General features: G+C 45.4%; 1 long non-coding RNA gene across 2 annotated transcripts; it reads left to right on the forward strand.

The window, feature by feature from the left end:
* The first annotated feature begins 29,768 nt into the window (after positions 1-29,768).
* On the forward strand, positions 29,769-103,598 carry LOC141092041 (uncharacterized). Of its 2 annotated transcripts, XR_012232669.1 has the most exons (3): positions 29,769-29,880; positions 94,477-94,518; positions 102,756-103,598. It is a non-coding gene; the product is annotated as an uncharacterized lncRNA (long non-coding RNA). The 2 variants fall into 2 exon arrangements; XR_012232670.1 differs by lacking the exon at positions 94,477-94,518 and having other exon boundaries at positions 29,773-29,880.
* Positions 103,599-144,179: the final 40,581 nt, after the last annotated feature.

Raw genomic sequence — 144,179 nt, forward strand, 5'->3', positions numbered from 1 at the left:
ATCTGATCAGGTGGAGAACAATGGCTCAGAGGGGCAGCTGGAGGATTGGTGTCAGCAAGTACACGTAGGCACTGACTCCACTCCTGCACACCAAAAGCATGGGGCTTACCGAGTGGCTAGAGAGTATGAGCGTGTCTTCAGCAATCATACTCTAGACTTTGGGCAGGTAAAAGGGGTTAAACACCATATCCCCACTGAAGTTCATCCACCTATTAAAGAGAGGTACCGGCCTGTGCCTCCAGCACTCTATCAATGTGCCAAGTGTATGTTATGGGAGATTAAGGAGGCTGGGGTAATCAGATATAGTTGTAGCCCCTGGGCAGTTCCATTAGTCCTCATCAAAAAGAAAGATGGTACCATGAGAATGTGTGTAGACTACAGGCGGATTAACAGAATTACACATAAGGACGCCTACCCATTGCCTAGAATTGAGGAATCACTAGCTGCACTGAGAACTGCTAACTATTTCTCTACTTTAGATCTCACCAGTGGGTATTGGCAAGTTCCTGTGGCAGAGGCAGACAAAGAGAAAAACAGTGTTTACAACACCAATGGGCCTCTGCGAATTTAAATACATGCTATTCGGACTCAGCAGTGCATGGGGGACTTTTCAACAGTTAATGGAATGCTTCCTAGGACACAAAAACTTTGAAACTGTTCTACTGTACCTGGATGTGTCACATATACCTGTCCTGTGTGACATGACCCGCAGGTCGCTAACTGAAACAACAAGACAAAAGGGGAACACCGGGGAAACAGTTACAACGGTGGGACCTGCAATAGGGAACGTGGACATGGAGACCTCCTGCACTTCCCTAAGGCAGTGTCCCTGAACACTCCTAACATTCCCTATACAGGCTGTTCACCTGTCGCCGATCAGGATACCTGAATCTCTCACTAGCCCTGCACCTATCCCTTACTAGGGAACTGGATAGTGCGGACACTGGTCCCACCGCTGCACTAATACACACAAAGGAATATACACCAAATGGGGGAAAACAACAAAACACTTATTTTTCTCTGCTGCAGTCACCGGGCAGCAGAGTTCATCACCGGATTAGCTTTCAGCAGTGGCTCGACACCTAAGAGCCAGCTGCTACCTTCACCATCTTCAGCAGTGGCTCGACACCTAAGAGCCAGCTGCTACCTTCACCATCTTCAGCAGTGGCTCGACACCTAAGAGCCAGCTGCTACCTTCACCATCCTTCTCTGCTGCAAACACCGGGCAGCAAAGTTCAGCACCAGATCAGCTTTCAGCAGTGGCTAAACACCTCAGAGCCAGCTGCTAACTTCACCGTGGTTGGAATCCACCAAGGACCTGTTATAACCAACCCCAGCTGATACACCAGGTGACCTTATATAGGAAAGGAGGAGTGGTCACCATCAGCAGAGAAACCAAAGAAATGTAATAACCCCCGTGACCACCGGGGGGCAAAAGGTAAAGCAAAGAAAACTATCAGACATGAACACCTGTGGCCACCGGGGGCAAAAACCCATATTAAGGCCCCAGAGGCCTGAAAGGGAAAACAAAAAGTTTAAATGAGGGAATCCAGAATCTGACACAGATCCAAGAATTGGACACCAGATCCTGACAAAGTCACCATCATCAGAGACTGGAAAAGACCCAGCAACATTCATGAAGTACCGCAGTTTCTTGGGCTGGTAGGCTACTACAGAAGATTCATCAAGGGCTTCACCAAAATAGCCGCACCTCTGCAAGACCTGCTAGTGGGCCAATCCAAGAAAGCCATGAATAAGAGTCTTCAGTTCGAGTGGAACAATGAGCTAGAAGAATCTTTCACATGGTTGAAACTGGCTCTCACGAGAGATGAAGTCCTGGCCTATCCTGACTGTGACTAACCATTTGTACTTTATACAGATGCCAGCAATGTGGGATTAGGAGCCGTGCTGTCACAAGTGCAGAACGGAAGAGAGATAGTGATCACCTACACCAGCAGGAAGCTTTGTACCACTGAAAGGAACCCTGAAAACTACAGTTACTTTAAACTGAAATTCCTTGCCATCGTTTGGGCAGTAACGGAGAGCTTCAAGCAATATCTGGCTTCAGTGAAGTTTATAAAATAAAGCAATAGGTGGAAAATAAGACATAGCTTTTAATCCGTCAATTAAAAGGCTACTAACGTGTCACCCAATGTGAAAGTAAAAAAACGCATGCAAAATGCCAGACTAATGGGTGGGCCCTAAAAGAAGGGAGAAAAAAATCCCACGTAGATGCATTAAGGATATAGATAGTCACCTAATAATCTATTCAATAAGTAGACAAAAAATCTAGAAGGTACAGCAATAGAGACATATTCCACTCATGAATGCCACAACCTAGTTGCACATGTATATACACTACATAAAAAATTGCCAAAAGGGTCTCTCAGGACCACATAAATAGACAATCAGGTGAGATAATATATAAAGGAACAATCTCACCAGATAAGATGGGTCGGGAATTGAAAGATCCTCTGTTCAGTCCGACTGGAGGATGAAAATAGGGGAAGACAATACAGCTAATCCCCAGACTCCCGCCCTAACAAGGGCAGTCCACAGCTAACCCTAAATTGCACATGCCCTGCACTTTCCCTAAGGGGGTGTACCAACGTGTTTCATCCAAGAAAAATCTTCAGGGGACGTAACTTGTAAAGTGCCAATATGCTATTAATGAGAGGAAACAAATCCTTCCACTCCCTATGCTGTCCACAAGCGGAAGAGGAAAAAAGGGCATATTTATAGATAACATCATGTGAAATTACACATAGTTGATAACACCTGTCGCCACACTTAATTACCTCATATGTCACATGTGTTTTCCTCATATGTGGGCCACTTGTTACCGGCATCCCAGACAAGCGCCATTAACCACGCCACTTCCGGCCGTGGAACGCACGCCAGAGGAAAAACATCAGTGGCGCAGCTCCACCTCTAGCACCGCCAGTGCACGATGTGCACCCTGGAGAAGCGGCCGACTTCCGGTCCGCGGGGAATACCTAGGGGTGGCGCATGCGCCTACCTGGCTGAATGTGCGCGCTGTGCACCCTGGAGAAGTGGCTGACTTCCGGTCCGCGGGGAATACCCAGGGGTGGCGCAACATACGCCTGCCTCCCTGGATGAATAGTCCCGCCCCACCTCCAGCGGTGACAATTACAATGTGCACCCATACATACTTCCAGTCCACGGGGAAAAGCCATATCCACCTCACTTCCGGTGACGTCAATCAGATGTGTGCACCGGTCAGATACAGCCCACCTCCGGTCCAAAGTAAAAGCAGCCCCACACAAAAAGTGCAGCAATAATAAGGGTACCAGCCCCGGCTGCAACACCGGGCCGTACACAATAGTTCCACCCTATATAACGTATTACAATTGCGCCGCTCATTAGATGCCATTCATTAAACATCAAGCGGCAAACAACAGTGTGCTCTATACAGCGCATTACGAGTGCCGCTCATTAGATGCTGCCGGAGGACGGATCATAAAGAATAATCCCTCCATATAGTATAAACACAATCACTTAAGGAAATATTAATTACTATTGCACACCACTTCTGATATAAAAGAAGTGCTCATTAATTAAGACATATTTAGGAGGCAAAGAAAGGAGAGAAAAAGGGGCGACAAAAATGTGTTCTAAATAATTGCATATATATGCACAAATCCTGACATAAGGTGACAGGAGAAGAGATTATGACATGATGGTTACTGAAATACTATAGGTAAAAAGACAAAGAAGAATTGAAATAAAATATCCAAAATTGATCTGATCGTTGAGGCCTTTGGGTATAACTGTGCCCAAATAAAAAATCCACTTAGCCTCTCGCTGTAGAAGCAACTGATCCCAGTTGCCCCCCTTCCTTGGTTTAAAAACTTTGTCAATGGCCATAAACTTGAGGAATCCAATTTGTCCATCGTGTACACTATGGATGTGTCTAGAAATCGGGGTGTCCCTCTTATGTAATACATCACCCACATGCTCACCAATTCTCCTCCTGAATTCACGAATGGTCTTACCCACATATTCTAGTCCACAAGTGCAAGTCGCTTGGTATATAACACCTTTAGTACTGCAATTCATAAAATGTTTAATATGACGACTCTTCCCCATTACATTACTCACAAAGCTCCTCCCCACTCCAATATGTTGACAGGCCACACAATGGCCACATTTGTAGCAACCCACAGCGTCACTATCCAGCCATGTTTTTGTGGTAGGGGTGGAAAAATGACTATGCACGAGTCTATCATTGAGGGGCATAGCTTTCTTGTAGGTGATTTGAGGATGGTTACTTAAATGAGGAGAAACATCATTGTCCATCTGTAAGATAGACCAGTGTTTTTTAATTATGTTCCTCACTGGGATCGCCCCATTGTCATATGTTGTGATGAACCTTAGAGTGTCGTTCTCCACACCTTTTTTACTGTTGTTAGAGTTCAATAATTCAGCCCACTCACAGCCCTTAGTTTTCTGATAGGCCTCTTTTAATACATTCCGGGGATAACCCCTATCAAGAAATTTGTCCCTCAAATCTCAAGCCTGGGTTTCAAAAGTTAAGGTATCGGAACAGTTTCTTCGACTCCTAAGGTATTGTCCCTTAGGGATAGCTCTCTTGAAATTTTGTGGGTGGTGACTGCCCCAATGTAGTAAGGAGTTAGTGGACGTTGGCTTCCTGTATGTGGAAGTAACCAAGTCTCATTTTTCATTTTTCTCAATAAGAATGTCAAGAAAGGGCAATTTCGAGGTTTCAATTACTGATGTGAAAAATAGACCTATATCATTGCAATTGAGCTTAGTTACACATTCACCAAACTCCTCAGCTGAGTTTTTCCAGACGATGAATATATCATCTATGTACCGCATCCATATCTCAGGGACACGGCACATAGACGAACCATCCAACTGGTCCCTCCCAAACATCACCGTCTCCTCCCACCAGCCGAGGAGGAGATTTGCATAAGCCGGCGCACAGGGACTCCCCATGGCGGTCCCCCTCAGCTGGTGGTAGAACTTACGGTTAAATGTAAAGAAATTATGTGTTAGACAAAATCGAAGGCGCTTTAACACGAAATGATTATGTTCACGGTACTGACAATCTCTCATGTTCAGAAAATATTTGACAGCTTGCAGGCCATGTACATGAGGTATAGACGAATACAAGGCCTCAACATCTATACTTGCCAAATATGACTGAGGATCAATAGTAAGTCCTTCCAACCGACGGAGAAGGTCAGGTGTATCTTTAACAAAAGATTGAAGAGAAGAGACAAAAGGGGACAAAACCCGATCCAAATAAATTCCAGCATTCTGACAAAGACTGCCTATTCCTGATACAATTGGCCTGCCTTTAAGGGGACTAAGCCCCTTATGAACCTTTGGCAGGCAATAAAATGTGGCAATAACTGGATGACTGGGAAAAATAAAGTCAAATTCAGTCTTACTGATGATTTTGTTTGATAATGCCTCTAATAATATTTGTCGTAATTCCTCACGGTATACATTCATGGGATTAGAAGACAAAATCTCATAAGTATCTCCGTCAGCAAGAATTGAGTCACATAACTGTTGGTAATGATCGACTTCTAGGATGACAACATTGCCACCCTTATCCGAGGGTTTGATTACAATGCTGTCATCCCGTTCGAGCCGTTTGATGGCCTCCATTTAATCTCTAGAGCAATTAAAGTTACAGTGGAACTGAGAATGTGAAAGTTCAATTAGGTCCTGAGTCACTAAATTACAGAAAATATCAACTGCCGACAAATCACCAGTCGGTGGAGGCATTCTAGTGCTTTTACACTTTAATTCTGTAAAAGGACCAAGGCCCATAGTATTAGGATCAACTTCCGTAATGGAATTCAATAGTCTAACATCAGGCAACATGTCTTCCGGTATGCCCAATTCCAAGTTAGTCCTAGAATCCTGTTTTTGAAAAAACTTTTTCCACCTAACTTTTCTAAGGAATAGATTAAGGTCTTTAATTGTCCTAAAAAGATCAAAGTCTGTATTTGGAACAAAAGAGAGGCCTTTACTCAGCACAGACCTTTCAAAACAATCAATGACTCTTTCTGATAAATTGACTATTTGAATGTTCGGAGCAGAAGATGGCTCATTAGCTATAGGGTCAGTTACTTCTTGGTCTGAGGTGGTCTGTTCCTGAGGGCATAAACTTGGTCTAAAAAATGTCCACTAGGAGTATTGATCGGGAATTGTATCGGGAATAGGCAATCTTTGTCAGAATGCTGGAATTTATTTGGATTGGGTTTTGTCCCCTTTTGTCTCTTCTCTTCAATCTTTTGTTAAAGATACACCTGACCTTCTCCGTCGGTTGGAAGGACTTACTATTGATCCTCAGTCATATTTGGCAAGTATAGATGTTGAGGCCTTGTATTCATCTATACCTCATGAACATGGCCTGGAAGCTGTCAAATATTTTCTGAACATGAGAAGTTGTCAGTACCGTGAACATAATCATTTCGTGTTAAAGCTCCTTCGATTTTGTCTAACATATAATTTCTTTACATTTAACCGTATGTTCTACCACTAGCTGAGGGGAACCGCCATGGGGAGTCCCTGTGCGCCAGCTTATGCAAATCTCCTCCTCGGCTGGTGGGAGGAGATGATGGTGTTTGGGAGGGACCAGTTGGATGGTTCGTCTATGTGCCGTGTCCCTGAGATTCATCGTCTGGAAAAACTCAGCTGAGGAGTTTGGTGAATTTGTGACTAAGCTCAATTGCAATGATATAGGTCTATTTTTCACATCAGTAATTGAAACCTCTAAATTGCCCTTTCTTGACATTCTTATTGAGAAAAATGAAAAAGGAGACTTGGTTACTTCCACATACAGGAAGCCAACGTCCACTGACTCCTTACTACATTGGGGCAGTCACCACCCACAACATTTTAAGAGAGCTATCCCTAAGGGACAATACCTTAGGAGTCGAAGAAACTGTTCCGATACCTTAACTTTTGAAACCCAGGCTAGAGATTTGAGGGACAGATTTCTTGATAGGGGTTATCTCCGGAATGTATTAAAAGAGGCCTATCAGAAAGTTAAGGGCTGTGAGCTGGCTGAATTATTGAACTCTAACAACACTAAAAAAGGTGTGGAGAACGACACTCTAAGGTTCATCACAACATATGACAATGGGGCGATCCCAGTGAGGAACATAATTAAAAAACACTGGTCTATCTTACAGATGGACAATGGTGTTTCTCCTCATTTAAGTAACCATCCTCAAATCACCTACAAGAAAGCTAGGCCCCTCAATGATAGACTCGTGCATAGTCATTTTTCCACCCCTACCACAAAAACATGGCTGGATAGTGACGCTGTGGGTTGCTACAAATGTGGCCATTGTGTGGCCTGTCAACATATTGGAGTGGGGAGGAGCTTTGTGAGTAATGTAATGGGGAAGAGTCGTCATATTAAACATTTTATGAATTGCAGTACTAAAGGTGTTATATACAAAGCGACTTGCACTTGTGGACTAGAATATGTGGGTAAGACCATTCGTGAATTCAGGAGGAGGATTGGTGAGCATGTGGGTGATGTGTTACATAAGAGGGACACCCCGATTTCTAGACACATCCATAGTGTACACGATGGACAAATTGGATTCCTCAAGTTTATGGCCATTGACAAGGTTTTTAAACCAAGGAGGGGGGGCAACTGGGATTAGTTGCTTCTACAGCGAGAGGCGAAGTGGATTTTTTATTTGGGCACAGTTATACCCAAAGGCCTCAACGATCAGATCAATTTTGGATGTTTTATTTCAATTCTTCTTTGTCTTTTTACCTATAGTATTTCAGTAACCATCACGTCATAATCTCTTCTCCTGTCACCTTATGTCAGGATTTGTGCATATATATGCAATTATTTAGAACACATTTTTGTCGCCCCTTTTTCTGCCTCCTAAATATGTCTTAATTAATGAGCACTTCTTTTATATTAGAAGTGGTGTGCAATAGTAATTAATATTTCCTTAAGTGATTGTGTTTATACTATATGGAGGGATTATTCTTTATGATCCGTCCTCCGGCAGCATCTAATTAGCGGCACTTGTAATGCGCTGTATAGAGCACACTGCTGTTTGCCGCGTGATGTTTAATGAATGGCATCTAATGAGCGGCGCAATTGTAATACGTTATATAGGGAGGAACTATTGTGTATGGCCCGATGTTGCAGCCGGGGCTGGTACCCTTATTATTGCTGCACTTTTTGTGTGGGGCTGCTTTTACTTTGGACCGGAGGCGGGCTGTATCTGACCGGTGCACACATCTGATAGACGTCACCGGAAGTGACGTGGATATGGCTTTTCCCCGTGGACCAGAAGTATGTATGGGTGCACATTGTAATTGTCACCGCTGGAGGTGGGGCGGGACTATTCATCCAGGGAGGCAGGCGTATGTTGCGCCACCCCTGGGTATTCCCCGCGGACCGGAAGTCGTCCACTTCTCTGGGGTGCACAGCGCACACATTCAGCCAGGTAGGCGCATGCGCCACCCGTAGGTATTCCCTGCAGACCGGAAGTCGGCCGCTTCTCCAGGGTGCACATCGTGCACTGGCGGTGCTAGAGGTGGAGCTGCGCCACTGATGCTTTCCCTCTTGCGTGCGTTCCACGGCCGGAAGTGGCGTGGTTAATGGCGCTTGTCTGGGATGCCGGTAACAAGTGGCCCACATATGGGGAAAACACATGTGACATATGAGGTAATTAAGTGTAGCGACAGGTGTTATCAACTATGTGTAATTTCACATGATGTTATCTATTAATATGCCCTTTTTTCCTCTTCCGCTTGCAGACAGCATAGGGAGTGGAAGGATTTGTTTCCTTTCATTAATAGCACTATGGCACTTTACAAGTTAAGTCCCCTGAAGATTTTACTTGGATGAAACGCGTTGGGACACCCCCTTAGGGAAAGTGCAGGGCATGTGCAATTTAGGGTTAGCTGTGGACTGCCCTTGTTAGGGCGGGAGTCTGGGGATTAGCTGAATGTTAGCCCCTTAGGGATGTGACAGGGTATTGTCTTCCCCTATTTTCATCCTCCAGTCGGACCGAACAGAGGATCTTTCGACTCCCAACCCATCTTATCTGGTGAGATTGTTCCTTTATATATTATCATCTCAACTGATTGTCTATTTATGTGGTCCTGAGAGACCCTTTTGGCAACTTTTTATGAAGTGTATATACATGTGCAACTAGGTTATGGCATTCATGAGTGGAATATGTCTCTATTGCTGTACCTTCTAGATTTTTTGTCTACCTATTGAATAGATTATTAGGTGACTATCTATATCCTTAATGCATCTATGTGGGATTTTTTTTCTCCCTTCTTTTAGGGCCCACCCATTAGATTGGCATTATGCATGCGTTTTTTTACTTTCACATTGTGGGACACATGTTAGTAGCCTTTTAATTGACGGATTAAAAGTTATGTCTTATTTTCCACCTATTGCTTTATTTTATATCTAATTATTTTGGGTGAGAGTTTATGTCATTTCTCAACAGAAATTGTCTCATGCTTTATTGATTCAGTGAAGTTTACCATCTTCACGGACAATAATACCCTAACCCACCTTGAAACATCAAAGCTGGGTACACTGGAGCAGCGATGGATGGCCCGACTATCCAACTATGAGTTTACCATCAAGTACCGAGCAGGATATAAGAACGCTAATTCTGATGCGCTGTCCAGGATGCCCAACTTAACAGACAGGGTGGAAAACCCTGAAGAACTCGAAGTTATCGAGTTACAAGCCTTCCACCGTCCAATTGCAGCCCAACGCTCCAAAGGGGTGAGGAACAAGCGCAACATCGTACGGGAGGCCACGTTGAACCCATTGCCCCACCATGAATGGGCAGAGACGTAAGATAGTGACCCAGCCGTCTGCCTAGTAAAGGAGTTGCTGACACAAGCTGATTCACACCCTGGTCCAGATGCTCCACAGGAAACACAGCAGTTGTGGAAGGAGAATGGAAAGCTGTTCATCTATGAAGGTGAGCTGTGTCGGAGGAACATCAACTCACGCACCCATGAAATGGTCTGGCAGGTGTTAGTCCCGAAGCGGGATGTGCCAATGGTCTTAGAAGCCTACCACGACGGAACAGGACATTTCGGGTGGAAGAAGTTGGAGGTCCTACTTCGTGAAAGATTCTATTGGGTTGGCATGAGGAAAGACAATGAGAATTGGTGCCAAGAATGTGGCCCATGTATCCTGCGCAGGAAAGACCGCAACAGCCAGAGGGCTCCCCTACAGCCCATGGTCACCAAACAGCCGCTTGAACTAGTAGCTTTGGATCACGTGAAGTTGACTCCTAGTAGAACTGGCTACACCTACATTCTAACCATTGTTGATCATTACTCAAGGCTCTTAGTAGTCGTTCCCATCAAGGACCAAACAGAAAAGACAGCAGCCAAGGCGTTTCAAGAATAGTTTTGTAGACCGCATGGTTACCCTGAGCAAGTGCTCATCGACCAAGGCCCGGCCTTTGAGGCAGAAGTGTTCCAGGAGATCTGTAACCTCTACGACTGCAAGAAAATCAGGACAATGCTGTAACATCCACAGACAAATGGCATGTGTGAAAAGCTGAATCAGGTGGTAATTGACCTATTGAAGACATTGCCTCCGGAAGAGTGAAGCCTATGGCCAGAGAAATTGCCAGATCTGGTGGATCTATACAGTCATATTCCAGTGAACTCTACCAACTGTACACAAGCCTACTTAATGAGTGCAAGACCTGGCAGGCTACCCATTGATTTGGACATGGGAGTTTTAACACCTGAGACAACATCACCAGATGCAGACTGGGATACAGAGTGGCAGCAACAATACCGCAAAGTGCAAGAATGTGTAGAGAAGAGTCTGTCCCAGACAAGACAAAGGCAGGAAAGGAACTATAATTAACATGCTCCTGCAGTTCCCTTGTCACCAAGAGAACAGGTACTCAAAAGAAAGAGACGGGTTCATAAACTTGACGACTAATGGGAGGCTGAACCATACACCATTTTACCTTCAAGTTTTGATAACACCAAAGAGTGCCTCATCAGTAAAGATGGAGGGGAAACCTCAACGACAGTGTCAAGATCACCTAAAACCTTGTCCTGACCAACTAAAAGAAAGGTTTGAAGATCAAGACCTTACTTAGCCCGTGGAAGAAAAGATCAGCACCGTACTCGGTGAGTTCCCTTCAAATTGGACAAAGATGAATCAAGCCATCGTAGTTCCTGTCATAATCTTTCACCAGCCTACTGCATCTGAAGCAGCAGAGACTCAAGACTCGTTGGCTCCCATAACATATGCCACATCAGCAGAGGAACGTGAAAATCTGCCCCCTGCTAGCGGTGAATCTGTCAGACCCATGGTGAGTCTAAGAGTTTGCAGACAGCTGCCCAGCTTACCAACATCAACAGCAGACACACTAGACCAAATTAGGCCATTAGAGCTACCCATGCTGCGCAGATCTACCCATAGTATAAGAGGTCAGATCCCAGCTCGGTATAGGGACTAAAATGCAAATATATGTAAATCTGAAATGTAAATAAGTTCATAATGTATATAATAGCAGTCACAAAGCATAAGAGCCTACAGAGACTTACTGTACAAACTTTTAAATATTTGTATTAACCAGTTAATGGACAACTGGCCCCAGGACTATGTGTGGCCAGGACTATTTTTGAATTTTGGGGTTTTTGTAATTTTGTTTTCATTTTTGAAACTTTGCAAGCTGTTATAATTGTTCATCTGTTAATTTTTATGCTTTCCTCGGTCCAGGAGTACTGAACTTCACTAGGGGGGAATGTAGCACCCCAGGTGTCCGGTAGCCACAGTGGTGTTGCCTGTTGTGAATTCTCTCTATGGCTTTCCTCTGGTGATTACTGAAGGTAGTGGAGCTGGTCAGATTGACAGAGGGGTTGCGAGTTCTCTTTCTGGACTCCCGTTGGTGGTTACTGGAGATAGTGGAGCTGATCTGATTGACAGAGGCTTGCCACCTGATAATGAGGAAGGCAATTGGAGATCTGGGGTTTCTTATTGGGATTTAAGACAGCTGACTCCCTCTATCCCTGCTGGTGATTTTCTTCCTGTGCCTTCTGAGGTCTGATGTCTCCTGTTCTTTCCCTGCATGGTTCAGCTAAGTGGTTCATTTGCTATTCTGTTTGCATTTGATCTGGTTTATTCTATCTCTGCTTTGTGTGGGTCAGCCAGCTCCGGCTGGGGCTGTGCTGAATCACTGCCTATATGTTACTGCATGTGCCAGTTTGTTTTGTCCCCTGTTATATTGGTCTCTTTTTGCTTTGCTTTCAGAATATACTAGAGTTCTGATATAGTGGGGGCGAAGTCGTGCGACTTTAGTGTTTTTTGTGCATCAGACGTGTTGGACTTTTTGCAGGGTTTTTTGCGTGATTGCAGACAGTGTCTTTCCTTCCCAGTCCCGTCTAGTCAGTGTGGGCCCCATCGTTTGCTAAGTCTATTTTTCTGCCTGCGTTTGTGTTTTCATCTTGTCTCACCGTCAATATATGTTTGGGGGCTATCTATTCCTTTGGGGTCTGCTCCGGGGCAGTTTAGATTTCCCCTTTCTTGCTTTAGGCTTAGTTAGCTCTCTGGCTGTGCCGAGGCATCTAGGATCTTCGTAGGTACGCTACACGGCTACTGCTAGTTGTGTGGACAGGATCAGGGGTCTGCAATCCGCTTAGTTACCAACCTCTCTGGTTTTCTGTGACTTAGCCTGCGCCTGCTATCCTCCTTGGTGACCCATTCATAACAGTTGCCTCCCTCCCGGGGGGGGTGATGTCATGCCTGGAGGCAAGGAGGGATTCATTGGCCAGCATACAACAGCATACAACACTTTCCTACTCCAGACCAGAAGGGGGAGCTCTAAACCCAGTTTCAGGGGAGCTTTCCAGCAAGTTCTGGGCTTGGGGTGGAGTTAGTTTTTAATGAGTCTCAGGGAGACAGAGAGGACAGTGGACGTGAATGAAGGACCTGAGGAGTGGAGCTAGAGTTAAGCTCACCTCAGGGTCAAGTGCTAAGGACCGGACACCGGAGTCCATGGCTGTGTGGGTGCTGAAGCCCCGACAGCTAAATCCAGGGGGCAGGGGATTGCAGGTCCCCTGGCACCACCATAACACCTGAAGGCACAGCAGCCACAGACCAGAGCCAGAGCCACAGTAAAGTAGTGACACCTGCAACAGAGGCAAGAACTAAAGGAACAGAAAAGAGCAGATGGTTGAGCACAGCTTTATGCAGCAAGGACCTTAGTATACAGCACAATAGGGAGGCCTACTCTGAACCCACCTGGCTATATGGATCCCAAACTGCTTCCAGGCTGAACGGATATCCAATACCAGCTGTAATCAGTGTCCTGGACTATATCACAAACTGTGAGTAAAAGAGTGAAGACTGCACTTTGCTGTGTCATACCCTTTATTTGTTGCGACACCTGCTCTGTATAAACATTAATTCCCCTTGCCATCATTTTTATTGGACCCTTAGGGCCACGGACCCTGCTGTGAGGCACCCCCCTAAGAACCGGCCCGGTACCGAGTGCCCCGACAGTCCTGGCAGGGCGCTCCAAAGCAGTACATACATACCTACCAGCAATAACATACGTACACTCATATATGCACACATTGATAGACACACACACATATACAAACACGTGCACACAGATGCATACACACATTTATAAACACTTACCTACAAACACAGATGCACACATGCATAAACACATACACACACGTGCATAAACACATGCAGACAGAAACACACACATGCATAAACACATACACAAACGCGCACACACATACATATGCACACATGCACAGACAGACACAGGGACGGCTCCGGGTCTTCATAGGACCCAGGCGAAAGAGTCAGTGGTCAGTGATATAGTACAATGCCAAAGATTTCACTTCTTACATTACATGAGTGATATCTATTGTAAATTCTACAATGCCATACAGCAGGGGGGATTCAGGTGATAGAGGGTTCACAGGTTTCAGGGTTTCAGTACCTGTAGTATTAGAGGTAAACGGGATATTGATAAATGTACCCTACCAGTAGAAACTGTCCTCAGCAGCGTACCCTTTACATAAGTTAATTTCCTCCTATATAGTCCTCCATACAGTACAATGGGCCCCATATAATGCTCCGTACAGTATAAGGGGCATATATAATGCTCCATGCAATATAATGGGCCACATATATTACTCCATACAGTATAATGGGCCCCATATAATGCTCCAGACAGAATAAAGGACCCCATATAATGCTCCATACAGTATATTGGGTCCCAATGCCTTATATCATATTCTACAGAATGGGCCATATATAATGTGTCATACAGAATGGGCCCCATATAATGCTCCATACAGAATAATGGCCCCATATAATGCTCCATATAAAATAATTGCCTCATATAATGCTCCATTGAGAATAATGGACCCTGTTGTGAGTTCATTCTCCCCTCCGTTACTGAGGCCTGGTGAACTCCCTATTCTAGTGAAGGAAGGTAGTGAGCCTGATTATCAGGCACCTGGGACTAATGAAGACGATTGGCTGAGTGGAGTCACTGACTGGATTTAAGGCAGCCTACGCCCTTTCTGCCCTGCGGGTGATTTCTCTGTGGACTCTTGGACACCAGTCTGATTCCTGCTCTCCTAAAGCTAAGTTTTCTGTTTTGCCTTTTTGCATTTAAGATTTGTTTTTGTTTTTCTTGCTTTTTGGATTCTGCCACTCCCTGCTGGAATGTGCAGTGTTCCGTTAGCTCTGTCTTCTGAAAGTACCTGAGTGCTGATTTAGTTTTTGAAGCTTAGTTGCTTCAGGGCCATTTTTATATCAGCTTGTTGGCTTTTGTCTCTGATAGGGTTTTGGCAGATTGCAGACAGCAGCCTTCCTATCCGTTCCTATCTAGGTAGTTTTTGGCCCCGTCTTTGCTCAGCCTGTCTTTCTGTCTGTGTAAGTGTTTTCATCTTGCTTCACCGTCATTATATGTGGGGGGCTGCCTATTGCTTTGGGGTCTGCTCTGGGGCAGTTAGATTTCCCCTTTCCTTCTTTAGGCCTATGTATCTCTCCGGCTGTGATCGAGGGGTCTAGGTCATCGTAGGAACCCCCCACGGCTACTGCTAGTTGTGTTGATAGGTTCAGGGGTCTGCAATCTGATAGTTGCCAACTTCTCTGGTTTTCTGGACTTAGCTAGCATTTCTGTTTTTGCCTCCTATGGTGACTCAATCATAACAGAATCACCCGCCCAAACCGCAGATCCTGGGGTACTCAATAGCAGGAAAGAATTGTGTTTAAAAAAAAAAAAAAAAGAGTGTGTATATTCTTTCCTCTATATCTCTGAGGCCGTAGGGGGAATTTTTTTTTCTCTCAATGGAGATAAAGCAAGTGTCTGATCGTGTGGAGCAGCTCGCTGCTGAAGTGCGAGGAATTTCTGCCTATCTTGCTCGTTCACATGCTGTTGAACCAAAGATCCCCACACCTGATGTATTTTTTGGGGATCGATCTAAATTTTTGAGTTTCAAAAATAATTGTAAATTATTTTTTGCTTTGAAGCCTAACTCGTCAGGGAGCCCCGCGCAGCAGGTTAAAATTGTCATCTCTTTGCTGCGCGGCAATCCCCAGGATTGGGCGTTTTCTTTGAAACCAGATGACCCTATTCTGACTAATGTGAACGCATTTTTTCAAGCCTTGGGGTTGCTGTACGACGAACCTAATGCTATTGATCAGGATGAAAAGACCCTGTTAGCATTGAATCAGGGTCGAGAATCTGCAGAGTTGTACTGTCAAAAGTTCCGAAAGTGGGCGGTCCTTACTACCTGGAATGATAGTGCCTTGGCTGCTCTTTTTCGGAAGGGTTTGTCAGAAGCCGTAAAGGATACTATGGTGGGATTTCCTGTTCCCTCTGGTCTGGACGATTCTATGTCTTTAGCCATTCAGGTTGATCGGCGTTTACGTGAACGCAGGATTACACGAGAGGTGTTGCCACCGGTTGAACAGACGTCTGAACCTATGCAACGTGATAGAGTTTTGTCTAAGGCGCAACGTCAGGAATTCAGAAGGCGCAATAAGCTGTGTTTTTTCTGTGGAGATGCCTCACATATTATTTCTGTTTGTCCTAAACGTGAGAAACGCTTTGCACACACGTTTTCTGTTGGTGGGGTTCAGCCTAAGTTTCTTTTGGCGATTACTCTGATCTGTTCCCTGTCCACATTTTCTGCCAAGGCTTTTGTGGATTCGGGAGCAGCGCTAAACCTAATGGACTTGGATTTTGCTAAACGTTGTGGATTTCCGTTGACACCTCTGCAGACGCCTATCCCTTTGAGGGGGATTGATGCTACCCCTCTGGCTAAAAACAAACCTCAGTTTTGGACCCAGTTGGTCATGCGGGTCGCCCCAGACCATCAAGAAAATTGCAGATTTTTGGTGTTGCATGGTCTGCATGATGCCGTTGTTCTGGGGTTTCCCTGGTTGCAGATTCATAATCCAGTTTTGGATTGGAAGTCTGTGTCTGTGGTGAGTTGGGGTTGCCGGTGTACCTTTAGTGAGGCTCCGGTTTTTTCCACCTCTCCTCAGTCGCATGAGGTTCCTGACTATTTGGCGGACTTCTATGATGTATTTAGTGAGAATGAGTCTGCGTCCTTGCCTCCTCATAGGAGTTATGACTGTGCAATTGAACTAAGCCCGGGGTGTAAATTTCCTAAGGGTCGGCTCTTCAATTTATCTGTACCCGAGCACGAGGCTATGCGGTCCTATATTAAGGAGGCGTTGGAGAAGGGTCATATTAGACCATCCTCTTCACCCTTAGGTGCCGGTTTTTTTTTTGTGGCCAAGAAGGATGGTTCTTTAAGACCTTGTATTGATTATCGTGCCCTCAATAAAATTACTATTAAATATCAGTATCCGTTACCCCTGATTTTGGATCTATTCTCTAGAGTCAGAGGTGCTTGCTGGTTTACCAAGCTTGACCTCAGGGGGCGTATAATCTTATCCGCATTAAGCAGGGGGATGAATGGAAGACGGCGTTTAATACTCCGGAGGGACATTTTGAGTACCTGGTGATGCCTTTTGGGCTCACTAATGCCCCTTCTGTCTTCCAGTGCTTCATGAACGATATTTTCCGAGACTTTGTCGATAAATTTTTGATTATCTATCTGGACGATATTTTGATCTTCTCCAAGGATTGGGATGCTCATGTGGAACATATTCGGACTGTGTTCCGGATCTTGAGAGAGAATTCTCTGTATGTCAAAGGATCAAAATGCCTTTTTGGAGTACAGAGGATTTCTTTTTTGGGATTTATTTTGTCTCCGTCAACTATTGAAATGGACCCGGCCAAGGTACAGGCCATTTATGATTGGGTTCAGCCCACTTCTTTGAAGGCCCTCCAGAAGTTTTTGGGTTTTGCTAATTTTTATCGGAAATTTATAGCAAAATTTTCTAGTATTGCCAAACCATTGACTGACCTGACCAGGAAGGGTGCGGATGTGTTGAATTGGTCTCCGGAGGCGGTTGCTTCCTTTCAGGAGCTGAAGCGTAGATTTACCTCCGCCCCGGTTCTGCGGCAACCTGATGTCTCACTCCCGTTTCAGGTAGAGGTGGATGCTTCTGAGATTGGTGCAGGAGCAGTGATGTCCCAAAAGGATCCGGTAACATCTAAAATGAATCCCTGTGCTTTCTTTTCCCGAAAGTTCTCTTCATCTGAACGTAACTATGATGTGGGGAATCGGGAACTGTTGGCCATGAAATGGGCATTTGAGGAGTGGAGACATTGGTTGGAGGGAGCCAAACATCAAGTTGTGGTCCTCACTGACCACAAAAATTTGATTTACCTAGAGTCGGCTAAACGCTTGAACCCTAGACAGGCTAGGTGGGCCTTGTTTTTTACACGTTTTGATTTTGTGGTCTCTTTCCTTCCTGGAACTAAGAATGTCAAGGCAGACGCCCTCTCTAGGAGTTTCTTTGCTGATTCTCCTGTGGTGACCAAGCCTGCTACCATCTTAGGCGAAGGGGCAGTTCTTTCTGCCATCTTGCCCGATTTGAGACTTGCTCTGCAAGAGTTCCAGGAGGACAAACCTGAGCGTTGCCCCAGTGGAAAGTTGTATGTTCCTGACCAGTGGAAGAAGAGAGTGATGTCTGAAGTTCATTGCTCTGCATTGGCTGGTCATCCGGGTATTTTTGGTACTAGAGATCTGGTGAGTCGCTCTTTTTGGTGGCCCACCTTGTCTCATGATGTCAGGAATTTTGTGCAGTCCTGTGGGACTTGCTCCCGGTCTAAATCTTGTTCTCGCTCTAGTGGGTTGTTGATGCCTTTGCCGGTCCCCAGGAGGCCATGGACCCATATTTCAATGGATTTCATATCTGATATGCCGGTCTCTCAAAGAATGACTGTTATTTGGGTGATTTGTGATAGGTTCTCTAAGATGGTTCATCTTGTACCACTCCCTAAGTTGCCATCTTCCTCTGAGTTGGTGCCCCTGTTTTTGCAACAGGTGGTTCGCTTGCACGGGATTCCTGAGAACATTGTATCTGACAGAGGAGTTCAAATTGTGTCTAAATTTTGGAGGACGTTCTGTTCCAAGTTGGGAATTCAGTTGTCCTTCTCCTCTGCTTTTCACCCTCAGACCAATGGGCAGACAGAGAGAACAAACCAGACCTTGGAGTCGTATTTGAGATGTTTTATTTCCGCTGATCAGGATGATTGGGTTTCATTTTTGCCCTTGGCCGAATTTGCTTTAAATAATAGAGCTAGTTCTGCCACTTTGATGTCACCTTTTTTTTGTAACTTTGGGTTTCATCCTCGATTTTCTTCAGGGCAGGTGGAGCCTTCTGCCTGCCCAGGTGTTGACACTGTGGTGGAGAGAATGCACCAGATCTGGGACCAAGTGGTGGATAAGTTATCTCTCTCCCAGGAAAAGGCCCAGCGGTTTTCCAACCGACATAGGACCATTGTTCCCCAGTTTAAGGTGAGTGATATGGTTTGGTTATCATCAAAAAATATCGCAATGAAGGTAGCTTCTCCTAAGTTTAAGCCTAGATTTATTGGACCTTACAAGATTGTGGAGATTATTAATCCGGTCTCTTTTCGTTTGGCTCTTCCTGTCACATTTAAGATCCATAATGTGTTCCATAAGTCCTTGTTGAAGAGGTTTGTTGAGCCAGTTGTGCCTGAGGTGGCACCTCCGGACCCTGTATTGGTTGAAGGTAACTTTCAATATGAGGTAGAGAAAATTCTGGATTCCCGTCTGGCTAGACGGAGACTCCAGTATTTGGTTAAGTGGAAGGGTTATGGTCAGGAGGATAATTCCTGGGTCTCTGCCTCTGATATTCATGCCAAAAGATTGGTGCGTGCCTTTCATCGGGCTCACCCTGATCGCCCTGGTAGCGTTGTTGAGGGTTCGGTGACCCCTCCTCAAGGGGGGGTACTGTTGTGAGTTCATTCTCCCCTCCATCACTGAGGCCTGGTGAACTCCCTATTCTAGTGAAGGAAGGTAGTGAGCCTGATTATCAGGCACCTGGGACTAATGAAGACGATTGGCTGAGTGGAGTCACTGACTGGATTTAAGGCAGCCGACGCCCTTTCTGCCCTGCGGGTGATTTCTCTGTGGACTCTTGGACACCAGTCTGATTCCTGCTCTCCTAAAGCTAAGTTTTCTGTTTTGCCTTTTTGCATTTAAGATTTGTTTTTGTTTTTCTTGCTTTTTGGATTCTGCCACTCCCTGCTGGAGTGTGCAGTGTTCCGTTAGCTCTGTCTTCTGAAAGTACCTGAGTGCTGATTTAGTTTTTGAAGCTTAGTTGCTTCAGGGCCATTTTTATATCAGCTTGTTGGCTTTTGTCTCTGATAGGGTTTTGGCAGATTGCAGACAGCAGCCTTCCTATCCGTTCCTATCTAGGTAGTTTTTGGCCCCGTCTTTGCTCAGCCTGTCTTTCTGTCTGTGTAAGTGTTTTCATCTTGCTTCACTGTCATTATATGTGGGGGGCTGCCTATTGCTTTGGGGTCTGCTCTGGGGCAGTTAGATTTCCTCTTTCCTTCTTTAGGCCTATGTATCTCTCCGGCTGTGATCGAGGGGTCTAGGTCATCGTAGGAACCCCCCACGGCTACTGCTAGTTGTGTTGATAGGTTCAGGGGTCTGCAATCTGATAGTTGCCAACTTCTCTGGTTTTCTGGACTTAGCTAGCATTTCTGTTTTTGCCTCCTACGGTGACTCAATCATAACAGGACCCATATAATGCTTCATACATTATAATGGGCCCCAATGCCACATATAATACTCTATACAGAATGGGCCCCATATAATGCTTCATGGAGAATTATATTGGGACCATACTGAATGGGCCACTTATAATACTCTATACAGAATGTGCCCTATCTAATGCTCCGTACCGAAAGGGCCCTATATAATGCTCCATAAAGAATGGGCCCCACATAATGCTTGTCACACAAAAAAAATATAATCAAATACTTACCTCTCCCTCTTCCCGCTGCAGGACCGGTCTCCTTAGCAACTTCTGCCTTTCTGCAATTGAGTGATGCAGCACAAAACGCAATTTTTGATGTGCAGGGATATTTTACAAGGTATGTAACTCAATTTTTTGAGTAAATAATGGGTTCTCTTTAGCACAAAACCTGAGATTTAAGACAATTAAAAAATAATTACAATTTATAACATCCCCAATGTAATAATCTTAAGCACATTTTTCATTTACGCTTTTTCTCACCTTGCATCTTAAGACTTGCTAATTGAGTACACATTCCTATTTACTCAGTATACACATATAAAAAATAAAACTCTTTCACAATTTCTTGGCTGCTTGTAATTTTCTCTGCTCCCTGCTCTCATCACATTAAATGCAGACAGTGACTTCACAGTTTACAGTGCACCTCTCTCCAGTAGATAGCCCCGCTGTATCCCCACCTCTCCTCAATTAAAGCTGTGATCATGTTCCTACCTGTAGGGCACTTTACTGCCTCCCTATGCGGCCCTACATTTGGTAACTAATACCAGCAATTAGCCTCATCTGCTATGTAAATGAGTGTAATTGCAATTAAAGAGTAAAATACTTTAGTGGGCCCGAAGGAAAAACATGCAATTATTAGGAAGGCAGTGGTGGATAGAGGTAGCGTGTGAACAAGGGTCTCTCACTCTCTACCCACTGGCAATGTAGAAACCTCGAAGCCAATCACCAGATGGCTAGCAAAAGGCAAGGTCTTCTGCATGTGGCTACAGTTTGCCCATTTATTCTAGTTTTGTATTACATATTCATTTATTCACAACTGCATATTGATAGAACCTAAAATAATACCTGCTTGATATTTTTATTATACATGGAGGAATTTACTGGATGTACAGTGCGGCTCTGCAGTACATAATGCTGGAAGGAAGAGATACCACTCGTTCTGCACTGTCAGATGTACAAATGATCATGGTGTCTGCCTGAGAACAATTTTGTGTCACTGGACAGACCTGCTAAATAAATTCAGAAAATATTCACATCCAGTTAGTGATGAGCGAGCACTAAAATGCTCGGGTGCTCGTTGCTCGGGTCGATCAATTTGGAATGCTCGGGTACTCGGACAGAACAACGAGCCCAATGTAAGTCTATGGGAGACCCAAGCATTTTTACCGCAATCCCCCCCGGGGGTCCTTTTAAAGTCTAAAAACATCTGAAAATGATGGAAACACTGCTCAAATGCCACGGGAACATCATGGCAACTGCCCCTGGAAGCATTTCTCACTCCTAGGTCACAGCTCTAAACAATGTTGTCATAGTTTCAAGCCCTTTTTACAGGCGCACCCAAAAACCTACAAAACCAAAACCAAAATGGATTTTGCTGGGAAATATGTTAAGGTACATCCTTTCCAGGTTAATGACTTTTATCTAAGCCAAAATAATTAACCCAAAGCAAAAATGTTCCTCCACCACTTGGGCTATGCTCACACACAGCGTTTTTGATGTGTTTTGCAACTCTAACATTGCTTTCAACCAATACAAATGCATTCACTCGGAAATGTCATTGTAACATTTAACAACCCTAGCTGGCCATGTAGTGTGTGACACATAAGCAGACACATCTTGTTTCATTTATGAAGAAGGGACTCTTAACCCCTTTAGTCCCAAGGGTGGTTTGCATGTTAATGCCCGGGCTAATTTTTACAATTCTGACCACTGTTCCTTTATGAGGTAATAACTCTGGAACGCTTGCATGGATCCTGGTGATTCTGACATTGTTTTCTCGTGACATATTATACTTCATGTTAGTGGTAAAATTTCATTCATAAAACTTGCGTTTATTTGTGAAAAAAACGGAAATTTGGCGAAAATTTCACAATTTTCCAACTTTGAATTTTTATGCCCTTAAATCACAGAGATACGGCACACAAAAAACATAATAAGTAACATTTCCCACATGTTTACTTTACATCAGCACAATTTGGGAACCAAAATTTTTTTTGTTAGGAAGTTATAAGGGTTGACCAGCGATTTCTCATATTTACAACACCATTTTATTTTTAGGGACCACACCATATTTGAAGTCACTTTGAGGGGTCTATATGATAGAAAATACCAAAAACTGACACCATTCTAAAAACTGCCCCCCTCAAGGTGCTCAAAACCAGATTCAAGAAGTTTATTAACCATTCAGGTGCTTCACAGGAATTTTTTGAATGTTTTAAAAAAAAATGAACATTTAACTTTTTTTCACAAAAAAAAATAGTTCAGGTTCAATTTTTTTATTTTACCAAAATGTGAGGTAGCGCTGTTATTTAAGTAGGGGATCACTCGCTTGGCAGCCACAAAATCAGATCGGGCACAGGTTTTCCATAAACTCAGAATGGTCCATGCGGTTTATTAAACATCATAAACCATGATCAGCAATATACAGTGGCATGCAAAAGTTTAGGCACCCCTGGTCAAAATTACTGTTATTGTGAACAGTTAAGCAAGTTGAAGATAAAATGATCTGTAAAAGGCCTAAAGTTAAAGATGATGACACATTTGTTTTGTATTTTAGGCTAAAAAGTAATACACATTGTCATTTTTTCACATTTTAAAAATTACAAAAAGAAAAATGGTCCGATGCTAAAGTTTGGGCACCTTTGGAGATTTGTGTGCTCAGATAACTTTGACCAAGGTTTCAGACCTTAATTAGCCTGCAAGGGATATGGCTTGTTCACCCTAAATGTTAGGAAAGGCCAGCTGATGCAGATTCCACAGGTCTAGAAACACATAGCCTTCTCTAACCCTGTGCGAAAAAACAGCCACCATGGGTTCTTTTAAGCAGCTACCTAGCACTCTGAAAATGAAAATGGTGGAGGCCCACAAAGCAGGAGAAGGCTATAAGAAGATGGCAAAGCGTTTTCAAGTTGTCCTTACCTCAGTTCAATATGTAATTCAGAAATGGCAGTTTACAGAAACAGTGGAGGTCAAGATAAGGTCTGGAAGGCCAAGCAAAATTTCAGAGAGAGCTGCTCGTAGGATTGCTAGAAAGGCATATTAGAACCCCCACTTGAATGCAAAAGACCTTCAGAAAGATTTAGCAGATTCTGGAGTTGTGGTAATTGTTCTACTGTTCAGAGACACCTTATCAAATATGGCCTTCATGGAAGAGTCATCAGAAGAAAACCTCTCCTGCACCCTCACCATAAAATTTAGCATCAGAGGTATGCAAAAGAACATCTAAACAAGCCCAATGCATTTTAGAAACAAGTCCTGTGAATCGTTGAAGTTAAAATAAAACTCTTTGGTCGCAATAATCAAAGGTATGTGCAGAGAAAAAATTGCATAGAATTTCAGGAAAAGAACATCTCTCCAACCAATAAGCATGGGGATGAATCAATCATGCTTTGGAGTTATGTTGCAGACAATGGCACAGAGAATATTTCACAGGTAGAGGTAAAAATGGAGTCAATGAAATTTCAACAAATTCTTGATGCAAACATAACACCATGTGTAAAAAAGCTGAATTTGAAAACAGGATGCTTCTACAAATGGGTAATGATCACACACATCAAAATTCACAATAGACTACCTCAAAAGGCGATAGCTAGAGGTTTTTCAATGGCCCTCACAGTCCCCCGATTCGATCATCATTGAAAACCTGTGGCTAGTCCTCAAAATAGCAGTGCATGCAAGACGACCCAGGAATCTCACAGAAATGGAAGAATTTTCCAAGGAAGAATGGATGAAAATCCATCAAACAAGAATTGAAAGACTCTTGGCTGGCTACTAAAAGCGTTTACAAGCTGTGATATTTTAAAAGGGAGTGCTACTAGGTACTAACTATGCAGGGTGCCCAAACTTTTGCATTGGCCTATTTTCCTTATTGTAATTTTTAAAATGTAAAACATGACAATATATAATTTTTTTGGCCTAAAATACAGAGAAAATGTGTCATCTTTAACTTTAGCCCTTTTAGAGATCATTTCATCTTCAACTTGCTTAACTGGTCACAATAACAGTAATTTTGACCAGGGGTGCCCAAACTTTTAAATGCCACTGTATAAACGGCATAGCGTCCCTGACAGAGCTTCACTCTGTTAGCAATGTCCAATACGCAGGCTTTTCAGCCTCATAGTTATATCTCACCCCGTCAGGGTTCTCTCATGGCTGCTTCAAAATACTGCAAACATTTATTCCCTCCAGGGAACTCTCAGGCACTTGCAGCCATTAAACACAGCGTCCACACGTGCTGTCAAGCAGGAAGCCCCATCTCAGCAAGACCTTCCACACTGGACCAACCAGGTCCCAGCATTCACCCCCATGTGACCTACCCTGGCCACATTATATGGTCCATAGCCACACCCACCGGGTCACATGACTCTGACCTCATCACAGGTCCTTCAAGCCTTTATACACTCTTTACAATAGTGCTTTAAACACTCCCCCTGGGTGAGTTTGTAGGTAACCAGGCCAGCCCATCTCTCTAGTTACCTGGAGACTTCTCCCTTACACATTGAAACAACACCTCAGCAGTATCACTTCTGATCAACACATAAGTCTCCTTCCCAAAGCCACCCACTTTCAGATACATAACGGCCATTCAGTATCTGCCATTCATCCTTTCTCCTGGGACATCCACACAGCGCCCCCTAGCGGACTCAGTGGTTACTACACCACAAAGGGTAACAGGAGAAATTGGACTGGAAAAGTTATTGTGCAATTTGTCCTGAGTATGCTGATAACTGATATGTGGGGGGGAACCACTGTTTGGGTGCATGGCAGAGCTCGGAAGGGAAGGAGCACCGTTTGACTTATTCAATGCAAAATTGGCTGGAATTCAGATGCCATGTCAAGTTTGGAGAGCTCCTGATGTGCCTAAATAGTGGAAACCCCCACAAGTGACCCCATTTTGGAAACTAGATCCCCCCAAGGAACTTATCAAGATATGTGGTGAGCACTTTGAAAGCTCGAGGGCTTCACAGAAGTTTATAATGTACAGCCGTACAGTTAAAAAATCATATTTTTTCCACAAAAATCATCTTTTCACCCCCAATTTTTAATTTCCCAAGAGTAACAGGACCCCAAAAGTTATTTTGCAATTTGTCCTGAGTATGCTGATACCCCATATGTGGGGGTAAACCACTATTTGGGCGCATGGCAGAGCTCGGAAGGGAAGCAGAGCCATTTGACTTTTTTGGCTGGAATTGAGATCGGACGCCATGTTGCGTTTGGAAAGCCCCTGATGTGCCAAAACAGTGGAAACCCCCCAATCCTAACTCCAACCCTAACCCCAACACACCCCAAACCCTAACCCTAGCCCTAACCCTAACCCTAGCCCTAATGGGAAAATGGAAATAAATACATTTTTTTTTAATTTTATTATTTTTCCCTAACTAAGGGGGTGATAACGGGGGGTTTGATTTACTATTTATAGCGGGTTTTTATTTTTGGCAGCTGTCGCACACTAAAAGACGCTTTTTATTGTAAAAATAGTTTATGCATCACCACATTTTGAGAGCTATAATTTTTCCATATTTTGACCCACCGAGTCATGTGAGGTCTTATTTTTTGTGGGATGAGTTGACGTTTTTATTGGTACCATTTTCGGGCACGTGACATTTTTTGATCGCTTTTTATTCCGATTTTTGGGATGCAGGATGCGTTTCATGAATTTCTTTTGGGGGGTGCGTTTACACCATTCCACATGCAGTAAAATTGATAAAGCGGTTTTATTCTTCGGGTCAGTACGGTTACAGAGATACCTCATTTAGGTCTTTTTTTTATGTTTTAGCGCTTTTAAGCAATGAAAACAATTTGATATAAAAAATAATTATTCTTGCATCGCTTTATTCTGCGAGCTATAACTTTTTTATTTTTTTGCTGATGATGCTGTGTGGCAGCTTGTTTTTTGCGGGACAAGATGACGCTTTCAGCGATACCATGGTTATTTATATCCGTCTTTTTGATCGCAGGTTATTGCACTTTTTGTTTGGCGGTATGACGATAAAGCATTATTTTTTGCTTTGTTTTTTATTTTTATTTTTTAAGGGGTTCGCGAAAGGGGTTAACTAGTGGGACAGTTTTATAGGGCGGGTCGTTACAGACGCGGTGATACCAAATATGTGTACTTTTATTGTTTTTTTTATTTTCAAAAAATGAATTTATTAGGGAATATTTTTTTTTTTTAAATTTATTTAGCGATTTTTTATAAATTATTTTTATACTTTTTTTTTTAACTTTATTACATTGTCCCAGGGGGGACATCACTGTCATGTGACAGATCGCTGATCTGTCACATCACAGATCGCTGTGACAGATCAGCGATCTGTCACAGGCAGTGCTGGAGGCTTCCTCATTCCGGCGCTTTGCAGGCACTGAGGAAGCCGGCTGCCTGCAGGCCCCCGAAGGTCCCCGCCGCCATATTGGATCCGGGGACCTGCAGGGAAGGAGGCCCCCGCAGCAGTGCTGCACATCGCGCTGCTCCGGGGGGTTCGGGGAAGCACGGAAGCTTCCCTATGCCCACGGTACACTGCGATCGTGTTTGATCGCAGTGTGCCAGGGGTTAATGTGTCGGGGGCGGTCCGTGACCTCCCCTGACACATAGTGCCGGGTGTCAGCTGTGATAATCAGCTGACACCCGGCCGCTATCAGCTGCGCTCCCCCCCCTTCTTAAAGGGCCATTATTAAACAGTAGGTCTCCGAAACTGTTATTGCCTATGCAGTGAGTGGATGGGCTGCCAAGAATTACGACGCACCCCAATATCCCTTTCACGAGAGGTACAGGAGGGCTTCATGACAAAATGTTGCATTGAATGCAAGGCTTGGCCTGCCCCAAAGTTATATGCACCCCAATAAGCTTTTCAAGTCACGTACTGGATGGCCACAGGAAAATCCACTTCACATTATTCGTTTTGTGCTACATACTTTTTTCTTATCCATTGACAGCAAGACCTGCACTGCTGCCAAGTCATATGCACCCCAATAAGCCTTGGAACCCAGGTACTGGATGGGCACAGGAAAATCTACTTGACATTATTCATTTTGTACTCCCATTCTGTTTTCGTATGCATTGACTGCAAGGCCAGCCCTGCTACCAAGTCATATGCACCCCAATAACCCCAATCTCCCTTGGAAGAAACATGGAGGAGGGCCTCATAAAAAAATGTCCCATTAAAAAGGAGCGGGTCTCCTAGACTTGTAATACACTAAGTTTATGGGCTGACAAACATTTTCCCCTGTGGGGAACACCTCAACCTTTTCCATAAGAAGTATTTTACGCCCAGCATAACCCCCCACGCTTGTTAGGAATTTGACACTGGCTGTAGCAGCACGGAACACGTTAACCCTGGTGATCTAGTGGCGGTGGATGATGAGACGTGGAGGAAGGCCTGATTAAAAACTATGCCCAATTTAAAGGAGCTGGTCTCCTAGACTTGTAATGCCAATACACTAAGTGTATGGGCTGGCAAACATTTCCCCTGTGGGGTACACCTCAACCTTTATTTCAACAAGTATTTTACGCCCAGCATAACCACCCACCCTTATTAATAATTCAACACTGGCTGTAGCAGCACCGAACACGTTAACCCTGGTAATCTAGTGGCACAGGCAGTAGATGATGAGACATGGAAGAAGGCCTCATTAAAAAATAGGCCCAATGTAAAGGAGCGGGTCTCCTACAATTGTAATGCCCGTACACTAAGTGTATGGTCTGGCAAACATTTCCCCTGTGGGGTACACCTCAACCTGTTTCTGAACAAGTATTTTACGCCCAGCATAACCACCCACCCTTGTTAATAATTCGACACTGGCTGGCATTCATAGGAGACCACGATTTGTGCTATATACAGCAATACCATAATAATTTAAGGTCTCTTACCTAGGGCTGCCAGTGGTACAGCGGGGTCACAAGAGGGCATGATCCCTTCCTCAGGATGCCGGCAGAACTGGGGCAATGCTGGAGTCCCGGCGTGAGATGCTGCGGGTCCGGTGTCGGCGGTGAGGCAGAGGTGCGGCAATGCTGAGGCTCGGTGTCGGCGGTGGGCAGTGCGGAGTGCACCAGAGCAGGGTCCCTTCTTCAGGATGCCGGCAGCAGATTTGTGGCAACGCCGCGGCCCGGTGTCCACGGTGGGCAGAGCCGACAGCATCACCAGTTTCACGGCTGCCATCTTCCTGAGGCCGCACGTGCGGCAGAACTTGGCTTCAGGAAAATGGCCGCCGAGATCTCAATCTGCACACGTGTGGCCTCCGGCGGCCATTTTCCTGAAGCACTGGGCAGCTGAAATCTCAATATGCGCATGCGCCGTCCCCAGCGGCCCATGGCTTCTGGAAGACGGCCGCAGGGAAACCAGATGACACACTCGGCTCTGCCCACCGTGGACACCGGACCGCGGCATCGCCACATTTCTGCCGCCAGCATCCTGAGGATGGGACCCTGCTGAGGTGCACTCCGTAACGCCCACCGCCGACACCATGCCTCAGCATTGCCACACCTCTGCCACCTGTATACCACTGCCACAACTCCCCGGTAAGTCTGTGTTTGCACTATAAGATGCACCCCCCATTTTCCCCACAATTTTTTGGAGGAAAAATGCATCTTATAGTCTGAAAAATACAGAACTGGTGTTTGAAAATCGAACACAGGCAACTTTGAATTTAATTTTTTTTTTGAAGAATGTAAGAATTTTTTGTATTACCACTTAAATATAAAAAACATACAAACTTAGTATCAAATAATTGTACTGACCAAGAGAATCATATTTTCAAGTCATTTTTACTGCCCAATGAATATTGTAAAAACAACCCCCCCCGAAAAATGCGGAATTGCTTTTTTTTCACAATTTCACGCATTTTTGAATATTTTTCCCATTTTACAGTATATTATATGGTAATAGTGTCATTCAAAAGTTCAATTCATCTTGTAAACAGCACACGGTATTCTCCGGATCGCAGTGGAGAATCAAGACAGTCCGTATCCGAGACCGGTTGCCATCGGCGACTGCAACACCGTGCTTCGCTGAGGGGTGTCAGGCCTTTTGGCTTCGCTTAGCTCTGTGTTACTTCACACAGGCTGAGCTTTGCAGAGCCACCTGCTCTGCAAGTTTGCAAACCAAGACTGACACACCCAACCCTTTGCTGCAGGATTTTTAAATGAAATCTGTGGCCATGGGCCACTTGTAAAACCTGGCCTGGAGGGAGCGAACTGCACCACTACCATCCTATAGTTGGCTCCAAAAATTAAATGCCCATGCCAGGTTTTCTTAAATCTGCCTTGGGCAAATAGCTTGCCCAAGACCAAACTTACATTTATTTTTCACTGCAATCACAGCTATGCCTGTGACTGCAATGCACTCCAGCGGCCTCAATACGCTTCTATGTGCATCCTGGGGGACCCATAGCGACCCTCGCATATAACACCTGTCGTTGCTTCACAAAAGGTATTCGTAAACTAGCCGCTCCTTTCATTTGTTCGCACAGCAGATCGGATTCACTCCAAACTCCGTTCTAAATGCAATAATACAAATAAGTAATATAGTTCTCAAAAAATGCGGTGCATGGTACATATATATACTTTTTCATTTTATTTATAAAATGATTGCTTTATTATACTATTTATTTTATTTTATGATGCATTGTTGCTATCCTCTATTTTTGTGATATTTTGGTATATACGCCTGGATGATAGGGTTCATGAGGACGATAGTGGGTTAATGATCTTGAGCATAATCTTTTAGGGGTAAAGTGCTGTCCGTTTCCTGTTCTGTTCCCAAGTAGGAAAGGTCAATGGAGAACCATGTTCTCTAAACAAAATAAACACCCGATCAGGTTACAGGCAGATCATTTTTATAATTAGGCCATCAGCTCAAGATGAAAAGGTACCATTATGGTACAACTTCCCTTCCCAATCTCTATTAGGAAATGTACAGACCGGTAATGGTTTTTTCCCCATTTTTCTAATAATTTAGTATGCCCCTTTTCCCTGGGAGAAGCCCAGATCCCTGTAGTCTCTGCAAAATGAACTGCAAAATTAACCATTGTTAATGGTTACTTGAGTAAAGAAGGCTCTCCATGTAATCTGTTCCTTCCGAGGTCCTAAATCGTTACCAAATGACAAATATTAAAACTGGCTTTGGGTTGCCCAGCTATTAACTCCTATATCTAGTGTTGGTTGTTGATGCAGCATAATGGACATTTGGGATATAGAGACTCATAGATTTATAGCTCATATTCACTTGCGAGAGACTCGCACGATTCTCGTGCGAGTCTCTCGCATGAAAGCCTGGCACTGCCGCCAGCATTCAGACTGAAGTGTGTGGCTGCATATAAATACATGTAGCCGCACGCTCCGGTCCGAGTGCCGGCGGCAGTGCCAGGTTTTCATGCGAGAGACTCACACAAGAATCGTGCGAATCTCTCGCAAGTGAGTATGAGCCCTAAGACTCAGGTCCAGGAGAAAACTAATAAAAATGGTGTGATTATGTAGGGAGGTGGAAAGTTAGATGAAGACATTGTGGCAATGGAGGAGTTATTTTATATTGTGTGTTGTTGATTGATATGTGTGATAAAAAATCAACAATTGAATCAAGAGTCGACCATAGGAAGGAGCAGTTCCCCAACCAGCCATGGAGGTGGGATTGCCCTCCAACCCCCAACACCTGGTTAACCTGGAAAAGGAGAAGAAGAAATGAACATCAACCGGCGTTTCCAGGTTCCTCTTTTGTTATGTTTTCACTGAGTGGCCAAGTTGAAGGCCACCTCCTGAGTTAGTTCTGCTGGACGTGGCAAGAGACTGGACTTTCCCAGCATCAGCATATTCTTCTAGAAGCAGGTTGCTACACAGGGACTAATGCATGATGCTGTAGCTGAGCCTGGGGCGGCAGCAGCAACCAGATGCTTAGCATTAGTCTGAGCAAGATGCTGGGACCGACATCTCTGCTGAGCAGGAACCTCTGCGGCTGCAGAAGAATGGGAGACCGCAGAGGAAATGGCCTGAGATTGCCCCTATGCAATGGGGGAAACTCGACGCCTAACATGACCTTGGGCTTTGCTATGCTCAAAAGCTGCAATGAGCTGAGGATCACAAATGCGCTCAACAGGTTCCCAGGTCCTATCCTCTGAGCCATGACCCTTCCAGTCCACCAGATAGTATATTTTGCCACGTACCACCTTGCACCCAACAATGTCGTTCACCTCATAATCGTCAGTAGGCCGATGACTCGGAAAACCGGGACATGTGAACGGGCTTTAGGAGGGACACATTAAAGGTGTCGGTGATACCTAGGCGTGGAGGAAAGGCCAGATGATAGACCACAGGGTTAACTTGTTCCAGGACCTTGAAGGGACCTATATAGAGAGGCACAAACTTGGTGGGCTCAACTCGCAGCCTGATACTACGAGCGGAGAGCCACAGTAAGTCGCCAGGATCAAAGGTCGGAGCGGGGCGCAGGTGAGCATCGGCAGAAACACTCATTCTCTCCTTGGAGGCCCGGATGACATCCTGTGTGCGGTCCCAAATGTCACGTGCCTCCACTGCCCAGTCTGCCACCCTAGAGTCGGTGGAAGACACAGGCATCGGCACAGGGTTTGTCCAGTGGAATCTGCTACGGCGTTGTTCAGCGCAAACTTTGCCCACGATAGCAAGGATGCCAAGTCATCCTGCCTGGCTGAAACAAAATGTCGCAGATACGTGACCAGGGTCTGGTTGGCCCTCTCTACCAACCCATTCGCCTCGGGATGGTAAGCTGAAGAGAGATTCAGCTCAATGCTGAGTAAGCGATAAAGCTCTCTCCAGAACCGAGATGCAAACTGGGGACCCCGGTCATTGATGAGTTTGTCAGGCTTACCGTGTAGGCGAAAGACGTGTTTAGTGAACAACACCGCCCAGACCCATGCAGAAGGCACCTGCGGAAGAGGCACCAAGTGCACCATTTTGGAAAAATGGTCGGTGACTACCCAGATAACCATGCAGCTAAAAAACTTGGGTATGCCCACCACAAAGTCCATCCCGACCATTTCCCAGGGCCTGTCTTCCACCGGCAGGGGGTAAAGTAGCCCAGCAGACCGTTATCGAGAAGACCTATTCTTGCTGCAGTAGACACATGCCCGAACATAGTCTCCGACATCACGAGCCATATGCGGCCACCAGTACGTCCTCGCCAGCAGCTCAGATGTCCTCTTGGTAGCAATATGTCCACCCACCTTGGACGAATGAACCCCGAGAGAGAACCTCCGGTCACAGATTAGGTATCACAAAGACTTGCCCGGAGGCACAGACTCAAGCGAAACCAGGGCCATGGTCCTCAGGCTCTCAGAAGGGACAACTAGCTGAGGCTCCTCCTCCTCTGATGACACTACGGAGCGGGAGAGAGCGTCGGCATGAATGTTCTTCTCCCCGGAAAGAAAGTAGAGGGTGAAGTGGAACCGGGAGAAGAACAAGGACCATCTAGCCTGGCGAAAGTTTAACCGCTGGGCAGTTTGCAAGTAAACCAAATTTTTATGGTCAGTGTACACTTGGAAGGGAGAGTGAGCCCCCTCCAGGAGGTGTCTCCATTCCGAAAAGGACAACTTCATGGCTAGCAACTCCCTGTCCCCAATGGAATAGTTCCTCTTCACCGGTGAGAAGGTCTTAGAGAAGAAGAAGCAAGGATGCTTCTAACCTTGAGCATCCTTTTGGAACAGGACTGCTCCAGCACCGATGGAAGAGGGGTCCACCTCCATAATAAATGGCTTATCTACATCGGTGCGATGTAAAATGGAAGCACAAGTAAAGTGTGACTTGTTAGAGAGGAAGGCCTTGGAGACCTCCGATCACAATTTGGGATTTGCTCCCTTCTTGGTGAGGGCAACCAAAGGTGCTACCAAAGTTGAGAAGTGGGAAATGAATTGGCGATAATAATTAATGAACCTCATAAAGTGCTGCACCGCTTTTAGACAATTGGGCTCCTGCCAATCCATCACCGCCTGTAGCTTGGCAGGATCCATAGCCAATCCCTGTGCGAAGATGATATAGCCCAGGAAAGGCAAGGACTCCTGCTCAAACACACACTTCTCCAACATGGCATAGAGGGAGTTTGCCCGTAGGAGGTCGAAGACTTTGCAAACATCTCTCCGGTGGGAGTCAATATCTGGAGAGTAGATGAGAATATCATCCAGATAGACTACGATCGAGGTGGTGAGCATATCCCGGAAGATGTCGTTCACAAAGTCTTGGAAGATGGCAGGGGCATTACAGAGCCCGAAGGTCATCACTAGGTATTCATACTGCCCATCCCTGGTGTTAATTGCCGTCTTCCACTCGTCCCCCTCACGGATGCGAATCAGGTTGTAAGCACCCTGCAGATCAAGTTTAGTAAAAAGCCTCGCTCCCCGCAAAGCTATCAAATAGCACAGATATCAGGGGCAGAGGGTACTTGTTCTTAACGGTGATGGTGTTAAGACCCCTATAGTCTATGCATGGATGTAGTTCTCCGTTCTTCTTCTGCACGAAGAAGAACCCTGCCCCTGCAGGTGACACTGACTTCCTAGTGAATCCTCTTGCCAGATTCTCCTGGATGTACTGAGACATCACCTCTGTCTCCGGGAGAGACAGTGGATAAAATAGACCCCGGGGAGGCTCAGTACCAGGCAATAGGTCAATAGGGCAGTCATAGGAGCAGTGAGGTGGAAGGGTCTCTGCAGCCCTCTTGGAGAACACTTCCGCATAGGGCCAATAGTGCCTTGGGAGAGAGGAAAGATCTGTGGGTACCTCTGTAGTAGCAACCTGAACGCACTCCCTCTGACATCTACCCTTACAGTATTTACTCCATTCCAGAATTCTCCCTGAGGACCACTCTATATGAGGGGAGTGGTAGTGTAGCCATGGCATCCCTAAGAGGAACTCATCAGTTCCATTGGGAATGACTAGCAGGGAGATGATCTCCTGATGAGATGGAGACATGGAAAGAGTAAATGGGATCGTCTGATGAGTTATCTGTGAGGGCAGTGTCGACCCATTTATCACCCGTATGGTCACTGGTTTGGCGAGCATAACCAGCAGAATTGCGTGCCATCGGGCGAAGGCAGGAGGCATAAAGTTGCCCTCCGCCCCGGAATCCATGCAAAACTCTACCATATGGGTGGATGGGCCAATGGAAATTGTCCCCTTGAAGGACAGTTTGGAGGAAACTGCCGCTGTGTCCAGTGAACCACCTCCTGCGGTCACTAAACGAGGATGTTCTCCCGACCGCTGAGTACATCTGGAGGCAAGATGTCCTCACTGCCAGCAGACATGACAGACCTTGAGTGCACGAGAGGACCGAGACTTAGATCCCGCTCGTGACACCTCCATGGCTTCATGTGGCTTAGATGCCTGGACCAGAGATTCCAGAGGTTTGGCGAAGGTGGGAGCCAGTCGAAACCTTTGCCTACACTGGGCTCGCTCCAACCTCCGTTCATTAAAGCGAAGGTCGATGCGAGTTGACACCACTATTAGCTCCTCCATTGTGGCGGGAATCTCTCTAGTGGCCAAAGCGTCTTTCACATGATCAGCCAGTCCCCTCCAAAATACGGGGATAATGACCTTGTACGGCCACTCCAGCTCAGATGCTAGAGTTCGGAAATGGACGGGTGGGCGGGCACGACTTAGAGGCGGCACAGCTGCGGCTCACACAGTCGGTAACCACTATAGCATTGGACGGCAGGCACGGCTGAGGCACACAGGCGAGCACGACTAGAGGCGGCACGGCTGAGGCACAACAGGCAGGCACAGGGTGACCAGGCACATGCACGAGGGCACGGAGCCACAAGGCAGGGCTAGGCAAAGGTACAGGATAGAGACGCGTGCGAAACAGCACGGCAAAGCCTAGTACGAAAAGTGCAAGGGTGCACGAAACAACAGAGCAAGGCAAGACAAGAAACCAAGCAGAGCATAGGCAGAGTACGGAACAAGGCATAGCAAAAACAGGCAAGGCAGGGAACATAGAAATTACTGCAAGGCAAAGCAAGGCACGGACAAACATGGCACGAAAGACAAACAGTAGACAAGACAAGAGGCGGAGTACGAGCACAGAGCGTGTGCAGAGACGCACGACAGAGCAAAGTGCAAGGGCACAGAATAGAGGGAGCAACCCAGTAGACCAAGCAGCCATGCAGGGAAGCAACACAATACTCAGGCCCTGAGCAAAGGAAGGGGCGGTCTGATATAGGGCATAGCACCTCCACTTCTGGGTCAGGACCAGCGGAGAACTTCCAGTTCAGGTCCTCCAGGATCACAGGGAGCAGTCACATGATCAGGACTCCAGACATGCAGGGATGATTGCAGAACCAGTGCTGAAACCTAGGCAGGTCACATGATCAGAATTCCAGACATGCAGAGATGATTGCAGAACCAGCCTATGCTGGAGCATAGGAAGGACTCATGATCAGGGGTTCTAGACATGACGAGATGATCACAGAAGGCAGAGCAGAAACGCAGGCATCCTGCAGCTCAACCGACATGAGGTGAGTGTGCACACTGCTCTAGGGAACATGCAAGATAGCAGATACGAGATGCGCGTGCACACCGCTCAATGGGTTCTTGAGGCAAAACAGACAAGGCAGACATGACAGACATGGTGGACATGACAAGGACTTCCTATTGCGCTGTCCTCTGAGGTCCTTGGTGCCTAAAGCCATGCTCGGGCCTCTGTTCCTTCTTGTTCTTAAGTCCTTGCCCATATGGCAGGCTGTTGTGAATTCCCATTCTCTGACTTCTGAGCTGAAGCTCCCTCTGCTCCCTCTGGTGGTTACTGGGAGTAGTGGAGCTGGCCAGGTTGATGGAAGTTTCCCACCTGATGACGATAATTGGGAACCTGGGATTACTGGCTGGGAGCATATAATTGAGCTGGCTGCCCTTGATGGTTGCTGGTGATTTCCTCCTTGTGCATTTGGAATTCTTCTATCTCCTGCCTGATCTGCATGGTTCAGTTAAGTGATTTGTTTGCTAATCCTTTGCATCTAATCATCTGGTTGTACCTTTTTTTGCTTTCCGCTTTGTTGCTAGGGTTCAGCATACTCCCTGCTGGGGGAGCGCTGGACCCCACTCATATGTTACAGCCTGTATCAGTCTATTCAGTCACCTGTTACGTTAGTATCTTTTGCTTTGCTTCCAGCTTATACCAGAGTGCTGATCTAGCGGGGGTGAGGTCGTGTGGCCTCAGGTTTTTTGTATATCAGATGTGTTGGATTTTTTTAGGGTTTTGTGCGTGATTGCAGACAGTATCTTTTCTGTCCTCTCCTGTCTAGACAGCTTGGGCCCCACCATTTGCTCAGTCTGTTCTCTGCCTGTGTTTGTGTCTCATCTTGTCTCACCGACAATATATGTTTGGGGGCTGTCTATTCCTTTGGGGATCTGCTCCGGGGCAGTTTAGATTTCACCTTTCTGGCTTTAGGCTTAGTTAGTTCTTCGGCTGTACCGAGGCATCTAGGGCATCGTAGGCACGCTCCATGGCTACTGCTAGTTGTGTTGATAAGATCAGGGGTCTGCAATCCTCTTAGTTACCAACCTCTCTGGTTTTCTGGTGGCTTAGCCTGTTCCTGCCGTCCTCCTCGGTGACCCATTCATAACAGCAGGAAGCTTGAGCCTACTACAGGGATTGCTCCTTTGTAGCGGCTCCGGGTCCTGGGGTGCTGCTGTGCCGATGGGTGTTTTTGATGGGGCCAGGAGACCTGCAGTCCCCTGGCCTCCAGATTTAGCTGCTGGGACTTTTGTACCCACATAGCCACAGACTTCGGCGTCCGGTTTCTAGCGCTCAGCTTTGGTGTGAGCTTGGTTACAGCTCCACTCCCCAGGTTCTCCTCGACTTCCCTCTTCCACCCTCACTGCTCTCTCTCTGACTCTCTCAGACCCCTGACTCTGCCTCCTGGCCAGAACTTATGGGGAAGCTCCCCTAAAGCCAGGTGTTAGAGCTCTCCCTTCTGGTCTCGAGTCAGGAAAAGTGTTGGATGATGGGGATACCTGCTAAGAGGATCCCTCCTTGCTTCCAAGCATGACATCACCCCCTGTGAAGGAGGCAATGCCACTGTGGCATCCGGACTCCTGGGGTGCCACAGATGCTGATAAAAATATGGTTAGACTGATTGGGACATTTGATGGACAAGCTGAGAGAGTATACCAGATTTTCAAAAAACATTGGGGGATTCTCTTGGCAGACCCCAATTTTGAAAAAATCTGGTGTCATCAAAACCGAGCATCAAGTATAGAAGAGGCAGATCTATTGGGGATCAGCTAGTACACAGCCTATATCAGAGACCTACGCGAACAGGAGCTTGGCTGGACAGAAAGCCCCTTGTTTTTTTCAGATGTGGCAATTGTTCCTGATGTGGAATAATGTCCCAGTGCAAGACCTTCTGCAGCGCTGTGAATGGCAGGATTTATTACATTAGGGACTTTGGCAACTGTAGATCCATGGGGCTGGTATATAAGGCAACCTGTACCTGCCCTGTGGACTACATTGGGAAAACCATAAGAGAATTAAGGGTGAGGGTGGGCGAGCATCTTGGTGACATTTGAAATAAAAGTGATACGCTGGTTGCTCGTCACATGAATGATGTACATGGCAGACACCTGGGAGATATCACCTTTAACATGATTGAAATGGTTAGACCCAGAATTAGAGGGGGAATCTGGATAAGATCATACAGAGGAGGGGAGACAGAGTGGATCTCCAGGCTCCAATCCCTCTTCCCCGAAGGTTTAAATGAGTGCCTGTCTTATACATGCTTCATTTAATTAGTAGTCAGAGTCCATATGATTTACACACTGGAGCTTTTTTTGCGTCATTGTCTCTCTTTATTATTACATGCTTTTTTACATGTTCCACATTGTAGGATTATATTGATTTCTTGATTTTTTCCTTATTTATCTTTTTTCAATTTTATCTTATTTCACAGTCACTACTTGCTTTAGGTCCTGTATGATTTAATATAATTCATCTAGCAATAATAATGCTCTTTAGGAATTGCCTTTATGATATGATATTGAGGATTATCATGCTGTGATTGGGTCATCCCTTGATTCTTAGTATTGGTGCTCATTATGTCCCATGATCCGGTACTTGGTTTGGCCAAAAAGGACAACTGGCCGGTTAATGCGCTCCACAAGGTGGATCGCATACTTCACTGGGTAACCGGAAGTGAGGTAATAGGCACTTCCGGACATGCGCATGTTGGAATGCACACCGGAATAATATATCATGTGGCCGGTTATTGCATTCCACACAGTGAAACGCAGATTGTAATGAGCATCCGGAGGTAATGTACTTCTGGTCATGCACTGAACTGTGGGACACGTGCCGGAACAACATGGTGGGCCTGTCATTAGACCATGTGATGTGTATATAATAATAATAATAAATTTTATTTTTATAGCGCCGACATATTCCGCAGCACTTTACATTTCAGAGGGGATTTGTACAGACAATAGACATTACAGCATAACAATAATTAAGTAGATTATAACAAATACCAAGAGGAATGAGGGCCCTGCTTGCAAGCTTACAGTCTATGAGGAAAGAGGTAGAAACGAAAGGTGGGTGGTAACAGTTGCCCTGATTGTATGGACCAGCCATAATGTTAAGTGTGTAACAGTACAAACACAGAGGGCTAATGGATGCATAAAGCATGTGGGAACATGATGCGGGAAATCTGGTTATGGTAAAACTTTTGGCTGTGCCACACAGGGATAGATTAGGTTAATGTGTTGAGGCGATAGGCCAGTCTGAATAAATGCGTTTTCAGGGCACGCTTAAAATTGTGGGGATTGGGGACTAATCGTATTGACCTGGGAAGTGCATTCGAAAGAATTGGAGACGGGAGTGGGAGGTTCTGACTATTGAGGATGCTAACCTCAGGTCATCAGCAGAACGGAGGGCGCAGGTAGGGTGGTATACTGAAACAAAGGAGGAGATGTAAGGTGGTGTACGAGCTATGGAGGGCTTTGTGGGTGAGGGTAATAAGTTTATACTGAATTCTGGAGTGGATGGGTAGCCAGTGTAATGACTGGCACAAGGTAGAGGCATCGGTGTAACGATTGGTGAGGAATATGATCCTGACTGCAGCATTCAAGACAGATTGGAGAGGGGAGAGTTTGGTAAGAGGGAGACCGATTAGAAGAGAGTTACAATAGTCAAGACGAGAATGAATAAGAGAAACAGTAAGAGTTTTTGCAGAGTCAAAAGTAAGAAAAGGTCGAATTCTAGAAATGTTTTTGAGGTGCAGATGACAAGAGCGAGCCAGTAATCGAATGTGAGGGGCAAAGGAAAGCTCAGAATCAAGTATGACCCCAAGACAGCGGGCCTGTTGCTGGGGAGTAATAGTGGAACCACACACAGAAATGGCAATGTCGGGTATACAGTGGGGAAAAAAAGTATTTAGTCAGTCAGCAATAGTGCAAGTTCCACCACTTAAAAAGATGAGAGGCGTCTGTAATTTACATCATAGGTAGACCTCAACTATGGGAGACAAACTGAGAAAAAAAAATCCAGAAAATCACATTGTCTGTTTTTTTTTTCATTTTATTTGCATATTATGGTGGAAAATAAGTATTTGGTCAGAAACAAAATTTCATCTCAATACTTTGTGATATATCCTTTGTTGGCAATGACAGAGGTCAAACGTTTTCTGTAAGTGTTCACAAGGTTGCCACACACTGTTGTTGGTATGTTGGCCCATTCCTCCATGCAGATCTCCTCTAGAGCAGTGATGTTTTTGGCTTTTCGCTTGGCAACACAGACTTTCAACTCCCTCCAAAGGTTTTCTATAGGGTTGAGATCTGGAGACTGGCTAGGCCACTCCAGGACCTTGAAATGCTTCTTACGAAGCCACTCCTTCGCTGCCCTGGCGGTGTGCTTTGGATCATTGTCATGTTGAAAGACCCAGCCACGTTTCATCTTCAATGCCCTTGCTGATGGAAGGAGGTTTGCACTCAAAATCTCACGATACATGGCCCCATTCATTCTTTCATGTACCCGGATCAGTCGTCCTGGCCCCTTTGCAGAGAAACAGCCACAAAGCATGATGTTTCCACCACCATGCTTTACAGTAGGTATGGTGTTTGATGGATGCAACTCAGTATTCTTTTTCCTCCAAACACGACAAGTTGTGTTTCTACCAAACAGTTCCAGTTTGGTTTCATCAGACCATAGGACATTCTCCCAAAACTCCTCTGGATCATCCAAATGCTCTCTAGCAAACTTCAGACGGGCCCGGACATGTACAGGCTTAAGCAGTGGGACACGTCTGGCACTGCAGGATCTGAGTCCATGGTGGCGTAGTGTGTTACTTATGGTAGGCCTTGTTACATTGGTCCCAGCTCTCTGCAGTTCATTCACTAGGTCCCCCCGCGTGGTTCTGGGATTTTTGCTCACCGTTCTTGTGATCATTCTGACCCCACGGGGTGGGATTTTGCGTGGAGCACCAGATCGAGGGAGATTATTAGTGGTCTTGTATGTCTTCCATTTTCTAATTATTGCTCCCACAGTTGATTTCTTCACTCCAAGCTGGTTGGCTATTGCAGATTCAGTCTTCCCAGCCTGGTGCAGGGCTACAATTTTGTTTCTGGTGTCCTTTGACAGCTCTTTGGTCTTCACCATAGTGGAGTTTGGAGTCAGACTGTTTGAGGGTGTGCACAGGTGTCTTTTTATACTGATAACAAGTTTAAACAGGTGCCATTACTACAGGTAATGAGTGGAGGAAAGAGGAGACTCTTAAAGAAGAAGTTACAGGTCTGTGAGAGCCAGAAATCTTGATTGCTTGTTTCTGACCAAATACTTATTTTCCACCATGATATGCAAATAAAATGAAAAAAAAACAGACAATGTGATTTTCTGGATTTTTTTTTCTCAGTTTGTCTCCCATAGTTGAGGTCTACCTATGGTGTAAATTACAGACGCCTCTCATCTTTTTAAGTGGTGGAACTTGCACTATTGCTGACTGACTAAATACTTTTTTTCCCCACTGTAGGTACATTAGTAGAGGGAGGAAACACCAGGAGTTCAGTCTTTGACAGGTTCAGTTTCAGATATAGTGAGGACATGATATTAGACACAGCGTTTAGACAATCGCCGGTGTTTTCTAGAAAGGCTGGCGTGATGTCAGGAGAAGAAGCGTATAATTGGGTGTCATCAGCATAGAGATGGTACTGGAAACCAAATCTACTGATTGTTTGACCAATAGGGGCAGTGTACAAGGAGAAGAGGAGGGGGCCTAGAACCGATCCTTGAGGGACCCCAACAGTAAGGGGAAGGTGAGAGGAGGAGGAACCGGCAAAAGATACAGTAAAGGAGCGGTCGGAGAGATAGGAGGAGAACCATGAGAGAACGGTGTCCTTGAGGCCAATGGAACGGAGCATAGTGAGGAGGAGCTGATGATCCACAGTGTCGAATGCTGCAGAGAGATCCAAGAGAATTAGCATGGAGTAATGACCATTTGATTTAGCTGTTAGCAGATCATTAGAGACTTTAGTGAGGGCAGTTTCAAAATCCCGTCGCCCATTTGGCAGGCGGGGACATAACAGTGCATTTTAATTGATAGGGGTTATTTAAGTTCACCCATTCCTGACCGCCGATTATGCTTAATTCATCATGGCATCCAGTATCTTTGATATCGCTACTGTGAAGGCCTTTTGATAAACCGTGACAACGGGGAAATGTGTCAGGGCGCATCACATGCACGATAAGTGAGCTCTTTACTGTGGCATTATAGTTTGCTTTGCCAATGTATTAACTACATCTGGCCTATATTTTAGGCAGTAATTATCAAGACGCCATTTTCACATTTTTGGAGCTCTAATCATTGTATGGGATGTTAATCTATTATTTTTTATAGTTATACCTTATGGTCTACAATTTACCTGCAAGTTCCCTTTAGTGGTATTTCTTTCCTGATTTTTTCATTTTTTCCCTATCAATATATTGTTTTTCCACCTTTATTGCTAGGGTGAGATAGTGGAGTAAGGGATGGTCCTCGGTAAGTGGGGGCGCCAAAATCGTTTCTTAGGGTGCCAACCTCCACAGCAAAGCAGGTGTTGAGCAAGGTTTATTGCAGGGTCATTGTAGGCCTTTTTGTGGTCGTTTTTCAATTATTGGTATTTTACCATTTTGTTCACTGGGTAGGTGTTTTTTATATTGAATTATTAAAGACGAACTTTTAAATTCCTATTTTGCACCTGTTTTCTCTCAGAAAGGAAATGTAAAATCAACTGATCTTCACTGTCCTATTAAAGGAATAGACGAATCCAGGCTATGTATAAACAGAAAGACAGTGAGGGAATACTTAGCTAACATAAATGAATTCAAGTCTCCAGGTCCAGATGAGTTACACCCAGAGTACTGAAGGAGATAGCAGAAGAAATTTTTGAACCACTCTCCATAATCTTTGAAAATTTTTGGAGATCAGGAGAAGTCCCAGAGGACTGGAGAAGAGAAAATGTTGTTCCTATCTTCAAAAAGGGGAAGAAGGTGGATCCATGGAACTATAGGCCGGTGAGTCTGACTTCTATACCAGGAAAGATCTTTGAACAAATTATTAAACAACATGTATGTATGTACCTGCATAGGAATGAAGTGATTAACCAGATTCAGCATGGGTTTGTAACTAATAAGTCATGTCAGACTAACTTAATTTCCTTCTATGACAGAATCACTGACTGGGTGGATCAGGGAAATGCTATAAATATAGTATACCTTGACTTCAGCAAAGCATTTGACAAAGTATCTCACACCATCTTTATTGGAAAAATTACTAAGTATGAAATGAACAAGGCAACTGTTAGGTGGATTCATAAATGGCTTAGTGATCCGACCCAAAGAGTGGTCGTAAATGGCTGCACATCCAGTTGGAAGAATGTCTCAAGTGGAGTTCCACATGGCTCTGTTCTGGGTCCTGTATTGTTCAACATCTTTATCTGTAATTTAGATGAAGGAATTGAGGGTACACTGATTCTCTAGCTAATACTAGAGAAGAGAGAGGATTCAAAAAGATATAAATAAATTCTGGGCAGCAACCAACAGAATGGTTTTTAACTTGGAAAGATCCAAAGTACTACATCTGGGCAATAAAAATTAAAAAAGCATATACAGAATGGGAGGAATAGGGCTAAGCAACAGTGTGATGCAGCGGCAAAAAAGGCAAATACAATTCTGGGTTGTATTAACAGAAGCATACAGTCTAGATCACGTGAAGTCATTATTTCCCTCTACTCCTCTTTGGTCAGACCTCATCTGGAATACTGTGTCCAGTGTTGGGCACCACATTTAAAAAAACCATCAACAAACTGGAGAAGTTCAGAGAAGAGCAACCAGAATGGTGACTGGTCTGCAAACCATGTCCTGTGAGGAATGGTTACAGGATTTGGGAATGTTTTGCTTGCAAAAAAGAAGACTGAGAGGAGACTTAATAGCTGTCTACAAAATCTCAAGGGCTGTCACATTGTAGAAGGATCATCTTTATACTCATTTGCACAAGGAAATACTAGAAGCAATGGGATGAAACTGAATGGGAGGGCACACAGATTAGATATTAGAAAAAACTTTTTGATAGTGAGGGTGATCAATGAGTGGAACAGGCTGCCATGAGAGGTGGTGATTTCTCCTTCAATAATAATAATAATTATTTTTACATAGAGCTAACATATTAATAATAATAATAATAATAATCTTTATTTTTATATAGCGCTAACATATTCCGCAGCGCTTTACATTTTGCACACATCATCATCACTGTCCCCGATGGGGCTCACAATCTAAATTCCCTATTAGTATGTCTTTAGAATGTGGGAGGAAACCGGAGTGCCCGGAGGAAACCCACGCAAACACGGGGAGAACATACAAACTCCTTGCAGATGTTGTCCTTGGTGGGATTCTGCAGCGCTTTACAGTTTGCACACATTATCATCACTGTCCCCAATGGGGCTCACAATCTAAATTCCCTATCAGTATGTCTTTGGAATGTGGGAGGAAACCGGAGTACCCGGAGGAAACCCACGCAAACATGGGGAGAACATAAAAACTCCTTGCAGATGTTGTCCTTGGTGGAATTCGACCAAGGACTCCAGCACTGCAAGGCTTCAGTGCTATCCACAGAGCCACCGTGCTGCCTCATGGAGGTCTTCAAACAGAGGATGGATATACATCTGTCTGAGATGATTTAGTGAATCCTGCTTTGAGCAGGGGGTTGGACCAGATGACCCAGGAGGACCTTTCCAACTCTACCATTCTGTGATTCTATGATATGTCTCCTATTTCAAGGCAATCTCTTTCTTGGACAATGTTTGGCCTATATCTATTAACTAAAAAAAGTTAGCACTTTGGGTGGCAGTAATGCCAGCTACTGCAACACCAACAGGTTGTGGGATCCAACATAGTAATCAGGCAGTGGAGAAGAGTAGGTGTCCACAATAAAGGTCTCATATTAACCTGTGAAGTTAGCAAATTTCTTCATCAGAAGAACCACAACAGTTTATATATATAATTACCTTGTAATGTCTTCACATCCTGTTCCGTCCAGATGTGTCCGGATCCCAGAATTCCAAGCGGTGGAAGTTCACCGACCGCCTTATTGGGACACCCAAGTGATAGGTGTCTCAATATGGAAACTGCTGGTGGTACCAGCCTCTTGCGCGGTATCACCAGGGAACACCGTCGCACCACACACACACTGTATACGCCGTACGCAACACACACAAACACACACTGTATATGCTATACGCACCACACACACACTGTATACGCTGTACACACCACACACACTCTGTATATGCTGTACGCACCACACACACACACACACAATGTATACGCCGTACGCAGCCTCTTGTGTGGAACCACAAGCGGAACAAGGTCGCGAACACGCACGCCGCCACCGGGATCAGCTGAATGATTCACTGACTGCTGCCATCTTTGTACAGGAGGAGCGCATGCGCAGTTTTAATGTGACCGCCGCTATCTGTCTGCACAAAGATGGCAGCAGTCTGATTTGCTGAGCCTGCGCGAATTCCGCACATGAGGTACACAGGTCAAAGAAGAGATGACGTGAGAGAAGAAAGCAGATGGGGAGAGAGAAAGCGCACTGGAGTGAGAGAGACAGAGCACAGGTGGGAGACAGCTCAAACGGGACAGCACATGAAGGGAGAACACAGCACAGGAAGGAGGGAGACAGCAGACAAGGGGGATAGCACATAGGGTAGTCAGGTCAAAGAAGAAAGCACAGACGGGAGAAGTCAGCACATGGGGAAAGAGAGAGTGGATAGATGGGTGAACACTTAGAGGGGAGAGATTCTCAACGCTGCAAACCTGCACCCATCGTGACATTACCGCCCTCCCCAGGCGATAGCATCGGGTCTCCATCTAGTATATACATAATCCACATATTTCTGTAAGCTATATTTGGGAAAAAAATAGAAAAATAACTATGAAATAAATATGAAATTACAAAAATGTAATTTGAAAATGTAAAATAATTAAAAAAATTAAAAGTTTACTAAGGTAGCATTTTCAGGTGACAAATCCTCTTTATTCCTTGATCAAATTTGGCTCCCTATCACTTTTATTTACTGCAAGGAATAAGGGAACCAAGTTGAAATATATTATACGAACATACAGTGGGTACGGAAAATATTCAGACCCCTTTAAATTTTTCACTCTTTATTTCATTGCAGTCATTTGGTAAATTCAAAAAAGTTCATTTTTCTTTCTCATTAATGTACACTCTGCACCCCATCTTGACGGGAAGAACAGAAATGTAGTCATAAATATTCAGACCCTTTGCTCAGACACTCATATTTAAGTCACATGCTGTCCATTTCCTTGTGACCCTTCTTGAGATGGTTCTACTCCTTCATTGGAGTCTAGCTGTGTTTAATTAAACTGATACAACTTGATTTGGAAAGGCACACACCTGTCTATATAAAACCTCACAGTGCATGTCAGACCAAGTGAGAATCATGAGGTCAAAGGAACTGGCCAAGGAGCTCAAAGACAGAATTTTTGGAAAGCACAGATCTGGCCAAGGTTACAAAATAAATCCTGCAGTACTCAAGGTTCCTAAGAGCACAGTGGCCTCCATAATCCTTAAATGAAAGAAGTTTGGCACCACCAGAAGTCTTCCTAGACCTGGCCGTCCAGCCAAACTGAGCAATCATGGGAGAAGAGCTTTGGTGAGAGAGGTATTGAAGAACCCCAAGATGACTGTGGCTGAGCTCCACAGATACAGTAGGAAGATGGGAGAAAGTTCCACAAATTCAATTATCACTGCAGCCTTCCACCAGTCGGGCCTTTATGGCACAGTGGCCCAACAGAAGCCTCTCCTCAGTGCAAGACATATGAAAGCCCGCATAGAATTTGCTAAAAAACACATGAAGGACTCCCAGACTATGAGAAATAAGAGTCTCTGGTCTAATGAGACATTTTTGGTGATAATTCTAAGCGGTATGTGTGGAGAAAACCAGGCACTGCTCATCACTTGCCCAATACAATCCCAAGATTGAAACATGGTGGTGGCAACATCATGCTATGGGGGGATTTTTCAGCTGCAGGGACAGGATGACTGGTTCCCATTGAAGGAAACATGAATGAGCCAAGTACAGAGATATCCTGGATGAAAACCTCTTCCAGAGTGCTCTGGACCTCAGACTTGGCCGAAGGTTCACCTTCCAACAAGACAATGACCCTAAGCACACAGCTAAAATAACAAAGGAGTGGCTTTGGAAAAACTCTTTGACCATTCTTGACGGGCCTAGCCAGAGCCCTGACCTAAACCCAATTGAGCATCTCTGGAGAGACCTGAAAATGGCTGTCCACCAACGTTCACCATCCAACCTGACGGAACTAGATAGGATATGCAAGGAAGAATGGCAGAGGATCCTCAAATCCAGGTGTGAAAAACTTGTTGCATCATTCCCAAGAAGACTCAAGCTCAAAAGGGTGCTTCTACTCAATACTGAGCAAAGGGTCTGAATACTTATGACCATGTGATATTTCAGTTTTTCTTGGTTAATATATTTGCAAAAATTTCTACATTTTTTTCAGTCAAGATGGGGTGCAGATTGTACATTAATGAGGAAAAATGAACTTTTTTGAATTTACCAAATGGCTGCAATGAAACAAAGAGTGAAAAATTTAAAGGGGTCAGAATACTTTCTGTACCCACTGTATATATATAATATATACATCTAACCTATAATTGAAGTATCCATATGTAGATCACTGTAGACACACACTTAAGCTTTGGAGACAGTCCTAGTAAATGGATTTCTAAGTTAGTCCTATAGTAATGCACTTTGTTTAAATTTGGTGGTAATTTGAGTAGTGGGTTGAAGTTTTAACTAAGGAAAGGGTTAATGACATTTGACAAGAGCAATGGGTGAAGAATAGGGAGTGTTCCTGTAATGGTCCCTAAGCTGTTAGATGTAGTCAACCTGGACTTGCTGGAGACTCTGTTCCTCCCTGACTCCTTCCCCCCTCTCTGTGTAAATAAACAGATATGTGTCTATGGCTCCTTCCACAGGTCCCTTGGCCTTTAATCATGGACTTACACAGGCAATAGATCTTATCGGTGGCAGGCCAGGGGTTTTCACTGTCAGCTCCCATATTAAAGTTATGCTTCGTTGAACCTGAGGCTGTTGCAGCAAATTTGGGGGGTTACCCTTTGACACTGTTTAGTTGCTAGAGCATGGAGGACCCTCATACTACTTCAGTTATCCTCAACTTGGGGGTATCACATAGATGATGACATTGATTAAAGAGACCACCCATCACTTTAGTATTTTGTAGATTTAACTTATTATTTGTTTAGGCTTTTTAAAAATAATAAATCTTTATAAAGGTTAATTAATCTGAACTTTTTTCCTGTTAAATCACAGAAAACAATAACACCGCATTGCCTGTGTGTCAACAGTATATAAACTTTATATATAAAGTCTATGTACCGGTTCACACAGAATGTTTTTTTCATCATTCATATGCTTTCTTGATGAAAAGTTAAGCATCTATCTAATTAGGCTTCATTACATTTTTTCTCTGCCAAATGTCTGTGGTTCCTTTATCTAGCCGGAGTGGTTTACAAAAATATTACAAATTTGTCAGAGCTTCTGCTCCTGGTTGTGACCCTCTGCTCCCTCCTCCATTCTCTCAGTGTTAGAAATGGCAGGAAGGAGGGGAAAAGGTTGTACCCAGCATGTACAAAGGTAAGTGTCTCTAGGAGGGCAGAAAAAAACAAGCTGTAGACACGAAGCGAATCACAGGTAGACGGAGCAGCAATGATGTATAAGCTACTGAAAACCTCAGCACCTTGAAAATACACAGAACTCTCATTCAGCCTATATTACTGAAAGAGACACTCCCACATTGGAGAAATCTGAAACTTGGATCAAATTGCATATCTTGTGGTCTAAAAATCAATGAATGAAGATCGCAGCCCGAAACAATTTCATTACCTAAAGGTAACCACTTAAACATATAAAGATATATATTTCCCATGTCAAAGATAAGAAACATTGTGAGAACTACAATATTTTGTCAAGGATTGTCTCTTAAATACTAGTACTGTCACACTGCATCTCTGCAGGTAAATGCAAACTCCACAAGATGGCAGCAGAGTGGAGGGAAGACTGAAATTCTGCTCAGAGTAGACCAGCAGCACTGCAGCGCGGCTACCACCAGGTAGCAGCAGAATAGTCAAACAAGCCGGGTCGATACCAGAGAGTAGCGCAGTGCCAAGGGAAATACCAAACACAGCGTCAGAGGAACGCCATAAAGGTCAGTACCGGTCAGAAGCGGAAGTACCGGAAGCAAGAGACAGGACCAGGTCAGAGCCAAAGCAGAGTCGAGTACCGGGGAGTCCAAACACGAAGGCAAACACTGAGTCGGGGCAGGAAGAGAGGAATGAACAGACACGGGCACAGTCAGCAAAACACAGCAGGACAAATCAGGGTATCCCCAGAGTCAGCTACTCACGCCATAGGCAGAAAATATAACTGACACTGCCTGCAGGATGCAGAGCAGAGAAATAGCAGACCTGACATTGGGGATACGAAGCGACAGAGGTAAGCGTAAGTGAAAGGCCACTGGATTGACAACCTTAATGATCTCGTAAGGACCAATAAACTTGGGACCCAGCTTAGCGGAAGAAAGTTTCAGACGTACTGTATATTCTCGGTAGACAACCACACTTTATCTCCTACCAGAAATATAGGTCCTACAGATCGTCGCTTATCAGCAAAATGTTTGCCCAGAGCCACCCCAATGTTTTTCTGGACCTCCTTCCACACCTCCCCAAACCACCGAATCAGCCCCTGGACACCTCAAATCCAGCCTGGAAAATTCACCAAAATGGGGGTGAAAACTGTAGTTACAAAAACACGGAGAAGTGCCAGTGGACTGATTAACTCGATTGTTAAATGCAAACTCAGCTGTTGTGAACTCATTTTATGGTTTACCTCTGGCTTCTGGTGAGGGTGGTGGAGCTGGCTGTGTTGACAGAGGAGTCGTGAGTTCTCCATCTGGGCTCCCTCTAGTGGTGACAGTAGGTAATGAAGCTGATCTAAATGGCAGAGACCTGCCACCTGAGGAGGAGGACTGTGAGTGGACATCAGGAGTCTCTGACTGGATTTAAGACAGCCGACTCCCTAATTTTGTGCTGGTGATTTTCCTGCTCTGAGGTTCTGGTTTCCAGTTCTGTTCCTGACTTCTCAAGCTAAGTGTGCTCTGCTATTTTTTCACATGAGATTTGGTCTGGTTTACTCAGTTTTCATGGTCAGCCAGCCCCTGCTGGGGCTGTGCTGAATTTCCATTCTTATGTCTCTGTTTATGCCAGTTTGCTTTTTGTCCCTGATCAGATTGGTCTCTTTTTGCCCTGTCTTCAGAATATACCAGAGTGCTGATATAGGGAATTGAAGTCTAGCGACTTCAGGGTTTTTGTTATCAGAAAGTGGTGGACATTTTTTTGGCAGGGTTTTTGTGCGTGATTGCAGACAGCATCTTTCCTTTCCTGTCCTTTCTAGTTAGTGTGGGCCCCAGCCTATTGCTCAGCCTATTTTTCTATCTGTGTTTGTGTTTTCATCTTGTCTCACCGTCAATACATGTTTGGGGGCTGTCTATTGAATTGGGGTCTGCTCTGGGGCAGTTTAGATTTCCCCTTTTCTTGCTTTAGGCTTATTTAGTTCTCCGGCTGTGACGAGACGTCTAGGATCATCGTAGGTACGCTCCACGGCTACTGCTAGTTGTGTGGATAGGATCAGGGGTCTGCAATCCGCTTAGTTTCCAACCTCTCTGGTTTTCTGTGGCTTAGCTTATTTTTGTTTTTCCTCCTCGGTGACTCATTCATAACACTCAGCCTTGGGCAATGAGGAACACCAATCGTCCTGCTGAGACGTGGCAAGACACCGCAAAATCTGTTCCAGTGACTAATTGGTCCTCTCCGTCTGACCATTCGTTTCGGGATGGTAGGTTCAGGAGAGTGTAGCAAGACATCTATGGAGTCAGAGTGCTTACAGGCTGATTGGGAAATAGAACCTCAAAAAGACTTAACCGTCACAGAAAGTTCCCTCTGGAGTTGATTAAGGGAAGTGGCCAGGGCTCTATGTTGCATTGACAAGTTCTGCATCATTTGAGTCAGATTGGACATCTGAGCCACCAGGGTACGAAGCGGATCCATAAAGAAAGGAACAGGGAAAAAAACTGTCTAAGGTCAGTTATAAAGTCACGCTGCAGCTCTGCAGGTAAATGCAAACTCCACAAGATGGCAGAAGAGTGGAGGGAAGACTGAAATTCTGCTCAGAGCAGACCAGCAGCATGCAGTGAGGCTACCACCAGGTGGCAGCAGAATAGTAAAACAAGCCGGGTCGATATTAGATAGTTGCACAGTACCAAAGGAAATACCAAACACAGCATCAGAGGAACGCCGAAAAGGTCAGTACCGGTCAGAAGCGGAAGAACCAGAAGCAAGAGACAGGACCAGGTCAGAGCCAAAGCAGAGTCGAGTACTGGGGAGCCCAAAGATGAAGGCAAACACTGAGTCGGGGTAGGAAGAGAGGAATGAACAGACACGGGCACAGTCAGCAAAACACAGCAGGACAAATCAGGGCATCACCAGAGTCAGCTACTCACGCCATAGGCAGAAAATATAACTGACACTGCCTGCAGGATGCAGAGCATAGAAATAGCAGATCCAACACCAGAACGAGGCAGAGAAAAGTTAACCCCTGACATGACCACACTGGGAAAAGGAGAGACAGGAAAAATCTGGTCTAGATCATGACAAGTACTAACTAGTGATGATGGGCGAACGTGCTCAGGGCTACTCTGATATCACTCAAGTATCTGGGTGCTTGGATATGCTTGTCACTTGTCGAGCATTAGCCGGTTCTTGTATTGAATGCTTGAATCCCTGCTCCACATGCTTGGCACCTGTAATACAGCTAATAACCATTGCCTGCCAGTCACTGTAATGCCATAGCCAGCTAAGTTTTGACGTTACTGTGATTGGCTAGCCACATTACCTCATCAGAGGTTATAAAAGGACTGCCGCCGCTAGTCTCACTGTCCCACTGATACCATTGAACAGCTCAGGGACAGTTGTGATTGGAGGGAGAGAGTAGTTGTCCAGTCCTGTGTGTGCACAGTTTCATTAATCAGAGAAGTGCTACTGGTGATGATGCTGAACCATCATGCTAAAAGTCCTTCTAAGGGCTAATCTTGTTCTTTTTCTGTTTCTATGCAATGAATTCTGTATTTATCCTAGGGACAACTGCCAGAGCAAAGAGAGTGGCTGAATACAGACTCTAGACAGGGCTTAGGGCTTTGAAGTCCTTTGCTAAATATATAGCTGCTGCAGGTGACCAAATTTTTTTGGGGGTGAAAAAAATAACAGTTTATCATACTTTATGTAAAATTATGATGGTTTAAAATTTGTAAAAACTGCTTGGCCTGCCATAGTTCACAACATTTTTTTGTTCAAAAACTTGACTATTGTCATTCATACAGTTTAACGTGGTTTGTGTGAAAATATGGTGGTTTGAAATTTTTAAATACCGCTTGGCCTGCTACAGGTGACCACATTTTTTTATCTATTAATTATCTATTAACCAACCCACCGGCAGGCCTAAACGCTGGGTGGTGATGGTGATGGGAAAGGCAGCGTAACATAAACTCAGACATGCGTGCAAGACTGGTAACAATCAATACTTCCGTGTCCTCACCAGGAGGATGACTGACCATGCTCTCCTCCTCCTTGTCCTCAGGCCTCCAACACTTAGAACTAACCTCAGTAATATCATTGTACAAACATCATTGTAAATACCTTCTTGTAAATACACCCATGAATTTTTTATCTTCCCCACCTCATTTTAGATTGTAAGTTGTCACGAGCAGGATTGTTTTGTTTTGGTTTAATTATTGTTATCGTTGTTAATTAGTGTAGATTGTAAGCTGTCACCAGCAGGGTAGTTTTGTTTTGGTTTAATTATTGTATTATTGTTATCGTTGTTGCTTAGGACTGTTGTGTTTGAAACTGTTAAACTGTAAATATGTTTTCGCTCTATAATAACTCTCAATCTTCAAATTAGAACACTGATAAGCAGGATGGAGACGTTAATTATGGTGTCATTGACGCTCACCCTCTTTGTGGATTCGTCAAAGTTTTGGAGGATGTTACATATGTCAGAAATCCATGTTCACTCCTCACATGTTATGTGTGAAGACAGAACGGAATACCGACAACCTTGTTGATGCTGGTAGACTATTCACCAACTGCCCTCTTCTGTTCACAAATCCTTTCCAACATCTGCAGTGTAGAGTTCCAAGGCCTGGGGGCATCACACACCAGCCATTGAGCCAGAAGCTGCAAGCACTGCTGAATCACAGGAAGGGCGGATGAAGCTGTAGCTGACTTTCTAAAATGGGTATTTCCAGCGATGCACTTTTCCAAGCAGATCTGCCAGCTCCGTGTCACTTTTCAAAAAAAGTTGACTAATTTCGTTAAGAGCATGAGCCAGGCATGGCACATGTGTGAGCTCGCATCGACACAGAGCAGCCACCAGGTTCCAGTCATTGTCACACACAACCATGCCTGGATGTGGGTTCAGCCGTCTCAGTCACTGATCTGCCTGCTCTTTCAGATCTGTCCACAACTGATTTTGGGGGTTGTCACAGAAGCATATTAGCTTCAGCACAGCCTGTTCCCGCTTTCATTTGGCAGTGCTGCAGTGCTTCAAGCTTGTGACTGATGTGCTACCTTTTGTAGTTGGAGGCTGAAGAGGAGGAGGTGCAGTAGCTGTAAACTCTGGGGGCAACCCAGATTGACGTAGGGCCCGCAATACTCTGGGTTTGGGAGGACGTGCACCATACCAAGGTTGGAGTGGGTCCCGACTTCCACTATGTTAACCCATTGTGCCCTCAGTGAGATGTACCGTCCCTGACCACAAGCACTTGTCCACATGTTTGTGGTTAGGTGGACTTTCCAAGTAACAGCATTGTGGAGGTCACGGGTAATGTTGTGGGACACGTGCCTATGTAATGCCAGGACGGCACACCGGGACAAATATTCCCACATGTTGGTGCCCTCGGGCTGATACTCGACTCTGCCCTCTCTTTCAAGCTAAGATCCAAGCCCTTGCCTCCTCCTGCTTATTACAACTCAAAAACATTTCCTGGATCCATACATTTCAATAAAATTCAAAAATGTTTGTGCACGCCCTCATGATTCCTATTGCCTATAGGCTACAGTTCAAAACCCTAAATATGACAAACAAAGCCTTCCACCATCTGTCTCCTCCATACATCTGTGACATGGTCTCCCAATGTCCGACTGGGTCATGACTTCTTCTACGCAAACCCAGTGTGCAGTCAGTGAGATGTACCACCCCTGCCCACAAGCACTTGTCCACTGGTCCGTGGTTAGGTGCACTTTCCCTGTAACAGCATTGTTGATGGCCCAGGTAATATTGTTGGACACGTGCTTGCTTGTGTAATGTCGTGACGGCATACCCGGAGAAATAGTGGCGGTTGGGGACCGAGTACCTTGTTACTGTCACTGCCATCAGGTTGCGGAAAGCATCCGTCTCCCACGAGACTAAAATGCAACATTTAGAGCGCAAGCAAACGAGAAATTTGTGAATTTAGTTCTGTGGCCTGTGGGCCGTTGACTGTGTCTTTCCGCTTACGGTAAAATGACTGGGGTATGGACAACTGAAGGCTGCGCTGGGACAAGGACGTGGATGTGCTTGATGATGGTGCTATTTGACTGTGGTCATAGGCAGGTGCAGGGCAGGAGGCATCTTCGCATGCACCGTGGACAGGGGACAGGGGATTGGCTTACACGCCCAACAGCGGAAGAAGCAGTGGTATCACCCGCAGACACTGTTCTTGGGGCCTGGTGTTCAACCAACAAAGTCGGGTGCTTTGCTGTCATGTGCCTGATCATGCTGGTGGTGATAAGGCTGGTAGTTTTACTACCCCTGCTGATGCGACCATGGCCGGTTTTGCAAATTTCCTTTTTGGGGTTATCAGCACAGGGTCTTGCAAAAAAACAAGACTGGTAGGGGTACATTCATTGTTTCCCTCTCCCACACCACCTCCTCACCTCGCCACCTGTCTTTCGGTGTTCCCCAAGGCTCTGTTCTAGGACCCCTACTCTTCTCCATCTACACCTTCGACCTGGGACATCTGATGTAATTGCACGGTTTGCAATATCATAACTACGCCGATGACACGCAGATTTACCTATCTGTACCTGACATCACCTCCTTACTGACCAAAATCACACGTCTTCCCGTTATATCATACTTCTTTTCTGCTCACTTTAAAAAACTGCACATGGACAAATCAGAATACATCATCTTTCAAGCATCTCATGCTGAGTACACCTGAGAGCTGTGTATGCCTCATTCGGTACCACTTTAGTAAGAGGTCAACTTTGCCCTAGAGAAAATGATTTCCCAGACATTCACTGCCTTTTTAGCACATTTTTTGTAGGTGTGCTCTTGATCTTATTGGTGTGGATGTGGTAAAATTTCTAAGTCGTCATCAATACCATCATCGTCCATATGTTGTAACGAGGAAAACAGGTGTTTCCAAGGGTCGTGGTTCTGTACGTTTTGTGCCATTCCTTTAACAGTGTTCGTTACACTAGGACAATTAATTTTAGACTGGAACATTGATATTATTGGTAATATGTATGGGTGAAGATGAAGAAGCTTGTGCCACAAGTGTGTTTATAGTTACGGACGGTGCACTCCTCTTTAAACTTAGTTTTTCACGAGCATCCATTAGTTTGGTTTTCTCCAACACTCATCTGCTTTCTGTAATTCAGCATCTCACAAACATGTTGCACTATGCCCTTTATTCAGACACGTGCGTCTTTGGCAACATATTTTGGATGGGCATTTCTTAGGCCGAGTCTCACACGCGCATTTGTTACACCAATCTTCAAACGGGCATGAAACCGATTCTGGTAATTGATGGTGGCTAAATGACGAATCATTGTTGGCTGTATCCTGGATCTCACACCTCCCATAGCCACTGCTGTTATTAATCATGTACTTTCCCATTCCTGTCATCATCATGCCACTTTTCCAGATCACTTCATTCAACGATTCGTCCGCCATATTGTTACTAAAAACATGGACCTTCCCAAAAGCAACTGTCTAGGAAACCACATTACAGTTTTGCAAGGTGTTTATGATGCCCCTAAAAAAAAGGTACACGCTAGGTTGATATCTTCCCCACGGGGGAAAATGTTTGACAGTCAGCACATTTACAGTAGTTTATGGGCATTCCAAGTCTTGGAGACCCTCTCCTTTAAATTGGGCATAGTTTTTAATCAGGCTTTCCTCCACGTCTCATCATCCACTGCCACTAGATCACAAGCGTTAATGTGTTCCCTTCTGCTACAGCCAGTATCAAAATCCTAACAAGGGTGGGTGGTTATGCTGTGCGTGAAATACTTGTTCTGAAAAAGGTTGAGGTGAACCCCCACAGGGGAAATGTTTGCCAGCCCATACACTTAGGGTCCCATTTCAAATAGCGAAGCACCAGCGATCCCGACAAAGATACGACCTGGTAAGGATCACTGGTGCATGGCTACACGGTCGCTAGTAAGCTGCCAAACAGGCAGATCTCTTCAACGATGCAGCAATCTGACGGCGATCCGTATAGCGACCTCGGCGGCCATTGGTACCTTGTCACCCAGCAGCTTTTCTGACGACTCACGCCTGCGTCCCTGAGTTCTGCGTCACCAACGAGGTCGCTCGTCGGTGTTAAACACAGCGATGCGCGCTGGCCAGTGGGACGCCGACGATGAAAAATGGCCCAGGACATTCAAGCACGATCAACGATATCCGGGGGGGAGGCGGTCGCCGCTATGTGTCACATGTAGCGAGATCGCTGGCGAGATCGCTGTTGTGTCACAAAATCGGTGACGATTCAGCGATCTCGCTAACGATCTCACTATGTGAGACTGGGCTTTTAGTGTATGGACATTACATGTCTAGGAGATCCGTTTCTTTAAATTGGGTATAGTTTTTAATCAGGCCTTGCTCTACATCTCATCATCCGCCACCACTAGATCACCAGCGTTAACGTGTTCTGTGCTGCTACAGCCATTGTCAAAATCCTAACAAGGGTGGGTGTTTTTGTTGCGCGTTAAATACTTGTTATGGAAAAGGTTGAGGTGTACCCCACAGGGGAAAATGTTTGCCAGCCAACACACTTAGGGTATGAGCATTACTAGTCTAGGAGACCCGCTCCTTTTTAATGGGACATTTTTTGTTAAGAGGCCCTTCTCCATGTTTCTTCCAAGGGGGGATTGGGGTCATTGGGGTGCATGTGACTTGGTAGCAGGGTAGGCCTTGCAGTCAATGCATAAGAAAACAGAATGGGAGTACAAAATGAATAATGTGAAGTGGATTTTCCTGTGCCCATCCAGTATGTGGGTTCAAAGGCATATTGGGGTGCAGATGACTTGGCAGCAGGGCAGGCCTTGCTGTCAGTGCATAAGAAAACAGAATGGGAGTGCAAAATGAATAATGTGAAGAGGATTTTCCTGTGCCCATCCAGTATGTGGGTTCAAAGGCATATTGGGGTGCAGATGACTTGGCAGCAGGGCAGGCCTTGCTGTCTGTGCATAAGAAAAGAGTATGGGAGTACAAAATGAATAATGTGAAGTGGATTTTCCTGTGCCCATCCAGTACCTGGGTTCAAAGGCTTATTGGGGGTGCATATGACTTGGTAGCAGGGCAAGCCTTGCTGTCAATGCATAAGAAAAATGTATGGGAGTACAAAATGAATATTGTGAAGTGGATTTTCCTATGCCCATCCAGTATGTGGGTTCAAAGGCTTATTGGGTTGCATATGACTTGGTAGCAGGGCAGGCCTTGCAGTCAATGCATAAGAAAACAGAATGGGAGTCCAAAATGAATAATGTGAAGTGGATTTTCCTGTGCCCATCCAGTACCTGGGTTCAAAGGCTTAGGCTGTGTTCACACACATCGTTTTTTTTCGTGTTTTTTTCACGGATTTACAAAAAAATCCGCTTAAAAAATGCTTAAAAGAAGCTTCCCATTTATTTTAATGCATTTTGCACTTTTTGTGCATATCGATGCGTTTTTTCCGTGAAAAAAACACTTCGTGGTAAAAAGCGCAGCATGCTCATTAATTTTGAGGCAAATTCCGCATTTCTGGCTATTTTCTGTGTCTGGGGATGCGCGGAAAAAATCGCGGCAAAATGCAGCAAAAACGCGCGTTTTCTGGGAAGGAGTCCTGTTTTTATGCAGAAATTTTCTGCATACGTGTGCACATAGCCTTAGGCTATGACTTGGTAGCAGGGCAGGCCTTGCATTCAGTGCAACATTTTTTTATTGAAGTCCTCCTGGACATCTCGTGAAAGGGGTATTGGGGTGTGTCGTAATTCTTGGCAGCCCATCCACTCACTGCATAGGCTCTAACAGTTTTGGAGACCTACTGTTTAATAATGGCCCTTTAAGCAGATTAATGCTGCCTGATGGACCTGTAAAAATAGGCTCTGTGACTTTAAGTGTCCCTCCTTCATAAATGAAACAAGATATGTCTGCTTATGTGTTACAGTGACATTTTCCAGTGAATTCATTTCTTTTGGTTGAAAGCAATGTTAAAGTTGAAGAACGCTTCAAAAACTCTGCGTCTGAACATAGCCCAAGTGGTGAAGGAACATTTTAGTCTGGGGTTATTTATTTTGCCTTATATACAAGTCTTTAACCTGGAAAGGATGTACCTTAACATATTTCCCAGCAAAATCGGTTTTGGATTCGTTTTGGTATGCTTTTTGGTGCTCCGGTAGAAATGGCATGAAACTCTGACAACATTGTTTAAAGCTGTGAACTAGGAGTCAGGAATGCTTCCAGGGGCGATCTCCATGATGTCCCCATGTTATTAGAGCAGTGTTTCCATCAATTTCTGAGGTTTTTAGACCTTAAAAGGACCTGTGGCGCCCCTGAGGGTTCAGTCACCACAGAGGTACTGCACCTCCTCCTGAGGTGTGATACCCCACTATCCAGGTAAGGTGGAGACACCTGACCACACTCCAACATTTGCACCCAGCACATACACTTTAAAATAGTGGAGCACTCTGTAAGTCAGCTGCTTTGGTTCATGAAGGGTGCTGGGGAAGCGGGTGGAGCTTAGACTGCACAAGAGAGCCAAGAAGATTAGGAAAGGGTCAGTTAGAGAAAGAAGATCCCCAAAGAGGGATGGGGTGGAAGCAAGTGCTGCAGCAGACTCCTGTGATCTGGAGCTGTTGGCAAGAGAAAGCCTAATTCTTCAGAAGGAAGGTAGATTAGTACGGAACGTGGGGAGAAGAGAACTGAGGACAAGGGTGAGCGCAGAGCCCTTCCTTAAGTTAAAGCGCATTGTTCGGAGTCTGGTATCCGAAGTTGTATGAATTCTGATTGTCCTGCAGCAGAAACTGGAGGAATAGAAGTTGTCACCACTTTATTCCCACCTAAGAATCGGGGGCACAATAGCAATGTGTATGAGCCGGGACCTGAGAGTAGGAAGTCCCCGAAGCGGGCTACAGCTATCTGCCGTACGAGTGGAGTTCCAAGTAACATCTAGAAGGAGGAACTTGAGTTGAATTCACAACTACAAGTACTTCAGTTTAGGCGCTAGTGAGGTGATGTTCAGGAAAGGCATATGTTGGAGGAGTGCTGGAAAGGTGTACTCTATCTTGCCTGGGAGTTGGCTGAGCCCCTGACCTGGTGGACATGGCACCAAAGTGGGCATCTGTATGCGCAACAGACTGTGAGTAAAGCCTTGGAACTACATCCCTTGTATCCTCCACTTATTCCTGCGCCACTCATCCAGCACTGCTATATCTCTGTGCCAAACACTGCACCCTCTACCTCAACACCTATTATTACTGCCCTGGGACTACAGGTCCACCTGTGGGGAGTTTTCTGTCCAAGAGAAGCAATCCTGCAGCGCTGGTCAAACTGACAAGAAACCACAGGTGGCATCAAGAATCATTTCAATAATTTTATCCCCATCACTCTACCCCTTTTACACTGACTGCCTGAGGCCACGGACCGGGTCACTGCCACTGTGACATCTCCCATTGAAATCAACGGGCCCAGTACCGAGTACCCCACGGCCTCTGGGGGCGAGTCAACTTTGGCGTCACAAACAGGATGACGAAGCCCGGTACCACCGGGTCCTGTGTGCTGAAGATTTATTACATTGGATATTGCTGAAAATGTGCAAAAGAACCAAAATGATAGACTGTAAAATGGACTCTCAAAATGGCCACCAGCTCGATGAAGAAGGGCGTGACAACATGAGTGGCTCTAAGAAAAGAGCGCAAACTGTCCTGGGCCTCCCCTGCCTGAACTTCTATGCAACAGCAACATGGCCCACCCCCAGAGGGGTTCGTATACTGGCTTGGTATGGAGGAAGAGGAAGGAGGCGCCGTTCCAGGAAGGAGGAGCAGAGCTGTGGGGTAGGAAGGGAGCCCAGAGAGAAGCGAGAACGCCAGGACGCCATGAAGGAGGACGGAGACCTGAAGAGCGCGAGGAAGAGGAGCTTGCCTTCCCCGGCACACTAGTTGAAGGCTCCGGCCCCGTTTCCGTGATGGACCGTCAGCAACTACTGTAGAAGAGGAGATCGCTATGCTGAACTGCAGCCTGCGGCTGAAACAGGAGGCTCTGCGGACCTTGGATCGGCAGTGCACCCAGGAGGGGCCTGCAGAAACGGTACCTCCACCATCGGTACCTGCCACGGCTGCAACAGTTCTTCCCCAGGCAGCATCTGTGAAACCTGCGGCAGCTGCGATGCCATCGGCAGCGCCCATCACCACCTCCACGCTGATACCGCCGCTGGGCGCTGGCTGCGAGGAGGAGTTACCTGAGGGCCCGGAAGCTGACTATGAAGCAGAGACTGTGTTCCTGCCTGGACCTGGCGCGGCCGCGCAGGTCCCACCGAAGGCCTCAACAGATCCTGAACCAGCACCTGCTCCACTCCGGTCACTGCCCGCTGATCAGGCAGCTCCAACAACCACCGCTGCCACCGGCTGCCGTCCAGTGCCTGCACTGGAGCCAAAACACCACTGGGAAGCGTCAGGTATGACCGCCGCCCCTGCAGCCGGGGAGACCCCTGAGTTCCCGTCCACCACGTGCAACAGGTCGGTACTTCTCATGGAGCAAATGGAGGAGTTGTGTTCTCAATTCCAAGACGCTAAGCTGACCGCAATGGAGAAGAGGAAAATGTCCCTGCGGAAAGGAGAGCATTTGGTGAAGCCGCGTCCCCTCCTGCAACCCCTGACCTCCACGGAGGAGAAAGCTAATAACAAGATGACACCACTGGCAGGTACGGCTGCAGTATCAATGGCCTATTCGTTAACCCCTTCAGTACCGCCAGCTGCAATGTCGATACCTACTGCATTTGGGTCGCCCTGCCAGGGCTGGTGGGGTACTCGGTACCGGGCCTGCGATCTCCAAGAGGGGGTTTTGTCACGGCAGCTGTGACCTGGTCCGTGGCCCTGGGCGCCCATTGTAGATAGCGGAAATGTTCATTGCACGTGTGGGCAATGGTTGGAATTTGGTATAGGAATGATTCGTGATGCCACCTGTGGTGTTCGGCAAGAGAGATGTTAAGCCGACGCTGCGAACAGATCCTCTGGGACAGATGGTGTAGTGCAGCAATGATGTGGCCCTCCACAGGTAGGGCAGTAGTCCCAGGGCAGTGTAGGTGAAGAGATAGGGCAGAGACGTAGACGGTGCAGTGCCAGGCCCAGAGATGTAGCAGTGCGGAGTGTGTTGGTGCAGGAATAAGCGGAGGACACCAGGGCATGTAGTTCCAAAGCTTTACTCACAGTCTGTGATGGTACAGGTGCCCGTATCCGTGTCGTGTCCTCCGGGTCAGGAGCTCAGCCAATCTCCAGGCAAGATGAAGTCCTCCCTTCCAACACTCCGCCAACATATGTGCCTTTTCTGAACGTCTCCCTTTCTGCGCCTATAGTGAAGTCCTCTCAGTACTGAGTTACACTGGAGTTCCAACTGTCAGATGTTCCTATGAACTCTACTTGTACGGCAGACAGCAGTAGCCTGCTTCGGGGACTCCTTGCTTCTAAGTCCCGGCTCACTCACATTGCTGTTGTACCCCCAAGTCTTGTGTGGGAATAAAGTGGTGATAATTTCTATTCCTCCGGTGTCTGCTGCAGGACCATTAGTATCCATACAAAATCGGGGACCGGACCCTGGCCTTGCGCTGTGAACTTGAGAAGGGTTCTGCTCTAACCCTAATCCTCAGACCTCCTTTCCTCCTTACATTCCGTACAAAACGATCTTTCTTATAAAGAGTCAGGCTTTCCATCAATGTTTCTTTCCTGTGCCAGCAGACCCAGGTCACTGAGGTCCGCTGCAGCAGTTCCCTCGTCCATCCCACTCCGGGGATCTTCTCTCTCCTTCAGACCCTGTCAGACTCACTCCTCTGTCAGACTGACTAAATCCTAAACTCTTCCCAGTCTTTTCCCAGCACTCTTCGTGTTCCAAGCCGGGAGCAACCAAAGGGTGCTTTGCTACACTACTATGTTGTGTGGGATGCAGGTGTTGGAGTGTGGTCAGGTCAGGTGTCCCCACCTTACCTGGATGGTGGGGTACTACCCCTCAGGAGGAGGTGCAGTACCTCTGTGGCGACTGAACCCTCAGGGGCGCCACCCCCCCCCGTTACACACAGCACGTCCGCGGGCTGCAAGTGAACATAGTTAGACAAATCAAAGGAACATACAAAAATTTTTGTATGCTGATAAACAATTCTTAGGCTACTTTCACACATCAGGTTTTCGGCGTCAGGCGCGATCCGGCGTCGTGCCGGAACGCCGGATCCGGCAAATGTTTTGTAAAACCGGATGTGACGGATCCGGTTTTCTGCCGGATCCGTCTTTTTCTTGGCAGACAAAACCGGATCCGTCTCATCCGGTTCATCCGTTTTTCTATCCGTTTTTCGACGGATTACGCCGGATCCGGTTTTTAAAATTGACCCTTGTGGCCTTCCGAACGGGATTGGCTACTGGAAAACTATATATAGCATGTTCCTACAGCCCTTCTTTGACAGGTTGTAGAGGAGAAAGTGCAGGTTGGAGAGAAGAGCAAGTTACTGGCGAAGATGGATGTTGTCATTGGAAATATTTTGAAGAATTTGGCGGATTTTATAGCGGAGGCGAATCGTTTGAGGGTGATTGTTCTGGAGAAGGAGAGAGTGAGACAGCAGCGCATCAGGCATCGTTGACGACGTTTGTGGATCCACCCCATCACAGCCAAGAGAATGACGCGTGGGGTCTATTCTACACTCTGCATGGACCTTCGACGAAACCCGGATAAATTTTTTGGATATGTTAGGATGAAAATGGAGAATTTTGATTACTTGGTGGAGCGCATTGCACACCTCATAAGAAAAGCGGACACCTATTGCCGCTTCTCTGTTTCACCCGCAGAGCGTCTGATGGTGACTTTAAGGTAAGCCACATTTATTGGATGTGATCGCATCAGAGCACACTTTCACTGCAATCTTGTTGGTGGTAGTTTGTATCTCCAAGTGTTATAGCTCAGTTTTGGTATGTAATGCTGTGATTTAAAACTAATGTATTGTTTTTTAATTCCCCACAGATTTCTTGCAACTGGAGAATCCCTTTCGTCACTGCATTTCCAGTACAGACTCGGGATTTCCACCATATCTGGAATTGTGAAGTACACATGCCGTGCACTGTGGGACTCCTTAGCTGAAGAGTTTTTACCAGAGCCCACAACAGAGAGGTGGATTGAAATTGCTGACAAGTTTCAACAGATATGTCAGTTTCCCAACTGCTTGGGCGCTGTGGACGGGAAACATATCCGCATTGTAAAGCCAGCCGGATCGGGATCGGAATATTTCAATTACAAGAAATATTTTTCAATTGTCCTCATGGCCATCGCTGACGCGGAATACAAATTTATTGCGGTTGATATTGGGGCCTATGGCCGCTCCAATGACTCTCAAGTTTTCAAACTGTCTGCCATGGGGCGTAAACTGTATGGAAACACCTTCCAGTTCCCACCACCTAGACCGCTGCCGCAAACATCTGGTCCACCTATGCCATTTGTCTGTGTAGGGGATGAAGCCTTCCAGCTGTCAGAACACCTTTTGAAACCATACTCTAGCAGAGGATTGACAAGACCAAAACGCATTTTTAATTACCGCCTCACAAGAGCAAGAAGAATGGTTGAATGTACCTTTGGTATTCTGACAGCCAAATGGCGGGTCCTATTGACTGCGATCAACCTCAAGACAGAAACTGTGGACGAGGTGATCAAAGCGTGCGTGGTACTCCACAATTTTGTTATCTGCAAGGAACCCATTTCCATTGAGGACACCTCTGAAGAAACCACCTTGCAAGATTACCATGACATTACCACTAGAAGTTCTGTGACGGTTTCAGTAATGAGGGACAATTTTGCACTATACTTTATGTCACCTCAAGGCAGAGTACACTGGCAGGATGACAGAGTGTGAAAGATTTGTGCCCTAACCAAACTTGTGTACCTTCTGTACCAACAGTATATACCTTTGCCAACCAAAGTTGGCTATCTTGTCATGGTCTCTATTTTTAGCTTTAGGCCACAGGTGTGTACCTGGTTGTGTTTTATGCAAAGTATTTCACCTTTTAACAAAAGTTGTGTACATTGTTAGGAAATCACCAACAATAAACACAACTTTTTAGGTGAAATACTTTGCTTCAAACACAACCAGGAACACAACTGTGGCAAAAAGCTAAAATTTACCCACAGTTATATACCTAGTTTTGAATACCATTTCACCTTTTAAATACCCTGTATTTAACCTTTTTCGCCGCAGAAAGAAATGACAGACAACCAGTGTAAAATAATTTAACTTTTATTGAAAAATGTTTTTTTTAGTAAACTTTTTTAAAATTTTAATAAACTTGTTTAATAAAGCTTTGAAACCATAAAACTGGTCATTTTTATTTAAATACACACATTATAAATCTGTGTAGTGTGTGGTGGAAATACTGCTGGAGGGGCTGCGGGACACTTCGACACTGGGAGTGTGGAGAGAGGACTGGGATCGTGGTGGGGAAGGAACAGTTAGAGGTGAAGGTGTGGAAAAAACTACAGAATGGGTGGACATGTGGGAAGCAGAAGAGGTGGTGGAGTGGAGGGTTGGGCAGGGACTGTAGGAGCAGATGATGTTGATGGCAAGTTGTATGGGGAAGGAGTTTGGTACAGGGCAGGTTGCTGGAAGTGGGGAGATGTCTGGTACGGGGCAGGTTGCTGGAAGTGGGGAGATGTCTGGTACGGGGCAGGTTGCTGGAAGTGGGGAGATGTCTGGTACTGGGGAGGTTGCTGGTACTGGGGAGTTTGCAGGTACTGGGGAGGTTGCTGGTACTGGGGAGGTTGCTGGTACTGGGGAGGTTGCTGGTGCTGGGGAGGTTGCTGGTGCTGGGGAGGTGGATGGTGCTGGGGAGGTGGATGGTGCTGGGGAGGTGGATGGTATGTAATAGGAGGGGGAGGATGGAAAGTGGCTGGAGGGGGTGTAGATGTAATAGGAGGGGGAGGATGGAAAGTGGCTGGAGGGGGTGTAGATGTAATAGGAGGGGGAGGATGGAAAGTGGCTGGAGGGGGTGCAGGTGGAGGAACTACTGTGGTGGGAGGAGGAGGTTGGGAGGTAACTTGCTGGAGAGCAGCGTGGCATGAATGCATTACATGCATCTGCTGGGCAGGAGAGAGCGTTTCCATGCTCTCCACAACAAACCTGAAAAAGGTGTGGTTTGGCGAAGATCTTGCTTCTGAATGCATGGTTTGCAGAAGTGTCTTCACCTCCAGAATGCTGGAGTTGATCTGCTGATAGCCTGCGGAGATTTGCTCTGACAAGACTTTTAGACAGTTCTGGAAAGATGCATTCAGATGCAAGAACTCTGGCGCATAAGTCTTTTCCTGACCCCTCTGCCGCTGCCGCCCAGTACCCGCAGGTGTACTAGAGGTGGCAGGGGCAGAAGGGTGGGGTAAAGGGAAAGCGATCTCCTCACCAGCAGCTTCATGTAATGTAGGCGGCCACGATGCTCCTGTGCTGGTGGATGGGACAGATGGGTCGAATGTGTGGGAAGGCTGGGAAGGTGCAGATGTACCGGGGCGGTCGAAGTGTCCCTCGGTGCCGGTCTCCTCAGGGATCGCCTCAGAAGGGTCCAATCGTGCAGGCTCCCGAGTGCTGCTCACCGTGCTGTGGAATAAAGAGAAAAAAAAACAATTAAAATAGTGACATGGTATGGCCCTGGCTGAAAAAAAAAAGTTACATCTAAACATTTTTTTGTCACATGTGGTGTGTAATATTTACCTTCTGGTGAGCATTGTCTCCCGGAGGAACGACAGGGCTCGTGCGTACTTGTACTTGCTCCTGCGTCCTCCAGATCCACTCGGGGCCCGCATCTCTTTATTGAACTCCTTCTTGAAACGATCCCTCACAGACCGCCACCGCTTCACAATTCTCTCCCCTGAAACGAGAAAGGACAAAGTGGTTAGTATACAACATCAGTGTTTCCCAAACTCCAGTCCTCATGGTCCCCAGGGGTCATGTTTTCAGGATTTCCATAGTAAATAGAAATCCTGAACACATGATCCGTGGGGACCACGAGGACTGGAGTTCGGGAAACACTGGTTTAAATCAAGCAACCGGTACTGTATATACTTACGCTCTTTAATCTGGGCCCGAGCTTCGAGGTCCTCCCAGCGGTCCACAAGGAGCGAACAGATTTCCTCCCAGAGTCGTCGGGTAACGATCAGGTCAGCGTGGCGGCGGTCAGCCATATTCCAGAGCGGCTCCCTTTCTCTGACGAGATCGATGAGGCGGTCCACATCAATCCCTCCATCCTCACCGTCAGAGTCGGGAGCACGCTGTGAAGGCTGTTAAAGAAAAAGACAAAAATAACATAATTAGCCTCCACAAAAGAAATTAAATAAAAAGTGCAAAAAAACAAAGCAAAAATATTTATACTTACACGCTGGTGACCGCCGCGTTGCTGTCGCCGACGACCCTGGGAGGCACTGCGAGGACCTCTTGGCCGAGCACCAGATTGGGAAGACTAGTGAAGAAAACAAAAAATGTTATGTCTTTGGATGTAGGCATTTGTTTGCTGTGTGTGGTCTGCAGAACATTGTTTTCTATGTGTTGTGTGTAGTGTGATGTTGTGTTTCTGCGTTTGATGCAAAAAACTTACCAATTGTGAGCCCACTCCAAGTGTCTGTCCACCCCTTCCTTCTTCTTCTGGGAGCTCCTCTTCATCTTGTGATTCCTGTTTTGAAATAAAAGGCAATGAATACACATATATTACAGAGATGATGGATTTTGGAAATAAAAACTTACCGTCAAATGCTGACGATGCGAGGGAGGGCTCCCAGAAGATGTGCTGTCTTCCTCATGGCCAGACTCCATGGCTGTGGGTGGTGTTTCTGCTGCTGCCATTGCTGCTGCTGCTGCATCTATTGGGCGGCTGTTGAATAAAGAGAAACAAAGGGCCAATGAATATCTTGATATTCCATAGCCCTAGTTTGGAGGAATGGGGGATTTGATAATTACCGTCTCTCATCTGCTGCTGGACTCCCCTCCCGTTGTTCAGCATGCTGCTCCATTTGGGGTGGTGCTGATGGTGCTGCTGCTGCAGATGTCTGCTGCCTTCTCCTGCTCCTGGTTCTTGGCTTGGGTGGCATGTTGGGTGTGGCTGAGGGTCCCATTGTCTTGCTTTTATATATGTCCTGTGGGCAGAGCTACTGAGCATGCTCAGACCAAAGAAACCGGATCCGGTCGCCGGATCCGGCGCATTGCGGCGCTCATAGGCTTTCATTGTATGAAAAAGCCGGACACGCCGTATCCGGCGTGTCCGGCTTTTTCGCCGGAGACAAAAAACGTTACAGTCTCCGTTTTTTCCAGACGCCGGATCGCGTCACATTGCCGGATCCGGCGAAAATCGGATGAAACGCATGGCCATCCGGCTCTAATGCAAGTCAATGGGGGGGAAACCGGATCCGGCATTGCATTTCGCCGGATCCGGTTTTAGTCAAAAGCGCCGGATCGCGCCTGACGCCGAAAACCTGATGTGTGAAAGAGGCCTTATCTAAACTTCCCAATGTGGGAGGCACTCACTCTTGAACGTTGCAAACAACTTAACTAACTATGATTAATTGCATTACCTTATTTTAAAGTTACGCTATCTAATTTAAAGTGCTATTCAATACCCTTTATCACATTCCACATTTTCACTTCTTTTTGACCATAAGTGACAACCGCTGGTACCTGGTTTGTCACCTGAATATTCTTTATTTAAATTTTCATCTCTTTACTCCTAATCAGATACCTAGTCATTACTATCAGTTTAAATTTTCTATAAAAGCTATTCTATAACTATTAATACTTTCATAAGACACATTATATAACTCTTCACATTAAAACATCACAATTCTTGTAAGTGCTGGACACCTCTCCCAGCCGGGATTTCTTGCAGTGTCCTTTGGTTGGAGCAATGCTCCAAGTTGAGGTAGTCCTTATCCATAAAAGACCTATGTAAAACCAAGAAAGGGCACCTAAAGAGGTGCAAATATTTACAAGAAAGTTTGTGATACACTCCAAGTTCATGATCACTGCAGTTCAATTTTTCATAATAAATGCTGCCAATGCAACTAGGCAAACTTGAAGAAAAAAAGAAAAACATGATAAGCAAAACAAAAAGGCACAACGGTGCTAATACCCTTCTGGGTAACAGTTAGTTATTTTAGGCATGTTCTTTAATGTTGGTTCCCTCCTGGGGTGATGGAAGCTGGTTTCTTGAGCTGCTTCCTGGGGAGAACTTGAGGACATCCTCTTCCTGCTTGTTGGTTTACATAAGATGAAGTGGCAACTGGGGTAACTGCTGCCTGTGGAATAGCGGGGGGTAACAACCTGTACCATGGGGTGCTGCACTGGAGTGGAGGTGGTTTGCTGTGCTTTGGCAGGTACGATTACCACTGTGGGAGGTATTCCTGCCGGGGGAACATAGACTTTTTCTTTCTTATAAGCCGATATAAAGTCCTCCGGAATACAGTTCACATTCATAGCATGCCAGCCACGTAGCCCCTCATGCCGGGTGAAAGTAACGTGTTCTTCCCGTTGCAGATCACAAGCGGGGTGTTCCCTCCGGAGATGAGATTCCACGTCCCTCCTACTGAAGAAGAGGTCAGAGATCCTCTGGGGATCTGAGATGAAGCCAAACCCCCGTTCACGGTTGACATTCAGGACCTGACCCCATCCCGCTGAGTCCCGGGGACCGTAGTGACCAGCACGGACCTTTTCCTTCCGATTCAGGTCAGGGCCCAGCACTGCCAGTCTCCGCTGTTCTCGTTCCCTCTGCTCGGCTGCCAGCTGGCGGATGGTCGCTTGGCATCTGGCCTCCGTCTCCTCCTCCCGGGATTGGCCTGTACCCACCGTGGACAGGCACCACTGTTGGGGTTCAGGTGTTCCCCCCCAAGGACCTGAGTCCCGGTCCCAGACCAGGTCTAGCACGACCTGCACAGACGCTGCAACAGCTGTGCGCCCCAAGGCCTTCCCAGGTGCAGGGGCGGCGGTCATACCTGGAGCCTCCTGGCATGGTGATATCGGCTCCGGTGCAGGCTCTGGACGGCTACCGGTGGCAGCGGTGGTGACGGAGGCTGCCCGGTCAAAGGTTGGAGATGGTGGTGGAGCACATGGCGGCTCCAGGTCCGCAGGGGTCTCCGGTGGGACCTGCGCAGCCGTGCTAGGTCCAGGCAGGAGCATAGATTCTTCCTCCGCTTCAGCTCCCAGGCCCTCCCATAACTCCTCCAGACAGGCAGTGCCCATCGGCAGTTGCAGCGTCGAGGTGGTGACAGACGCGGCCGGTGGTGTCTCAACAGCCGCGGGCCCCACAGGTGCTGCCTGAGGAAGAACTGTAGCAGCGACGGTGGGTACCGGTGGTGGGGGTACCGGAGATATAGGCCCCTCATGGGCGCGCCGCAGGTTCAGGGCCCAGAGAGCCTCTTGTCTCAGTCGCAGGCGGTGTGTCAGCTAGGCAATCTCATCCTCCAGCTGCTGGCGGTCCATTTTGGAAGCAGGGTCGGAGCCTTCAGCTTCTGCACCGGGGAAGTTCTGCTCAACCTCCTCGCACTCTTCAGGCCTCCTTCCTTCCTCCATCATGGCGTCCTGGCGTTCTTCTTTCTCCCCGGGAGATGTTAAGCCGACGCTGCGAACAGGTCCTTTGGGACAGATGGTGTAGTGCAGCAATGATGTTGTGGCCCTCCACAGGTAGGGCAGTAGTCTCAGGGCATTGTAGGTGAAGAGATAGGGGAGAGACGTAGACAGTGCAGTGCCAGGCACAGAGATGTAGCAGTGCGGAGTGTGTTGGCGCAGGAATAAGCGGAGGACACCAGGGCATGTAGTTCCAAAGCTTTACTCACAGTCTGTGATGGTACAGGTGCCCGCATCCATGCCGTGTCCTCCGGGTCAGGAGCTCAGCCAATCTCCAGGCAAGATGAAGTCCTCCCTTCCAACACTCCGCCAACATGTGTTTTTTCTGAACATCTCCCTTTCTGCGCCTATAGTGAAGTCCTCTCAGTACTGAGTTACACTGGAGTTCCTCCTGTCAGATGTTCCTATGAACTCTACTTGTACGGCAGACAGCTGTAGCCTGCTTCTCGGACTCCTTGCTACTAAGTCCCGGCTCACTCACGTTGCTGTTGTACCCCCAAGTCTTGTGTGGGAATAAAGTGGTGACAACTTCTGTTCCTCCGGTGTCTGCTGCAGGACCATTAGTATCCATACAACCTCAGGGACCGGACCCCGGCCTTGCGCTGTGAACTTGAGAAGGGTTCTGCTCTAACCCTAATCCTCAGTCCTCCTTTCCTCCTTACGTTCCGTACAAAACTATCTTTCTTATAAAGAGTCAGGCTTTCCATCAATGTCTCTTTCCTGTGCCAGCAGACCCAGGTCACTGAGGTCCGCTGCAGCCGTTCCCTCGTCCATCCCACTCCGGGGATCTTCTCTCTCCTTCTGACCCTGTCAGACTCACTCCTCTGTCAGACTGACTAAATCCTAAACTCTTCCCAATCTTTTGGTGCAGACTAAGCTCCACCCACCTCCCAGCACTCTTCGTGTTCCAAGCAGGGAGCCACCAAAGGGTGCTTTGCTACACTACTATGTTGTGTGGGATGCAGGTGTTGGAGTGTGGTCAGGTGTCCCCACCTTACCTGGATGGTGGGGTACTACACCTCAGGAGGAGGTGCAGTACCTCTGTGGTGACTGAACCCTCAGGGGCGCCACACATTATCTACAACTACAGTTCAATGCAACCTTAAAGTGCAGGAACAAGCTACTCAAACCTTGGTGGAGGAACCTGAACTGCATGTGGGTGATAATTTGCATCACAGATTTCCCCTACCAGAGATTCGTCATCCCCGCATTTCACCATGCAAGCGACAAAAACCTAGTGCTTAAGGCAATGCTGGTTAGGAGTACTCTAACTAACTGAACCGTTACCCAGCAGGGTATGGGCATTGTTGTGCCCTCCTTGTTTGCTTCTGTTTTTCTTGCCTCAGTTTGGCATTAATCTGCTCTGCTACAGAGACTGAGTGATCATGAACTTGGAGTGATCCAAAAACTTTCCTGTATATAGTTTGTGCCTCTTAAGGTGCTCCCTCTTGGTTTTACTCAGACCTCAACAAAGGACTACCTCAGACCTGAAGTTCTGCTTCAGCATTTGCAAGAATTATTGTTGTTTTACCGTGAAGTCTTTTATATTGTGCCTTATAAAAATGTTGGTAACAATGTTTAGATATCTGATTTGGAGGGAATATCTTGCAGCATCTGATTAGGAACAATGCGTAATACAAAAATGTGAAGTTTTGAATACAAATTTGAATCCAGGTGACGAACCAGGGTCAGCGGTTGTCGATAAGGTAGCACTTCAGACAGTAGTAACAAAACTAAAGTTATCTTAAGTAACTTTAACCCCTTCATGACCAAGCCTATTTTGACCTTAATGACCAGGCCATTTTTTGCAATTCTGACCAGTGTCCCTTTATGAGGTAATAACTCAGGAATACTTCCACGGATCCTAGCAATTCTGAGAGTGTTTTTTCGTGACATATTGGGCTTCATGTTAGTGGTAAATTTAGGTTGATAATTTTTGCGTTTATTTGTGAAAAAATCAGAAATTTGGCAAAAATTTAGAAAATTTCACAATTTTCAAATTATGAATTTTTATTCTGTTAAACCAGAGAGTTATGTGACACAAAATAGTTACTAAATAACATTTCCCACATGTCTACTTTACAGCAGCACAATTTTGGAAACAAAATATTTTTTTGTTAGGAAGTTATAAGGGTTAAAAGTTGACCAGCGATTTCTCATTTTTACAATAAAATTTACAAAACATTTTTTTTAGGGACCACCTCACATTTGAAGTCACTTTGAGGGGTCTATATGGCAGAAAATACCCAAAAGTGACACCATTCTAAAAACTGCACCCCTCAAGCTACTCAAAACTACATTCAAGAAGATTATTAACCATTCAGGTGTTTCACAGGAAATAAAGCAACGTGGAAAGAAAAAATGGACATTTTAATTTTTCCAACAAAAATTTTATTTTAGCATCAATTTTTTCATTTTCACATGGGCAACAGGATAAAATGGATCCTAAAATTTGTTGGGCAATTTCTCCTGAGTACACCGATACCTCATATGTGATCATAAACCACTGTTTGTGCACACGGCAGGGCTCAGAAGGGAAGGAGCACCATTTGACTTTTTGAATGGAAAATTAGCTCCAATCGTTATCGGACACCATGTCGCGTTTGGAGAGCACCTGTGCACCTAAACATTGGAGCTCCCCCACAAGTGACCCCATTTTGGAAACTAGACCCCCTCATGAACTTATCTAGATGTGTAGTGAGCACTTTGAACCCCCAAGTGCTTCACAAAAGTTTATAACACAGAGCAGTGAAAATAAAAAATAATTTTTTTTCCTCAAAAATGATTTTTAGCACACTATTTTTAATTTTCACAAGGCTAACAGGAGAAATTGGACCACAAAAGTTGTTGTCCAGTTTGTCCTGAGTACGCTGGTACCCCATATGTGGGGGTGAACCACTGTTTAGCCACACGGCAGGGCTCAGAAGGGAAGGAGCGCCATTTGACTTTTTGAAATGCAAATTACTTCTAATCGTTAGTGGACACCATGTCGTGTTTGGAGAGCCCCTGTGTGCCTAAACATTGGAGCACCCCCACAAATGACCCCATTTTGGAAACTAGACCCCCTAAGGAACTTATCTAGATGCATAGTGAGCACTTTCAACCCCCAAGTGCTTCACAAAAGTTTATAACGCAGAGCCGTGAAATTAAAAAATATTTTTTTTTCCTCAAAAAATTATTTTTTGTGCACAATTTTTTATTTTCACAAGGGTACCAGGATAAATTAGACCCAAAAAGTTGTTGTCCAGTTTGTCCTGAGTACGCTGGTACCCCATGTGTGGTGGGGAACCACTGTTTGGGCACACATCGGGGCTCGGAAGGGAAGTAGTGACATTTTGAAATGCTGACTTTGATGGAATGGTCTGCGGGCATCATGTTACATTTGCAGAGCCCCTGATGTACCTAAACTGTGGAATCCCCCAAAATTGACCCCATTTTGGAAACTAGACCCCCCAAGGAACTTATCTAGATGTGTGGTGAGCACCTTGAACCCCAAAGCGCTTCACAGAAGTTTATAACGCAGAGCCGTGAAAATAAAAAATATTTTTTTTTCCTAAAAAAAAATGATTTTTAGCCAGCAATTTTTTTTCACAAGGGTAGCAGGATAAATTGGAACCCAAAAGTTGTTGTCCAGTTTGTCCTGAGTACGCTGGTACCCCATATGTGAGTGGGGACCACTGTTTGGGTACACGTCCGGGCTCGGAAGGGAAGTAGTGACATTATGAAATGCTGACTTTGATGGAATGGTCTGAGGGCATCATGTTACATTTGCAGAGCCCCTGATGTACCTAAACTGTGGAACCCCCCACAAGTGACCCCATTTTGGAAACTAAACCCCCCAAGGAACTTATCTAGATGTGTAGTGAGCACCTTGAACCCCCAAGCGCTTCACAGGAGTTTATATCGCAGAGCCGTGAAAATAAAAAATATTTTTTTTTTCCTCAAAAAAATGATTTTTAGCCAGCAATTTTTTTTTCACAAGGGTAGCAGGATAAATTGGACCCCAAAAGTTGTTGTCCAGTTTGTCCTGAGTACGCTGGTACCCCATATGTGGGTGGGGACCACTGTTTGGGTACACGTCGGGGCTCGGAAGGGAAGTAGTGACATTATGAAATGCTGACTTTGATGAAATGGTCTGCGGGCATCATGTAACATTTGCAGAGCCCCGCTGTACCTAAACTGTGGAACCCTCCACAAGTGACCCCATTTTGGAAACTAGACCCCCTAAGGAACTTGTCTAGATGTGTGGTGAGCACCTTGAAACCCCAAGCGCGTCATAGAAGTTTATAACGCAGAGCCGTGAAAATAAAAAATATATTTTTTTCCTCAAAAAAATGATTTTCAGCCAGCAATTTTTTATTTTCACAAGGGTAGCAGAATAAATTGGACCCCAAAAGTTGTTGTACAGTTTGTCCTGAGTACGCTGGTGCCCCATATATGGGAGGGAACCATTGTTTGGGCACACGTAAGGGCTCGGAATGGAAGTAGTGACGTTTTGAAATGCAGACTTTGATGGAATGGTCTGCGGTCGTCGTTACGTTTGCAGAGCCCCTGATGTGCCTAAACAATAGAAACCCCCCACAAGTGACCCCATTTTGGAAACTAGACCTCCCAAGGAACTTATCTAGATGCTTGGTGAGCACTTTGAACCCCCAAGTGCTTCACAGAAGTTTATAACGCAGAGATGTAAAAATAAAAAAAAAAAATTTTTTCCACAAAAATATTTTTTTAGCCCCCAATTTTTTATTTTCCCAAGGGTACCAGGAGAAATTAGACCCCCAAAGTTGTTGTGCAATTTTTCCTGAGTACGCTGATACCCCATATGTTGGGGTAAACCACTGTTTGGGCACACGCCGGGGCTTGGAAGGGAGGGAGCACCGTTTAACTTTTTGAACGCAAAATTGGACGGAATCAATGGTTGCACCATGTCACGTTTGGAGACCCCCTGATGTGCCTAAACAGTGGAAACCCCACAATTCTAACTTCAACCCTAACCCCAACACACCCCTAACCACAGCCCTAACCCCAACACATCCCTAACCCTAATCCCAACCCTAACCATAACCCTAACCCCAACACACCCCTAACCCTGATCCCTAGTCGGATCGTTGTCACCAGCCATGTCGGATGCTACAGCAGCGTCGGACATGGCTGGATTGTAATATTTCATCAATTTTCATTGATGAAATATTACTATCGCTCTGATTGGCTGTTTCACTTTTAACAGCCAATCAGAGCGATCGTAGTCTTGTGGGGGCGAAGCAGCGCCCCCTATGGTGAAGAACAAAGCCCCCTGTATCTGCAGGTCGGGTGACCTTTCAGTGACATAGGCGTCACTGGTCAGACTGGCACCAGTTTTCATGATGCCTATGTGGCGTCATTGGTCGTGAAGGGGTTTAAAGTGAAAAATGCCTCTCTTTTGGAGAAGTTTATTTAATGATATAAGTAATGCTTACTGCTGGCAGTACTGTTGTTAAAATAAAATTTTGTATGTTCCTTATAACAGCCTTTGTTTCACTTGCAGCCTGCGGATATGCTGTGTTTAACAGGGGGGTATGTGGTGCCCCTGAGGGTTCAGTCGCCACAGAGGTACCGCACCTCCTTCTGAGGTGTGGCACCCCACTATCCAGGTAAGGTGGAGACACCTGACCAGAAACTTTAGAATAGTGGAGCACTCTGTAAGTCAGCTGCTTTGGTTCACGAAGGGTGCTGGAGAAGTGGGTGGAGCTTAGACTGCACAACAGAGCGGAAGATTAGGAAAGGGTCAGTTAGAGAAAGAAGATCCCCAGAGAGGGATGGGATGGAAGCAAGTGCTGCAGCAGACTCCTGTGATCTGGAGCTGTTGGCACGGGAAAGAGCAAGAGAAAGCCTAATTCTTCAGAAGGAAGATAGATTAGTACGGAACGTGGGGAGAAGAGAACTGAGGACAAGGGTGAGCGCAGAGCCCTTCCTTAAGTTTAACCGCAGGGTTCGAAGTCCGGTATCCGAAGTTGTATAGATTCTGATGGTCCTGCAACAGAAACCGGAGGAATAGAAGTTGTCACCACTTTATTCCCACCTAAGACTCGGGGGCACAATAGCAACGTGTGTGAGCGGGCTACAGCTATCTGCCGTACGAGTGTAGTTCCAAGTAACAATTAGAAGGAGGAACTTGAGTTTAATTCACAACTACAAGTACTTCAGTTTAGGCGCTAGTGAGGAGACGTTCAGGAAAGGCACATGTTGGAGGAGTGCTGGAAAGGTGTACTCTATCTTGCCTGGGAGTTGGCTGAGCCCCTGACCTGGAGGACACGGCACCGAAGTGGGCATCTGAATGCGCAACAGACTGTGAGTAAAGCCTTGGAACTACATCCCTTGTGTCCTCCACTTATTCCTGCACCACTCATCCAGCACTGCTATATCTCTGTGCCTATCACTGCAGCCTCTACCTCAACACCTATTACTACTGCCCTGGGACTACAGCTCCACCTGTGGGGAGCTTCAACATCATTGCTGCACCACAACATCTGTCCCAGAGAAGCAACCCTGCAGCGCTGGTCAAACTGACCAGAAACCACAGGTGGCGTCACGAATCATCTCAATAACTTTATCCCCATCACTCTACCCCTTTTACATTGACTGCCTGAGGCCATGGACCGGGTCACTGCCACTGTGACATCTCCCATTGAAATCAACAGGCCCTATACCGAGTACCCCATGGCCTCTGGGGGTGGTAAAATGCTCGGGTCTCCCATAGACTTACATTGGTCTCATTGTTCTGTCCGAGTACCCAAGTATTCCAATTTGTTCGACCCGAGCAATGAGCACTCGAGCATTTTAGTTCTTACACATCACTAGCTGACAAGGCTTTGTGAGCAGAAGAGTCCAGTTGTGGAATACCAGATCCAAAATGCCTGTCTGTATTCTGGTCAGCCTCCGCACATAACAACTGAATAGTGGGCATGGATGTCTGACATTTGTGTGATTCTCCAAGACTTTGAGGACTCCACAAAGATGGTGAGTGGCGATGATGCCATAGTCAGCAAGATGCTCTCACTTCTGTGCCTACTTAAACACTCACTGCTCACAATTAAACATGAAGCTTTGCATGAGGACCAGGTGGAGATGGAAGAATACATGAAACAGGGATATACCACTCAGCCCAGCTTCATCTCATCTGCTAAGTAACAAGTAGTAGGTTGCTAGCGCAAAAGAGGCTAATACCTCCACAAGCTTTGTCTTTCCTATGTGGATGGGCTGAGGAGGGAAATGAGGGGGAGATAGAAAGTCGTCATCATGGTGGAGACAGGGAAGGGTTGGCTGTAGCGACCTTGGCCCATATGGCCAACTTTATGTACCGCTGCCTTTCCCATGACCATTGCGTTATATTCATTTTGTGGAAAAAAAGAGTACTGGTTGGTCACCCTGCTAGACCCATGCTACAAGGAGAAGTGGATCGCTCCCAGGGCTGTGGGGTTACTCGGTACCGGTGTCTTAAATGGAGGTGTGTTAGGGCTGGCAGAACGCACCAAATAATAAAATATTAGTAAAGTGCGTTCGCAGCTCGGGGTCCACTGTGCAGGGGTGGTAAACTGCTGCTTAGTAATGGCGGAAGTATAAAGCGGTATACAAAAGGTCACACATGGATTAAAGTCACCCAGTGTGAACAGGGCGAACTCTGTTACCTCACAGAGCCGCACTACCGCAGAACATAAATGCCGGAGCCTGTTTAGCTCACAGAGCTCGGCAACGGAGCGCACAGAATGCGGTCACAGAACTCTGCCCCAAAGACACGGGGTCAGAGTCCCTCTAGACCTTCTGAGCGCGTGGCGTCGCACCTGCGGATGCCACTATAGACGCTGACTATGGTGGAGTGTTGAGCACGTGCACCATGGCGTGCAGAGCCACCGATGGACACTGATGCCAGTCTCAGACTCTGCCTCTACCTACACCTAAGCCTGGGCGCGTAACAGGCTAGGCTGCACAACACATGCGTACCACGGGTAGGGTTTTCTTAATGAGTCATTTACCAGAGACATTCATACATGCATACAACACTCACTCCTCATAGTCTGGTAATGCAGTCTATACTAGCGCATGGCCGAGCGGCCATGCAAACTTTTTATAGCAGTGTCCTTCCGGGACCTTCCTGATGGTCCAATCCGAGCTGGAGAAGGTCCTGAGCATGTGACCTCTGATCTCCAATGAGAGATCATCCCACGGGCATGCTCAGTGGACTGAAAGGAGGACTTAGTCCCTGGAGTAGCTCGTTGCTCACCAGCATGTGTTGCTATAGCTGGACCAGAGGTGGCAGCAGCAACCAAACCCACAGAGCTGGTCTGAGCTGAGCGCCGGGTTCGACAAGTCTGCTGAGCAGCCTCCTCTGTGACTGGAGAGGAATGGGAGACTGCCGAATGCAAGGCTCGGGATTCCTGCTGTGCAGTGACAAGAACCCGACGCCTAACAAGGTGTCACGGTGGCGGTGACCCGGTCCGTGGCCCTGGGCGTCCATGTAAAATAGGTGGAATGAAGCTGAATAAAGTTTATAGGTAGATAATTTGTGACGCCACTTGTGGTACTCGGAAATGAAGGTGTTAATGGGAATCCGTCACCCCTTTTTTGAGATATCATATAATGATATCATTCAATTGTGTGTCACATAAGGATTCTCTTAGTACTTTTGCTTCCCCCAGACCCCGCACCTTTCATGCATAAATACCTTTTTTTATATCGGTTCAGATGTATGTAAACTGCCACTGTCCGGTCCAATGGGCGGGGCTTATTCAACTGCTCCCCCCTCCCTGTCTTGCTCTACACAAGAAGAAATGCGTAGTCACTCACAGGGTGACTGGTGGGATGGGCCGCAGTTGGATCCGTGCCGGGGCCAGGCCGGTCTCAGCCGGGGTCATCGATGGAGGTTGGTCCAGCCGTGCCCGGTCCGGGCGGGGGCGTGGTCCCGGCCCTCCGTTCTGCTCCAGAGCCCTCATGTATCTTCTCCGAACGGGACTCACCCAATGGCAGTATCGGGTGTGCGGTGGTGGCGGCCACTGCTGAGGATGTATCAGCGGTCGCAGACTCCACGTGGGTGGCCTAGGGGCGAGTGACCTATCCTTCCCCTGTTCTTCTGACTTCTCGTCTTCTTTCATCATGGCGTTCTGGCATTCTTCTTCCTGCCTCGGCCCCTTTCCCGCCACTGGCTTCTTCTGCCCCTCCTTCCGGGGGCGGCGTCTTCTTCCAGCGCCTCCATACCAAGCCAGTATACGAACCCCTCGGGGGGTGGGCCATGTCGCTGTCACATAGTAATTCAGGCAGGGAAGGCCCAATACTCTTCGCGGTCTTTTCCTAGGACCTCCCATCTCTTCACGCCCTTCTTCTCCACGCCAGCGGCCATTTCTAATGTCCATTTTACAGTCTATTAAATTAGGTCTTCTGCACATTTTCAAAAGTATAAAGTCTCACAAATTTCAGGCGCACAGAACTAGATGGTATCGTCATCCTGTTCGTGATGCCAAAATTGGGTCGCCCTCCCAGGGCCGTGGGGTACTTGGTACCGGGCCGGTGTCAGTGGGATGTGTCACAGCAGCGGTGACCCGGTCCGTGGCCCTGGGCGCCCAAATCAATGGTGCTTTGTGATATAGTTTATGTGAACAGTTCGTGACGCCACCTGTGGTGTTTGGCAAGTAAGATGTTAAGCCAATGCTGCATGCAGATCCACTGGGACTGATGAGATGGTGCAGCAAAGATGGTGTAGCTCCCCACAGCTCAAGTTTATATTTGAGTTAATAAAAAATTGTCTCTCCAGCTTGACCACATATCATCCCACCCATAGACTGTGCAGATGTTCAATGCGACATGTTCCCTGGTTGATTTTTTTTTTCATAATTTGCACACAACTCATTTTAGCGTAAATGATATGATAGTGTAGCGCTTCACTCAGGAAAATAGGTAAAACACTAAAAACTGCAACTGACACTGCAGTCCCTAGTGGTTCCTGCAAGAGCTTAGCGAACCCTAATCACAGACTAAACTATGGCAAGTCGGACTTATGCTGCCTGAAAGCCTGTCGAGCACTTCATGTTCCTCCTAAAAAAACACAGGGCAGAGTAGAGTGCAAATTACCTACAGAAGGGAAAGTGTGCTAAAATAGAAAGAGATCCCATAGTGAGTAAAGCATACCTCAAAATAAAGGATTAAGTACATACTGTTAGAAAATATGCCACCCACATAAACTCTAGCCAGTCTTTGACTAACTTGCTTAAACTACAGCAGTATGGATGGACATCTAAATGAGACTATCAACAGCAGGAAATACCTGCAGGGGTAAAGTATATAAAGCTTCACCCAAAAGGTGATAGGGCAGACAGATGTGTACATGAAAACACTTGTTACCCTAAAAAGACTGAAGTAAGGATAACAGAAACTAAAAACCAAGATAAAAGGGTACAGGCTCAAAGGTTCACACCGAGATACATTACAATAATATGTTGACATATACTCCTTAACATTGAAATTGCAACACCAAGAAGGAAACGTCATAAAATAATGGAAATCACAGGATTGACAGACGTGTTAATGATCTGCAAACTATGAAAAAATGTAAACCACATTTTCTACGTGGGCAGAAAGCCTTCATGAGAGCAAGTCACATTGGTAATACCCCCTTGGTTATAGGGTGGGTTGGCATAATGTAACTAGACCTATCTAATCTTCATTTCAGGAACACTAACAGCTCAGCGTTACATTGATATTGTGGTGGATCCAGTGGTTCAGACATTTCTCCAAGGAGTCACATGGGTTGTTTTCAACACAATACCAGTCCACAATACTATTCTGAGCAGCTGCATAAGCCTGATATGATGGCCTGCAGCATCTTCCGACTAGCCTCCATTGAGCACATCTGGGCATCATTGGTCAGCAGTTACAAAAGGAGCTGCCAGCAGCGGTTCTTGATGATTTACCCAAGTGCATTCGGAGGCAGAGACTTCCTCAGATGACCAGTAATAACCTCATTTATATTAGACATGATGTTTAAGTGCGGGGACTTCTGACCAAAACTGAATATAATGAGATATTTTGTTTTGTTTTCATTTTTTCATCATTTGCATATCATTAACACGTTTTTCCATCCTGTGATATCCATCATTCCACAACTTTCCACAACTGTCATTAAGTGTCTATTATTTTTTCTAATAACCGTTAGTTTTTTAGATAAATTTAGTGGAATATTTTAATATTTTAGGAGGTTTTTGTATTTCTATTTTTTTTAGGGAGATACGCTGACCTCATTATCTAAATAATTGGGAGCAGTGGACTGTGGTCACGTCTTAGCTAGGTATAATATGTCCTTAGCTTCCAGCTCCTCATGCAATTTTCGAACTCACTTTCCTGTATTCTCTTTTATTTGTTGAGTTTGTTTGCATACATTATCCCGCTCCGTCCTGTCATCCAGAGATTGCTGCTCCGTCACAGATGGTAAATAATTCGAATACCTCATCTTCTTATTGTGCTGCTGTCCAGTACAGGGAAAATCACCCAGGACTTAAGCAGATGTGTCAGTGCTGGCAGAGTCATGCATCATCATCAAAACCCTGCTTAAAATGAAATTGGATTCCCAGTGACAGTTCATGCAGCGATTCAGTGTAATTCCATTAGGATAGATAAACTTCAGCATAGCCTGGGACAGCAGCGAGTATTTACAAATGCCGCATAAGCTTGCCAATATACCTACGGTAATTCTTGCCTCACCAGATTGCTATGGTCCTTTCAGTCTGCAATGGAAGTGTGGAGAAGACTGATATACAAGGAGTCTGGAAGGTTATTTTTTATTGGGTTTTTAGAAATCTCTGCTATTATCCATGTCCTCAGTCAAAACGCTTACAACACAAGACAAGAAGATTACAATTTTTTCTTTAGGCACTTGGAATTTAAAATTCAAAATTATATATATCAGATGTATAATAATATTCTCTTGGGTATGGAGATCTCTGCAAATGGAGCTTCCTGCAGCTTTTCTTCCCAGGGACAATGTAATAGGTAAAGGTATCATAAAACTCAGTATATACTAACACAAAGAAGCGCATATGTTAAAGGGGGGGGGAGGGATCCAATGATCAAAGTCATTTTCTGCCTAAATCCTTTTCTATTTAGTGCCATATTCTAGACTATTTTCAAACATACTTGCATTAAATATTCCCTATTCTTCCCTAACTACACTATCTAAATGCTTTTCTATTTTTTTTTTCACTTCCTTTTTGTTGACGCTCCTTTGTAGAATCCCCAGTGTATGCTGGGAAAAACAAAGCGTCATCAGGGGGCATAGGCTGTTGTCACTGCTGTAACCTCTACCCCCTTCCCTGAAAGAAAGGATCATCAGTGACATTCGTTTCAGGGGCTGGTCCCTGCTCTGTCACTGTGCGATTTTCACAATGACAGTGCGCTCTCGGTTATTGGTTCAGATCAGCAGTAATGAGCCGGCATCAGAGTGCGTTGTTAGAATTCCCAGTGTTCAAAGCCCAGCGCTGTCCACACATGTGATGTTACTGGTCTCTGCATGCTGGGTATTCTGATACTGCTCTGCTGCCATCTCGTTATTGCTGATCTGAGCCAACAACAGAGCACGTGCTGCCACTGTGCATATCGCACAGCGCAAAGGAACTAGCCCAGCCCCTGAAAAGTGTCACAGATGATGCTTCATTTCAGGGACGGAGCAGAGGTAACAACAGCGACTGCAACCTCTGCACCCTGATGACACTATGTTTAAGTATCCCAGCATAAACTGAGATTCTCAAGCGAAGCGTCATCAAAAAGGAAGTGAAAAAAAAAATAGAAAAGCAATTAGAGAATGGTAGGGAATTTTTAATGTAAGTATATTAGAAATTACTTTAGATTATTGTACTGAATAGATTTAGAATGATAATAATGTTGGACTCCTGACCACCCCTTTAAGCACCCAGCCCTAGTCTTGAATTGGCTCATAGGTAAAGAAGTGAATTTTTTTGTAGGCCATCTACTTGGTACAATACACTTAACGAGTGACCCATCATTAACAGTTAACCATCATTTTAATTTTTATTTCGTAAATGAATAGTCCACAAGAAAATATGAAACTTTGTAATGTATCTACTCCTGACTTACCTAAATTATTACTATATAAAAGCATAGGGGAATTTGTGAATGATCAGGTAATGTTGCATGGAGTTCAATGGTGGGCCTCCAGTATGAATATTACTGGCACCCCAGCCTGTAATATGTTATTAGGGCTTGGCAGTATCAAATTCTTATGTAGAGTATGTCTCATCAGAATCTACTTTCCACTTTGTTGGGAGTTCAGTTCACCAAATATGCCATTTGGAGGGGAAGGCTGACCGTGTGAGCTACTGGACACTTCGCAAGGACCCCCTAAAACTGGTTAATGCATTATATGTCATTATTACGTTCATAGAGATTATTATCCCATGTGTCTGTTATCCGGTTTAGCAGGTTTGCTGGGATCCTTGCAAAGATTGTGCATGTGGACCGCCCCCAGGGCTGTGGGGATTTACTCTGTACCGGGCCGGTGTCTTAAAGGGATGTCTCATGGCAGCAGTGACCCAGTCCGTGGCCCTGAGTGTCCATGTAAAATGAGAACTGATGAAGAATAAAGTCTATGTGTAGATAAGTTCGTGACGCCACCTGTGGTTTCTGGTCAGAGGTGACCAGCGCTGCAGTGCAGATCCTCTGGGACTGATGGTGTGATGCAGCAGAGTTGGAACAGCTCTCCACAGGCAGAGCTTTCCTCCCAGGGCACTGGTGATAAAAAAGGTGTTGTATTTGGTAGTGTAGATGTAGCAGTGCTGAGTAGGTGTTGCAGAAAGAATTCAGAGGACACAGCTGGGTGCAGTTCCAAAGCTTTACTCACAGTTCTTGTGTACACGAATACACGCTTGGCGCTGAGTCCTCCAGGTGAGGGGTCCAGCAAGCTCCTAGGCAGATGGAGAACACCTTTCCAGAACTCCCTTCAGTGTGTTCCTTCCTGGCCATCTCCCTGTGCTAATTTCCTCCCTCCTGTCCAACACCTTCACAAACAGTGTCCCAAGCCAGCAGACTCGGATCTTCACGGGAATAACCTCTAGGTCCCTGGATCCTATGTGTCTGCTTTTTTAGCTAATAATTGTGGATTTGGCTGCAGCACTTACAATGCTCGGAGCCTCTGGTTGATCTAGCTGAGTCCGTTGTCCACTCCACTCCACTAGTTTTAGGGCCAGTCCCTATACTGCGACTGATCCCACCACCCGACGTCAGCCAACGTGGAACTACACAGGGGCCCAGAAAAGTTTTAGTCCTCTGCTGTATTGGTATCCTGAAACACCCCTGCAGTGTGTGTTATGAAATGGGGACCTAAATGTAATCAGCACCCTATTGAGGCTTTCCTTCACTTGAGGGAAAAGGTTCTATGTATTCATCTCGCAGTACTTCTAAATACCCCGACCCAGGCAAAGTTGGCTCGTTGGTGCCTGCCCATTACCCACAGCAAATGCCTTGTTTGCCCCCTCTTAAAATGAATATGTCAGCAGGTTTTTGCTATGTAATCTGAAGGCAGCATGAATTTGTGTTTGCAATCATTTTCAGGAAGAAACTGAGTATTATCTGACAGAATTGCAGGGGTGTCAATACTTTTGGTCACAGCTGTATGTATGCAGTAAATTTGAATGTTCACTTAGTGAGTGAATACCATACTCATAGTGTGCATGGAGGTCAAACCGGAATTAGAATCAAAACTCCCACTTAAGTCTGTGCTTCTCCGTGGATACCAGCAGTGTATCAATGCAACTGCTGGTACATAGAAGGACATGCAGTGTCTAGTATTATACAAAGTGTTTGTCACACTAAATGTTCATAAGTGTTGGTTAAATACACCTTATATACACTTGCCAATAGGTGAGCTAAATTGCATGCGCCAATGAAATCATTATCTTGATTTATGCTTGGTCCAGTGTTCAAAAGTATATATGCACATAATAAGTGTGATAGACCCCGTGAAGCTTGGCACTTACCCAGCGCAGTACACTCCAGTCACCGATCATGGACCCAGTTTGTACGTGTGGATAGATGGTGGGCTGGTAGGTTGTGCAATGCGGTGCGTCACAAAGGGAGAGCCCGGAGTGGCCGCGTAAAGCCAGGGGTGCCATGGCCGGTAGCATCCCTGGTTCCAGGCGGAAGGAAAAATGGCCGATAGTGTCTGGCAGCATGTAACGTCACTACAACTACAGAACGTCTGGGAGGCCAAAAAGCTAACCGACACGTTTCAAAGGACTCTTTTAATTTTGTCCCAGAGGTATCCTCAGTGAATGCTTTTTTTTGGCCAAGATAGCTAGAAACATACTTTTTCAATCAAAAGTGATAAATGCAGCATTTCTACCTACTTCAGCACTTGAGGTATCAGTCTATATAGAATATGTATCTTCTAGGCGTATACAGTCGGATCATTACATACTGCACACATTTTTTTATTTTCTGTCATCTTGCTTGAGCATTGACATCAGTGTTTGTTCTTGTGTTTTTTGCTGATTATTCGCGCAATATATGATTCTTGCCTTCAGCAAGATTTTAGTTTCTGGCCTCATTTGCAAAAGTAATTTACAACTGTACTGCCCAGGCCTCATGTTCTGGGATCACAATATATCAGACACTGTGAGATGGAACGGTTTTCTAGCTCCGGGTATAATATTTATATATATGTGTATATATTTTTTTCAGCACCGCACTTTGCTATAAAACATCCTGGCACAATATATATGGGAGCAAATATGGAAATGTTGTCAGTCTCAATTTCCCTCTGGCTTGTCCTATTGTATCTACATCAATAGGCTTATTACAGCTATGTAAATCTAACCAGTATGTAATGGAGTTGTTAATCCTATCATGGTTCTGCCAGGGGACTCGGATGGAGGAAATGTTGTACAATGATACATATATATATAAAAAATGCTATCTTGTTGTTCAGTACATTCTCGTGAGAATACATAGCGGCAACAAGGGATCTGTTAGTACTGATATAACTTTGCAATATACCATTAGTGTAATAAGGTTAAAGGTATGTAAAATTCAACCAGAGCTTTCTATAAAATTACCAAAATATAATAATGTGCTTGAATCAAAGCTTTGTATGCTACAATAGGTCAAGAAATACTTAAAAGGGTTTTCTGGTTATATGATAATGCTGAAATTTCCTTAGGTAGTTCATCGATATCAAATAGATGGGGATTCAACACCAGGCACCCCCATGATCAACTATTTTTAGCTTAGACTGCAGCCAGATGTACACCTTGATCAAGAGCGCAACAATTCAGCACCATTCAATGTGCAGTGTCTGCTGCTCAGACCTGAAGATCAGCTGTTCATGAGAATCATCGCCGATCTGCAGTACCTGGGAGTGGGTGCTACACTTTGAATGGAGCTGTTCTGTTCAGTTTTGTTCATTGTTTGCATCCAGCCTCCTCTGACACATTGTGGTGATACTATCCCAGGTTTTTTTTCACCAGTTAAGTAAAAAAAGAAGTATACATATATGGTATCATGGTAATCATACTGACCCCCGAGAATCATGTTGCCTGGTCTTTGTTGCCACACAAGGAACTGTAAAACAACCCCCCCCCCCAAAAAAATGGCATTGCTTCGCCTTTCCACCAGAATTTTTCCTCGTTTTTCAGTACATTATTTACTACAATGAATGGTGTAATATAAAACTTCAACTCGTCCTGCAAAAATCACAAAAATTAAGCCTTCAAACAGCTATGATGGTGAAAAAAGTAAATAAAGTTATAGCTCGTGTAAGAAGGGTAAGGAAATGCAAATACAAAAAATACAAAAAAAAATTGTTTGGTCTGGAACAGGTTAAAGGAGATGACCCTTTTGGAAGCAAATTTTGTTAATTCAATGTATATGAAATATAAATTCACTTTGCAAATATTGGTCAAGATAATGCTTGGATAAGGTGCTATCTGAGCATGATCGGGTGCTAACCGAATTTCTTCGGCGTGCTTGAATAATATGTGCATGTCTCATGTCAGACAGCGGCAACACTTGCTAACAAACAGGAAATCCCTGCATGTGTGACGGCTGTTGAACATCTGCGACATGCAGCCGCGGCGAACTGAACATAGCATTCGAGCACGCCGAAGAAACTCGGTTAGCACCCGAGCATGCTCTGATCACACCTTATCCAAACACACTCATTTATCACTAGTCAACAAAAATTGCAAATATTAATCAAGAATATTTGCAAAGTTGAAATAAATTTTGCAAAAATATTTGATTAAAAATGATCCACCCATTAATGTATACAGCTTCTACGTAAACCTCTGTCTCTCTGTGGTTACAGACCACAAAATAACTACACCCTTTAAAGGTACTATGGCCTATCTAGCCAAAATACTGCACTATAAAAGAATAACGAAAATAGAAAAGACTATTTATAACATATCATGGTCACTAATAAGAATAATGCTATGAATATAAGTGCCAAAAAAAGCAGAGTTGCAATAAAGGGCAATAGTATTAGTAAATAGGTGAAGACCAATACAGCCTGTGACTCTATGTGAATATTTACTATCCCACAAATAAGACATCATGAATGATTATACTTAAAGGGGTATCTCAAGTTTGGAAGTTACCTCTTCCAATAGGATAGGGCCAGGGGAGACAGGGAATAACTTTGCGATCACTGGGATTTAACCACTAGGTCTCCTAATGCTGCTGAGAACTGGGAATTTTCACCCATGTGAATGTAGTGGTAGTTGATCATGCAAACTGCCACTCCATTCATTCTAAAGACAGTACTAAAGACGAGTTTAGGGCAGCACTTGGCTATGTGCAGCAGTCCCATAAGAATGAATTGAGCGGCAATGCGCATAATCAGGATGGCTCAGTGGTTAGTACTGCAGCCTTGCAGCACTGGGTTCAAATCCCACCAAGGAAAGGAGTTTATATGTCCTCCCCGTGTTTGCGTGGGTTTCCTCTGGGTTCTCCGGTTTCTTCCCACATTCCAAAGACATACTGATAGGGAATGTAGATTGTGAGCCCCAATGGGGACAGCGATGATAATGTGTGCAAACTGTAAAGCACTGCAGAATACGGTGAGCACTGGTTCTCACGATCGATGGAGGCCTCAGAGATTGGACCCATTAGAGGAATACCATTCTAAAGACAGCATGTCACCTGGTCAAAGGTGGTCAGTTTTTTCCCTTATTTTATTCCTGCTTCTCCCCTGAATATTTTGTATATACAGTATCTATACAGTATATATATATATACACACAATAACTGTAATTTTGTGTCCAAACTTTTACATGTCACTGTACATATATACAGTATGCGTTCCTTACAAGGCCGCGGTGTGTTTAGGCTTTTCTGCATTATTACTCTGTGAGCACTGCCCTCTTAATAAAGACCATAAATATTAGCACTAAATATAAAGGCCATTACCTCTGGAATAATATGGTGGATAAAATAAATATATAATACTCATGGTAATAGCAGGAGTAAAATAAGAGTAATTTTGACCTGTGGCAGAGCTTCTCTAAACCCGGATCAACTGGATATTCCATATGTGTCTGATAGATGAAGACCAAGGGATCCTGATGATGGTGATCTGGACCAAAAAAACAAAACAACAAAAATGTGGGTAATTTCTTATTTTCCCTCGGTCCTGTGACTACAGGTACATACTCAATTTCCTCCCGTCATTCCTCTCCGCCGTCCATGACTCTAACATCCTCGGTGTGAATCAGCAGCATTGATTTCTGCACTAGCAGCAGAGCTCAGAGCACCTATAAATAAAATATAGTTCCATAAAGAAGCTGTAAACCTCACTCTCTCATATGTGAGAATTATGGATATTTATATTACTGTTGTCAAAAATGCACTTTCTAGAATTGAGAAACAGTCATTGGCCGGGGGGAGATTTTACCAGCTAATATCAAACGGAAGTAAGGCAATGAGAAACTCAAAGTGGATTAGAGATATGGAAGCGGCGATCTCGTATTCATTATTCTACGTGCCGCTGTTTGTGGGTTTTATGCCAGGTACACAGTAGTGTATGCGTCCACGTCAGCCTGTGATCGCTGCTTATGTGTCTCTGGGATTAATATATATACATTATTTCTATTCACCTTGTAACATATCGATTGAAAGAAAATATCTGCTCAATTCATTTAATATTTATTTGTTTGGCATCAGTTTATGGAGAGAATGTTGCTCTTTTCACAATATGCTTGAGCTGTTCTGGATATCCATTGGGAGAAGTTGCTGGTGTGCTCCTCCAATGTACGCTATTGATTAGGCATTCAGAGAAATATGGTGCTAATATGGTCCCATTGTAATAAAAAAATGCTATATACCTACTGTATATATATATATATACCGTGCACGGTATAACTTTAAATATATCTGTGTGTGTGTTCACTGTATTTCTCTGTATCTCATAGTGACATTATATAGACATCATCAGATGAATGATGACGTGTGGATAATATTCCCAGGATTTACTGTAATACCACACAGACTGGATGATGTTGGGATCAGGGCTCTGTGTGGGTCAGATCATCACTTCCAGGGCTCCTTGTTCTTCTATACACTGAAGACCGTTCTTAATGACATTGGTTGTAAGTTTGGGGTCGTTGTCCAGCTTTAGAATAATTTTGGAGGCAATCAGACGCCTCCCTGATGATACTGTTTGATGGACAAGTATCTGCCTGTATTTCTCAGCACTGAGAACACCAAAGATGGGCAGCGTTAAGGACTGTAGAAACAGTGGTCAGCCAAGGAGACTTAGTGCAGCAGATGGAAAACATATCATGTTTCCTTTCCTTCAGAAATTGGAAGATGTCCAGCAGTGCCATCAACTCAGAACTGGCAGCAACCAGTGGGACCTACCTAATCTCATTTATTGTTTGGAGAAGTGTGGCCAGAAAATGCCTTCACAGAAAAATTGTGGTCGCAAGCCAGGCCTTCCAAATGACTCAACTATACACAAAAACACAGAAATTTAAAAGGATTGTCTGGTCCAAACCGATACGTCTGTAGTCACTCTGTGTGACTGCAGACTTATGAATCCCCCAGCGCACGCACTATGGGTTGATGGGATTCACCGGTTTCTGAGTCAGGATTTGAGGGTATGTATGCTTTATACCTACTCCCAGGCAGAAGCCATCTAGTAGGCATAGCCTTGCTCCATATACTTGTATTGTGCGAGGCCGCGCATCGTCTAGTGACATGGCCGACTAAAGGGCGTGGCCTCACTCCATACTAATAAATAGAGAATGAGGCCATGCCCACTAACCAGGAATATGTATATCTCATACATACCATCCGGTCCTGAAAACCAGCGAATCCCCGCAGCTCACAGTGCGTTCTCTGGGGGGATTTATAAGTATGACTGCAGACTTATCAGTTTGGATCAGACAACCCCTTTAAATTGTGAACCCCAATAGGGAAATGATGATAATGTCTGTAAAATGCTGTCAAATATGATGGAGCTATATAATTAAGTAAAATAAATAATATATATACAGTCTATATATGTATCAGGCAATTTGTATATAGGTTTATAGTTGATATTCTTATCTACCAGCTTCAGGAAGATTCTGAGCAATTATGGAGTGATTATAATCTTCTCATGTGTGTCTTGCACATATAGCTGTTCACATTGTATTTTATATGTTATCACAAACTTAGAGAGCTGTAAAAGCTCAGTTATTTCAGACTTGTATGTACAGTCCCATCAGTGATCACATTATATTCTTCACAAGGGATTACTAGTAAAGATGGATTTTATTTTTCAAATTTATAATTTTTTTCCCTATATAGTTTGACTAGACATTAATAATTAAAAGTACATTTCTAGATGATGCCTTCAGTTGCGCCATCAAAGGTGGTCTTTATGGGTGTATACAATGGATCTGTTTAAAGGGCTAAATTCTAAGAATTCTATCAGTATATCCAACATTATTTCTATAGACAACGGCACAAAGTGAACGGACGGTCTTGGCTACTGATGCTCACTGATTAGATGCAGTAATATCAGAACTCCATCTATTATATTACATTTTTTGTGTGCTATTATATCATAATGATATCACTGAAAGAGAAAAAACAGCTGTACTTGCCATCTCATGTCCAGACACAAATGCACAAACACGATGAAGCGCGTCCCCCAAGATATAGGCGGGGGGCAGCACAGGTACAAAACACTAAAAACAGGCCACTTACTAACCCACCAAACATTCGTGGGATGGCTGCCTAGCATTCCAGTTATAAAATATAACTTTTATTTCACAAATATAAAATCTACACCAGTGCAAGGTGCTTAAGTGAATAACGAGCAACAAACAAGCTGGTGTATACAGCATCAATCAACAATACCTTGATTGGGTCTATCCACTATTGTGTCAGTGTTTTAGTAGGAGTTTGTCTAATTAGGGTGTGAAAATACCCATTTTCTATATAATGAGGTGAATATTTTAATATGCCAAATTGGAGTACGGATTATGATATATCCTATGTTGCCTGGCTGTTCATTCTCATTTTATGTCACTGACCTAAGGCCGTGTGGGCAAGCTGCAATATTTGGTATTGGGATTTGAAGGTTTTTTTGGGCAATGCCCAATTGTTTACACCCAATGCCTGAAGACAGCTAATCTACACAGGATCATTATACAGTGTCTATTTAAGGATTGTATGATTAATAGACACAATCAAGGTATTGTTGATTGATGCTGCATACACCAGCTTGTTTCTTGTTTGTTGTTTGTTATTCACTTAAGCACCTTGCACTTGTTTAGATTTAATATTTGTGAAATAAAAGTTATATTTTATAATTATCCCTATCCATTGGCTGCTACATTACAAGAGGAGTAGATATACCATATACCAGTACTATTTTCTAGCATTCCAGTTGCAGACATGTCAGCATAGGGTGTCGTTCACACTCTTACGTGAGATGCACCTCTATCCGTATAGCAGCCTATTACCGACGCCCCTACTATTACATCAGGTGGGCTGCCGATACCATATGTACACCCACGGGCTAGACACCCCACATTATTCAGCCACCACTGGAAAGACCATGCCTCCGTCCAGTTTGTGTATTTGTGTCTGGACGTGATATTGCAAGTATGGCTGTTTTTTTCTCTCTCGGTGATATTGTTAATTTTCTTTTCCTCTTTCAGTGATTTTTTTTATATTATATAATACTGAGACAATCAATTGTTTCAATATTCTCTTCTCCATTCTTGTAAATTTCCAAACTAACGAGAAAGATGTATATCTTTGTATTACATTATTTCTGTGCTGTATTGTGCATAAATATGTGACTTCAGATTTTGTATTAGTCTAGCCTGATGAAGAGACCTGAGTAGTCTCGAAAGCTTGCAATGTGTTACCATCTTTTCAGTTAGCCATTAAAATGTATCAACCACTGAGGACTCTCAATCCTGAATATTTTTCAACCTAACGAGAAATTCTCAACTTTTCAAATTTGAAAAAGAATGGTCGCAAAAAAGAAACGTCTACTGTCTACCTGAAGTGGCGCTCGCACATTGGACCAGAACCTATAAAACCAAGATATGGACTTTGGCACAACAAAGTAAAAAAAAATGCATTGAAATGAGAAGAGGGAAGATGTGACAGCTCCAGGGACCCCCTCCCGATCTTCTGCATAGAACTTGCAGAGCAGCTGTTCTTTAGGACGCAACGATTAGCGGGCTGGTAATAAGGATGCAGCAGCTTGCAGGCATCCAGCGATGGATGTGGGTAATTATAAAGATCCCCCGGGAAAATAATGACACCAGACAGACACATTTCTGCAAACCGCAGGGGCTTAATTAAAGCAGTGGGGGCATTTTATAATGAGGGGGGTAAAGATGGGGGGATGATACATATATGAAAGAGACATAAGGTCGATATGAGAAAAGTGATGGCATCCAACATACTGTATGGAAAGCGTCACTGGAAAGTTCTGCTGACACATCTAGGGGGTGGAATCTGAATCCAGTATCAATAAAGCATCAATATGTTTATTAGTCATCTGACCATATCAATTCCTGATTACAATGTATCTCAAATTATATATTTGACAAAAGCATTTAAAAAAAGTTGAACAATTCCAAACTCTCCAATCTGCTGTCTATCTTTTGCAGAACATGGAGTGAGAAGATTTCTCATGTTTTCACAGTCAGCGGTGGCTTTCAGCACCGCTTCTCCAAGATGTGCCAAGCAGCTGGAGATCAGACGATCAATCATCTCCAGCGCCACCGTATATGTATGTCATAACAGGGTGAGGGACAGTATCCAACATGTCCTCTCCATGATGGAATGACAGGAGTGCGGCATCCCGGGATGAGGCGTACCGCCCCATGCTACTTCACACGCAGATTGGTTTTTTTGACTGCTCAGTATTAAAGGGACAGCCCCAGGCAATGCTAATTCCTATGTAATGAACAGTGACCTACTGACTGCAGCATGCCCCGGATAAAGCCAGACAATGATGGCTTAATCTCTATTTGATGTATAATAAATACTCGTTGCACATATGGGCTTTGTATGATATATCGCGTGCATCTACTTCATTTGCATCAAAATGATTTGCAATTACTATGAAGTTAATAAAATCCAAATTCCTAATCCTGGTTTTGCACCGTGAGCTATTAATCTACCCATAAATGCGGATGCACATTTTCTGTATCATCATAACGGGGTCTTGCTTGCCATTTATAGGACTACGAAACCCATGCTGCTTGTTATAATCATCTTACTTCCAATGAGCAAGAAGAAAAGAAGTGGAAAGTCACTCACACCGCCCCCACGTGGAGATCACTGACATCATACATATGCATTTTGCAGTGTATGATGTCATAAGTGACCACATACATACACATTTTGTAGCATAGAGTCATGTTGACAGCATGTGACCCATTATGCCATGCGTGGTACATTACAACATGGGTGGGCCTTGGCACTCTTTGCCGTATATTCAGAGCAGGTCTATTAGTTCACTTTAAATCATCTCCTCCGTTTTGCTCTGTTCATTTTAGTAATTGGAGGGATCTCAGTACTTGATCTATCCTGACCAATGGAAACCTCTGTGACCTGTCAAAAATTTTCTGAAAGTGCTGTGGCACTTCAAGACTTACAAGAGTCAAATCTTTAAGGGGATTAATGAATTAAACCATGCACCATGCCAATCACTGCACATCTTTTACACTGTGTAACAAATTTTAATATTACATAAATATCTTTATTAAAAATTGTTTTAATAATTTTTTTTCATAGTATAACAAACAAGAAGGCAATGGAGAAGTCAAATTACTTAAGGTACATTTTTTTGGTTCATGTGGAGTCACCTACTGTAAATGATGAAAATGTGTTATAGAAGGGAACCAAGTACATAACAGTGATAATTAATACAGTGTGTCCGTAAAGTCATGGTGCACTTTTGTCCAGTCACAGGAAAGCAAGAAAAGATTATAGAAATGTGAAATCTGCTCCAAATAAAAGAAAAACTCTCCCAGTTTCATACCTACTCAGTGCAGTTTGATGTGGGCTCCATCGTTGCCCTACACACATCCAAACGATAGTGAAGTTCTTGCCACACACGAGTAAGGACGTCTGGTGAATAACGTCTGTGATTCTCTGTTTTAAGTGATTAATGTCGTTGATATGTTCAATGCACATGCTACCACATCATCCTACAGAAACTGGGAGAGTTTTACTTTTATTTGGAGCAGATTTCACATTTTTATCGTCTTTTGTTGCTTTCCTGTGTGGTCAAATGTGCACCATGACTTTACGGACACAATGTAGTGTTAAGGTTATGTGCACACAACGTCTTTTTCAGTTTTTCAAAAATTAAGGATACTTGGATTTTTTTCCTCTGAATCATATTTTTTTGTGAGTTTTTTTTTGGATATGTCAGATTTTTTTTAATGTGTACTTAGTGATAAGCGAACGTGCTTGCCACTACTCAGTACTCGCCCGAGTATCACTGTGCTCAGTGTACTCGGCGAGCACCGAGTATTTCACAGATTACTCGGCGGGAACTCGGGTCTCGACCCAGCATTTTTAGCGGACTTTAGAGACCCAATCACGGTGCAGGGATTGTCCGCCAGGCCATGAAACGCCGCAGCCATCTTTGTTGTGGTCATGCAGTGATTGACTAGCCACACAGCATCATCAGGGGTATAAGGGACGCCTCCCTGCGAGGTGCATTCAGCTGCAGATTGAGAGAGTGTAGGGAGAGCGACTGCCTTGATAGGGTCAGAATTGGGCATTTCTTAGTTACTGTGGGGTCTACCATCCTAAATACTCACATCCAGCTAAACCAACAGTCCTTCTAAGGACTAATTCCGAACTATATAGGTTCCAGTGTTAGGAAGGCAGGGGATTGCACATCGCTGTATACACATCAGTGCAAGGCCTGCAGGAACTGTATATGTGTATATAGAGCATTGCATATATCATATCTGTGCATGTTGAAATTTTGGCCAGTTTACGACTTTTTTGCCTGGCTGTCAGTTTTGATTAAATAAAGCAGTATTTAGGCCAAAAAAATACATACAGGCCACACATTTTTTGGTGCAGTATCTCTGTGCAAGCTCATATCTGCGTGCTGAAATTTTGATCAGTTTATGGCTTTTTTCTCTTTTTTGCCTGGATGTCAGTTTTGCCCCTCAGGCAAATGTCAGTTTTGGTTAAATAAGGGTGTCTATGATGCCCATAGAATACTTTTAAAAAATTTACCCCCATGGGGAAATGTTTGTCAGCCCATGCACTACGTGTATGGGCGTTACAAGTCTAGAAGATCCGCTCCTTAACATTGGGCCTAGTTTTTAATGATGCCTTCATCAATGTCTCCTCATTCTCCACCACAAGATCACCAGGGTTAACGTGTTCTGTGCTGCAACAGGTGGTCCAATTTTTGGCAAGGGTGTCTCTGATGCCCATAGTATATTTTAAAAAAATATAGCCCCCCATGGGGAAATGTTTGTCAGCCCATACACTTAGTGTATGGGCATTACGAGTCTAGGAGACCCGCTCCTTTGTAATGGGACATTTTGTTTTTAGAGGCCCTCCTCCATATTTCGTCCAAGGGGGGATTGGGGTGCGTGCAAATTTGGGTCAAGGCAGCCCCTGCATTTAATGCATAAGGAAACTGTACGGCAGGACCAACTGAAGACTGTGAAGTGGGTCTTCATGTGGCCTTCCAGTATCTGGGTTCAAAGGCATATTGGGGTGCATATGACTTGATATCAGGGCAGACCTTCCATTCAATGCAACATTTCTTTAGGAGGCCCTCCTCTCGTGAAAGGGGTATTGGGGTGTGTTGTAATTCTTGTCAGCCCAGCCACTCACTGAATAGGCAATAACAGCATAGGAGACCCACTGTTTAATAATGGCCCTTTAAGCAGATTAATGCCACTTGATGCCCCTCTAAAAATAGGCTTTGTGACTTTAAGAGTCCTTCCTTCAGAATTGAAACAAAATGTGTCTCCTTATGTGTCACACACCACACGGCCAGCTAGAGTTGTTAAATGTTACAATGACATTACCCAGTGAACGCATTAGTATTGGTTGAAAGCAATGTTAAAGTTGAAAAACGCTTCAAAAACGCGGCGTCTGAGCATAGCCCAAGTGGGGGAGGAACATTTTGGTCTGGGGTTAATTATTATGGTTTCATTTTGGTATGTTTTTGGTGCACCGGTAAAAATGGCCTGAAACTGAAAACATTGTTTAAAGCTGTGAACTAGGAGTCAGGAATGCTTCCTGGGGCGATCCCCATGATGTCCCCGTGTCATTTGAGCAGTGTTTCCAATGTTTTCTGATGTTATTAGACCTTAAAAGGAACCCCGGGGGGATTGCGGTAAAAAATTGTGTCTCCCATAGACTTACTGTCATGATACCAGTGCTGGGTGACCGGCACTTCTGGGGTTAATGTTCTGATCTCAGTGCAGACTCTCACCTGCACACCTGGGACCTATTATGGTGGCCTCTCATTGGTTCTGGAGAGGCTTCTTATAGCCTCAGGAAGCTTCCATCCCCCGTCAGTTATACTTTCGCCCTTGGCATTGTGTGCTGACCACTGAGTGTGTTTGTACTGTGTTCTGGTTGCATGATTCTCTGTGTATGACTCGGTCTGTTCTCTGGATATTGCTTTGGATTCTGCTTGGTACCTTCTATGTCTGTTTGGTTTTTGATCTCTGCTTGGCCCTGACTATCCGTTCTGTCTCATCCCTGGTACTGTACTGATATCTTGTGTATGACCTTTGGCTTGTCTGACCTTCTGTCTGTTTATCCCTCCTGTACCTCGCTTGCCTGTATTGTGCATGACCCCCGCTTTGCCTGACTCTGAGTTTTCTACCTTCTCTGAAAGCAGGACGCTAAGCCCCGCCCCCTTGCAATCACATGACCGTAGGTCCTGTGCCGGCTTGCTAAACTTCTACATTCAGGTCCTGTGCATCTTTATTTTCCGGCTGTTCGTGTCCCCAGGGGTCCCTACAGTACGGGTGAGTCCCTGCATAGCGGAGGCTGTACACCGGCGCTGTCAGGACCCTGACATTATAACTGACCATTAAGTTTTTTGGGGGTTTTTTATGCAGAGAGTTATGGATCCCATACAGTCTCTGGCTGACCAGATGAAAAGTCTGAGTCAGATGTTTCAGGGTTTATCTCTGGAGCAGCAAGCTCTGGCTCGTTCTCAGCAGCAAGTTTCTGAGAGAGTGCGGGGGGCTTTAGCTGCTGGGTCTCTGGGGGCTGGGGTGAGTGATGTTGTTTTGGTGTCCCCAGAACCACCTGTTAAACTGCCTGACTTTTTTCTGAAAAAAAAGGAGTTCAGGGTCTTCATGGAGGGGTGCAAACTTTTTTTTAGTTTGAGACCACGTTCCTCTGGGGACGAAAGTCAGAAGGTTGGGGTCATTTTGTCTCTGTTAAGAGGGTCCCCACAAGCTTGGGCTTTCTCCCTTTCTCCCACTGCCCCTGAGAGAGTGTCTGTGAATGCATTCTTTGAGGCCTTCGGGCACATTTATGATGAGCCTGACCGAGTGCGATTGGCAGAGGACATGGTGATGAGCGTCTGTCAGGGGAAACACTCAGCTGAGTGGTTTTGTACTGAATTCCGCCGCTGGGCCGCAGAGGTCTCTTGGAACGATGCCGCACTCCGAGGACTCTTTCACAGAGGCTTGTCCGAGCGGCTGCAGGATGCCTTGGTATTACATCCCCCACCTAACTCTCTCGAGGACGCCATGACCCAGGCCGTCCAGATGGACCGCAGGCTGCGGGCCAGAGGGGTGATGCAGGTGGAGACTCCATTGTTCCCCAGTGGAAAAGAGACTGCCCCTGAGCTCATGGATGTAGGCGCCCTCTCCCTGAAGGATACGGAGAGGAAACGCCGGAAGGACAAGCAGCTAAGCTTTTACTGCGGTAAAACGGGACATTAGAAAAGGGAGTGTCCTGATTGCCCATCTTCAACCCGGTCGGCGGGAAACGACTAGGTCTGGGTAGTCAACGGGGAGACTGCTCAGACCCTCAGGTACCCTTTTCCTCATTTTCTAAAGTGTTACTGCCTGTGGAACTGTTTGTGGACAGTAGTTCTTTTTCCTCTACAGCCTTCATGGACTGCGGATCATCAATTAATCTCATTGACTCCCAATTGGTCACACACTGCAAGATAGGGACAGTTAGGCTCAAGGTTCCGATCAAGGTGATGGCCATTGACTCCTCTCCCCTCACTAAGGAGGGAATTCTCTTTATGTCTGACTTGTTTTCACTCAGAGTTGGTGCTACTCATGTGGAAAACCTAAGTTGTTTTGTTCTGGACAATCTACCTGCAGGGTTGGTGTTGGGCATGCCCTGGTTTCAACGCCATAACCCAGTTATTAACTGGAAAACGGGGGAAATTGTTCAATGGGGGTTTAATGATTTTAAGTTATGTGATAAATCCGCACTGCTGGTTGAACCTGTTAAATCTGTGTCTGTATCATCTGTCGAGCTGGAAGGTATTCCAGAATGCCTGAAGGACTTCAAAGATGTATTCTCCGAAAGCGAGGCCGAGACGTTACCGCCACATAGACCCTTTGACTGCGCTATTGAGCTGGTCCAGGGGGCTAAATTACCTAAAGCCCGTCTGTTTAATTTGTCCGGTCCTGAGCGCTTGGCTATGAAGGAGTACATTGCTGAAAGTCTGCGCAAAGGACACATACGTCCTTCAGTCTCACCTGTGGCGGCAGGTTTCTTTTTTGTAAAGAAAAAAGATGGCGGGTTACGTCCCTGTCTCGATTTTCGGGAGCTTAATCAGATTACTGTACGGAATACGTACCCCCTTCTGTTGATTCCTGATTTATGTAACCAACTATCAGGGGCAAAGTGGTTTTCTAAACTCGATCTTCGGGGGGCATATAATTTGATAAGGGTCCGAGAGGGGGATGAATGAAAACCGCGTTCCTCACGACCGAGGGACTGTTTGAAAATGTAGTCATGCCGTTTGGTCTTACCAACGCCCCCGCCATATTTCAGAATTTCATCAACGTGGTATTCTCGGATCTCATTGGTCGTTTTGTCGTTATCTACTTAGATGATATTTTGATATACTCCTCCGACAAGCATTCTCATTTGGAATATGTACGAACTGTTCTCCAAAGACTGAGAGAAAATCATCTGTTTGCCAAGTTGGAGAAATGTGTATTCTGTGTGCATTAATCTTTTTTGGGATTAATTGTATCCGGTGAGGGTTTTCGCATGGACCCCAAGAAGGTGCAGGCCATTGCGGATTGGGTGCAACCCTGAGATCTTAGGGGTCTTCAGCGCTTCTTGAGGTTCGCCAATTATTACCGCAAATTTATCCGGGGGTTTTCGCAAGTTGTCAATCCTCTCACGGATTTAACATGCAAAGGTGCAGATGTGAGAAATTGGTCCTCACTCGCAAAAGAGGCCTTTGCGACGCTGAAAAAATGTTTTATGTCTGCTCCTGTCTTGGTACAGCCAGATCCTTCCAAACCATTTGTGGTGGAGGTGGATGCCTTCGAGGTGGGGGTGGGGGCAGTGTTATCCCAAGGGCCTGCCACTCTAACCAAACTCAGGCCATGTGCCTTTTTTTCCAGGAAGTTCTGTGCTGCTGAAAGAAATTATGATGTAGGCAATAGAGAGCTTCTTGCGGTCAAGTTGGCATTTGAGGAATGGAGGCACTTTTTGGAGGGGGCCAGTCACCAGGTTACTGTGATCAATGATCACAAAAATTTGTCTTACATTGAGTCTGCTAAAAGATTAACGCCCAGACAGGCCCGTTGGTCACTTTTTTTTTCTCGTTTCCAGTTTACTATTACATTCCGTCCAGGGTCAAAGAATGTCAAGGCTGACGCCTTATCTCGTAGTTTTCACCCTGTGTCTGTCCCTGAGCCACCGTCCTCCATTCTGCACCCTGGGGTGGTGTTAGCAGGGATCTCATCTGAATTGGAACGGGAAATTGAGGGGGCCCAGTCGCTGGCTCCTGCGGCCAAGCCAGGGGGCAAGTTGTTTGTCCCAGAGCAACTTCGCCTTAAACTCTTGCAAGAGTTCCATGAATCCAAGTTGTGTGCTCACCCTGGTATATCAGCCACGCGACTGGCGGTGGCTAGGATCTTCTGGTGGCCTACTCTTGGTTCTGATATAAAGAAATTCATTTCTGGTTGTGGGGTCTGCGCTCGTTCTAAAGCTCCCATAGCCGGCCGGCGGGGGAGCTGATGCCCTTAGAAGTTCCTGAAAGACCGTGGACCCATCTGTCCATGGATATTACCAACCTTCCCTCTTCCAGGGGTAATACGGTGGTATGGGTAGTGGTGGACAGATTTTCAAAGCAGGCTCATTTGGTACCCCTGTCCGCATTACCTTCTGCTGAGACCTTATCCAGATTGTTTGTGCAGCATGTGGTCCGCTTGCATGGGGTACCCCTGAATGTGGTGTCTGATCGTGGTGTGCAGTTTGTGGTTAAGTTTTGGCGTGCTTTCTGCAAAAAATTAGGGATATCTCTGTCCTTTTCGTCTGCATACCATCCTGAGAATAATGGTCAGACGGAACGCACTAATCAGTCTCTGGAACAGATCCTCAGATGTCTGACTTTTGCTAGACAGAATGACTGGTGTGATATACTGCCGTTGGCTGAATTTGCCTTCAATAGTCGGGTGAGTCAATCCACTGGTATGTCCCCTTTCTTGATCAACTATGGGTTCAGTCCTCATTTTGGTGAGTTTTCTCATCTGGATTCGGGGTGCCCCGGGGCTGAGGACTCTGTTCAGCGGTTAAAAGATACATGGGCAGAAGTCCAGCGGCATATATCTAGGTCTCAAGGCAGGTATAAGTTTTTCGCGGACAGGAAACGAACACCTGGTCCCATGTTTCAGGTGGGAGAGAAAGTTTGGCTCTCCACGCGAAACATTAAGCTAAAGATTCCATCAGTCAAGTTGGGCCCCAAATTAATTGGCCGGTACAAGATTGTGGAAAAAATCAACCCAGTAGCGTACAGGCTGTGCCTTCCACCCTCTTTCAAGATCCCTAACGTCTTTCATAGATCTCTACTGAAGCCATTTGAAGCAGTCCGGGGAGAATCCGAGTCCACTGTTTCCTCCTGTTTCGGTTGAGGGACATGTGGATTCTAGGTTGGTACGGCGGTCAGTACAGTACCTAGTTCATTGTATGGGCCGTAGGACAGGTCCTGGGTGCCGGCCCGGTTGATGCATGTGGATCGTCTGGTTCGGGCTTTCCATGCTAGATACCCGGGCAAGCCTGGGGTTCCAGAGGCCCCCCATTGAGGGGGGGTACTGTCATGATACCAGTGCAGACTCTCACCTGCACACCTGGGACCTATTATGGTGGCCTCTCATTGGTTCTGGGGAGGCTTCTTATGGCCTCAGGAAGCTTCCATCCCCCGTCAGTTATACTTTCGCCCTTGGCATTGTGTGGTGACCCCGAGTGTGTTTGTGCTGTGTTCTGGTTGCATGATTCTCTGTGTATGACTCGGTCTGTTCTCTGGATATTGCTTTGAATTCTGCTTGGTACCTTCTACGTCTGTTTGGTTTTTGATCTCTGCTTGGCCCTGACTATCCGTTCTGTCTCATACCTGGTACTGTACTGATATCTTGTGTATGACCTTTGGCTTGCTAAACTTCTACATTCAGGTCCTGTGCATCTTTATTTTCTGTCTGTTCTTGTCCCCAGAGGTCCCTACGGTGCGGGTGAGTCCCTGCTTAGCGGAGGCTGTACGCCGGCACTGTCAGGACCCTGACACTTACATTGGGCTCGTTCTTCTGTCCGAGTACCCCAGTATTCCAATTTGCTCGACCCGAACAACGAGCACCCGAGCATTTTGGTGCTCGCCCATCACTAGTACTGAGGGCTTATTTGATGGGGTTTTTTTTACAATTGTCAGGTTTTTTCAACTTTTTTTGTGTGCCTTCTTACTGGCTTTTTCTTTTTTTTTAACTCTACTCTGAGCAGTTTTATTTTGCATGTAACCTTTCTTATCTATTTAAATTGCTATTTAACTATGTAGATGCTGTACTAGAGCTCATTCCTTCTATATTTTCTAGGTCCTTTGATTGGCAGCTGTACTATTTTAGCCGTGACAGCTAAAGAATTTTGCAGAGGAGCTGCAGGCAGAAGAAATGGAAAAGCCTAGGAAGAAAGCTAGCAAGTCAGGGCTGAGTAACACTAAGGAAATAATAGAAGACCATCTCACCTGTCCTGTAATGTGAATAACTCTGAGGCATGAAAGCATACCTCTGCCTGGTGCATTGACCAATTAGAAAAAATTCACGGATGGTCCAGCTTTAAGCAAGAAAACATTGGAAATTAAAATCCATTATTTATTGGTTGCATTTAAAACATGGTGATACAGTGCACGAAGAAAAGCAACGCATTTCGCTTTTTATAGCGTTGACAAGTTCTTAAATGTATTGTCATGTGTAATTGCTGTCTGTGTAGAGATAGGGAAGTAAATAGTTAATCTGGTGGGCTGGGTCAGCAGGAGAAAGGGAAGAGGAAGCTGCTGCTCCCAATCAGTGGTCAGTAGCCACGGCACGTCAGCCCAGGGCAGATATACAGCAGCAGTCGGGGCATTGCCAGACTGGGAGAGATCTGTAGCCCTGGACTCAAGGTTCTAAAGAAGAACTCAAGGACCTAAAGAAGGACCCAAGGACTTAAAAGGACTGAAGGACCTTTACACGGGCCCCAGCACTCTAGAAGGGCCCCCGCCGAAGGGATTTTAAGCGCCCAGATCCCAGCGGTTGGACTTCTATGAAATTCGGCTACTGCGGCCGTTGTGGGTACGGCCATAGCAAGTTTCAGAGAGAAAGCAGGAAGCCAGTGTTGAAATTGTCTTTTTGTCTACCTTTCATCCTCATTCATTAAAAGTTATTTTCCCTGTTGGAAAACAGTTGCATTCTTGAACTCTCATTGCCTGTAGACATGATCCAATAGCTGAAGAAAAAGAATGTCCTGCTCCAAAATGGCGCCGGCGGCACCTGCACACTAGCAACTATCGACGATTGCGGATAGCTGCTACTGCACAGGCACCTCTTAGAGGAGGAATTTTTTCTTTCTCTAGCAGATAGCACCGCCTGCGCAATAGCAACTATCGGATCACATCTATATACACCTATAGCTGCTACTACGCAGGCACAGCAGGGGCCATTTTCAAATGGATTTTTATTTATTTATTTTTTAAATATCAGAATAACCTCAACCACATTAATTATAAACACAGTACACATACGATTATGCTGCTGCACCTTCCTGCAGAAGGTTTTGTTTTTTTTCAGTATGTATATATATTCATTATATAAACTAGGGCGCCGTACAGTGAGGGATCAGTGACCTGTCAGCAGGCTGCATTATGAATAGCTAATCAGAGACCACATGAAGACCCCACACAGGTCGCCCCTGAGCACGAGCATATCATTAACTTAAAGCTGAAAATAAAGATTAAACAACAACCACAAGATGGATTTCATCAACCAAGGTATCACTGCAATCAGTATAACAGCGCCGACCTGACGCTGTGTGTAGGTTACTGTGCACAATCCTGCTGACAGATTTCCTTTAAGGCTCTTCAAAGGTTCTTAGGTTTTGATAACTACTATAGATGGTTCACTATGGGGTTTTCTATGATTGTCAAACACCTTACTGATTTCACCTGCTAGGGAGCAGATGTGTCTATATGGGGTGTTGAGGCTGCCAGGGCAGCTCGATCTCAATAGACTGTTTGTTGTGGAAGTGAATGAATCAGAAGTGGGAGTTGGGGCGGTATTGTACCTGGGGTCTTCTTCTTTCACCCACCTTCAGCCTTGTGTCTTTTTCTCTAGGAAATCATTTTCCACAGAATTAAATTTTGATTTTGGAAACCGGAGGGCGTTGTTGGCCATTAAAAGGGCCCTCGAGGAATGGCGGCATACTTTCTAGGGGGCCAGACATCCGTTCATTGTCCTTACAGACCATAAAAAAATTAATTTACCTCGAAAATGCCATGCAGTCTATATGGGCCTTGTTTTTTTCACAATTTAATTTTTACATTTCTTATATTCCTGGGTATAAAAATATTCGCGCGGATGCACTTTCTTGGAGCCTGTGCCCTGTCAAGTAAGAAGAGCTTAGTCCATTCCCTATTCTTTCCTTGGGAATGGTGGTTGCTACCACCAACATCGAATGGGAAGTAGTCACATCACAACATATGGCCCTACAGACACCCCGCTGGATAAGTTGTTTGTGCCTGTTAACCTTTAGCTTCTGTACTATACAGAGCAGTCATGATTGTGATTTGGCTAGTCACCCAGGGGTTAAGGGAACCACACATTTGGTTACACGAGGGTACTGGTAGCCTTCTTCACGTCAGGACATTGAAGCGTTTGTCCAGTCCTGTGAGATGTGCACCAGAAAAAAGGTACTGCTGTCAGCTCAAGCTAGTAAGCTCCCCCTCTTCCTATCCTTGACCAACCCTGGTCGCACATTGCAATGGATTTAATTATGGATCTCCCTACCTCTGAAGGTATGACCATTATCTGGGTTATTGTTGACAGTTTCTCCTGCCAGTGTCATCTTATCCCTCTTCCTTGGTTGCCTTTATCTCATGATATGGTAAATATATTTATTAATAATGTGGTTAGTTTACACGGTGTCCCTGTGAATATTGTGTCCAATCAGGGTACACAATTTATTTCCAGGCTTTGGAAGGTCTTTTATGGTTAGATTGGGATGTAATTGTCTTTTTCCTTTGCATACCATCTTCAGCCTAATGGTCTCTCTCAGAAGACCAACCAGTCATTGGAAACTTATCTCAGGTGCTCCTGTTCTCATAACCAACTTGAATGAGGGGCTTATTTATCATTGGCAGAGTTTTCCCTTAATAACTGATACAGAGTATTCTGACAGCACTAATAGATTGAAGAGGATATGGGAGGGGATTCACCGTCAGGTCCAGAAAGCAACATTCAGTCAGCAGGTTGCGGCTGATAAACATCAGAGAAAATGTGGCGTTGGTGTTGGGGATTTAGTGTGGGCGTCCTCAAAAAACTTAAAACTTAAAGGGGTTTTCCCATGAACAAATGTGCATTTTAATTAATAGATCTTGGAATAATAAGTTCCACAACTGTACATCTTTAAATAAAATGTTCCTGTGCTGAGATAATCATAAAAATTTGCCCCTGCTGTGAACTGTATAATGGCTGTGTGTGACCATACAGTGACATGGTCTGATCATACCACAGCTCCTGGGCAGGGGAGGACACAGGAGTATACAGGCATTATAACCAGGGATCACAGCTGATTCTTTCTTTGAAGTTAAACATTGTTTAAAAACAGGAAGGAAAATGTTTTACCTTACAAAAAGAATGAGCTGTGATTCCATGCTGTAATGTCTGTGCATTCTCTTTTGCATCCTCCCTTGACCAGGATCAGACCATGCTCCTTCACGGTCAGACATATTCATTACACAGTACACAGCAAGTGTGACAGACACACTGTGTCCAGGGAATAAACACTAGGGGAAGTGAGTGGGGAGACAGCAGTAACAAATAGAAGCGTGCGGCCTCTGCTCTTAGCATGCTGCACTAAACAGGACCTGAGACACGTGACCACTGGGGGAGTGACTGTAGGAGGAGCTAACCTCTGTGTAAGGGAGATAGAGTGTGAGAACGGGAGCAGGCGCAGCCAGGAGAGAGGGAGAGAGAGGTCAGACAAGCCGAGTTAAAAAAACAGAGGGTAACGCAGTATCCAAGGGCACAGACTGAAGAATGGTCAAATACAAGCCGAAGTCAGAAACCAGACAGGAATGCAGTAACCAAGGGCACAAACAAGGATGGTAGTCAGAGGGCAAGCCAGAGATCAGAACCAGAGAATAGCATAGGTACAGAATCAGAGCGCAGGCACAAAGTGAGAAACAAGCCGGATCATACACAGGACAAGCACATGGGAATGAATGGTATACACAGGTATAGCAAGGTCAGCTGCTCAGCTGAGGACAGAATTATCACTGACAAAAACCCAACAGAAGGGCGGGTAAATATAGCCCTCCCCAGACCAAAGGGATGCCAGCAAAGTTAACTCCATAGAGCCCAGGACGGGGAAAGGAATTCCCGTCCAGAGCCATGACAGTACCCCCCCTCTCAACGGGGGACCCCCAGGCTTGCCAGGATGTCTGACATGAAATGCTCAAACCAACCGATCAGCATGTACAGAATGAGCCGGCACCCAAGACCGATCTTCCAAACCATATCCCTTCCAGTGTACAAGATACTGCAAAGTACCACTCACCCTCCGAGAATCCGCAATGCGTTCCACCTCGTACTCCATGTGACCATCAACTAGTACCGGGGGAGCAGCAGACAAAAATCCATCTTCAACAGTTCCCAAAGGCTTCAAAAGAGGTTTGTGAAACACATTGGAAATCTTAAAGGAGTCTAGGAGACGTAACCTAAAGGCAACTGGATTAGCCATCTCAACAATTTCATAGGAGCCAAAAAAATTAGGACCCAACTTAGCAGACGGAACCTTAAGTTTAATGTTTCAATTGGACAACCACATCTTCTGCCCTTCCTGAAAAGTAGGACCAGACACTTGCTTCTTGTCTGCAAAAAATTTTTACTTTTTCTGAGCCTTGGTAATGCTTTGCAAAACATCAGTCCACAACTCCATTAGATGCTGCACAGACCCCTCAGCCCCAGGACAACCAGAGTCCAAACGAGCGAACTCCCCAAAATGTCGATTAAACCCATAACTGGCAGGAAAGGGCGACATGCCAGTGGTCTGGCTTACACGATTATTAAAAGCAAACTCAGCTAAAGGCAAAGCATCGCACAAATCTTCTTGTTGTGTGGAGGCTAAACCGCAAAATTTGTTCCAGAGACTGCTTTGTACGTTCGATCTGGCCATTCGACTCTGGATGATATGCAGAGGAAAAGGACAAAGTAACACCCAACTTTTTACCAAATGCCTTCCAGAACTTAGCGATGAACTGGACACCTCTGTCAGACACCACATTCAACGGCACGCCATGCAAACACACCACATGTTGCACAAACAACCTGGACAATGTCTCTGCAGAAGGTAGCGCAAATAAAGGTACAAAATGGGCTTGCTTAGAGATCCTGCCCACTACCACCCACCCAACAGTATTACCTCCGGATGGAGGGAGATTGGTGATAAAATCCAAGGACAGGTGAGTCCATGGTCTATCAGGAATTGGCGAAGGTACCAATTCCCCGGCCGGCTGGCTATGAGAACTCTTAGTACGAGCACAGACTCCACACACAGACACAAACTTTCTAACATCAGCAATCAGTGAGGGCCACCAAAAAACCCTAGTCATGGCCCCACAAGTGGCTGGGATCCCAGGATGCCCACTCAAAACAAACTCATGGAACTCCTGAAAGAGCCTTAGATGAAATTGTACAGGGACAAACAATTTACCAACCGGTCTAGACCTAGGAGCAAGAGATTGGGCTTCTGTGATCTCCCGCTCCAAATTAGACAAGATATCAGCCACAACCACCCCAGTTTGAAGAATGGAGGATGGAGGCTCGGGAGGGGACACAGAGTAAAAACTTTGGGATAATGCATTGGCTTTAACGTTTTTTGAACCAGGACGTGTCACGATTAGAGATGAGAGACTTTGCCTTTCGCAAAAGTCGGGTCGAACGAAATCGGCCGATTTTTGTGAAAAGTCGAAGGCCGACTGAAACACGAAACCCAATGCAAGTCAATGGGGAAGCAAAGTCGGCAGCGAGTGGAGGACAGGAAACACACCTACAGTGCCCATATCAATGCCAAAACCATCAATTCTTATTACTGAAGCATTTCAACCTTAATTTACTTCATAATACTAGTTACGCACAGAAAAATGGGGGTTATTTGGCTAAATTTGTGGGGGTGGGTAGGGCTGGCTCCAGGTTTTCATGTGCCCTGGACCAAAGAGCGCCCCTTTAACACATAGCACAACTCTTGATGCTCCGATACGGCAGAGAAATAGCGGTATAGTACAATGAAAAATACTTCACTTTTTACATCTCATGACTGATATCCATTTTAAATTCTCCAATAGCTCCAAAAACGGACAGTATATTACTCCATACAGTATTATGGCCACCGCATAGTGTGCTATACAGAGTAATGAGGCCCATATATTTCTCCATACAGAATCATTGGTCCCATATAATGTTTGAAACAGTATATGATGAGCTCCACATAATGCTACAGTATATGTTGGTCCCCATGGATGAAGCTGCACTGTCTTATGGGCCCAAATAATGCTCCATATATAATGGGCCCCATTTCTAATGCTCTAATGTATAATGGGCCCTGTAAATGCTGCTCCAGTGTCTGATGTCCACCTTTGGAATGCTCCAGTGTATGGTGGGCCCCATATATCATTCTCCAGAGTATAGTGCTTCCCAAAAATTGCTGTCCCAACATTGAAAACAATTAAATAAGTCTCCTCAAATAAGTCTCCTCGCTAGGGAATCCCTGTACTAGTCTGGGCGTACAGACGTGATGTCATTGCGCTCTCTGATCAGAATATCACTGTCAGGAAACGCGGAAGACGTCATGGCGGTGGAGCAGGGAGAGGTAAGTACTTCAACTTTGCAAGTGCTGTAATCCTGAGCAAGCAGGGGGGGCCCATTTGTTGGCGACGGCACTGGCACAGGGCCCCTCATAGTACGGCAGTGTGTCTGACGGCGGGTGGGCCGAACCTGCACTTTCATCTGCACCTTCCTCTTTGTCACCGTGCAAGGTGGTACAGTATATGGGAAGGGTAACCTGAGTTTCATCAGTTTCAGATTCTGGCTGTGTAGAGTGCGAGGGGAATGTAGTGGTCTGGGTCAATATACCAGCAGAATCATCTAGCAGTGGCTGGGCATCAGTGCACTTGTGGCGCCCCCAGGAGTACGGTCGCCACAGTGGCATTACCTTCCTCCTAGGGAGTGTGATATCATGCTTGGGAGCAACGAAGGATCTCTCTAGCAGTTAAATCAACACACAACACATTTACCACTCCAGGCCAGCAGGGAGACCTCTGAACCTGACTGCTGAGGAGCTGCTCTCTGTGGTCGGGAGGAGGTAAGTTAGGGCAGTCTGTGAAGGGAAGGGGAAGTGTGTGGATGTGAGAAGGGGAGCTGGAGGATGAGCAGAGTTATGGCTCACTCCTAGCTGGAGCGCATGGTCTGGATTCTGGTCTCCGAGTTTGTAGGGACACTGACGTTCCTGCAGCCGAAACCGGAGGAAGTAGCAGTTGTAAATGCTCTGTACCCAACTAAGGCTCGGAGGCCCCTGCAGTGACGTGTAGGAGCCTGAAGGAAAAGGCTACAGCTGCCTGCCATACGAGAAAGTTCCAAAAGAGAGTCAAAAGGGGGAACTTAATTGAACTCAGCACTGCGAGTACCTCAGATAAGCGCTAGAACGGAGGCCACACTACCTATCTGCAGAGAGAGAATTCCAAATTGGCTTCCAGGCTGACCAACTCCTTCTCCATCTGTACTCTGGGTCCTGGACGGCACTTACCGAGTACAGGTAAAGGAACTGCACGACTGTGTCTGTCATCTTTCTCCTGCGCCTGGCACACGGCTCTGCTACATCCTGCACTGCACACCATCTACCAACTCTTTCACCTGCCCTGCGACTACGGCCCTACCTGTGCAGGGCTTCTACATCTTAGCTGCACCACAACATCTGTCCCAGAGAAGCGACACTGAGGCGCTGGTCAATCTAATCAGAAACCACAGGTGGCGTCACGTATCATTCACCTATAAACGTAATTCACCCCTTTGCATGGACGCCCAGGGCCCCGAACGGGTCACCACCACCGTGACACATCCCTGTGAGACACCGGCCCGGTACCGATTAACCCCACTGCCCTGGCTGGACACCCACACTCCATGTCAGATTCATCTTGGACTGGGGAATTCACTATTTGGCTTGATAACCCAGGCATGCTATGATAGAAAGAGCTACATGGACTAATGTGAAGTGTGGCCTGCTGCATCATTCACTTTGGGTGGGGGTGCAGGACACAACGAAAGGGGTTCTTCCTGACCAGGAGCCAGCACTTGACAACTCAGTGCTTGCATTTTTTGAAACTTCAGAATAGGAGGGCATATTTGCTGGAGTCTGTTTCAGCAATGTAAGCCAAAACCAGTTCCTCATGCTCCGGCTTTAAAAGCGGTTAACCTACTCCCAGAAAAGGTAGCCTTCCAGGCGTTCTGGAGCCAGACCATGACGCAGGCTCAACACCTCCTGCCTTAGCTGCTATTGTGCTTTTGCCACTACCAGCAGATGCACCACCACCATCAGCACCAGCTGGCCCCCCCACGCCCACGTTCGCGGCCTCTTCCACCAAACTTCAAAATTTAGCACAAAATAGACACAAAATAACATCAGATATATGGCACTGTATCAGAAGCGTACAGCTCTATTCAGTCAAAGGATAATTGTGAATCTCCATATATATTTCATCAGTCACACAGAGACGCTCACAGGCTCAGTATGGATTAGACAAGAATATAAAAAGTAGACAAAGTGTACAGTATCATCAGATACCATATATATATAGCATAGTTTAAACATTAACAATGTACGTCTATATATCATGAGTAATGTTGAGCCACCCCGCTAGTGTTTTGGTTCATCGCACAGGAGGCAAGTTCGTCGAATGTTCGTCGAACCACATGGAAAACAATGGCAGGCAAACACAAACACATACAAACACATAGAAAACAATTACAAAACACCTTAAAAGATGTCCCAAAGCCGAAAAAATGCTCAGAAGACAAAAATTAATATATGGAAAAGGGCAACTACATTTAGAAAAGAGGTGGAGGAGTAAAAGGAGGAGGTGGAGGAGACACAGATATAGGCTTGTCATGCCCTTATGAAGTCAAGAAAGGCTGGAATAAAAATGTAAAATACAAACCAAAAAAAAAAATTCTGAAATCGAACACGATCATATACCATCAGACTTCCCACCAATAAATTATGCCAACTGGGGATCGGGCGGCGTTATTCCCACGAACCTCCAAACACCGTCCATGAAAGGAAAGTGTTTGCTTTCCGCGGTCAGTATGATTGCAAAGCTGAACCTTAAAGGAATGTCCAAAAGTGCACCACCAGGAGTGGAGCCTGCGGTTTAATTGGACTCCACCCGGGAAATCACAACCATGCCACCTCAAGAAAAGATGCACACATTGAAAGTTTTGTCGATTCTGTGTGTGATGTGGTATGTCCGTTTGTAGTTGTGCTAGCGATTTGTCAGCTTTATTCCCGTTAACGAACGAGACTCCGGCATGCCCCCGCGGTACGCGTCAAGCTTACTAGAGGGATACGCAAGGCTCTGGCATGCGAGATCGAGCAATAACAGGTCTATCATGGCCTTACATGTCCGTGGCTGCATGCGTGCTACACTGAAAGGACCAGCTTTTGTCGCTTACAGGTGCAGCTAACCCGCTGAACACCGTTAGTGATGGGGATCTGTGATTCCAATTATTCCCCGCGAACAACGATTTCCCAGTAAGTGCAGGTCAGCCGCAATTCCTGAATTAGGCCTAACCAGCATTCCTGAAAAAATACAAAAAATTACGTGTCCAAACCACAGGTGCTGTAGCTTGCTTAACAGCTTTACAGCCGTTCTCAGGCCCAGTATGGATTCGACAAGATTCTAGAAAGTTGATAAAGGGTACAGTTTCACCGGATAACACGTATATACAGTATGTAGCATAGTTTACACATTAAAAACCTATGTCTATATATCAGGAGGCAGGCTCAGACGGTCTCAGGCCCAGTATGGATTAGACGTGATTGGACAAAGGTGAGAAAGGGTACCGTATCACTGGATAACAGGTATGTATACCATAGTTTACACCTATGTCTATAGATCAGGAGGCAGGCTCAGACGGTCTCAGGCCCAGTATGGATTAGACGTGATTGGACAAAGGTGACAAAGGTTACCGTATCACTGGATAACAGGTATGTATAGCATAGTTTACACATTAAAAATATATGTCTATAGATCAGGAGGCAGACTCAGACGTTCTCAGGTCCAGTATGGATTTGACCAGATTGTACAAAGTTGAGAAAGGGTACATTATCACTGGATAGCAGGTATATATAGCATAGTTTAAACATTTAAAATCTCCGTGTTCTCAGTATGGATTAGACAACAATCTAAAAAGTCGAAAAAAGGAAATGTATTTGAAGCGTACACCAGTATACACTTTCGGTGGTATTTTTTAATCTTCATATATATTTCTGTCTCAGTAAGACAGTCCAGACTCTCTGCAATAGGAAATGAGATGCATACAATTACTGACATAAAGTCTACTGATTGTAGAAATCTAGGAATTACTATTCACGGGAAAAACTTCCGCCACAATTCTCAGAGGCGATGCTGACCCTCAATTAATTAGTGTGTGGAGATAGCAAAAACCTTTCTTTGTGAAGAAAGTGTTGCTGTATCGCAGTACCGTTGATCCCATTGCCGTTACTCATATCCATCCAATTTTGATCACAGGGAGAGATGTAAACATGGTGCTCACTGCCTATCATGATCTGTCACGTAACTTTGGAGTGCAAAACACAGAAGCCACAGGCCGTAGGCAATTCAATTGGATTGGCATGAGAGGCCACATTTAAAAAATGTGCGCTGGAATGTCACACGTCTGTGGGTAGGAAAACTGTGAAAGCTGATGAGAAACCACCACTGCATCTCATTGTGAGTCGACGTCCATAAGAAATGGAAGCCATTGATCATCTGAAGCTAGAGCCCGGCCAGCGGGACAGGGCATAGCTACGTCTTAACCATCATCTTCTATCAGTTCACCAAATTTGTAGTGGCAGTCCCAGTCAAGGATTTGACAGCCCAGACTACACAGCGGAGGAGCAGGGAGAGGTAAACATTGCAAATGCTGGGGCCCTGCCCAAGCAAGGGGGGCCCACTCGTGGGCGTTGGTACTGGCACTGGGCCCCTCATAGTACAGCGGTGTGTCTGATGGCGGGTGTGCACCCCCACCGTCAGAGACACTTGATTGCACTATGAGGGACCCTGTGCCAGTGCCTGCGCCCAAAAGTCGGCCTACCCACCTGTCCAGGGCAACGACACTCACACGGTTGCGTGCGCTAGGTGGTGACCCCGGCCATGGGGGGAGGAGGCAGCCCAGTTAGGGAGGTTTACAAAATGGCATATGTTGATGTGGGACATTCACCTGCTGCTCAAGGCGAAATTGGTCAAGTACCAGGAAAAGGAGGAACAAAGAAAGCCATTTTTCTGGCAACCTATGTGTCATCAGGGTAAGGTGTGACAAAATCCTTGGAAACCCATGCATGGTTCATTTTAATGAAGGTTAGATCATCCAGATTTTGGGTCGCGAGACGGGTCCTTTTTTCTGTCAGGATTGATCCAGCAGCACTGAAGACTCTTTCCGATAGCACACTTGCAGCTGGGCAAATGAGCTCCTGTAAGGCATATTGTGCCAATTCTGGCCAGGTGTCCAGTTTAGCGGCCCAATAGTCAAATGGGAATGACCTGTGAGGGAGAACATTGATATGGGACGAGAAGTAGTTTGTATCCATAGTTGACAAGTGCTGTCTCCTGTCACTTTCAATCGATGCAGTATTACCAGTCGTGTGAGCGGGACTTGAAAAATCAGTCCACAACATGGTCATGAAACCCCTGTCTCCAACACCACTTCTGATGTGTGCACCACCAACACCTCTTCCAAGTTGCCCCTGTCCCCTACGGCTCGTGTGAGAACCATCACTGCTGCTGTGTGCTGGGAATGCCTCAACCAACCGGTTTACCAGAGTGGCTTGTTTATTAGCCAATATTAGGTCAAGGTTCTCCTGTGGCATGATGTTTTGGAATTTGCCTTTATAGCGTGGATCCAGGATGCTGGCCAACCAGTAGTCGTCATCGTTCATCATTTTGGCAATGCGGGGGTCCCTTTTTAGGATCTGCAAGGCATAATCTGACATGTGGGCCAATGTTCCCGGTGTCAATGATGCACTGCGAGTGCTGGGTGCAGGAGCACTTTCTGGCAAATCCACATCCCCCCAGTCACGCACAAACCCTGTACCAGACCTTGCCACGCCAACATTTCCTCTTACCCCACGAGAAGCATCCTACTCCCCTAAATAATCATCCCCATCATCATCCTCCTCCTCTTCTTCCTCCACCTCGTCCAGGAGAGTTCCCAGAGCAGACAATGGCTGACTGTCAACAAGGCTTCCCTCCTCCTCTTCCTCATCATCCTCGACTGCAGACGCCTGATCCTTAATGTGCGTCAAAGTTTGCATGAGCTGACGCATAAGTGGGATGCTTATGCTTATGATGGCGTCGTCTGTGCTTACCAGCCGTGTGCATTCCTCAAAACACTGAAGGACTTTACAGAGGTCTTTGAGCTTCGACCACTGCACACCTGTCAACTCCATGTCTGCCCTCAAAGAGCCTGCCCGTGTATCCTCCCACAAATGCATTACAGCCTGCCTATGTTCGCACAGCCGCTCAACCATGTGCAGGGTGGAGTTCCACCTTGTTGCAACGTCGATAATTAGGCGGTGCTTGGGAAGGTGGAGCAATCGCTGCAGCTTCTGCATACGACTGGACCGGCGGATGTGCGAGCACAGTCTTCAGACCTTCTGGAGCAGGCCTGTTAACTTCAGATAATTATTGAGGAAGCACTGCACCACCAGGTTCAAGGTGTGAGCCAAGCAAGGTATGTGTCTGAGTTTTGAAAGGGCTATGGCTACCACAAAATTCCGGCCGTTATCACTAACTACCTTGCCTGCCTCAAGATGTAGACTGCCCAGCCATGACTCAGTTTGTCGATGAAAGTTGTCGGCCAGTACCTCCGCGGTGTGTCTGTCACCCAAACACATCATCTTCAACACAGCCTGCTGATGCTTTCCACTAGCTGATCGATAGGGGGACACCTCGTGTGCAACACTGGCAGCTGCGGATGGTGTGCTCGTGTGACTGCGTTCTGTGGACGAGCTTTCGCTTCTGGAGGAGGAGGGTCGAATGCCTACAGCCAACTTTTTCTTATACCGTGGGCTAGGCAGCACTGTCCCACCACCGCTGTCCCCTGTGGACCCTGCATCCACCACATTAACCCAGTGCGCAGTGATGGACACGTAACGGCCCTGGCCATGCCTACTGGACCATGGATCAGTTGTGAGGTGCACCTTACCACTCACTGATTGCTTGAGAGCATGGACAATGCGGTCTTTCACATGAAGGTGGAGGGCTGGGATGGCTTTGCGAGAAAAGAAGTGGCGACTGGGTAGGTCATAGCGTGGTACTGCGTAGGCCATGAGTTCGTGGAAAGCTGCGCTTTCAACCAACCAATAGGGCATCATCTCTAACGAGATTAGTTTGGCAATGTGGGCGTTCAAACCCAGTGTACGTGGATGAGATGATGAGTACTTTCTTGTCCTACTCATAGTCTCTGGTAGGGTGAGCTGGACTTGAGAGCTGCATATGGTCGAACTAGCAGTGGACATGGCGGACTGAGAGAGGGTTGATGATGGTGATGGAGTTGGTGTTCTTTCTGATGGCCTAGATTCAGTCTTTCGTTGCAATAACAGTGTGATTCCCTGACTGATTTGCCCTTGTGACGACAACTCAACATTTGCTGCTGGTGGTGTGCAAACCGGTGGGCTTACAGTGGGGGAAACAATGTAGTGTTGCTGACTACCTTCTTTGGGAGCAGTTGCACATGTGGTACATGAGTTTTGGTAGTCCATCCACGCTTGCAAGTGCATGGTGGTTAAATGTCTTAGCATGCAACTGGTATTCAAATTTCTCAGATTTTTCCCTCTATTAAAGGTCTTTGCGCACTTCTTAGAGATAACCTTTGCCTGATCATTAGGATTTTGTTCAAACAAGTGCCACACTGCACTCTTACTACTATGGAAGACATTTTGAGGCCTTGCACGCTGTGCTATTTTGACCAAGCTGTCCTGCAACTCTTTTGGTTTTTGTAACCTGTTTTTGGACTTCTCCGGGCCTGCCAGATAACTTCTGTTGTGATGTCGATGCCCGCTGCGGATGCTCCTCCTCCTCTTCTGAGCTATTCGCAGCGGCACCCTCTTCCCCCAATGGATGCCAATCTGGGTCAACAACTGGGTCATCCATCACCTCCTCTTCAATGTCATGTGCACCTTCCTCTGTGTCACCGTGTATGGTGGTATAGTATGCGGGAAGGGGCACCTGAGTTTCATCAGGGTCAGATTCTGCCTCAGTACACTGCGAGGACAATGTAGTGCTCTGAGTGAATGTACCAGCAGAATCATCTATCAGTGGCTGTGCATCAGTGCACTCCATGTCAGATTCATCTTGGCCTGGGTAATTCACGATTTGACTTGATAACCCAGGCATGGTATGTGAAAACAGCTCCATGGAGTAATCTGTAGTGTGGCCAGCCGCAGCCTTCAATTTTGGTTGGGGTGAAGGACACAAGGAAAGGTGTGGTTCATGACTATGAGCCTCCAATGACGACTCAGTGCTTTTATTTTTTAAAACTTCAGAAGAGGAGGCGATAGAGCTGGAGGCTGAGTCAGCAATGTAAGCCAAAACTTGTTCTTGAAGCTCCGGCTTTAAAAGCGGTTTACCTACTCCCAGAATAGGGAGCCTTCGAGGCCTTGTGGAGCCAGATGATGACGCAGGCTCAACACCTCCTGCATTAGGTGCTATTTTGCTTTTGCCACTACCAGCAGATCCACCACCAACACCATCATTACCAGCTGCCAACCCCCGCCCACTTCCACGGAATCTTCCACCACACTTCCTCATTTTTGGGGAAAATGTACCCAAAAAACCACCACTATATGGTACTGTAAAACAAGGTACAAGGTGTATATAGTAGTGGGGAGAATTGGAATCTCTCTAGACTTTAGGACACAGTTGGATTCTGTCAGGCCCTGTTTATATTACACCACAATGTGACAGGCAGATTCTGGATGGTGTAAGAAAGGTGTATAGAGGACTGGGGAGAATTTGAATCTCTCTAGACTTCAGGACACAGTTGGATTCTGTCAGGCCCTGTTTATATTACACCGCAATGTGACAGGCAGATTGTGGATGGTGTAAGAAAGGAAAGGTGTATAGAGGATTGGGGAGAATTTGAATCTCTCTAGACTTCAGGACACAGTTGGATTCTGTCAGGCCCAGTTTATATTACACCGCAATATGACAGGCAGATTTTGGATGGTGTAAGAAAGGTGTATGTTATGATTGAGTCACCGTAGGAGGCAGACACAAAAATAGAAACTACGTCCAGAAAACCAGAGAAGTTGGCAACTATCAGATTGCAGACCCCTGAACCTATCAACACAACTAGCAGTAGCCGTGGGGGGTTCCTACGGTGCCCTAGACCCCTCAATCACATCCGGAGAGCTAAATAGCCTAAAGACAGAAAAGGAAATCTAAACTGCCCCAGAGCAGACCCCAAAGTAAAAGACAGCCCCCAACATATAATGACGGTGAAGCAAGATGAAAAAACACTCACACAGATAGAAAGATAGGCTGAGCAAACGATGGGGCCCAAGCTAACTAAACAGAACAGGAAAGGAAGGTTGCTGTCTGCAATCTGCCAAAACCCTATCAAAAACATAAGCCAACAAGCTGATATGGAAAAAGACCCTGAAGCAGATAGGCTTCAAAAACTAAATCAGCACTCAGGTATTTTCAGAAGACAGAGCTAAAGGAGTTCAGCTCACCCCAGCAGGGAATGGCAGAAATCCAGAAAAACAAAGCAAAACAAAGTCAAAGCACAAATGCAAAAAGCCGAGCAGAAAACTTAGCTTTAGAAGAGCAAGAATTCAGACTGGTCTCCAAGGATCCCACAGAGAAATCACCCGCAGGGCAGAAGGGCGTTGGCGGCCTTATATCCAGTCAGTAACTCCACTCAGCCAGTCATCATCATTAGGCTCAGGTGTTTGATAATCAGGCTCACTACCTTTCTTTACCAGAAGAGGGAGTTCATCGGGCCTCAGTAGTGAAGGGGAAAATGAACTCACAACAGGTGTATATAGTAGTGGGGAGAATTTGAATCTCTCTAGACTTCAGGACGCAGTTGGATTCTGTCAGGCCGTGTTTATATTACACCGCAATGTGACAGGCAGATTCTGGATGGTGTAAGAAAGGTGTATAGGGGACTGGGGAGAATTTGAATCTCTCTAGACTTCAGGACACCATTGGATTCTGTCAGGCCCTGTTTACATTACACCGCAATGTGACAGGCAGATTCTGGATGGTGTAAGAAAGGTGTATAGAGGACTGGGGAGAATTTGAATCTCTCTAGACTTCAGGACACAGTTGGATTCTGTCAGGCCCTGTTTATATTACACCGCAATGTGACAGGCAGATTCTGGATGGTGTAAGAAAGGTGTATAGAGGACTGGGGAGAATTTGAATCTCTCTAGACTTCAGGACACCGTTGGATTCTGTCAGGCCCTGTTTACATTACACCGCAATGTGACAGGCAGATTCTGGATGGTGTAAGAAAGGTGTATAGAGGACTGGGGAGAATTTGAATCTCTCTAGACTTCAGGACACAGTTGGATTCTGTCAGGCCCTGTTTATATTACACCGCAATGTGACAGGCAGATTGTGGATGGTGTAAGAAAGGAAAGGTGTATAGAGGATTGGGGAGAATTTGAATCTCTCTAGACTTCAGGACACAGTTGGATTCTGTCAGGCCCAGTTTATATTACACCGCAATATGACAGGCAGATTTTGGATGGTGTAAGAAAGGTGTATGTTATGATTGAGTCACCGTAGGAGGCAGACACAAAAATAGAAACTACGTCCAGAAAACCAGAGAAGTTGGCAACTATCAGATTGCAGACCCCTGAACCTATCAACACAACTAGCAGTAGCCGTGGGGGGTTCCTACGGTGCCCTAGACCCCTCAATCACATCCGGAGAGCTAAATAGCCTAAAGACAGAAAAGGAAATCTAAACTGCCCCAGAGCAGACCCCAAAGTAAAAGACAGCCCCCAACATATAATGACGGTGAAGCAAGATGAAAAAACACTCACACAGATAGAAAGATAGGCTGAGCAAACGATGGGGCCCAAGCTAACTAAACAGAACAGGAAAGGAAGGTTGCTGTCTGCAATCTGCCAAAACCCTATCAAAAACATAAGCCAACAAGCTGATATGGAAAAAGACCCTGAAGCAGATAGGCTTCAAAAACTAAATCAGCACTCAGGTATTTTCAGAAGACAGAGCTAAAGGAGTTCAGCTCACCCCAGCAGGGAATGGCAGAAATCCAGAAAAACAAAGCAAAACAAAGTCAAAGCACAAATGCAAAAAGCCGAGCAGAAAACTTAGCTTTAGAAGAGCAAGAATTCAGACTGGTCTCCAAGGATCCCACAGAGAAATCACCCGCAGGGCAGAAGGGCGTTGGCGGCCTTATATCCAGTCAGTAACTCCACTCAGCCAGTCATCATCATTAGGCTCAGGTGTTTGATAATCAGGCTCACTACCTTTCTTTACCAGAAGAGGGAGTTCATCGGGCCTCAGTAGTGAAGGGGAAAATGAACTCACAACAGGTGTATATAGTAGTGGGGAGAATTTGAATCTCTCTAGACTTCAGGACGCAGTTGGATTCTGTCAGGCCGTGTTTATATTACACCGCAATGTGACAGGCAGATTCTGGATGGTGTAAGAAAGGTGTATAGGGGACTGGGGAGAATTTGAATCTCTCTAGACTTCAGGACACCATTGGATTCTGTCAGGCCCTGTTTACATTACACCGCAATGTGACAGGCAGATTCTGGATGGTGTAAGAAAGGTGTATAGAGGACTGGGGAGAATTTGAATCTCTCTAGACTTCAGGACACAGTTGGATTCTGTCAGGCCCTGTTTATATTACACCGCAATGTGACAGGCAGATTCTGGATGGTGTAAGAAAGGTGTATAGAGGACTGGGGAGAATTTGAATCTCTCTAGACTTCAGGACACCGTTGGATTCTGTCAGGCCCTGTTTACATTACACCGCAATGTGACAGGCAGATTCTGGATGGTGTAAGAAAGGTGTATAGAGGACTGGGGAGAATTTGAATCTCTCTAGACTTCAGGACACAGTTGGATTCTGTCAAGCCCTGTTTATATTACACCGCAATGTGACAGGCAGATTCTGGATGGTGTAAGAAAGGTGTATAGAGGACTGGGGAGAATTTGAATCTCTCTAGACTTCAGGACGCAGTTGGATTCTGTCAGGCCCTGTTTATATTACACCGCAATGTGAAAGACAGATTCTGGATGGTGTAAGAAAGGTGTATAGAGGACTGGGGAGAATTTGAATCTCTCTAGACTTCAGGACACAGTTGGATTCTGTCAGGCCCTGTTTATATTGCACCGCAATGTGACAGGCAAATTCTGGATGGTGTAAGAAAGGTGTATAGAGGACTGGGGAGAATTGGAATCTCTCTAGACTTCAGGACACAGTTGGATTCTGTCAGGCCCTGTGTATATCACACCGCAATGTGACAGTCAGAAATTGCCTAGTGAATGACAAAATATAAGGTGTATATAGAATTGGGCAGAATTGGAATCTTCCTAGAGTGTAGGTCTGTAAGAACGGACAAACTCCTCGGCTTTTCCTTTCAGAGTCACACACTTACTGTAGATAGTACAGTGTATGTAAAATTGTCAAGCTCCGTGTTTTTGTATATGGACTGACACACGCTGTCTCTCTCTAGTTTTGAATGTAATCAAACAGCAAATACACTAAACTGTTTGAAAAATGGACAAAACTATAAGGTGTAGGTTTGTAAGAACGGACAAACTCCTCGGCTTTTCCTTACAGAGTCACACACTTAGATAGCTTCAATTTGGCCATGATAACAGCCGTTACATGGTACTGTGAGAGGAGCATACACGTACACCGCTGTACGGTGTATGTAAAATTGTCAAGCTCCGTGTTTTTGTATACGGACTGACACACGCTGTCTCTCTCTAGTTTTGAATGTAATCAAACAGCAGATATATTAAACTGTTTGAAAAACGGACAAAACTATAAGGTGTAGGTCTGTAAGAACGGACAAACTCCTCGGCTTTTCCTTACAGAGTCACACACTTAGATAGCTTCAATTTGGCCATGATAACAGCCGTTACACGGTACTGTGTGAGGAGCCTACACCGCTGTACGGTGTGTGAAAAAATGAACGCTCAGTACCTCACCAGGACAAAACAATAAAATTTGGATTGCTTTTAAAAAAGCAGTTTGAACACCAGTGTGCACACAGCAATGCAGCTAGCCTTGAAAGGCAGGCTAATCACCACCAGCGCTGATGCACAAAAGCAAAAATCTTCACCTTTCACTGCACAGGAACTACAGTGAAAAGCACTATCAGCAGAAGCAGTTTTTTTTTCTTTTTGCCTTCCTAACGCTCTCCCTACAGAATCAGCAGCAGCAGCAGCTCTCCCTATTCTGAGATCAGCATGAGTAACATGGCGGTCGGCGTGCACGCCCTTTTATGCCCCCTGTGACGCCCCACAAAGGAAGCCAATCACTTGCATGCCCTTCTCCAAGATGGTGGTGACCGCTGCCTATGTCATCACGTTGCCCACAGTGTCCGTTCTTCCTGATTGGCTGAAAAAGGGCGCTAAAGCATCTTTTGAAACGCGACTTTGGAGCTAAAGTCGCTGACCTCGTAGCCGACCTCACGCTAAGGTCGAGTTTCGTTTCATGAAACCCGACTTTGGCGAAAGTCGGCGACTTTTGAATTTTTTTGACCCGTTTCGCTCAACTCTAGTCATGATCCATTTTTGGATCTGTCAGATTCTGGATTCTCTTTTATAAACTTTTTCCCTTTCAGGCCATCGGGGCTAATGTCAGTTTTTGCCCCCGGTGGCCGCTGGTGTTACTACAACTGTAGTCGGTCGGCTGCTGGGTTTTCCCCCCTGGTGGCCGCTGGTGTTACTACAACTGCAGTTGGTCGGCTGCTGGGTTTCCCCCCCACCGGTGGCCGTTGGTGTTACTACAACTGTAGTTGGTCGGCTGCTGGGTTTCCCGCCCCCGGTGGCCACTGGTGTTACTACATGTTTAGTTAGTCAGCAGGTGTTAACTACTCCCACTTCCCTTTATAAGGCCACCTAGTGCTGCAATTCACTGTTGGTAATACTGGTCATTTGGTAACCAAACTTGGTGAAGACTGGACCTACCTGGTGCAGAGGGGGTTCAGCTTATCTGGAGCAGTGGTGTTGCTGCTGGATGCTGATCGGGTGCCTTACTCTGCTGCTGGGAGCATTGGCAGCACTTAAAGCTAAATTTTGGTTTTTAGCTGCTTTAACCCCGTGGTGTCTGTTTTGTCTTTCCTTTCGTGTTATTGGTGCAGTTCACTTTATTCCCTGTCTCACTTCCTGGGGAGGGGGTTGTGGGTTTAGCTCAGGTCTAAACAGGAGATAGAGACAGGTCGGGGACTTGGGCCTCACTACCATCAAGTGTACCCCCAAGTTAAGGAGAGTCAGGGCACCCCCTTTAGCCTGAGGAGCAGTTCAGAGGCCCTGGTACCACGTCTCCTGTTTCCCCGTAACTGCCCCGTGACTGGACGAAATGTAATGGAAAACTGAAACAAGGAAAAAAAAGTGACCACCGGGCCTGCCTAGGAGTCAATTTTTGGCAGAGTTGATGTAGGCTAAATTTTTATGATCAGTAATCACAGTGATGGGATGAGTCGCACCCTCCAAAAAATACCTCAATTCCTCAAAAGTCAACATAACCGCAAGAATCTCTCTATTGCCCACATCATAATTTCTCTCGGTTGAAGATAATTTCTTGGAAAAGAAAGTGCATGATTTAATATTGGAAAGAGTGGCGGGTCCCTGTGACAAAACCTCCCCCACCTGTTAAGAATGGGTCACGGAGGAGGATAGCAGGCTCAGGCTAAGCCACAGAAAACCAGAGAGCTTGGTAACTAAGTGGATTGCAGACCCCTGATCCTGTCCACACAATACAGAGTCAGGAGGCGCCGCCATGGGAACTTCTGGCTCTACAAACCTCTTCAGCAAGGATTTATGGAACACGTTATGAATCTTAAACGTAACTGGAAGGGCCAAACGGAAAGAAACGGGATTAAGGATTTCTAAAATCTTATAAGGTCCAATGAATCTTGGCTTGAATTTTGGAGACGCAACCTTCATAGGAATATTCTTTGAAGACAACCAAACCATATCACCCACTTTAAATCGGGGACCAATGGTCCTATGCCGGTGGGAAAACCGTTGGGCTTTTTCCTGAGAGTGGGTCAAATTATCCACCTCTTGGTCCCAAATCTGCTGCATTCTCTCTACCACAGAATCCATACTTGGGCAGGCCGAAGATTCCACCTGCCCTGAAGAAAATCGAGGATGAAACCCAAAGTTTGATGTCAAAGGGCGACAACAAAATGGCAGAACTAGCCCTATTGTTTAGCGCAAATTTGGCCAAGGGCAAAAACGAGACCCAGTCATCCTGATCAGCAGATATAAAACATCTCAAATAGGATTCCAAAGTCTGGTCTGTTCTCTCAGTCTGCCCGTTGGTCTGAGGATGAAATGCAGAGGAGAAAGATAATTGAATTCCCAGTTTGGAACAAAAAGCTCTCCAAAATCTGGAAACAAACTGGGCTCCTCTGTTGACACAATGTTCTCAGGAATCCCATGCAACCGAACCACCTGTTGTAAAAACAAGGGCACCAACTCAGAAGAAGATGGCAACTTTGGGAGTGGTACAAGATGGACCATCTTAGAAAATCTATCACAGATCACCCAGATACCAGTCATTCTCTGACAGACAGGAAGATCAGAAATAAAATCCATTGAGATATGAGTCCATGGCTTCCTGGGCACCGGCAGGGGCATCAACAGCCCACTAGAACGAGAGCAGGGCTTGGACCGAGAACAAGTCCCACAGGACTGCACAAAATTCCTGACATCACGAGATAAGGCAGGCCACCAAAAAGACTGACTCACCAAATCGCTGGTACCAAAAATACCTGGATGACAGCCAACGCGGAGCAATGAATTTCAGACATTACTCTTTTCCTCCACTGGTCAGGGACATACAATTTTCCCATAGGGCAACATTCAGGTTTATCCTCCTGAAATTCCTCCAGGGCATATCTCAAATCGGGTGAGATGGCGGAAAGAACTACACCCTCATTTCGAATGGTAGTAGGCTCGGTCACATCAAGAGAATCCGCAAAGAAACTCCTAGAAAGGGCGTCCGCCTTAACATTCTTAGTGCCCAGAAGAAAAGAGACCACAAAATTAAAACACGTGAAAAACAAGGCCCACCTAGCCTGTCTAGGATTCAAGCATTTGGCTGATTCAAGATAAGTCAAATTCTTGTGGTCAGTGAAGATCACAACTTCATGTCTAGCTCCCTACAACCAATGTCTCCACTCTTCAAATGCCCATTTCATGGCCAACAATTCCCGATTCCCCACGTCATAGTTACGTTCAGATGGGGAGAATTTTCGAGAAAAGAAGGCACAGGGATTCATCTTAGAAGTAACCGGATCTCTTTGGGACAAAATGGCTCCTGCACCAATCTCAGAAGCATCTACCTCCACCTGAAATGGGAGTGAAGCCTCAGGTTGCCATAGAACCGGAGCAGAAGTGAATCTCCGCTTAAGCTCCTGAAATGCCGAAACTGCCTCTGGAGACCAATTCACCACATCAGTTCCCTTTTTGGTCAAATCAGTCAGTGGTTTAACAATACCAGAAAAATTACTTATAAATTTATGGTAGACATTAGCAAAACCCAAAAACTTCTGGAGAGCCTTCAAAGAAGTGGGCTGAACCCAATCATAAATGGCCTGTATCTTGGCCGGGTCCATTTCAATAGGAGACAGGGACAAAATGAATCCCAAAAATAAAATCCTCTGTACTCCAAAGAGGCACGTCGATCCCTTAACATAGAGAGAATTTTCCCTCAAAATCCGGAACACAGTCCGCACATGTTCCACATGAGAATCCTAATCACTGGAAAAGATCAAAATATCATCCAGATAAATGATGAAAAACTTATACACAAAGTCCCGGAAAATATTGTTCACAAAAGACTGGAAGACAGAAGGGGCATTAGTGAGCCCAAAAGGCATCACCAGGTACTCAAAATGTCCCTCCGGAGTATTAATTAAGACCTGGTGGGGGCATCACAACACATTAGGAGACCCCAATCAGAGGACTATAAAACATCCGGACTCCTTATCTATGTACTGGTAAAATATTTATGTTTCTCTCTCTCCCATATTGATAGTTCTGCTTCACGTCACTTGTCTTATCCATTGCATTTTTTCTGTGTTGTATTGTGCATAAGTATGTGACTCTTCAGATTTTGTATTAGTCTAGCCTGAAGAAGAGACCTGAGTAGTCTCGAAAGCTTGCAATGTGTTACCATCTTTTCAGTTAGCCATTAAAAGGTATCAACCACTGAGAACTCTCAATTCTCAATATTTTTCTATCTACTGGCTAACACGGTACAAAGATATACATCTTTCCTGTATCAGGTAAGGGGTACTGATATTTAACAGTGATTTTGTTAAGGGAACGATAGGCAATACATGGCCTTTAATGAACCATCTTTCTTGGCCACAAAAAACCCCCCAGCACCTAAAGGTGAGGAGGATGGTCTAATATGACCCTTCTCCAACGACTCCATGATATTAGATCGCATAGCATCATGTTTGGGTACCGATAAGTTGAAAAGCCGACCCTTGGGAAATTTACACCCGGGCATTAACTCAATTGCACAGTCATAACTCCTATGAGGAGGCAAAGACGCAGACTTACTCTCACTGAATACATCAGAAAAATCAGCCAAATAGTCAGGATATCATGAGACTGGGGAGAGGTGGAGAAAACAGGAGTGTCACTAAGAACACATTGACAACCCCAATCTAAAACAGGATTATGAGTTTGCAACCAAGGGAAACCCAGAACAATAGTATCATGCAAATTATGCAACACCAAAAATTTACAATTTTCTTGGTGGTCCGGGGCGACCCGCATTATCACCTGGGTCCAAAACTGGGGTTTATTCTCCGCCAAAGGAATAGCATCAATACCCCTCAAAGGGATAGGAGTCCGCAGGGGTATCATGGGAAAACCAGAACGTTTAGCAAAGTCCAAATCCATCAGATTCAAAGCTGCTCCTGAATCAACAAAAGCCTTAGCGGAAAATGTAGACAAGGAGCAGATCAGGGTAATCGCCAAAGGGAACTTAGGCTGTACACTGCCCACCGCAAATGGGTGAACAAAACGCTTTTCTCTTTTAGGGCAGACAGCAATAGTATGAGAGGCGTCCCCACAGAAAAAACACAACTTATTACGCCTTCTAAACTCCTGACGTTGCGCCCTATCTCATTGCATGGGTTCAGAAGTTCGTTCGAAAGGCGGCAACGCCTCTCGTGTAGTTTTACATTCACGTAAATGCCGATCAATTTTAATGGGCAGTGACATAGAGTCATCAAGACCAGAGGGAACAGGAAATCCCACCATAACATCTTTTACGGTTTCTGCCAAACCCTTCCGAAAGACAGCTGCTAGGGCATCGTCATTCCATTTAGTAAGGACCGCCCATTTTCGGAATTTTTGACAATATAACTCTGCAGAATCCTGACCCTGGTTCAATGCCAATAAGGTTTTCTCAGCTTGATCAACGGCATTAGGTTCATCATACAACAACCCCAAGGCTTGAAAAAACGCGTCCACATTAGCCAGAATAGGATCTCCGGTTGTCAAAGAAAAGGCCAAATCCAGGGGATCGCCGCGTAGCAGGGAGATGACAATTTTAACCTGCTGCACAGAACTCCCCGATGAGTTAGGTTTCAAAGCAAAAAATAATTTACAATTATTCTTAAAATTCAAAAATTTAGACCGATCCCCAGATCCCCAGAAAACACATCAGGAGTAGGGATTTTTGGTTCAACAGCAGATGATTGAGCGAAATAAGCAGAAATTCCCCACACTTCAGCAGCGAGCTTCTCAACACGATCAGACAATTGCTTAGTCTCCATTTAGACAAAAAATATCCTCCTACAACCCCAGAAAAAAAAAGAGGAAAAAATATATAAAAAAATTCTGACACTTTTTTTTAAAAATTCTTTCCTTCTTTAGAGTACCTTAGAGTCTACAGTTAGGCTGGTGATTCTGTTATGAATGGGTCACCGAGGAGGATAGCCGGCCCAGGCTAAGCCACAGAAAACCAGAGAGGTTGGTAACTTAGCGGATTGCAGACCCCTGATCCTGTAAACACAACTAGCAGTAGCCGTGGAGCGTACCTACGATGATCCTAGACATAACTACCGCCCTCTCTGACCCTTATATATGCCTGGCTCCCCTGTCCCAGTTGGATGGGCACAGACCTCCACTGCGACTCAGACGCTAACAAGGTGGAGGTGGGGTACTACAAGGGGTGTAACTACAGTGGTTACAGCGGTTGCAGCTGCGACGGGGCCCGGACTGCTTAGGGGCCCGTCCGTCCGCTCGTGAAGGAGAAGGACCCAACCATCATGTTACCCTGGAGGGAGGCGTCACCGCAGGCCCACCAGTTACATGGCGGAACATGGATTGAATGCAGACACGTGATCCAACCTTGTGACCCGAAAAGAGGCATGTCAGGCATACGTCACAGCTGGTCCTTCAGCCACACTGTTGAGAAGGATGGGCCGAAGGCAGCTCCCGCTGCTTGAGTATGAGTGGCTGAGACTGCGGGCCCCTGACTGTCACAAAGGGGTTCTGTGTGAGAAGAAGGAGGTGTCTTTCATGACATGGAGGAGAAGGAGGGCAGGACCCACCCTGAGGTCAAGGTGTGAATCCGGACACTGACCCTGAGGTCAAGGTGTGAATCCGGACACTGATAACATCCCGCAGAGTAGAGCTCCCGGGACTGGCACCACCCATCTCAGTGCTGGGTACAGCCAGCTCCATGTCCTCCAGGTGCTCTACTCTCCCAGGCGGTATGTGACACAGGCATGACCGGTGCCGTGCACAGTATACGGGATACACTGCGCAGTGATCCCGGACTCCGCCACACTACTTTTCCTATCACTTCTCCATGTGGGGAGGGATGGAGGCAGCAGCCAGTACCAGCATGGAGAGCACCGGGTTATTTCCCCGCTCCCGGAGAGCAGGGAGTGTCAGAAGAGCCCCAGGGTTACCCCCAATGTGTGGCCCCCTTGGCCCTTGGCCTGTGCCCCTCCGGAGCCGCCATGTTCAGGTGAAGATGCCCTGTTGTGAACTCTCTTGATTTGACTTCTGAGTTGGGGCTCCCTCTGGTGGTTACTGTGGGTAGTGGAGCTGGCCGAAATCTGCCACCTGACAACGATGATTGGAAATCTGGGGTTACTGACTGGACTATTTAAGTAAGCAGGCTCCCTTCAGTGGCTGCTGGTGATTAGTTTCTCCCTGTGCATTCTGAGGTGTGCTGTCTCCTGACTGATCCTGCATTTTTCAGTTAAGTTGTTCATTTGCTAATCCTTTGCATCTGATCTGGTTTTCCTCTTTCTGCTTTGCTGTGAGGGTTCAGCGAACTCCGTGCTGGGGCTGTGCTGGACCCCGCTCTATATGTTACAGCTTGTGTCAGTTTGTTCCATCCCCTGTTATATTAGTCTCTTTTGCTTTGCTGCCAGTTCTCACCAGAATGCTGATATAGTTGGGGAGAGGTCGTGAGACTTTAGTGTTTTTTGTACATCAGACGTGTTGGATTTTTTAGGGTTTTTGTGTGATTGCAGACAGTGTCTTTCCTTTCTTATCCTATCTAGTCAGTTTGGGCCCCATCATTTGCTCAGTCTGTTTTCTGCCTGCGTTTGTGTCTCATCTTGTCTCACTGACAATATATGTTTGGGGGATATCTATTCCTTTGGGGTTCTACTCCGAGGCAGTTTAGATTTCACCTTTCTTGCTTTAGGCTTAGTTAGCTCTCTGGCTGTACCGAGGCGTCTAGGGCATCGTAGGTACGCCCCACAGCTACTGCTAGTTGTGTTGTTAGGATTAGGGGTCTGCAATCCGCTAAGTTACCAACCTTTCGGTTTCCTGGTGGCCTAGCCTAATCCTGCCATCCTCCTCGGTGACCAGTTCATAACAATGCCTGAGTGGCTGAGTTAGCGGGTCGTCTATGTGCTGAATGACAGCATTAAGACAGCCATGGGAGGCAGCTTGGAATATGGTGCACTGCAATGCCTGTGCCGCGCCTGTGACAGTGAGGGAGTGCAACTCACCAGGGTCAACTTCGGTGAGCTGGACTTCGGGGAGATTGCGGTGCTGGACACCTTCTATGATGCAGGTGAGTGCAGAAGCCGGGAACTGCTTTATGGGATGATGGTACCTTCATGTGCGCATGTGATATGACAGGCTATTAGCAGGACTGTGCCTAGGAGTGAAGTGCCAGGGGGAATTTGGGTGGAAAATATTTTGGCATGGGGGGCCCCATTTGAAAGTTCGCACCCGGGCCCATAACTTTGTAGTTACGCCACTGGGTACTACTATGGGTTGGTGTTATTAAAGATGAGCTAGTTGGACCTTTTCAGGTTGAAGATAGACTCAAAATCAACTCCCAAACCTACTGCCAGTTTTAGAAGATACTTTCTTCAATCAGGGGTATAGGAAAAAGTCTGCATCTATCAAGAAAACCATGATTTTTCTGCGGGCCAATAATCCATCACAGCATCAAAGATTCTATTGCTCGACTGCCAGTAAAAGGCCTTAAAGATGAAAGAATTATGACACAGCCCCTTCCTAACATGACCTAAACCCTACTGAGAACTTGTGGGTCCTACTTAAATGGGAGATTTATGGTGTCTGGAGACTGTGTTTGGTGCTGCCCAAAAAGTTGATAGTCAACAGATTAAGATACTCATAGACTCCATGGATGGAAGGCTTACAGAGACACTCTTATAGATTTAAATCTTTCAGAGTTAAATAATAACTCCTAATATCACTAATCTGTAAATGAGTTTTCAAATGTAAGCATTTTCTTGCTTTACTATCAGGTACCAGTAGGAATTATTAATCAAGGCCTATCTGGTGAGAAACAGAAATCTATCAAACTTAATAATAATACTTGTTGGCTTAGGCCTCTTTCACACTTCCGTTTTTTACAATCAGTCACAATCCGCCAGGTTTTGAAAAAAAACGGATCCTCAAATTTTTTTTGAGGATCCGTTTTTTTCCCATTGACTTGCATTAATGGCGGATTGCTGTCCGTTGCATCCGTTTTTTGTGAGGATCCGTCTCTCTCTCTCTCTCTCTCTCTCTCTCTCCCCCCCCCCTTCCCGGCCAGCGATTCCTTTAAATTTCTTCATTTTCAGGATCCGTCTGAAAACGGATCCTGTGCCATCCGTTCACATCAGTTGAGAACGGATCCGCTTGTCCGCCTTTTTGGCGGATTATAACTGATGCAAAAAACTGAAGTGTGAAAGAGGCCTTAGCTAAAACATAGCATAACAACAACTAAGAGGAATTACTGTGGTTACAAGAAAAGTACCATTAAATTCACACAAACCAGTTCTGAATAAGCCTTACCCAATAGTTAAGAGTTAATTAGACATGAAAGGGGATCAGAGCTGAAGGAAAACACACATGGCCATGCTCACTGTATCTATCTCCACCATAAATTATCAATGAATATTTTCATTCAGCCAACAAGCCCTCTATGGGCAGAAGAAGATGTTATCTTCTCCCTGCATCCTGCGCCAGTGTCCCAAGTGCAGACATATAGTCCATCAGTGGTTCTTTATCAGGATTATCACTTCCAGAGCTATTTCAAGGAATGGTTAATGCCACTCATATGATCAATAAAGAAACTCGGAGCAATTCATCCCCATCTGTGTCCACACTACCTTCAGTATCCTCTGCTCTTCCATAATTGTTTTCATGACTATCATGGGAGAAGAAGTTGCTGCTGCTATGAATTTGGACAGTTTGCTGACTTGAATAAATATACTGTAAATTAATAAAGCTTGAGATCGTTCATTATTGTTCATACTTTCATGTGTCTATAGTTGTACCAGTTTTTTTGGTGTATATTATATACATTTATATCAAATTCATAACATTTATAAGAAGCAAAGAAGTGGATGAGATTTTAGTAAATTTGATTTCCTAAATAACAAAGTAATTACATTTTAAATGAAGTAGTCTAGAAAGGTTTGTGTTCAAATCACCAAAAATATCCAGGACGGATTCAACTAAACTAGTTTTACATTGCATGAACCATGTCATGGGTTTACCGACACAGAGAGGAGCCAGGAGATTGTAGCGTCTGATTTCTCCTGCTTCTGTACTGATTAGAAGCACTTCACCTTCATATGAAACGGTGTAAGTTTCATTTAGCAGTGCAGGGGTTAATCTACTCAGTTGAGAGCTCCTGGAAGCTTTCCTGCATTAAGGCTCTCAGCTCTGCACTGTTAGTCACTCCCATCTCCTACATAATCTGGGTCTTGGCTAGCACTCATTGTCAGAGCAGCTTATGCTGCATGGCTGGAGATTGTTGGTGGTTGTTGTTGGAGAAGGTGTTTGGTGGGTTTATCTGAGACTGTTGCTTGGTTTAGTAAGTGTGATAATTCCTTTTCTTCTCCTACTTTGGTTTTACCCCATCCTTCACTGTCTGGAGCATTCCTCTGTTATATGTGTGATTATATTTGTATGTTTGGTATTTTTAGTTACCCGTGTTCATATTACCTTGTTAGTCTGGTTGATATTTTACGGTACACTACTACTCCCCTCTTCCCTGGGTGGGGGAAGGGTAGAAACTGAGGGTGGATTCAGGAACGATGGCAAGGTATGTGGCCCCGGTGTCTTCACCATCAGAAGTAATCTGAGGAACAGGGCGAGGTTTTTATACAAGGGCAGGCACTCTATTGCATGTAGTGCCACCTATTTCCACCCATTGTCTAATAAAGGTGTTTTATTTTGTATGCAATTTATCGCACTCATTTTTTGACCAATGTTCAGTGTTCTCTTCTTGGTTCTTAGTACTATCCCAAATGGTCTGCAATTCAGTCCCCCGGCAGATATGTCATCTTTCATGCGCATTGATGTGTATGGTATTGTTTTACCTTTTATATATATGATCTGCTATGTCCAGTTTGCGTTTGTTCTAAGTCACATCAATTACAAAAATGACTGTCATGATACAGACCGAGTTTTGAGTCCTAAGGAAAAAACAATGAAAATAAATAAGTAAAAAAGCAAGTGCATTAAATAACATAGGGTACTTAGTAAACACTTTTTTGATCAAAATAGTGTTTACCAAGCACCCTACGTTATTGAATGCACTTGCTTTTTTACTTATTTATTTTCATTAGGATATATACACACATTGTTTTTTCCTTTGGTTTTGCTTGCTTTTATGGCCAGTGTGAACATGCTTTTACATCATGCATGTCATTCAAGTCTACTACAGTTCAGTTTTTTTGGTTTTTCTTCAGCATTTATGTATTCGGTACAAATAGGGTGTGGCCTCCTTTCTACTGAGCTGTGTAGTTCACTTATAGTACCTCTGAAGCTGGGTGTCCATTTGGGACCCAGAGACTCTGCCACTATTCACACTAGGTAGGTTTTAACCGTTAGTGTAGTTACTGTCTCAAATGGGTACACCTTGCCGTGGTGGGACAGCTTTATACTTTTTTGATCAAAATAGTGTTTACCAAGTACCCTATGTTATTTAATGCACTTGCTTTTTTACTTATTTATTTTCATTAGGGTATATACACACATTGTTTTTTCCTTTAGTTTTGCTTGCTTTTATGGCGAGTGTGAACATGCTTTTACATCATACATGTCATTCAAGTCTACTCCAGTTCAGTTTTTTTGGTTTTTCTTTGGGTTTTGAGTCCTGTCTTTCCATGTTCCCTGTCTGGTCATTTCAGGGGTTAACTTTTCTCAGCCTCAGTCTAGTTTCAGGTTTGCTATTTAGCTCCACTGCATCCTGCAGGCGGTGTCAGCTATAGTTCTGCCTTCGGAGTGTGTATCTGACTCTGGTATATCCTAATTTGTCCTGCTGTGATCTCTGACTTGCCTCATGTCTGACTACTCCATCTGTTTGTCCTTACTCCGTGTTTCCCTGTAAGTTTGTTGACTTCCTGGTTTTGACTTGACTTGAATTCGGACCTGCTTCTGTCTTTTGTCTTCGTCATATCCGCTTCTGACCGTTGCTGATCCTCTGGCTTGTTTCTGACCATGTGTACTGCTGTGACCTCTGGTACTTCTGCTCCTGACTGTTTCTGACTCGGCTCGTCTGACGACTCTTTTGCCACCTGGTGGTGCTTGTGCTGCTGCTCAGTGTTGCTAAGCTGTCTGTGCAACCTCTATTCCCTCACCAGCACCCCCTGGTGGAGGATGCGCTATAATGTACTGCAGTATTATGACAATGATTGGACCCATGTCCTCCCGCCGGCATTGTGGACAGGTGTAGGAGCTGCCTGCCACTCAAACAAACATTGTTTTATCTGCAAAACAAATCAGATTAGTACATGCTGAGATTTTCAACCATATGTCACGGTTCCACCACTTAGAGTGTCTGGGATGCAGTTACTGACAGCTTGGATGTCCAATCGGGTACTGGGGCGTGCTGAAGCTGTCAGTACTTTGATTGACAGCAAGGCCATCCAGTCTGGTTTAGAGGCGTGCTGAGCTGTCAGTGTGTTTATTGACAGCTTGACTAGCCAATCTGTGACTAGGAGGCATTGGCAGTCTCCAGGTGTTCACTATCCCGGGTAAATGCCATGCCTACTTAACTGAGAAGCTTCTCCCAGACCACTTTCAGATATACATTCATCTTGTGAAGTTTGTGCTATGTGCTTTCCTGTGCCTTGAGTTCTATATGCTTGATCTGTTGAACTGACCTTGGACTTTGTTCTGACTATGCGCCTGTTTAACCCCTTCAGCTCTGATCCATTATCCTCCCGGTACTCTGACCTAGGAACATTACCTGACTACTCTTTTGTCTCTTCCTTCTGTTTATGATGTACCCTCCTGGCTTCTGACCTTGGACTCCTTGACCACTATGACTCATGACTTGGCCATGAGAAGTGACTGTTACACCATAGGTGAGCACTACTGTGGTCAGTGTCCTGTCTGTGCGTAGTTTGCTGTACACACAGACAATAGTGAATGAAAATATGGTCATCTATATTTTTTTTTTTAAGGAAAATTAAGTACGGCTGATTAGGTCGCTCAGACCAAGACAGACACTTGTTTTGGATGGAAAAGAAACTTCTTTACTTGGTCATTATGTCCTCACAAAGCTTTTCGGCGGTGAATGCGCCTTCATCGGGTGAATACCTGATGCAGGCGCATTCACCGTCGAAAAGCTTTGTGAGGACATAATGACCAAGTAAAGAAGTTTCTTTTCCATCCAAAACAAGTGTCTGTCTTGGTCTGAGCGCCCTAATCAGCCATACTTCTCTTTCCTTGTATTTTACACCCTTCTTGGGTGAGCGGCTTGGTGCAGCACGGACCCAGCAGGCTTCGAACCATCCTGCAAGACCTGAAAGATGGAGGACCTGTGGTGACATCAGCATCACGTGACGCCCCTTGTGACCAGCTAACCTTGAAACCTGGAAGCCAGGATGACGAATGGTGCACGATAAGCACTGCAGGCTCTGCAAACGTGGTTATGCCGGCAGCATAGCCACAGCAGGTTAGTGTACTCTATTCCTAACCTACTCTATTTGACCACCGGGTATCACACCATGAGTGCCCCCTCCTCTCTCCTATTTTATTTCTATATTTTTTTTTACCACGCACCAAAGAACTAGCATGCAGGTAGTCAGCAGCTAACTACCTGCTTATTCTGCCCAAAGCCAATCTTTGCCAGCACAGAGTGATCACAGACCACTCCTGGTGGTGATTGAGTGGCTTCAGCTGGTGTCATGTCGACAGATCAGCGGCTTTTCTTCTGCTCTGCTGTTGACTGGGCGCCATTGCCGATGTTGTGCTGATTGATAGCCAGCTCCCTGCTGCCTAACGGCAGCAGCTATCAGCATGATACTGTCAGTCACGCCATGTCGACAGAGCAGTACGGGAGAGAAAGAACTGCTTTGTTGATATGGAGTAGCTAAATTGCCGGCAGGGCCGTTCGGGGCCGGGTAGATCAAGCAGATCGTTAGTAACTACCTGCATGTTAGTTATTTTTTGGCTCATTTCATAAAATAATAATATAGTCCTAGATTACACCTTTAAGGGGCAAAAAGGATCGGCGACTTGTATTACAACTTGTTTGATTTATTCTACCTACAGTATGGGAAATAGGCTGCCACTAGTAATGTGTGACTGCAGCTTACTTATCTCTCCCCATTAAAAACACATGCACACTTAGGTGAACCAAGCATGCATACAGTATAAATGAGGGACTAGAAAAAACAGCTTTGTGCCCAAAGTGTGTCCACCTGACAACTTTACAAAGTGTTTGCCAGGCTAGCTCCAGCATTATCTTACTCTTCCATCTGCCATTTTTATGTTCTCACCCCTATTTTGTACAACAAAAAAAGCTATGAAAAATAATGATATATTATAGAATATTAAACCTTTGTTTCTAACATACAGAAAATATCCATCTTTTTGCAGGTGTAAATTCTTCCTGTTAAACATTTTGTTTAATAATGATTTTTTTTAGTTTATTTGCTGCTTCTTTCAGATAAAGTCTTGCATTTTTATCTGTCAGCCCCTTTGGCACTATGAGATCTTTTTTTGTCCGTAATATTTCTTCTACTTGGAAAATATGAATCTTGCAAAAGACTATGATCATATTCGTGAAGTAGTTTCTTGTTATATGTACTGTATGTATTATGGTACAGTATTGTTGGGTAGGGGGAAGCTAATGGGGGTGTAGGGGCAGGGTGCCAGCGCGGCTGTGGTGTAGGGTTACTTGTGAAATGATTTGTAATTCTGAGTAATCACTTAGGACAAGCCATCTTCATTTCATCTATACATGACTGCAGGCCAAAGTCAATACTCGTAGTAGAGTAATGAGATGAGGCTAACGGAGGGCTTTTATTAATGCTCAGAGGAGCACATCGGATGCTGCGCGCCCCTCCCGCAGGGGGGATAGTCTTCTTCCAAAGCTGGACCGACAGGTCACAGAGGGGGGTGCCAAAAGGATATTAGGTACCAAAAAAAAATACAGTGTTGTGTTCTTCTCCAAAGAATGCTGAATTTATTGGAGATCATTAACTGAAATCTCCTTTCCATTTCATCCTTTCCTTGATGAGCAAGAAAGAGCAAAGAAGACAGAGGCAGCAACAATAAAGCGGAAAACTGAGAAATCTGATATCAATATCAATACACCATAGGGCTGAAAAATGGATTTATATAAAATAAAGCAAACTATATATTTTTTTTAACAACCATCCATTAGCATTGTGCTCATATAGTGGTTAACTTTCCTAGATACAATGCCTTGCGAAAGTATTCGGCTCCCTGGAACTTTTCAACCTTTTCCCACATATCATGCTTCAAACATAAAAATTTTTGGTGAAGAATCAACAAGTGGAACACAATTGTGAAGTTGAATGAAATGTATTGGTTATTTTAAATTTTTGTGGAAAGTCAAAAACTGAAAAGTCATCCCCTGAAGAAGAAGTGGCTTTTCACTTTGAAACGCGTTGGGAATAAAAGAGTTAAAAAGATTCTCATGTGGTGATTTTATTGTGGTCTCAGCAGCGCACAGTAAGCCCAAATTTTTATCCAAAAGGAATTATATTGGCGGTCATGGTTGTGAACCTCGGGCGTGCAGCAGGCTGACATTGATTTACATGCGTTTATTCGTTCGTGGAAAGGTGAGTAGATTCCATTTGAATTTATTCTATCTTCCACCCAGATAAGACCCTATTGCGCTCCTTCCTTTTCAGTTTTTATCCAAAAACTGAAAAGTGGGGCGTGCAATATTATTCAGCCCCTTTACTTTCAGTGCAACAAACTCACTCCAGAAGTTCATTGTGGTTCCCTGCATGATCCAATGTTGTCCTAAATGACTACTGATGATAAATATAATCCACCTGTGTGTAATAAAGTCTCCGTATAAATGCACCTGCTCTGTGATAGTCTCAGGGTTCTGTTTTATACACAGAGAGCATCATGAAGACAAAGGAACACAACAGGCATGTCCGTGATACTGTTGTGGAGAAATTTAGAGCCAGATATGGATACAAAATGATTTCCAAAACTTTAAACATCCCAAGAAGCACTGTGCAAGCGATCATATTGAAATGGAAGGAGTATCATACCACTGCAAATCTACAAAGACCCAGTCGTCCCTCTAAACTTTCATCTCAAACAAGGAGAGGAGTGATCAGAGATGCAGACAAGAGGCCCATGATCATTCTGGATGAATTACAGAGATCTACAGCTGAGGTGGGACAGTCTGTCCATAGGACAACAATCAGTCGTACACTGCACAAATCTGGCCTTTATGGAAGAGTGGCAAGAAGAAAGCCATTTCTCAAAGATATCCATAAAAAGTGTTGTTTAAAGTTTGCAACAATCCACCTGGGAGACACACCAAACATATGGAAGAAGGTGCTCTGGTCAGATGAAACCAAAATCAAACTTTTTGGCAACAATGCAAAACGATATGTTTGGCGTAAAGGCAACACAGCTCATCACCCTGAACACACCATCCCCACTGTTAAACATGGTGGTGGCAGCATCATGGTTTGGGCCTGCTTTTCTTCAGCAGGGACAGAGAAGATGGTTAAAATTGATGGGAAGATGGATGGAGCCAAATACAGGACCATTCTTGAAGAAAACCTGTTGGAGTCTGCAAAAGACCTGAGACTGGGACGGAGATTTGTCTTCCAACAAGACAATGATCCCAAATATAAAGCAAAATCTACAATGGAATGGTTCACAAATAAACGTATCCAGGTGTTAGAATGGCCAAGTCAAAGTCCAGACCTGAATCCAATCAAGAATCTGTGGAAAGAGCTGAAAACTGCTGTTCACAAACGATCTCCATCAAACCTCACTGAGTTTGAGCTGTTTGCCAAGGAAGAATGGGCAAGAATTTCAGTCTCTCGATGTACAAACCTGATAGAGACATACCCCAAGCAACTTGCAGCTGTAATCGCAGCAAAAGGTGGCGCAGCAAAGTATTAAGTTAAAGGGGCCGAATAATATTGCACGCCCCACTTTTCAGTTTTTGACTTTCCACAAAAATTTAAAATAACCAATAAATTTCGTTCAACTTCACAATTGTGTCCCACTTGTTGATTCTTCACCAAAAATTTACATTTGGTATCTTTATGTTTGAAGCATGATATGTGGGAAAAGGTTAAAAAGTTTCAGGGAGCTGAATACTTTTACAAGGCACTGTATATACCTTTATTAAATGATAGTAGCAAAACAGTAGTACTGTATAAAAACATGTGCACGTATCGGGACAATATTGTGATGGTCAACATGTGACTGGACACACCGCCTCCAGCAGGGCGAATTTCTATGACACACGAATGTGATGGTCAACGTGTGACTGGACACACCGCCTCCAGCAGGGCGAATTTCTATGACACATGTGACCCTGGATACACCACCTCCAGTAGGACGAATTTATATAATATAACGTGCAGCCGGATACACAACCTCCAGCAGGCGAATTTCAGAATTACACGTGAAACTGGATACACCACCTCCAGCAGGGCGAATTTAAATAATAAGGGGAAACACCAGGGAAACCGATACAATGGAGGGCCCTGCGATAGGGAACGGGGACGTGGAGACCTCCTGCACTCCCCTGAGCCAGTCTCTACACTCCTAACAGTCCCTACACAGGGTCCGCACCTGTCGCCGAGCTGGAACCTAAGAACCCTAGCTCGCCCTGCACCTAGCCCTTACTAATGAAATTGACAGTGCAGAAACTAATCCCGCCACTGCACTGAAACAGACATAAGGGAAGTCACAAACAGGGATAACACCACTTAGCTTTGCTCTGTTGCTCTTGTCCCAGCAACAGAGTCCACCACCAGAATGCAGCTTTCCTCCAGAATCGCTGCTACTTCTCCAAGCTTTGTCAGAGCTGCAATGAACACGTCTCTGTAATTCCTTCCTTCACCAGACTTTACACCAGAGCTCTCCAGAGCTGCAAGGAATTCCTCTCTGTAGTTCCTTCCTCCACCAGACTTGGTGGGAAATGAGCAATATCATCAACCGTGAGTCAGAGAACAAGACACTCCTATATAGTTAAACCAGAGCAATCACACCTGTTAATGATAATCACGTGCACTAAACCAAAGTAACCAGAGTGCAATGACCCTAACGGCCACCGGGAGTAAAACTATAACTGAAACCACTACAGTGCAATGACCCTAATGGCCACCGGGGGCAAAACTATCTTTAAGCACACAGCTTAAGGAAAAAAAAAAGGTTACTAGTGCATTTATCTGTCATAATCCAACCTGGATCATGATAAATATATACAGAAATAGAGATAAAACGAAAGAATATAATGGAAGAATATAATTGCGCATATAAAACCATATAAAACCAATATTACCAATGGCGGACCCAAGGATAAAAAGGATAGGAAGTAATCAAAACCATAAAAATTAATTAAAACATGTGTGGGCACTTTAAAATATTCAAGAGTACCTCCAAAAAATAAGGTGAAAAATTATATCCATAAAAAAATCAATAAACAAGTGTTTTATAATTTATACTCATATACACACAAAAAGATGTGAAGGGGAGACAAGACAACCTCAAGTGAGGACAATATAAAGTGCAATAATGTCAAAATAAGCAGCAAAAATCCATATAGCACAAAAAGTGCATAATGCTAAAGTGACAATGAAAGGAGGGAAAAAGAGGTATATACGGTACCTTTAAGGTCCACCAGGTCTCAATGGCACGCACACCCCGATGTGCGTTTCGGAAATAAATTTCTTCATCAGTTTGAAAGAACTCAATTTCTGCAAAAGTTTGGGCACCCTGGTCAAAATTACTGTTATTGTCATCAGTTAAGCAAGTTGAACATTAAATGATCTTTAAAAGGCCTAAAGTTAAAGTTTTAACAACGACCTGCATGACAGATGACAAGTTTGCAAAGCTTCCAAAGTGACTCACCTTTGATGTTGGTGCCATAAACGTGCAGCGTGTAAAGATGGCTAGCTTGATCTCTCCATCAGTGTTTGGTTCCTCAATCTCATAGGCTCCCCTGGCATAAAGAGAACAAGGATCCCCGTATAAGCTTAGAGGTGACAGTCACCTTTCACTAAGGCTAGATGCAGACAATAGTCTGCTCCATGATCAGCTGGGCCTAGGCCAGTGGAGATGTGGTGCCTTTGCTTAGGAGTGACTTCGGCAATGTGCACTGCCAGTACAGCAGCACAAACTTCAAGCCTCAGTACAGAGTAAGCGCGTCCTGGAGTCAACTTGACCCCACACAGGACAAATCCACAGTGTAGCACTAGCCTCCAAGGTCTTCATACAGGCCACTGTGGCCATGGCATCTGTAGATGCATCAGAAAAGATGTGGACTTCCATACTGATGGCAGTTGAAATCGACCTTATGGCATAACTACGTGAGAATTGGAGATGTTCCAAGCTCTTCAGAGTCTTCCCCCATGTCTCCCACCTCTGTTTTTTCTGGAATGTTATATGAGTGTACCAATCTGTGTGATCAGTGGTAATCTGTCTCAGCAGTATCTTGCCTTAAATGCTGATGGGTCGCCCGCCAGGGCCGTGGGGTACTCGGAGCCGGGCCCATGGGTTTCAATGGGTTTCACGGTAGCTGTGACCCGGTCCGTGGCCCTGGGCGTCCATTGTAAAAGGGAGGATGTTTGAATGTGTGGATGATGATTAAAGTTTATGAGTGAATGATTCGTGACGCCACCTGTGGTGTTCGGCAAGGAAGATGTTAAGCCGACGCTGCAGACAGATCCTCTGGGACAGATGGTGTGGTGCAGCAATGATGTTGTGGCCCTCCACAGGTAGAGCAACAGTCCCAGGGCATTGTAGGTGAGGAGATAGGGAGGAGACGTAGATGGTGCAGTGTCAGGCACAGCGATGTAGCGGTGCTGAGTGTGTTGGCGCAGGAATAAGCGGAGGACACGATGGCATGTAGTTCCAAAGCTTTACTCACAGTCTGTTGTGCATACAGGTGCCTGCATCCGTGCCGTGTCCTCCAGGTCAGGAGCTCAGCCAACTTCCAGGCAGGATGAAGTACTCCGTTCCAACACTCCGCCAACATGTGCCTTTCCTGAATGTCTCCCTCCTTAGTGCTCGTAATGAAGTACTCACAGTACTGAGTTACACTGGAATTCCTCCTTTCTGATGTTCTTAGAACTCTACTTGTACGGCAGACAGCTGTAGCCTGATTCAGGGACGCCTTGCTACTAAGTCCCGGCTCACTCACGTTGCTGTTGTGCCCCCAAGTCTTGTGTGGGAATAAAGTGGTGACAACTTCTATTCCTCCGGTGTCTGCTGTAGGACCATTAGTATCCATACAACCTCGGGGACTGGACCCCAGCCTTGCGCTTAGAACTTGAGGAAGGGCTCTGCTCTAACCCTAGTCCTTAGTCCTCTTCTTCTCCTTACGTTCCGTACAAAACTATCTTTCTTATGGAGAATTAGGCTTTCTGAATATCTCTTTCCTATGCCAGCAGACTCAGGTCACTGAAGTCTGCTGCAGCACTTCCTTCAATCCATCCCTCTCAGGGGAGTTCCTCTCACAGACTGACCTAGTCAGACTCCCTAGTCAGACTGACTTACTCCTAATATCTTCCCACTCTTTGGGTGCAGACTAAGCTCCACCCACCTCCCAGCACTCTTTGTGTTCCAAGCAGGGAGCCACCAAAGGTGCTTTGCTACACTACTATGTTGTGTGGGATGCAGGTGTTGGAGTGTGGTCAGGTGTCTCCACCTTACCTGAATGGTGGGGTACCACACCTCAGGAGGAGGTGCAGTACCTCTGTGGCGACTGAACCCTCAGGGGCGCCACATACCCCCCATTAAACACAGCACATCCGCGGGTTGCAAGTGAAAACAAAGATAAAACAAATAAGGAACATACAAAATTTTTGAAATGCTAAATAAACAATACTTATCTAAACTTCCCAATTTGGGAGGTACTGGCTCTTGAACGTTGCAAACAATTTAACTAACTATCTATACTTAATATATTAAAAGCTATATTACCTAATTTAAAGTGCTATGGTACCAGTTCAAGTATTATCATCTACACATATTCTTCTCCGTCTTTCACATTTTCTCTGTCTCTGCTAGACTATGGGTGACAACCGCTGATGCCTGGTTCGTCACCTGCATTCAAATCTTTATTCGAATTTCACATCTTTATTAAAGCATCACCATGAGGAAAATATTCACTATTTACTCTTAATCAGATATCTAGATATTACTATCAACCAATTCCTATATAAAATCTGTTTTATTGCTATCAACATTTTTATAAGGCACATTATATAATACTTCACTTCAAAACAACAATAATTCTTGAAAGTGCTGGACACCGCTCCCAGCAGGGATTTCTTGCAGTGTCCTTGGGTTGGAGCAATGTTCCAGGCTGAGGTAGTCATTATCTATAGAAGACCTATGTAAAACCAAGAGAGGGCACCTTAAGAGGCGCAACAATTTACAAAACAGTTTGTGGATCACTCATTATCCATGATCTCTGCAGTTCAAATTTTTCATAATACTGATGCCGAAAACTTGGCAAAAAGAAAACTGAAGAAAACATGATAAACAAAACAAAAAGGCACAATGGTGCTAATACCCTCCTGGGTAACAGTTATTGTGGATATGTTCTTTAGTGGTGGTCTCCTACTGGGGTGGTGGAAGCTGGGTTCTTGAACTGCTTCCTGGGGAGTTGATCTGGATGTCCACCTCCTGGCGGATTAATGAATTGCTGGTATTCAGCTGGAATCTTGGGGATGACTGCCTGTGGTACAGCAGGGGCAGCTACTTGTACCTTGGGATGTTGCACTTCAGTGGACGTGGCCTGCCTGACTTTTGCAGGAACAACTACCACGGTGGGAGCTAATCCTGCCGGGGGTACGTACGCTTTCTCCTTTTTATAGGCCACAATAAAGTCCTCCGGTATGCGGCGCACGTTCAGGGCATACCAGCCACGAAGCCCCTCATGCCGGGTGAAGGTAACATAATCTCCCGGGTGCAAGTCACGAGCAGGAGGTGGGACTCTACATCCCTCCGGCTGAAGAAGAGGTCAGAGATCCTCTGGGGGTCTGAGATAAAGCCAAACCCCCGTTCCTGGTTGACATTCAGGACCTGACCCCATCCTGCTGAGTCCCGAGGACCATAGTGACGAGCACGGACCTTCTCCTTCCGGTCCAGGCTAGGGCCTAGCACGGCCAGTCTCCGCTGTTCCCGTTCCCTCTGCCCATCTGCCAGCTGGCGGATAGTCTGTTGGCATCTGGCCGCCGTCTTTTCCTCCTCCTCCCGGGACCGGCCTCTACCCACAGTGGACAGGGGCACTACTGCTAGGGGTTCAGGTGTTTCCCCCCTGGGACTA

Source organism: Dendrobates tinctorius, unplaced genomic scaffold, assembly GCF_039654945.1.
Source record: "Dendrobates tinctorius isolate UK_male_01 unplaced genomic scaffold, ASM3965494v1 ptg000057l, whole genome shotgun sequence".
Classification (NCBI taxonomy): Eukaryota; Metazoa; Chordata; class Amphibia; order Anura; family Dendrobatidae; genus Dendrobates; species Dendrobates tinctorius.